This window comes from Rhinolophus sinicus, chromosome 16 (genome assembly GCF_057876585.1).
Source record: "Rhinolophus sinicus isolate RSI-liver-muscle chromosome 16, RSI-T2T, whole genome shotgun sequence".
Lineage (NCBI taxonomy): Eukaryota > Metazoa > Chordata > Mammalia > Chiroptera > Rhinolophidae > Rhinolophus > Rhinolophus sinicus.
This window is the reverse complement of record NC_142516.1, coordinates 124,409,576-124,531,471: the sequence shown is the minus strand read 5'-3', so window position 1 is coordinate 124,531,471 and position 121,896 is coordinate 124,409,576. Positions and strand designations below refer to the sequence as shown.

At 40.9% G+C, this 121,896-nt stretch overlaps 2 protein-coding genes across 4 annotated transcripts; one reads left to right on the top strand and one right to left on the bottom strand.

Moving 5' to 3' along the window:
• Positions 1-6,868: 6,868 nt before the first annotated feature.
• On the top strand, positions 6,869-53,703 carry LOC109457569 (low-density lipoprotein receptor-related protein 2-like). 3 transcript variants are annotated; one of them, XM_088793407.1, is made up of 33 exons: positions 6,869-7,035; positions 9,782-9,895; positions 11,310-11,429; positions 11,844-12,083; positions 13,146-13,259; positions 14,566-14,685; positions 17,004-17,129; positions 18,307-18,510; positions 19,227-19,395; positions 19,707-19,875; positions 20,717-20,942; positions 21,906-22,031; positions 23,376-23,600; positions 27,780-28,091; positions 28,750-28,962; positions 30,280-30,474; positions 30,993-31,208; positions 32,823-33,061; positions 33,954-34,083; positions 34,307-34,491; positions 35,228-35,414; positions 35,979-36,197; positions 36,593-36,776; positions 37,737-37,938; positions 38,027-38,191; positions 38,369-38,569; positions 39,334-39,883; positions 40,304-40,429; positions 41,524-41,634; positions 43,102-43,275; positions 45,694-46,171; positions 47,730-47,835; positions 48,232-53,703. In XM_088793407.1, exons 1-33 carry the CDS (start codon positions 6,960-6,962, stop codon positions 48,259-48,261), a joined length of 6,252 nt encoding a protein of 2,083 aa, XP_088649533.1. In that variant the 5' UTR covers positions 6,869-6,959; the 3' UTR covers positions 48,262-53,703. The 3 variants fall into 3 exon arrangements, with proteins under 3 accessions (XP_088649533.1, XP_088649532.1, XP_088649534.1); XM_088793406.1 differs by having other exon boundaries at positions 43,039-43,275; XM_088793408.1 differs by lacking the exons at positions 47,730-47,835; positions 48,232-53,703 and having other exon boundaries at positions 43,028-43,275; positions 45,694-45,896.
• Positions 53,704-53,862: 159 nt separating this feature from the next.
• On the bottom strand, positions 53,863-55,482 carry CLDN23 (claudin 23). The gene has a single exon (XM_019750497.3). It carries the CDS (start codon positions 55,274-55,276, stop codon positions 54,398-54,400), a length of 879 nt encoding a protein of 292 aa, XP_019606056.3. The 5' UTR covers positions 55,277-55,482; the 3' UTR covers positions 53,863-54,397.
• Positions 55,483-121,896: the final 66,414 nt, after the last annotated feature.

The following is a 121,896-nucleotide window of genomic DNA, read 5'->3' as shown; positions in this document are numbered from 1 at the left end:
TCCATCGTGATGCTCATTTTGATCCTATGCAGGCTGTTGTCTTGTTCTCCACTCTATAATTAGGGTTTTGTTTTTCTCCCTTGAAACTAATAAGCAGTCTGTAATGATATACCTTATTGCCTTGCAACTATTTTTCTCCTTCTCAAAGCTCCCCCCAGATTTATCATCTATTGATGATTCTTGCCTGATCCAATCATTACTTAAAATGTTTGCTAAATAGTGATTTGCCAGCTTTATCACTCCCTGCATATTCGCCAATTACCTGTTGGTATTCGACTGTAAACAAGAACCCTCCCTTGCTATCTGTCTATCTATCTAATTTACAGGCATGGCTCATTAATCCCTAGATTTTCAAAGGTTTGTAATTCAGTACTCAACTATTTTGGTGCTCAAATTGTCCCAGATTTGCCAGTGGAAGTCATATTTGTATGTCTCTTCTTCCACAGTAAGAATTTAGCTCCCAACAATATCAACATGTTTAGTCATTTGCTCAGTCCTTTAATACATCTAAAATAGTTTCATAATTATTTTGTCTATGCTGCTACTATTATAAGCAAACCACTAAAAAGAGTTCAGGGTTTGTTTTCAATTCTTTCCCCACCTCAATGACCCTTACTTTTCTCCCAAAATGAGGCTACATAGGCAAATACTGTGTTCATACATTACTTGGATTAATTTCTCCCTCCTTCCTTTTATCCATCTCTCTCATTCTCTCCTCCCTTCCTTTCCCTTCCCTTCTTTACTGTCTCCCTCCTTAATTTGAAATACAATTAGGTGTTTTAGTTTCAGTTAGCTTTCAGTTTCTGGTGGGGTTTTGTTGTTGTTATTGTTGTTCTTGTTTTTCTTTCTCCCCATTTCTCTGGGAGAGATTATGTAGAATCGATAACAAACTCTTAAATATTTGGTAGACTTCACCAGTGAATACATCTGAGCCTGGAGTTTTTTTTGTTTGGAAGTTTTTAACTTCGAAGTTCATCTCTTTGATAGATATAGGATGATTCCAATAATCTGTTTCTTTTTGAGTGAGTTCTATAGTTTGTGTCTTTTAAGGAATTTGTCCATTTCATCTAAAACATCTTTTTCATGTATGTGAGGTCTATAGGGACTCCTTCCTTCATTCCTGATGTTGGTCATTTGTGTCCTCTTTTTTTTTCTTGACGAGTCTGGCTAGAATTTTATTATTTTGATGTTGCTGAGCTTTTCAAAGAACCAGCTTTTAGTTTCATTGATTTTTCTCTATTATTTTTCCTATTTCCTATTTAATTGATTTATGATCAATTCTCTTTATTATTTTCTTCCTTATGCTTGTTTTGGGTTTAGTTTGCTTTCCTTTCTCTGGTTTGATATAGAAGCTGAGGTCATTAATTGACACCTTTCTTCTTTCCTAAAATAGGCGTTTAGTACTATTATTTTGTTTCTTAGTGCTATTATTTTCCATCTGAGTACTGTTTCTGACGCATCACACATTTTGACATGTCATTTTTTCATTTTCAATCAGTTCAAAATATTTTTAAATTTCCCTTTTCATTTCATCTTTAACCCATGGGTTATTTAGAAGTATGCTGTTTAGTTTCTAAATATGTGGTGTTATATCTTGGTTGTTGTGTGGTCCTAACACAGAGGGGGAAGGTGGAAGGCCCAGAAATGTAGGCTTAACCTGATATTTTCTCAGAATCCCTTTAATATAGGCTTTCAAGAGTGTTTTTAGATGTTTGTACTCTATGTTTTTAGATTTATACGCATAGAATGCTGAAGTTTGAAAAGATCTGAAAGAAGAACAATTTCCTCCATCTGATTTTATATGTAAAGTCCAGAGAGGCTAAAAAGCTTCATAAATGTCATGGAACTAATAAGCAGCAGGGCAAGAAAAAGAACTCAGGTCTCCTCATTTCTAGATCCCTGCTTTCTTTCTCCTCTTCACTGCCCAGATCTCAGTGGGAAGTCATTTTTGTTATTGTTATATAAACAAATGAGGACTGATCTTCAAATATTACCAGGACAAACCGAAATCAGAACCAAATCAAAATAACAAAAACAAACACCCCCAAAAATAAATAGAACAGAGGAAGATGAAAAGAAAGGTGTGTGAGGAGGGGCAAGAAGAAATCTGGTAAATGAACTATCCAGCCTTATTTTTAAAAATCTGGTAATATCAGATACCTCTATCTTTTTCTTAGTCACAATCTTGCAGTACTTGATAAAAAGAAGCAGAGAAGGAAAATTGCTGAGCAGACCAAGATCTATCTTTAATTAGGTGACAGGGAATATAAGCCTACTTGTGGCCATATCAGACAGAAAGCAGCCTGTTGAAGAGAAATAAACGGCTCACAACACTTTGGTGCCAACTGCTGAGAAGGGCATGTGAGAAGCCCTGAGGGGAGGAGCTGGGGTGGGGCCAGTGGGCCTAAGGAGGAGGGAGCAATGGGAGGGAGAGAGAGAGTTGGTAGAAAAGGTGGAATTACAGGGCCCGGTGAACACCTGATGGAGCAAACAATGCCACGGTTAGTACAGTACACAAGACATTCACTAAATGCTGTTTTTCTTGTAAGCAACTTAATATGTAAACAGAATACACTGACACAGATGCTCTCCCCAATCACTTGGCTGAGGCTCTGAAGTCTTTCTCTCTGTACTATTTATGGTCCCTGCCTGTGATGAGTCCGTGCTGACACTTGCCACTACTCTTTTTAAGATAAAGATCAACAATGCTATAAATGAACTACCAATAAGGTTCTCATTATTTTTTCCTGTGCTATAATTTCAAGATCTTTGACTCTCAGGTTGAGTCACTGGGATACACTCTGGAGAAACACAGCAAAAGGAGCTAAAATGAGTCATTTTTACCAGTGACAATAACATTTGAATGGCTCTTTCAAAATGGAGAGTGCAACATTTTAAAATTGAAATCATAAATGACACAAATTTGGGCAAGGAGTGAAATCAAATGGATCCATGGAATGGAGATTCCCCAAGACCCATGGCTGCAGTCATTGGTGAAGAAGCAGGGTGTCACTTACAATGGGATAAGCGCAGCGGTCTTCAAAATGTCTCCTGTCACACCAGATTATATGAGCAATCTGTTCATCAGACGGCCCAGATGGACACTTACAAGGGAGGCTTGGAAAAGGTGATTCTCTGGTACTAATACTCCAACAGATGGGTTCTTCCACAGTGATTCAGGTTGCCGCACTCACAAATTAGCAGCTAGGAAATTAACATAGATTTGACTTGCTATTTAAAATAATCCTCTGTGGCATTTTCTTTTTTCTTTCAAATTGCTGCTTAAATTTCACCTCTTCCATGAAATCTTTCCAGACTAATATCTCTTGGCACGTCATCATTCAACATTTATTCCCTTCAGCTCTTCGATATACACATGGACACCCACACAGCTCTCAGCTCTCCAGCCTGACAGAGTATAAGGTGTTGGTGAATCAACTCATTGACAGAGACTCACTATGCTTAAACACACATGAATTAGAAAATTTCACAGAGTTAGAAAGTAAAATACATATAACACCAAATAAATAATTTTAGTAGCTATCATTGGTATAAAACTTTATAGCAAGTTGCCTTATCATTTGCTATTAATTTGTTCTTAATTGTGCACTTCTGAATTTCTGGTTATTTCACAGTGACCAGTGTTCATTAGATTATTGTTTAGATGGATGCATATGTAATATGCTAACTATATGCTTATGTTCTCATGAGTCTATTTTTGTGTGTATTCTATTAACCGTGCTATTTTTCTTTAGTACAAATTTATGTTTATGACCAAGTGGGATGGATTTATCCCAGGAATGTAAGGTTGGCTGTAAACTCCTGACAATTAGCTTTTTTGCTTGTAAGTGTCTGACATTAAGCTTTTGATTGCTGAGGTATCCACTTTAAAGACATCCATTTTGAATAAACACATTGCTAGCTACACAGCTAGATAAATAGCTGGCCTGCCCCATCCATGAAGTTCCCCATTCTAGAAAGCTCTGGTTGACCAAGACAACTGACCATTTGACTGACTGCTTGCTTTTTCCTTCCTGTGCTAATTCCTGTTCTTATGTTTTAAATTCACCGATAAAGAGTGAACCCTAGGAACCCTACCCTTGGTCCCAATAAAGGCAGAACCCCAGATCCATTTGTTCTTTCTCCCTGTGAGCCCAAGTCTGGAAGTTGCCTCCAGGCAGAAAGTCTGGGCAATGCTAGGGCTCGCCTCATTTGGTTCCCTTTTCTCAGTGTCAGGGCTGGTTTCCAATGTCTGAAAATAATTGTTTTTTATATTTTGTTCAATTTTTTTTGTAGTTTATCATGGGTGGGTATTTCCAAATCCAGTTACTCCCTCATGATCAGAGTCAAAGGTTTTCTCTTGTCTTCTTTAAACTTTTTCTCAAATGATAGCTTCTCAGTAAGGTGTTGCATGACAACCATCCGAAACCGAAACTCTTCCCCACACCCTCACCAGCACTCCATATTCCTATTCTCTGTTTTATTTTTCTCTGTAAGAGTTCCTTATTCATAAGAGTTAATCACTTTATTACAAACTATCAAATGTACGAGTTTATTTCATGTATTGCTTGTGTTCCCCCACTCCCTCCTCAACAACCATTACTAGAATGTAAGTTCTGTTAAGGTACGAAGTTTTATCTGTTTTGTTCACTGATGTATCCTCAGTGCCTGAAACAGTGCTTAGAACATAGCGGGTGTTTGATGATTTGAGTGAATTCAAGGACGGTGCGAATTTTTATGTTTGTCACCAAAGGACCTGCACTAAGACATTTGATTAAGAGAATATAAGAAATACAAAAGGGGTGTACGATACCGTTCCTACATTTAAGAAATTTCAGGTAAGAAATCAACAGGTTCATTTTTGTTAAGCCAAGATTCTCGAGGCAAAGTCTAATTAAGTGCTGAGATGTGTAGTGCAGGCAACACCTGTTGAGGAGGTCTCCATGGAGGAGGCAAGATGGGCCAGGTCAAATACAAATGTTATTTAAATTAGTTATTATTTATATCACTTTTGTCTGTGGCTTCCCCAGGTGGTATGGGTTTTTAAGAACTGATGCTAACTGTTTATAACAATAATACAGCTGCCATCTCTCTCTATATATAATCTCATTTAGCTGTGATTTAAACCCAGGTCTATCATACTCAGTTCCAGCTACCGTGTTTCCCCGAAAATAAGACCTAGCCGGACAATCAGCTCTAATGAGTCTTTTGGAGCAAAAATGAATGTAAGACCCGGTATTATATTATATTATATTATATTATATTATATTATATTATATTATATTATATTATATTATACTCAGTCTTATAGTAAAATAAGACCAGGTCTTATATTAATTTTTGCTCCAAAAGATGCATTAGAGCTGATTGTCCAGCTAGGTCTTATTTTCAGGGAAACACGGTACTTACCACTAGCTTCAATGACTTCTTGTGTGGAAAACTTGTCTATATTCTTATAACCCTGAGTTGCTCTATTTGTGTCACTGAATACCATTAAGCATCTGAAGAGATATGGTTCCAAAGCAGCATTATTTCAGCAGAAATCAATATGACGTCTCAGGAGCTTTTTGTTAAAAGTAGAAGGCTTATGCAATCAGAGCATACAACAAATTTAAAGAAAACTTCAGAGCATATGGCATTCTGCCGCCTTCCAAGTGTGGTTTGATGGGACCAGCAGTGAACATGAAGAGGAGGTATGATTTAAAGAAAGCTGGTGGAATATTGTGTTGCAAATAAAATCTAAGAAGGCACTTTGCAATTCACTTCTCCGTTTCTATTTTTTCCTGGTGTTTTATTGCTGCCTTTCATTCCCAAACACTATAAATGTTCTTTGCCAGTTTTACATTCTAAATTATAACTCCATCCTGTTCTCTCCAAGAATCTGACACTTACTTCTCCTTGAATATGGGAAGGAAGGAATCTCACAGCTTAGCTAAGGAAGGGGGTGGGAGGGTGGTCTGTGCTTGTGGGAATGTGTCACAAACTCTCATTTTTATTCATCATTTTCTCCCTAACCAGCAAAATTTGGTTAAAATGACCTCTAAATTCTTCCAGTCCTATAAATCCACAACCTGACCAGGATTATGTTTGACTCTGGTTTGGACCCATCAAATTCAATCCATTCCATGTCCAGTTGTTGATTAAAGCATTCCACTCCTGGCAGTGAGTCAGACTCAAAGGGAAATGGTGTTTTTCAGGGCTTTGTGCTGTTACCTTTCTTTTGTACAGTTTGCCGATCACCAACCAAAGAAGATTGACAGCTCAGAGCTGTCATTACAGACCCAGGGTCATGAAAACCTAATTCTGCCTAGGTGTGCTAGGGAGGCAGAGAGGGAGTCCTCTCCAGAGAACAGCCCCAGAGACCAGTAGTCACAGCGTTGCCCTCAGTTTGGAAGCTATTGAACACCTGCTTTGCAACGGGAGGTCTGAAAGCCAGCAACAAAGACATCACCTGTGAGTTTGTTAAAATCTCACACCCTGCCCCAGACCTGCAGAAGCGGAGTCTGTGTATGAAGGATATATCAAGTGATTCTTGGACATATAAGTTTGAAAAGATTTTAGTTAAGTGTCGCTGACCACCCAACCTTGTCCCCAAGTGTAGCAAGGGCCCTCAATTAGCTGGGTGTCTGCTGTTTCACTGCAGGAGGGGCCCGGCGTCCTGGCCATTCCTCGCCACCGAGGAGCTGGAGAGAGACGGACACAAGGAGCAGCGATGGCCCCGAAGCCTCCGCTCCTACCTGGGCGTCCCCCCCCCCCCCCCACCGAGCGACGGCGCCAATTCTTCCCAGTCCCTCGCCCCCCACCCAGCGGTCCCCAATGAGCGGCGGGAGCGGGAATAAAGCCCGCCTCCGGCGCCCCCGCCCTCCTCCCCGCCTGGGGTTTCCTCAGGCGAGTGCGGCTCCATCCTGGAGGCATCGCACGCAGCTCGGGGTCCCCCGCGCTCAGTCCCCTGCCGGTCCATGGGTCGCCGGGCGTTCCTTCCGTTTCTGCTGCGGGTGCTGGCCGCGCTAGGCGGCCTCGGGGGCTGCGGGGCCGGTGAGTGGGGCTCGCGGGCGCGCTGGGGAGGAACTGCACCCCACTCTGCAGGGAGCAGGGGGCGCGGGCTGCGGGCGCTGCAGGGGCGGGGGGCAAAGGAGAGCTTGGACTCTTGCTCATTGTGCAACCACACCTCCCAACACACACATTGTGCAGTGACAGTTTCTCTAGGAGGGCGAGGCTGGCCTTCTGAAGGGACCGCCAGGTGAGTTTCTTGCGGTTATCCTGTACACGCCTGCCCCGCGGGTGGGAGGGTAAGGGGACTCAGCGGAAGAATTCGGTGTCGTTCCTTCTGTGGTCCTCAAGCGGGTGGGAAAGAAGCTCTCGCCACACCTGAGGGCAGGGCGCACCTTCCTGTCCCCAACGTCCAGGCCGAGTGGGATTCGCTTTCTAGCCTGTCTCTGATGCGCGCGCCGCTCGGGGTTTACTAGGTAGAAAACTGAGCCACTTCGATGCCAGGCACCTCGAGAAGCGGTGCCTCACTCCAGAAAACCCTCGGGGAAATGGACTTGGGTCTGAGGTGCAGTTAGGAAGCTACTTCCGGCTGCAATAGATACCACTCCGGTTTCGGCAGTCCCCAAGGCATAGGAGAGCTGAGCTGCAATGCCAGGGTGACAGAGACACCCACGGTTCGGAAAGGTCGGTGGCTGGCGACCTAGCCCGGTGTGGTAGGTGCCCAGGATTTGTCAAACCACCTGACCCGCAGGCTTGCCTTTCCTTCCTGACAGGTGCCCCTGAGTGGCCCCCATGGATAGAAAGCAGGCTTTACATCATTTTAACTTGTGCAGACCCTTTCTTGGTCAAGGTGCTGTTAAGCAGTTGGGGGGAGGAGCCACTTAACACCTGTGTGGTTTGTGTTCCGGGAGGGATGCTAACTATCCCCGATTTTTGCCTCACCGGGTGGAGCAGCTCTGCTGTGGCAGTAAGCCCTTGCTCTGTGGGGTGTTTGCACTACTCCTGAAATAGGATTAAAGTTATTTGTGTTCTTTACTAAGCTATGCTTCCCAACACCTTCTGGTATGAAGACATCGTTATAACGTCTGATTTGGAACAGCATACGATCTTTGTCCTTTGTATATTGACAGACTATGAGAAAGCTACCATAAATTTAATGCATAAATAACTATATTAACAAATAAATTTCTTGTTTATTCACAGCAAGCATTTACCTAAATTTGGAAAGTAATGTTTGAGACCCATCTGCCGATAATGTGTAGAATCTATACACACATTTAGTCTCCAGACTGAGAATCACCAGGGCAAAGTATTTTTCAAGGTGTGACTCATTTAGCAGTGTGAGTCTTTGAGGGCTGACTGCAGCCTGAATTGGGATCCTTCTGGAAGGATCTGCTGGAAGAGAGAGCAGAAGAATTAATGCCGTATGAGCATTTATGTGGTGGGTACTGTACCAAGTGGCTTTGTGATCATTTACTCCCTGAATCTTCTTAGGATTACTTATTTACTAGCCTCATTTTATAGACAAGAACACCGAGGTCCAGAGAGAGGAAGTTGCACTCCCGAAGTTGTGTTGTTAGTAAGAAGTTGTGTTGTTAGTAAGAAGTTGTGTTGTTAGTAAGAAGTTGTGTTGTTAGTAAGCGGTCTAACCAAAACCCCAACGTGGGTAGCCTGATGACCCAGCCTGTGCGCCCATATTAGTGGTTGATAACATCACCTGCTCTCAATTTCATGGTTTTGGGTGAGTTAAGTGAGATTACCTGGATGGTATGTGAGTAGATGGCAAAGTTATTACCTATTCATTGATAACCAGTACTTCCTGGATATTTTATCTAAAATAGCTTTTATAAGCTAGCCTTAAAAGAATCAAACATTGAGTAACTGCTAACAGCATTATCTTAGAAGTAGACAAGTATAAGACTAAGACGTGGTGCCAAGAAGGTATGTTTATACAATGACCTCCCATTGTGTAATTTCCATTACATAGTTTTGTGTACCACTTTCCACTCCATGTGCACGAATTGTCCCTGCGAGTAGGACTGCTGGGTCTTGCAGAGACCTCTACTAGTACAGATCATGTGACTTATGTTTAATAGGAACCAAGGATTGGCTTTTTCTCTTTGAAAGTTAGAACAGTATTGTAAATTCATTACAGTCAGCCTTCCTGGAGCTTCCCTCTGAGGACCACATTACATAACAGACTTATTTTTGACCACTAATCATTCAAGGTTGATAAACATATGTTCATGACTTAAATAAAACTGATAGTATAGATCAATCTCTTACAAATAACTGAAAACTTTCAAATATTTGTAACCAGGCTATTTAGAGGCATTTTTATAAAGATAGTGTGTAGGACCAAACACCCCATTTCATTTGAAGATGTGTCTCCACATGTCTAAAAGTAAACAAGAATCAAGTGCTTTGAACCTAGATCTCTAAACTTGCAACTATTCATACACCGAGTCTTTAAGACCAAACTAGAGCTGGAAGAAGTATGCATGTCGCTTTAAACACAAGTGTTAAATCTGCCCCATTCTAATAGGAAAACAGGGAAACAAATGGCAGTACTCAAGCAACAATTCCGCAACATTAGAAAGAACCCTTCTCAAGGGTCGTCACTGGCACACTCGCATAGGTTTTTATGGTAACGAATTCCCTAGTGTTCCCTAGTGTTGGAGGAAGGTCTATCAAAATGACCACTGATGGCAGCTTATCGTGAAAAGGTGCTCTCTTGTACCCAAGGAAGCCAGGAACTCTCATGGCTTTGCCTCTTGATCATCCAATGCAGATGAACTACATTGTAACATGACGAGGCAAGTTGCATGTGGAGAGAGATGCATTCCTGTGGCCTGGCTGTGCAATGGAGAGCGAGAGTGCCCTGATGGGACAGATGAGCAGTGTGGTAAGCACTTCTCCTTCCTGCATCACGTAGTCGTCCATGTCTGGCCCTTACTGCTATGCGCTCAGCCAGTACTGTCAGTTCTCATGGTTTTCACCCTCCTGGGGGGTATTCAGAAATACTGGGTGTTCTGTGCTGCTGCAGTCTTCCAGTGGGTGCTTTTTTAAGTGTTGGTAGCAGTGCTATCAACACAAGTAGAAGACTAGTTGGGATGGAACATCCAGCAAAAGTCTGGCTCCTTCCCTTAAAGTCAGGCACAAACCCCTGTGGCAGTTACTCAAACTGGAATAAAACAGAAATTCCTTTATAGGAAACCCTTGCCGACCCCAGTGAACACAATTACTTTTATATGTGATAAGCTAGTTCAACTTTTACGTACTCAGAGATTTTATATGGCTAAAACACAGCTTTGCAAGTTGAGTTCAAAGAAAGCTACAAAACCAGAGAAGCCAAGTTAGCCGTTTGGGAAATGTCTTGCTGAAATAAGGCTTAACTACTTCCGTGCTAAAAGTGCTCAAAGCCCCAGAAGGGACCCATGAGCGCCTGTATATGAGGAAAGCCTGTTAACAGATGCCTCGCGTTCTTGTGCAGTGAATATGGAAGGGGAAAATTTCCTCATTAAAAGAGGAAAACCCCCAAAGTACTTGGTGAGTACTACATTCTTTTTCTATACCCCACATCCACATTCATGGTGGTCATTTACTGTAGCTAATTTGACATGAAACCTTTGCTATTAAAATGAGTAATATTATAGGTTAAAAGTGCATACTTGCAGAAATGCCTTGTGCTATGCTCCCCATACACTTCAACCCGGTTCCCCAAGTTTTTATGCTTCTGCCAGTAGGCATACTTCGGTGGAAATACTTGAAGGTCTAATTAAACCAACAACTAACAGTTCCCAGGTTGTCCTAGACCTTAATATAGTCTCAAATGCCTAAGGAGTTTAAAGAAGTCAACCTATAAACCTGTACTCTCCAATACAGTGGCCACTAGCCACATGTGAGGATTTAAATTGAAATAAAATAAAATATTCAGGGTTTTTTTTGTTTTGTTTTGTTTTTGTCATGCTAGCCACATTTCAAACACTCAGTAGCCACATGTGATAATTCTGGACAATGCAGATATAAAACGCTTCCATTATAACCGGAAGTATTACTGGACAGTAGTGTTCTAGAAGAATAGTGGGGAGGATAAGCTTTGTTGTTCTGCTAGGTGATTGCCCCTCGGTAGGGTAAGGGTACTATGATATCACCGGGGTAACATGAAAAGGACAGGCAAGTTTTGGGTTGACTCCACTGGCAAATCAGGAAATAATTATTCCATAGCTGATGAAAATAGTTCATCTGAAACCCAAATTGTGTCCTGACAAACACCTCTTCTTTTCTGCCTCTTCTTGAACATGGCTCCTGGCCCACAGAAGAAATCTGTCGCGGACATCCACGAGCCTGGCAGTGTGATGATGGGAAATGTATATCTCTGGGCTGGCGTTGTGATGGTGTTGGTGACTGCTTAGATGGCTCCGATGAGGTTAATTGTGGTGTGTACCACTTATTATTTTTTTTATCTCTAATCATATTCTCTGTTTATTAACAGCATTAATTAATATCAACAGTAAAAGTGAAACAACCAAGTCACTAAATAGCCTTATGCCATATGTGTTAAACCCAGATGTTAAATTGGTTCCAGTGTCACAGGTGACTTTTTTACCCACTTCTCAATTTTTCAGGATTGCCTAAAATAGATTGTTAGCTTTACTGAGGTTTGTTGTTTTTTCTAACTTCTTTGGGGTAAAACTTCATTGCACAACGTTGTGGCTATGTCTCCAATGACTACCATCCCTCTCAATTCTTGGTTTTCTATAGACGAAGTCCATGACCAAACCATAAATCCCTAAGTAAACAAGTCTGAAGTAGAGCATTTCTTGCTCACTGAGCCAACTCCTGTCTTTTAGAGATAGTGACAGCATGTCCAGACCAAAAAATCCAGTGTCCAGGAAATTCTCAGTGTCGTGATGCTTGGGAACTCTGTAATGGCCATATGGACTGTGAAGACGGGTTTGATGAAGCACACTGCCCCTGGCACCATTGCCTGGCTGGGCAGTGGCAGTGCAAAAACAAGGTGTGTGTCATGGAGAGCTGGAAGTGTGATGGCAGGAATGACTGCGGCGACTCCTCGGATGAGGAAGTCTGTGGTGAGTCTCGCCCTCCACCTTCTGTTTCAAGGGAAGGTTGTTCCTGGTGGGTTGCTTTCTGCAAATTGCATTTTCATTCCTGTGACTGAGACTAACATCCTATATCTAAAAACAGGATGTTTCCTAGCAATAACCAAGATTTAGTTATCCATGGAAACAGAAAGCAGTGCTTGAATTGCCTAGAATGTTTCCACAATTCAGTTATGGCCAATGGCCAGAACACCTGAGCACCAATGTGTGAAGGAAGCCTCCTAACAGATGCTTCACATTCTGTGCGTTGAATTATAGAAGGGGAAAATGCCTCATTAAAGGGGGAAACCCCCAAAGAACTTGGCAAGTACCTCATTCCTTTTCTTTAGCCCATGTGCACAATGATGGTGGAACCTCCAACTAGTCGGTGATCCTCAATCCTATTCAGTCTTACCTTTCCAGGTTAAATATGCAATATTGAATATATTCAGATTCTAACATTTTTATAGTAAGATATAAACCTGGTTTCTGTTTTTCCCCTTCTTCTGCCTGCTCCCCCCCCCCCCCCCCACCCCTGCAGTTCAAGCCGTTGTTTTCTCAGTCTAGTCGCCAATCTTCCACGGCAGCTCACGGGAGCCCAGCTCCAGGGAGAGCCGTTGTTCACAATCTTAGCTGTAGAGGGCGCAGCTCACTGGGTCATGTGAGAATCAGACTAGTGACCTCGGCATTAGGAGCACGGTGCTCCAACCACCTGAGCCACCAGGCCAGCCCTAAATGTGGTTTCTTAAGAGAATATGTCTTTTAGGGCTAGTGTTAACTGACTTTAATACCATTTTAATTAGAAAAATTTAATACTAGTTCAGCTGAGTTTTAGTGCTGTTTTAACCTGATGTTCAGATGTCTTAACATCTTTGTTTTCAAGTCGTAAGTTCCAGTTCCCTGAAAACTCTGCTTAAAAAGGTAAAACATTCTTTCCTACATAGACTTCCTTGGGTTATAGAAAGATTGCCACCTTACCCACTGTAAGATTTGTCTATTTCTACTCCCCCCCCATAATTATTAGTGAACAAGAACGCTTAATTGCCTGTACAGCTTCCTGTCCAGAAGGCACGGTTATATGTGATAAAGAGAAATGCATCCTCGAATCCTTGATGTGTGATGGGGAAGCAGACTGTGCAGATGGTACTGATGAGCCCACTACATGTGGTGAGAACCCAGTTGCTTGGCTTTATGTGGGAGAGGGGAGAAGGAGATTAAATAACTTGGTGCCTTAGTTATCATGGGGGGGGGGGTCCACACTCTGAGAAAACACTGGGACTAAAAGTCCTACACAAGCAATTATTCTTTAGTGATGGATCCCTTACATTTTACAAGGTCCACTCCTTGGCTTTGTTCCTGAGTGTGAGCAAATGTTCCCCGAGCTGTAAAACTTTGAGAGTTATTTTCATGGTGTAGCTTTAGGGAAACAGACTAGCTAGACACCTCAAATTATATTGCTCCTAAAAGGAACACAGACTTCGCCACTGGTAAGCAAATCATTTGTTCATGACAAAGTGGCAAATTCTCTAAGGATTTAACAGAGGAAGGACTGAGGAAGATGACTTCCAGGTGAGGAGGGAGGCTACTGAGCAAGCAGCTCTAGCCTTTATACCCTGTGGCTCTCACTAAAAATCACCATTGCTTCGAGTTGAGGCAGAGGGAGAATGGACATCTGTCTCCATGTCATTTTGTCATTTTTCTCTTATTTCCCCCCAAATTTTGTCTTAGACATGTATGATGAAACCTTTGTAGTACTGCTAAAGGCCACAAAAAAGCTTTTTACTTTTTAGGAGAACAAAATGATACCAAGAACATAAACAATGGGACAAAGTACAAGTTTCTGGTTCCATAGAGATAAATCATTGGAATTAGTAAGTTATTGTATCACTTCCTAAAGTAAGGGTCCGAGTAGCCCATACGTTCTAAAGAAAATAGAGAAGAGGTTGCGAGGTTGCTGGTTCTTCCCGGGATAAATATACCAACACTTGAAATTGTCCAGACTGTCCACCTAGAAAGAAATTCTTTCCCCCTGCTCCATGATTCCTAACTTTCCCCAAAGCCTCCACATTCCTAGGAAACAGGTCAGGGTCTAAGGTCATTCTTTTTTTATTTTATTTAATTTTTTATTGGGGAATATTGGGGAACAGTGTGTTTCTCCAGGGCCCATCAGATCCAAGTTGTTGTCCTTCATTCTAGTTGTGGAGGGCACAGCTCAGCTCCAAGTCCAGTTGCTGTTTTCAATTTTTAGTTGCAGGGGGCGCAGCTCACCATCCCATGCGGGAATTGAACCGGCAACCTTGTTGTTGAGAGCTCGTGCTCTAACCAACTGAGCCATCCGGCCGTCCTGCAAAGGTCATTCTTAACCAGTCATCCATTCCTCATGAAGTATAGAGGGTTGTGACACAACATAGTTTACAAAACATTTGATCTTTACTATGTTCAACTTTACTGATCACTGTTCTGTTTCTACCAGGTAAAAACTGCTCTCTGGCCAATGGAGGCTGTGAGGGTCAGTGCAGTGACACAAACTGGGGTGTCCAGTGTTCGTGTGGAACTGGATGGCAATTACAGCCAGATGGTCAGAGCTGTGGAGGTCAGAATTCATTCGGCTCATCTTTTTTTAAAAAGTTTTATTGTAGTCAAATATACATAACATAAAACTTACCATTTTAATCATTGTTAAGGGTACAATTCAGAGGTATCAACTACATTCACAATGTTGTGCAACCATCCCCAATATTCATTTCCAGAACTTTTTCATCATCCCCAATAGAAACTCTACCCAATAAACCATAATTCCCGAGGCTCCCTCCCGCATCCCCTGGTAACTTCATTGGACTTTCTGTTTCTATGCATTTGCTTATTCTAGTACTGTAAATAAGTGTAATCATACAATATTTATCCTATTGTATCTGGCTTATTTCACTTAGCATGTCTTTAAGATTCATCCATGTTGTAGCATGTATCAGAATCTCCTGTCTTTTAAAAACCAAATAATATTCCATTGTATGAATGCACCACATTTTATTTACCTGTTCATCTGTTGATGGACTCTTGGGTTGTTTCCACCTTTTGGCTGTTGTGGATAATGCTGCTGTGAACATTGGTGTACAAGTATCTGTTTGAGTCCCTGCTTTCAAATCCAGTGGGTATATACCAGAAGTGGGACTGCTGTACCATATGGTAAATTCTGTGTTTAATTTTTTGAGGGACTATCAAACTATTTTCCACAGTTACTGTGGAAAATGTGATATTCCCACAAGCAATGCGTAAGGGTTCCAGTTTCTCCATTCTTGCCAATGTTTGTTACCATCTTTTGTGGGAATTGCCAGTCAACTGTTGACTAATGAGAAAACATTAAATTCAGCATCTTTCTTTATGGGATTTAAGAGTTTCTGTCATGGAATAAATACACTTGTCACTTCACGGACGTGTCTAAGATCTACAGCATGGGTGGCAGGACAAATTCTGAAGTTAGAGCCCATTGTGTGTTTCTGCCCGCTTGGTCTTCCTAGCTGACTTTCTTTAAGTCAGAGTCCAGTCTCATTTCTCCCCTTTGTAGCATGGGATTATGATGCCAGAATGACTACAATAAATTTCAAATATCTTCACCATTTAGTAATAATCTGTAAAGGTTACGGCTGTTACTTTGTAGCACTTGTCCTTAAAAATATAGAACAGTATTTTAGGTTAAAATGTGATTAGAGGGGGTATAAGATTTATTGTCTCGATGCTTTGTCCTAAAGGATAGATTGGCCCTGCCACCCTGAGCCTAGTCAGTGACCCCTATTCGATAGCTCCCTCTCTTTTCATGGGTTCCACCTGTAGCCCTGCCCACTTAGGAGGGAAGGATATAAGAGAAAAGGCCCTGGTATATTAGATAGCATCAGAGTTACATTCAGTAGTGACTGTTTTTTAAATTGTTTGTCTCGATGTGGCTTCTTTATATGCTTAGCTATCAAACTTCTGTTCGGCTAGACTCCAGGTAGTTCTCCAGGTTGATTCTATAATTTAGTTGTAATTTTAATGTGGTCACTGGAGGAGGCAAGCACAGTGTTTATCTACTCTGCCATCTTGGATCCTCCAACAGTAACTTTTATATTGAGAATTCATCAAAAAGTACAATGAGCCTATTTTGGGTAAGACACCTAAACTTATTAATTTTTCATTAGAAGTATGAAGTCAATATCCGGTCATAGTGTTAGAGGGGTCTGGGTTTTATACGCATGCCAAGGCTCCCGCAGCGTGCTTCTTGAGTTACAGCTCATTGTAGTGACTGGCCACTGAGCTTGTCATGTAGCCATATAGTGAAATTCTTCTCCTGGGCTGGGAAGACATTATTCTACTTTAGGCCCCTGTGGTTTTGGAGGAATAATATTTTCCTGGCAATGCCCCCAAGAAATCGTATTCTTTCCTGCTAAAAAACAAAACAAAACAAAAAAAACAACTCTCCTAGTCCTATGACTCATACTCTAAAGAGTCCCTGCCATCTGGCTTTCAGAAATGATAGTACCTAATCTAAATTCTGCCAGTTGTACCTGTATCTGTCATCTTGGATGAGCTGTCCCATGGCACAGTAGTAAACCCTAGCCCCTAACATTTGTCATTCTGAATTAGGCTCTGGCTAGCTTGACAAGTGACACATTCCCAAAGGTATGTGGGAATACATAGGGTAACATAGATAGGTATTCTGTACCAACCAAATATGTAGAGTCCCTATATTGACAATTCTGCTGAATTATACTCATAGGCATGGGAAGTCTAGGGAAGCAGAGACTGTCTATTCCAGCACCTAGCACAGTGTCTTCCACACAAAACATGTCCAGTGAGCATCTGAAAAGTGGCCCAAAAGAACAAAGATACTCAGTTGGGTACCTGGGCGTTCTCTAACTTTTGGCTCTCTATCATTAGATGTAGATGAGTGCTCTATGGCATACAGTCCTTGTGGCCAGCTATGTCATAATACACCAGGCTCTTACTCTTGTGGGTGTGTTCAAGGTCACCAGCTCTACAATGGAACTGACTGTCGAGTTACAGGTGAGTTCCAATATCCAAAACTTAGCATATCTCCAGCTCTCTTCTTAGCAGTAATTATAGCTGAAATGGATATATACAAGGTCTGACAATTAAGTTTGCGAATTTGTTGCAACAATGTTGCTGACCTTATTTTTGATATCAGAGGGACTATTCATTATGAATTTGTACCAACTGGACAGTTAACCAAGTTTAATATTTGGAAGTGCTAAAAAGGCTGTGTGAAAAAGTTAAACGACCTGAACTTTTCTCCAACAATCCATGTTCTTGCATAACGACAATGCACCAGCTCACACAGCACTGTCTGTGAGGGAGTTTTGAGCCAGTAAATAAATAACTGTATTGGAACACCCTCCGTACTCACCTGATCTGTCCCCCCAATGGCTTCTTTCTTGACCCGAAGATAAAAGAAATATTGAAAGGAAGACATTTTGATGACATTCAGGACATCAGGGATAATACAACAGCTCTGATGGCCATTCCAGAAAAAGAGTTCCAAAATTGCTTTGAAAGGTGAACTAGGCACTGGTGTCAGTGCATAGCTTCCCGTGGGGAGTACTTCGAAGGTGACTGTAGTGATATTTAGCAATGAGGTATGTATTAATAGCACTTTTTCTAGGATGAGTTTGCAAACTTAATTGTCTAACCTCATATTATAGATAAAATGGATAAAAGACTAAGCACTTTAAGGTCTGGTATTAAAGATGACTTCATTCTTTCCACAAAGAAGCTGCTATTATAACGTTCCTTAGGCAATTTGAGTGTCAGTTCCTATTAAGTGTCTTTAAAATGACACAGTTACTCTATCAGCTATACAACAGGGTGCTTCAGAAACCCAATCAATACCATCTTAACTTGGCCTGTACTTTTTTAATGATGGGATACTTAATTACATTTGGATGCTATGTATGCGGCTTGGAGAACACTTCTGTGTAGGTGGGAAGAAGGGTTGAATCTGCAATCAAATAAGGCAAAGACGTTCCAAAGATTATAAGGTGCTGGGATTCAGGGGCGGAGTTGAGACTTATGGTGGCAACTAGATCTCCTCTGGATACACCTTAGTCCAGACTGGAATAAGTAGGTGTTGGCATGGGAGATGGGACAACATCTTTAGTTAAAGAGAATGGTGTGAAAGAAAGATCCAAGGTAATGTGTCACTGATTCTCTTCTACTTTTGTAGATGATGCTGTTAAAATTCTTATAGCAGCAGATCGGGAGCTTGGCATCCTGGATCGAAGAACAGGCATCTACAAGACACTGATACCTATAAAATCAATGCCTACTTCTGTCGCATATGATCTTGAGAGAAGCATGTACTTTTGGGTAGATGAAGTGTTAAATGTGTTTGTCCTTGGAAAGCCAGGCTCTGTTTCTCTCTATCCAGGTACATTTCTTGATGTTAAGAGCCCCTGCTTCTTAAAGGTACTTAAACATAGTATAAGAAGCATATGTATTTATCCAGACACCTTCCTCTGTGACTCACTTATAATGAATCATGAGAGTACATAAAATCCCGATTTGAAATAAGACCATGTAGTTTGTGTGCTCTACAGGAGCTTTATAGAGTATAACCTGAGAATTAAATCATGAGTAAGCAGTACAGAAAGTTTGGGGACATGAGCTCAGGCCAAGGTTAGTCTTAGACCCATACTAGGTATGTGACCTTGAGCAAGCTGTTAACTCCTTTGAGTCGACCTCTATAAGATGAGGGAACTAGCACTTTCCTCATTGTGTGAGTGGGGGGATTACACTGGCCAGTACATGTAAAGAAGTGCTTAGTATAGTGCTGGGCACATAGAAGTCCTCTGATGGCAGTGAAGAGGTAGAGTTCATAACAATTCCCCTGAGACTTCTGTAATAAATATTGCCCCGAACTGATGCCATATTCTCTTGGATTCCTTGGTGATGCTGCTGCTAAGGTCTTTCCATACTGCCCACTGTGTATTGGAAACACCTTAGCAAGTACTCCCTGTGTCCTGTTTGCCTCATTGTATAGTTTGAAATCAGAAGCTGTAGAAAAGTTTTGTCCAAGTCTCTTTTTTCAAGATAAGATGGGTGTAGAAAAATACAGGAGCATAATACTATTTCCTATGTCCCCAGAACTTAAAACAGTGAACAGTGTCTCTTTGGACTGGTTCACGGGACAGTTGTATTGGGCTAGCAGCTTTGCAAGGGTCATCTGTGCTGGTTTAAGTGATGGCAGAGGCTACGTCAAAATCCTGGAAAAGGATCTCGTGCCAGAGCAGCTAATCGTGTTTCCTGCAAAAAAGTAAGTAGTGTTTCTTTTGGAATATATCCAAAATCATTGGTAATCTTAGATAGTTACATTGATAAGAGAACACTTTAACCCTTTCAACCTACGTCTCATTTGCTCCAAAAAAAGTCTTAATTTCAAAGTCTAAATTCAATATTATGGAGCCAAACTTTTCAAAGTCTGATTGATGAAGAGCAGAAATCTCCAGCATTCTTAGTGCAATGATATGAGGCCTGTATGAGAGGACGGAGGGAGCCTGGCTGTTCAGAACCATGTACGTACAACCGAAGGCATTCTCAAACACGTTGTGCTTTTGCTTTCCTCAGGTACTTGTATTGGGTCAATCAAGGTCAGAAAGGCATGAGGACTATTGAAACTGCAGGGATGGATGGCTCTGACAGGAAGGTGCTTGTGGTTGCAAACATGGAGGAACCTGTAGGGCTGACACTTGACCACGTGACTGGCAGGCTCTACTGGATCAGTAAATACAAACAGGTACTGCAGAGAGGTCAGGAGGGAAAAGTAAACTCTTTTAGTTGGGGTTTGGGATGACTATGGGTAAGTACAAATTTCTCTTAAGTCTTACATCAACTCAGTGAAGCATCTTTTGGCTGTGAAAACTGAGAAACGCAAGCTATCATTGCCCACTATCTTTAGGTAGAGCCAGACTGGATCCACATAGGTTGGGGGACTTAGTGGGACTTTCTTAAACACTCTCCAGTCAAACTTAGCATTGGGATTTCCTGGTCATATAGGTCATGTTGTATGTTGTGCCTAGGATACAAAATCTCTTAAGATGGTAGAACACTTCCTTGAAAGCATGCAGATACTTAGGTACCTCACTGTTTCTAGTTCTTAATATTATAGTTGGTATTATCTCATTTTTGAAAGCACAAACTAAAACACCAGTATGACATGGTGGCTAAAAGCATAGGCTTGGGAGTCACGTTTTTAAGCCTATTACTTCCAGCTGTAATTTGGCTGCTTATGATGCCTCTTTGAGCTCCCATGGATTGCCCTTTCTGAAAAGAGATAGAATGCCTACCTCAGAAGGCACTTGAGAAGGTAGCAAAAGGACCTAGTACAATGTCTGGATGCAGATGATGAGTTATAGTAGCTTCTTGTACAACACATCTGTGGCCCTGTTTTGTACAAGAAGCCGTCCAGTCCACTGGTTTGGGCACTTGCTTCCATGAATCCTAGGATGAGTTCATCTCTATCATGTTGCTGTCACGTGAAGATATTTAATCAGTGTCCAAGAAACAGAGGTGCACTAACATTGTCATTACCTCTTGCTAATGTTTCCAAGCTCTCATGAAACTCTCTAACCCTTCAGTCCATAGAGATGGTGAACGTGGACGGCAGTGGGCGGTACACCTTTCTTGAGATCTTCTTGGAAGATGAAGATCCAGTGGGGCTGGCTGTGTTTGAGAACTCTTTCTTCTGGGCAAATAAAATACAGCTGTTTTATGCTTCACCCCACACCCCAAAGGAGAGAGTGGTGCTGCTAAATGCTTCCATATCTGCTTTCTCAGTCCTCCACAAATCCCAGCAGCCTAAGGGTAAGTGCACGACTTGTTTGGAAATGCTTATGAAAAGCAGAATGCTAAATGGAAACTACCTAAATTACTGCCTCGGTCTGTTGTTGGAACTTGTTATTTTGAGGTAGAGGAAATGGTCTGGATATAATTCCAGACTTATGCAGGACTTCTAAGTAAGATGAACTGAACAGACACCTATTGGGAAACTCATTCCAAGCATGCACCTTGTGCTTGTCCAGTGTTACCAGGTTTTTTTTTTTAATTTTGTTTATTTTAAGTGTGTTTTTCCAGGACCCATCAGCTCCAAGTCAAGTAGCTGTTTCAATCTAGTTGTGGAGGGCACAGCTCACACTGGCCCATGTGGGGATGGAACCGGCAACCCTGGTGTTACGAACTGAGTTATCCGGCTGCCCCTAGTTACTAGGTTTTTAATGTCTGAAATACACAGAACAGAGTAAGATATTCACAGAAGAGTTAGAATAGCTTACTTATGGACAATATTCATTGATAACAGAAAATTAAATCAAGTCTAGCATTCTTATATTCCTTCCTTATAGAAGGAAGTCAAATATCCATTGGCTGGGAGTTAAAAGCTTTTGTTCATCTGAAATTGTATGTCAGTTTCCACTCAGATGTTGCTTCATAAATGGGTCCGAGAAATTAACCAAAGTAGAGAGCTTAGACCACTATTTGCTTATAAGAGAGTCTTCCCGTAAGCAACTTGGAAAGTCATTTTACTTTAACTCTGAGGGAGAAGACGCTACTGGTTGAGGCATTACTGGCCCAAGCTTAATATAGATAAGTAATTGTCACTATCTGAAAGATAGGAGTTCAAAGGTCAGCATGCCTAAACTAGAAGGTATCAAGTACATGGGGATTCCTCTTTAGGCAAACATGACTTAACCTCCCTTTAGTATTAAATTTTGAACTAATATGCATAAATAAGTATGAGATTGTATCTAACCTATTTCTATTTTAAAATAGGCAGATACCCGGCATGTGTTCCAGGTTCTTGTAGCCACTTATGTCTCCTGTCCCCCATCCTTCCCAAGGGCTATAAGTGTGTTTGTCCAGAAGGGATGTTTCTTTTACCTTCTGGTATATGTAGTGGTAAGTATGCTGGGTGAAATGGGCTTGGCTCAAGGCAGCATATTCCAGGTAGGCCTGGAAATAATGTAGCTTCCATTTTGGGATAAATCACATTTATACTGACAACCTACTTTGATAACAAGTTTTGTTATCAGAAGACCTCAATTACGGTTTTTTTTGTGCTAAAATATACGTAACAAAATTTACCACTTTAACCATTTTCAAATGTACATTTTAGTGGCACTAAGTGCATTCACATTTTTTTGCAACCATCACCACCATCCATTTCCAGAATTTTTCATCCTCCCAAACTGAAATTCTATACCCATTAAACAGTAACTCCCCATTTTTCTCTACCCCAGCCTCTGGCAACCACCATTTACTTTCTGTCTCTGAATTTACTGCTCTAGGTACTTCATGTAAGTGGAACCATACAGTATTTGTCTTTTTGTGACTGGCTTATTTCACTTAGCGTCATGTCTTCAAGGTTCATCTACATTGTAACATAGAATTTCCTTTCTTTTTAAGGCTGAATAACATTCACACACACACACACACACTCACACTCGTATATATGAAATATATACACACACACCATACACACTACATTTTGTTTACTTATCCATCAGTGGATGTTTGGGTTTGATTAGTTTTAAAACAGGAAAACATAGCTTATATCACTCAGTGTCATGTGAAAAATTAATGACTAAGTTGGTATAAGAAATTCTCTATAGTCTCAGGATTATTGTGTGTTCTGACTTATGTTTGTAAACAGTGTGTACTTCAATATTGTTAGCATGAACCCTTCATGCTGCTGTTCCATCTTTGAAATATTAAAGGCTATATAATCACTGAATGTCTCTATCCAAATTACTTGACTTTTGTCTACAGAACATTGAGGTTTTAAGAAGAATAAATGACGTAAATATGTTCATGTTCTAACTACCTCTAAAAAACGTACTTCACAGGGTAGCCACGGGATACAGTCAAGTAGAGTTTAAAATTCTTTGTATTGAGATTTATGTGCTGTAAGCAAGGATTTGATGGCATCACTGAATCAAATGGACTAGCACTCCAGCCCTAACCCTCATGATTCTGTGTTAACCTTTCAGCAGAAATTCAGAAGACTTAGTGCTTTGGGAAAGCTCAGCAACACTTTATACTTTCATTTGCCCAAATGACTCCCTTCTCTAAGGAAGACAGGGCTTTCATGTGTGCTTAAGGGATTCCCTTAATAAAGGGAACTTTATCTAAAGTTCCCTTTCTAGGGGTGCCTCAGCTTGAGACAGGAGCATTGCTCAACAAGAGAGTGTGGGGCTTATCTGACAAATGGTCAAACAGTAAATCTCTCCTTTTCCCTTGTAGAGTTAAAACTAGTGTTTTCTTCTGGCAAACGTCTCTACTTGTTGAAAGTTGGTTTTATGGGAACTGCAATAGAGAGAACCCTAGTTCAAGAGCATCGTAGGAACATCTGTCTACTAGATATTGACTGGAAAAGAAACCTCATCTACTGGACAAATGCCCAGGGACATCTGTTCTGCTCAACTGGCTATTCAGGAGAAAAGCAAAAGATTTGGATGGAACATACAGGTAAGTTGGGGTGGCTGGTTTTGATTTTTCCTTTATTTTCTGGCTCTAAAATTAACTAGGGCCCCAAAAACTTACTTACCTGTTCCTGATCTGAATCAAACTTAATGCCAATGAGTGGTTTTTAACTAATTTAAATATTGAGTGTCTCTGATTTACCCTTGTTCTTATCAGGAATGTACTACCAATTATTTAAAGGCTACTATGATTTGGGAAATCTCAGGGTCAATGGTAAGGTTTTTACAATTCTATTTTTCTGGCCTTAAGTCTGGGTAGAATAGAAATGGACCTTGAATACTTCAATTTTGCATTGCAGATTTTGTTACACTAATTTAGAAGTACTTTGCAATGCAGATTTTAAAGAGAACTCGCAAGATATTTTCTTAATATGGTAATCTATACTTTCTCTCCCCTCCTACACACCTAAATGCCACACCTCACTCTTAGCTCCTTGCACTCAGCCGAATGCAAACATCTCCTTTATAAAGGAGAACAGACTTGAGCTCTCCAGTTTCTGAATGTCTGTGCCCTGTGTACTCTAAGTACCAAAGAAATACTTTACTACAAAAAGTGCTGTATTGAAATACATGTTCTGAGATGTTGGCAGAGCAGTAGATTTTACCCAGGGTCCTGTGGGCAAGCACAGTGCCTGGCACATAGGGGTTCTAGTACTTGTCCTAGAGAACTTTCAGGAGAAACTGAAATGGGCAGTGGTCTTTGTGATACATCTGATGGCCATCTAGGAAACCCCTGATGGTGAATTTCTTCCCACTTAAACTGTTACCTTTCCCCAGCTGGCTAATCCTTGCTAATTGGTTTCTGTGTGACAATTATTATATCGGGGATTTGTAAGAGGATGACAATTTGATGTGACTTTCCTCTAGTATTGAATATTCAGTCCCTGTGGTAGGTGGCTATGAAATTACGTAAAATATGTATATATATATTTGTCTCTGCCCCAAGTTTCTGGCACAGAATTCTTAAGACCTCTGTAATTTCCTGAGTGATAGAAGCATCCTCAGACACAGAATTCCTAAATCCCTTGGAATTTCCTGGGTGATAGGAGCATCTTTTATTCTAATGAGGTGACTGTTGGTGGCTCCTGCATGTGGGTCAGTCATCAGAAAGACCAAGCAATGATTAGAAGCATAGAAATTTCAGCCCCACTCCCGATTCTCTGGAGAGGAAGAGAGGGTGGAAATGGAGTTAATAATCAATCACACAAGTGTGATGAAGCCTCCATAAAAATCCCCAAAATATGGGGTTCAGGGAGCTCCTGGGTTAGGGACCACTTCCATGTGCTGGGAGGATGGTGCGCACCAACTCCATGGGGACAGAAGCTCCTGGGCTTGGGACCCTCTGGACGTTCCCTTGTGTATCTCTTCATCTAGTTGTTCATCTGTATCCTTTATGTAATAAACCAGCAATGTAAATAACTGTTTCCCTGAGTTCTGTGAGCCATTCTAGCAAATTATGAAACACAAGCAGGGGGTTCTGGGAACCCTGATTTAGAGCTCGTCAGTCAGAGTGCAGGTGACAACCTGGGATTCGTGATTGGTGTCTGAAGTGGGGGACTGAGCTCTTAACCTGTGGGGTCTCTGGGCTTCCTTAAAACCCATGAGAATTAGCTTTCAACTTATTGTTTCATCAAAGCATACTGACATCTGTGTTGTTTTCTCTTGGGTGTGTGAATCTTGGCCTCATATTGAAAATTGAGACTGGAAAATACAGATGAAATTCCTAATCAAAAATGATAGGGCTTCAAAATTCTGTTTTAGGAAAGAGTGCATGTCTTTGAGAATCTGTGTAGAATTGCTCAAAAACATTCTGTGACCCTGGCAACTGGACTTTCAACTTTGAATCTGTGTAGCGCCAAGGTTAAATCTAACTCCAGAGAAGCATGTGTTCTCTGCAGATGGCAGAGCCCAACAAAGAAGAGAAAAGCTGAACTGAGTGTGGCCAGTCTGTTCTTAATAACTTGCCAATCTTAAGTCACTTCTTTCCTGGGCAGCAGTGAGTTGAGGAATGAGGGGAGAATTCAGAAGTACAATTCTAGGCAAGTTCCTCCATATGAAAATGTGAGGGAGACTAAAGAAGTGCTCCCACCCTAACACCCAGGAAATAGGAAGAACTTACATCACATTAAGCTCTGTGTGTACTGGTTTCTCCGTTCTGTCACTGTGCCCCACTTCTGTGTCCTGCCTGCTTCTCAACATACGCTGGATTTAGTGTATAGGTTCTTAATACCCACAGGTATACTGAGATATATTTAACAACAACTCTCTGGGGGGAAAGTGCGCGTATTCCCACCTACATATGTTATAATAAAGCTTACTGATACAGGATGTGTAATACAACTTACAAATAATAAGATATATAGGATTCTTTATTGTAAGTTTTATATAGCCAACTGATTTTCATAGATTGCTTTTTTATTCTGAATTCTTAGATCTGTAGCCCATCTATAGTCGCAATTCAATCACGATTTAATACAATCCAACTATGAATAATTGCTCAACTGCTATCTGCTATGACAAAGAAGTAGATGCTATTTTTGAATGAATATAGTCTGGATGTGAATGTTGTTTGACACTTTCTATAAACAAGATGAAAGTGAAGCAATGAAGACTATTTGGAATTAGTTTGTCAATGACATGAATTATACTTGTGGAACTGGATAATAGTTTTCAAATACTGGAATAATATTTCCTCATTTTTTTGTGGTATTTAAAATGTAATGAGTATAGACAGGACACATGTAACTGTCCAATCTACGATATTAACATGTTCTCTAGCCTAAACGAGCAGTTGTAAATCTCTTTCTGTAAAAGACCAGACAGAAATATTTTAGGCTTGTTGGGCACTCTGCCATTGTATCTGAATAGCAGGCATAGACAATATGGAAGTGAGTGGTCTTGGCTGTGTTCCACTGAAACTTTCAGACCATAGCTGGATTTGGCCCAAGAGCCATCATTTGCCAGTCCCTGGTTTAGAAAAAAAACCCAAAACCAAATCAAACCCTTGTAGTGTTTGCTTATTTCTGTGGTGTAAAAATCCCCACAGTGCCAGATTTCAAGCTATGAATATACCATCACTAAACATGGAGCTGGGAAGGGGTGTGCAGAAGCAGTCATTCATGTAGTTTTTCCACCATACAGACACACTAGACATCAGTAACCACGAGCATAGCTAACAGTAAGAGGTAAGAAAATAATTAAGCGATGGTTTGAGCATTTTAGTTTTATTTCAAATATAATTTAATTTGATGTAATTTAGTTTTTTAATAATGGGTGTGTTGAACACCAAGCTTACAGAATTCCTGAATTTACCAATTGGCTGTTATGAGCTCATGTAAGCCAGCTCCAGCACACTGCTCTAAAATAATGGACATTATGCTAAGCTTTTCATATGTACTAACTCTAATCCTCAGAACAGCTCTATGAGACAAGCGCTGTTCCTCTCATACATATGTAGAAACTGAGGCTCAGAAATTGACACCTTATTTTGGAGCCGTATGTCAAACAAGGCAGTCTGATTTGCTATCTTAATACTGCTCTTAACCTTTATGCTGTACTGCATCCCAGAGTAGGCGATACCTAGCTCAGAACCGATTGTGTAGCTACAGTGGGAGGGTTGGGAGGAGGGAGGATTCTTTGAACGTTGGTGCCTATCTCTGTTCTATCTAAAAACCAACACTTGATGGTTTTTATATATTTGGTCCCTATCCTATCTATATCTTCTAGTTGTAGATTTCCTCACTAACATTCTTCCGGTGACCTTTCATACCACTGGTGGATGTCACTTTGGCTCAACCTCTGCTTTTCTATAGCAATTTTAGTCCTAGTCAGTCGATGTGTAATTGACTGATTTTTATACTTAGATTATGAAGAAGAAGGAATGTGAATCCAAAGCTGTAGACCTACATTCCAGTGCAAGTCTTGCAACTTAGATATCTAACATAAAATGCAGTGAATTGCAAGGATCAAATGAACTCATATGACAGACATGGTGCTGGAACCAAAGTAGACATGATGGAACTCATCATGCAAACTGGTGTGTAGGCTTGTTAGGGACTGGTCTTTGTGTCTCTCAGTTGTCTCCCTTCCACCCTTGACCCAAAGCTTAGGGGCATGGACATATTTGAGTGCCCTTTCTAATGGGAGTTACTTTTCCTCCTTACAGTCTGCTCAGCAAGTGTGGACATAGCAACTGGGAACTTGTACTGGCTGCCCTGTGACAGAAGTGCTATTCAGAAGACTAGAATTACTGGCCCAGACACACATACCCTCTACAGAACGGACAGCATTATACTTCATCTTCTTCTCAATTGGCCGAAGAGGGTGCTCTACTGGGTAGAAAGTGGGAAGCACTTGCAAAGTATGACCCTTGATGGCAAAAACAAACAGGAAGTCTGGACAGGCACCTGGACGACAGACACCCACATGGCTTTAGACCTTGGCTCATCTAGCATCCTCTGGACTACCAAAGGGTTAGGTAAGCATGACATAACCAGTATAATTAGAGAAAGCTTGAGGGGATGAGTGAGAGTCTTGCTTTCAGTATAATGATATCAGTCATTCTTAGAACCAGGTAGACATAAACTCAAGTTCTGATTTTTACAGTTAAAGTTTGGGCACGAGTCACTTACCTCCAACTCAGTTCTCATCTATAAGTCTAGACTTATGAGTTAAAAGAGAAAACTTCAGAAATAACATACTTAGTAGCTTTTTGCAGTGTTCAGCATTTGTTTCTATTTCTGTAAGAAGAAGTAATGGAACCAAACTTCCATTGCAAATGAAATACAGGTGCTTCCATTATAACCTGATAACAGGTACAAGTTGTACCTTGGAGCCAGATTTAATAGTCTTCTCACCCACAAGCCATCCTTGAGGCCTAGCAGCTATACCAGTTGTTTTAGTGTAAAGATGGTAAAGTCATATCTGATGTGCCCACGTGGCCAACCTAAGCCTCTGGCTTTCCTGAAGCTTTAAACATTTCAGTGGACTATTTTAACTATACAACTAAAACCTGCAAAACTTGATAGGAAGAACCTGTGTTTGTTTTCAGTGTGAGGTCATTGAACCTCAATCAAATGGTACTCTCTGTCACATGTTATTCAATATCAGCTTGTAAGAACTTGACTCTTCCTTAGGGTTGCAAAGTCTGAGTCTCCTAAAAAATAGAACCTATACTTTGAACAAGACCTGGAGTGACAGCATCGTAGCGGCCCACGAGCCCTACCTGGTGACTATGAATGGAGCCGCTGTTGTGCTGTGGAACAGAAGGATACTGGAGCCCTTCTCAGTGTCAAAAGAGCCGCATGTAAGGAAGATGATCATCCTGGCAGAGAACCTGGAGCTTCCAGGCGAGTCTTCCTCTGTGGGGTTATTCGTTAAGATCCACGTTCCCCAACTCGCCTCAGTGTGTTTTTATAGGATAAAAACCTGGGTATCTTTATGTTTGTATTGGCAATTGTCCCAACCCACAGTACAGCAGACCTTATCCCTAACTTGCCCATGTCCTGGAAGAGTAAGAACCTAACACTGTTCTCAAAGTTGCTAAATGGCACACATCCCTGAGCAATACCCTGAGACATCTGCACGGCATGGCCCCTTCTGAGAATCATCTTGTACATCAGCATATCAAAGCTCTTGGTCTGGTCATAAAGAGATCCACCAGATTTGCTCTAAAGCAGCTTCCCAAAATGATTTTACTGAGGGACCCCCTTTGCTCATAGTAGTAGCATCCTGTGGAAGACCCTTTGTGAAGCGGCTCTGGAGCTGTGGATGCCAGGAAGGCAGTGCTCTCCTAGAGAAGCTTCACTTTTTCATTCAGATTAACTCACTTAAGGCAGGTTTACTTTTCTTTTTTTTTTCTTTTTTTGTTTTGTTTTGTTTTGTATAAGCCTTTGGCACATAGTCCAAAATCTGATCTTGGATCATGAGGCAGCAAAAAATCCTATCACAGGATTCAGGGGACTTTGTCAACAGAAGTGGCGGGAAATCCCAAGGGAGAGTAGGAACAAAGAGGGACAAAAACATTCCTCTTTTATGTACCCAATCCACAGAGGTCTCTCATTTCCCTCTTCCGTATAAACTGCCTTACTTTTTGAGTCATTGGTTGGTTTAAACTGATCTTAAGGGTTCAGAAGCATTCGGCATAGGAGGTAAAGTCTGCCAATAAACAGTTGACTTTTTGGTAACAAACCCAGTTTTGATGATTCTATTAACAAATCTGTTAGGTTGTTGCAATACTTGCTGAAGAATATTTATTGGTAACTTTCTGTATTGTAACTTCAACATCTCAACTAATGTGTGTCCACCTTATGCGGGCCCCTATCCTAGACCATAAGATGCTATAGCAGGGAATCAGACAGAACAAGTCCCTTTCTTCAGAAACTACCAGAATATAGCATCAGGTGGTGAAAAAACTAAAGTTAAAGTGAATAGACTTGAAAGGAGAAAACAATTTGCCCAGATTCAAAGCCATTAGATGATGGGTCAATGTACCACACTTAGTCTAAATAGTAGGCTTTGGGTCAGTTTCACTGTTTCTTCCTATGAGGTAGGAAGATGTAGCTACCTAGCCATGACCTGGTTTTCTGGAGGAGGAAGACACTAGAAGCACATCTCCACTGATAAAATCTAATGGAATGACTTGCTGAAGCAACTGCTTATTCTAGATCCTGGGGTTGAAGGAGCAGCCACAACCTCCGCTCCTACTCTTCCCCCACCACCCCCTCTTCTTTGCACCCGATCCTCTGTCCCCTGTCGGAATGGGAAGGAATGTATTTCTCGGGAGTATCTCTGCGATGGCAGGCGCGACTGTCAGGATGGCTCCGATGAAGAGAACTGTTCTCAGTTCTGCAACAGACCAGGTCTGTTACCATCTCCTCTTTTGTTCCAGGTATACTGAGTCAGTTTGGGCTGCATGGTATGAATTGCCAGAGTGTTTATTATAATCATACTTGCTTTCCCTAGATAAATGATCATAGATGAATAAATTATCATAGAAGTCATAGTCTGTCAGACTACTTATTTTGTGAGCGTCCGTTTTATTCCTTGCTTCCTCAAATTTGCTTCAGGACTCCCATATTTGCCTTTGTATAAGCTGAGCCACAGAATGACTTAAATGGACCACTTGGTAGCATTCTAACAAGTCATTAAAGTAACCAAACAAATATGCGACCATATTTAAACAGCTTAGTTCAGCTTCCTAGTTTACTTGACCCAAGCACTTGATTAAAGCTTGCTTATAGATGAACTAAGATATAGAGCTCAAATAATGTGCAGTCGATTTACTCCTCAAATTCCAGAATGAGGGTGAGTTCATCTAATCTTGAACCTTCAGTATGACTAAGTATACGGTGCTAGCTTTTGGTCCTTTCCATTTAAGGGGTCTTCCAGTGTCTGGACGGAAGCAAGTGCATTGAGGAGAAATACCATTGTGATGGGGCTCAGCAGTGCTTGGATGGGTCTGATGAGTTGGACTGCTGGAAGCCCGTCGAAGATTGTTCTCTGCGTTGTGACAACAAGACTCGCTGTATCCCCAAGAGCTGGCTATGTGATGGCAACCCAGACTGTTCTGATAAAAAAGATGAACAAGGATGTAGTAAGTTTCATGAAACTGCCTGGGAGTATTTTAAACTGCATTTCAGTTGATTCTCATTCATGGTAGTTATGTTCTATAGTTGCTATGAACACTGAATTAGCAGATATTGAATCATTGCTCCCAGCAAAAAATACAGGGCAAGGTTTCTATGAGTCTCTGGTCGCAACATTTTTGTCAACCAATCAATATATAACTTGGTTTTATGTGTTTCTGTTTAAAGACAACTGAATGTACACTGTTGGCTTAGTAACAACATTAAAGTCACAGCTAACAACACTCTCTTCATGCCTGAAAAAGCTTATCTAGCACATATTTTTTCCTCCACCATGCACATCATACACTTCTTGCACTTAGGAACACTAGACTGCACTTCAGTACTGTAATTGGGGGCCATTTTAAATAGCAAAATCACCGAAAAGTACAAAACTGAAAAGTGTGGCTCTAGAGAGACCACAAAAAGGACTCCTATTTACAATACGAAACATGAAACAAGAAGGCAGAACATTACCTTGTTCAACCTCAAGTGGGAGCACATGTATTGGGCAACTCATTTTTTTTTTGCTGCTTTTCATATCTCAGCAAATGACCATGAAAGTGTGAGCATATTGATTTTGGGGGTTACAAATAAATTTTAGCAAGGAGGTGAACGTACAAATACTGAATCCACAAATAAGGACTGCCTGTGGTTACTACAGAGTTAACAAACTAAGATGAAAGTTTCTGAGTTAGAAGCGCCTCAAAGATCATGCTGTAACATTCTCCTTTCCATGACGAGAAGATTTCTATTAGTGGAAAACCAGTCTACTAGCAAAATAAAGTATTATTTCTTGTTGGCCTAAAATCTGCCTCCTTGAGGATTTTAATTTTGGTCCTATGCCTTCTCATGGGATGGGCCATCTCCTTTGGAGGTGTCATTGCTTTCCCCTCATTTTTATGGGATACACAATCATTATTTTTGTTCTGCCTAATGACGTGTTGCAAAGACCTTACTCACATTGTGGGATTCGGGTAGAAGAGAGAATGTGGAGAACTGATGTGGGAAGAAGAGGAGGCTGGGTAAGTAACCATGACAGACTTGGATATACCAGAGGCAACTGGGCAGCTAGAGGATATGACTGCACTTGGGCTTATGAGAACAACATCGGAGAAAGAGATGAAGGATGGAACTAGGGAAAAACCCAAGGTATAATTTACTTTTCAATACATATTTATAGTTTTGCAGAGGACCTGACCCTTTTTCTTGAACCAAGTCAAGCCACTTCTATATGTAAGAATTGAGTCTAAGAACATAAATTGTAGGGTATTTTGGATATTGTGGGGGAATTTCTTTTTTCACGGGTGACATTAAGGTCCCAGAGGAAAATCCTACTATCCTGCCTATCCCAGTGTCCTTCCATCCCTGTCCCTCAGCCTTTGTTCTCCAGGACAGAAAATATTTTCTGGGCTAGCTTAGTAGGCCTTTTCTGCCTCCTCCTTGGAGCACCTCTCTGCCCTAATACCTGCTGAGGCTTAGTTCCCAAGGTGACAACAGAAAACCAGGGAGTCTTTAAAACACTTTGCCATCAAATCACTTCTACATCTAGCTGAGTTCTTATCTAATGCTTTAATTTTCAGTTCATGAAAAATGCAGCTCATCTGAATTTAGATGTGAGAATGGCCAATGCATATCGTCTTCTCTGCATTGTGATGGGAACCGAGACTGCCTGGACCAGTCAGATGAAGCAGGCTGTCCTGTTGCCTGGTCCCTGCCGTGCCCTTCAGGGGAGGTGAAGTGCCCCAGGAGTGGAGAATGTGTGCTGGCAGAGTGGATATGTGACCATGACTTAGACTGCAAAGATGGAAGCGATGAGAAGGTAGTCCAGTCTTCTTTCAGAAAAATAAACTAGATTCCGAATCACAACAGTATCACACACTTCCCTGTAGAAAACTTGGGAAACAAGAACAGTGACATCTCCCATAATTACTGCCTGGGAAGCCAGTCTTAACTATATCAAAGTGTTAATATCCTCCTGTTGGAAGTCAAACTTTCAAGAGATTTTTTTTTATTGTAGGTTTGCAAGTGTTAGGCCTTGATGGCCGTGGGTTAAATGTCCTACCCAGAGAGATGCTTACCTGTTACCATAAAGTACACTGAAGCTCCCGTGTTGTATGAGATGCAGCCTGGGCTTGAATCTTCTTGCTTGGATTTGACCTTAAGAAAGTAATGACTCCCTAATGCTCTATTTGCTCATTAGTGAGATGGGTATAAGATATGCCTTGTAGGTCTGAGGGGTCAAGAGGGGATCTAAAGGCTCTGAGGTATCGCAGGTACACAGATGTCCCCTCCCTCTTATACATCCTGCACGACACCTGAGTATCCAACTCAAATTAGGTACAAAATATTCTGTAAATATTAATGTGCTGGGGTGTGTGTTAGACACGGTGGGAAGAATTCTAGAGAAGAGTTTCTAGAGCAGAGTGTTTTGCTTATGCTTCTTCAAGTAAGACTTCCTGTTTTGACAAAATAAGACATTTCTTCCCACTTCCCACTCACGTTTGTATCACCTAGAACTCCTTGTGTAAACTCCAGCTACAGAAAGAGTTTCTCGTGATTCGTGTCACCTCCAAGTTTTTAGCCTCTACCCGGCCTGGTTCCAGAAGGGTCTTGAGAGGTGTCTCATACACGCAGGGATCCGCTTCCTCCGAGAAGCCCTTCCTGGGTGCTGAATGCAGGTGTCGCTGGCTGATCACTCACTGTCTCCTCAGGACTGTGACCCTAAGGAGCTTCGGTGTGGCTCCAGGCAGTGGTCCTGTGCCAGTGGAGACCAGTGTGTGCCTGACTCGTGGCACTGTGATGGGCAGCGTGACTGCAGGGATGGCAGTGATGAAGCCGGATGTAAGTGTGTGGGGGGGTCTCACTGAGGGGGAAGGCGAATGGCTTCAAGGGGCACCTGCCACTTACTTCCGCTCTGCGTGAGAAACCACCTGAGCAAACAAAGGCTACAGGACCTGAAACCCATTCCTTTACCAGAATGGAGGCGTCTTGTACACATGGAAGCCTTGCTGGGGGAGGCATGTTTGCAGGGTAGACTATAAAAGTAGAAAGTCATCCTCTCCAGGTCCCCCCACAAGTTGCCAGAGTTCTGAGTTCCAGTGCCGCTCCTACGGCTGCCTCAACTTCAGCCTCGTGTGCAACGGGAAGGAGGACTGCGCCGATGGCTCTGATGAGGGTGGAAGGTGCTCGTCATCAGCGTGCCACCAAGCGCAGTGTTCGCACACCTGCTACCAGTCCCCACACGGGCCTGTGAGTTCTTCAGTTACCGTTCTCTGCAGCTCTGAGCTTGCTTTAGTGAAGGAGGGGCAGCTTTCTCATTCAGGCTGTCCCTGACTGCTCCTAAGCCTCAAGTCGTACACGGCAGAGCTGACTCTCCCACGGATGGCCTTTCAGGGCTCCTGTCTGGTGCCTTCCCTAGTTTGTGTCTCTACCACCCAGCCTCCAGAAACTCTGCTACCATGGTCCTCCCCACCCCAGCTGTGAGCTCTGGTTGACACTTAGGGCTGAGCAAGGAGTTTTTGTCAAAGTCCCTTCCATACAAGTATTTCGAATGTGACCTGCCCTTACATTGAGGACTGCCTGTGCTTTAGTTTAGCGTTATTGAGCAGCCGAACATCATGACCTTAATTGTAATGGGCGAGTAGAAGAAAATTATGTTCTGACGTCTGGTCATAGTAGCATTTCTATTGGTAAACAACCAGTCCTGTTAAGTCTATGAACCTCTTCACTCACTGATTCTGCTGGGGGGCCGGGTACCTGAGTCTGAATTTGGACACCTCTGGTCACTCAGGACTCAAGGGTGTGAGGTGTGTGGCAGGGTTGGTAAGAAAAGAGAGTGACTGTATTCAAAATAAATTTGTCCTAAGAACCATTTGAGTTGCTGAAATTGAGTGTATTGCCCTGGGCCTTTTGTAGCACAGTTGAGGCCTTTTTATCAATGTTGTACTGTCTTCAGAAAGTCTTCATGTTTCCCAACCTCTTTCAGGTATGTGCTTGTGAGCAAGGATTTGAGCTGGAGAGTGGCAGTCAAATCTGCAAGGATGTGGATGAGTGCCAGAAGCTGGGCCGTCAGCCTTGCAGTCAGACCTGTATCAATACTGAGGGCTCCTATAGCTGTACCTGTCATCCTGGCTACTCGCTAGAGCCTGATGGCCGTACCTGTAAAGCAGCAGGTGAACGAGCAATATCTCCTAAGCTCTGGAACACAAGATTCCAAGTTCTAAATCTTCCAGGAAGACCAATGCAAATCTCTCTTTCTCAGGTCTTAAGTGCTCAGGCCTGCTTTATCCATCTTCAGAGAAGGCCTAGCACACTCCCGAAGCACCCCTTTTATACCTTGTCCCGAATTTGAGTCTGAAAGTATCTACTGATAAGGCATTATTATAACAAAACCATAACTCTGGCCTCTGTATCCAGGGTCAGCCTCACCTGAAGTTAGAATAAGTGTCCAGAGTCCTGACAAGCACTTCTTTCCTGCCTACCTACCCACAAATGTTTAGTTAGGAGTGTGGTTTTCAATTTAAGCTAACCATGCCTTTATTCTAAGTATCTTCAAACTGTGGGTATTAGCTTAAGCATTACCTTAAGGGAAGAACTACTTAGATACCAGATGGCTGGTGTCACGGCCCTGGCAATGAGAAGGCAAAGACTACTTTGTGCTCCGATTCCTTAGTCAGTGCTAGGGTACACCATTCAAACCCCTTAAGGCCATACTAAAAGCACTTCTTATTCAATAGGTACTGAACCAATCCTGCTTGTGGCAATTCAGTTTAACCTACTGCTCTATGGATTGCGGAGCTTGAAAGAAGATATTCTGGCAACCACAGACAAGAACGTGATTATTTTCTCTATTGACTATGACTTAGTGGATCAGAAAGTCTTCTGGACAGACCTGGGTGCAGAAAGTATTAAGTGGATAAGCATGGACACACAGAAGAAAGGGACTGTGGTAAAAGGTGTGTCCCTTTGTGTAGAGAGCAATTTTCCATCTGGCCCTCACTAAATACACATACATGGAAAATATAATGAGTGGTCATTAATGTTCTATTATAAACATTGGTTTAATTACATCTCCTTAACTAAAAGGGATCAAGGCTTGCTAGTTGGTTACAAATGGAAAGATGCAATGTCATCTCAGTAGACACGGGAGTCAGCCAAACTATCAGCCAGTGGCTATTATTTCTAATGGCCATCGTCCTCTACAAATAATACATTTCAAAGAAGACTGCTGTGATGGAGATGCATATGCCAGTTGAAAAATGAGTTAATATGGCATGCTAGTTTGATGCCCATGAGCTCAAACCTAGTAATTTAACCTAAATACACATGTTGAGTGGTTTCCTCTCTTCAGGAATAAAGTCAGACTGTATAGTGGTAGACTGGATTGGAAGGAATCTCTACTGGACGGATGGGACAGCTGGCCAGATTTTGGCGATTCCGCTGACTGCTGTTTGGAGAGGAAAATCTGAGTACACGATTGTCCTAGATGATAACTTGAATGAACCACTGTCTTTGGCTTTAGATCCTCTAAGCGGGTGAGTCCAGGCATCACAGTGCCTGGTCAAATCCTTTATGTTTGTTTTTCTTCCTTAGTTCTTCTTTGATTGTGGTCATTCAACACAGAACAAATGAATAGCAACCTTATCTGACCTTACTTTAGATCTTATGGTGATGTGTTTCCACCATACACATAAAGCGTCTGGAAAAAGTCCTTTATAGAAGCCCACTTATACTTGCCTTTGCCAAAATAAATATACCTCTGAATGGAGAATTTTATGGCTTTAAACTTATAAGAGAAGGGAGACTGGAACTAGAGATAGTGTTTAATTTACAATAATGTGCTTAGTGGTGGCGGTGGGGGTGAATAATTTTGTGTGGTGGTTGAACCTCGGTTATTCTGTCTAGAGTCCTTTCTCTCAGCAAAGGACCAGGAACTTAAGAGATAACACTTTTACTTGGCAGAGCCAAGCCATCATTAGGATGGCCATATGTATATCAAATGAAAGAATCAGAGCAAATCTCAGAATTCAAAGATAACCCAGACTGGGTACCCTCCCTCTGCTTTTCTCACCTTTTTAATTCCTTCAACCAGGAATCTGTTAACGTGGTCCTCAGGAAACTGGAAGTAGTTTCTGATGCATCTAATGGTTTGTGGCCAAGAATGAGGTCTGAGGCACATGTCTGCCCATGGAACTAGCCTGCTTTCCAGCCCAGGAAAGCTTGTCAGCCTCCCTGGATATTTTCTATGGCTTAGGGAATAATGTATTCCTAGCCTTCTTGCACAACTGTCATGATATCTTACCCCCAAATGATGACTAAACAATCACTATAAAATATCAAGGGAAATCTTTTACTGCTTTGCAATTATGCTTATGGAATACGCTAAGTTTAATTTTGAGGAAAAAATAACTGGGCTGCAAATCACTGTTTTAAGGAATGATGTTATTTTTTTGTGATGTAATACTTCATCTCAAAACTGACTTTTATCTTCATAGGTTAATGTACTGGTCTGAAATTGGAGGAGAACCTCACATAGAACAAGCTGGAATGGATGGTAGCAGCAGAAAAATTCTCATCAATCAAGGTCTTGGCAGGCCAACTAGCATCGTTCTTGACCAGTTGAGTTGGAAGATATTCTGGTCTGATGACAAATTTCACTGTATTGGTTCTGCCAACCTTGATGGTACTGATATTAGCGTGAGTGTCCTTTTGGTATTAGGCTTGTGTGAAATGCCATGTGCCTTGTCCAGAACTCATCTCAGGAACCTCCCTTTCACCATTTTAGACATTGCAGCTAACACAGATCAAGAGTCCCTTTTCGGTTGCTGTATTGGAAGACGAAGTCTTCTGGTCTGAAATGAAGACAAGAACAGTACAGCGTATGGAGAAGGTGACAGGCAAGGACAGGGCTGTCCTCCTCAAGCGCTTTGAACAGCCTTATGGACTCAAGGTCTATCATATGCTCTTCAAAATATCCCCTTAATTCTCCTGAAAAGGCTCTATGTATGAGCAGCCCAAGTACAAACTGGAGTGACATCCATCTGTAATGATGAAAAAGCAAGATTTATTCACCTGCTATTTTTAAGGATTCAGTAATGTGCGGTGACATGTAGCTGTTTTCTTTCAGATAATGCACGAAGTGCTACAGCCCAGGTCTTCTAATCCTTGTCTGGACACTGGATGTTCTCACTTGTGCCTTCTGAGTCCACGAGCCAAGGGCAGCTGTCACTGCCCGATTGGACTCCTGCTTGCTGATGATGGGCTCAGCTGTGTTCCTGTCAAGGAGTCTGCATTTCTGTTCCTTGTGCTGCCCACAGTTGTCATACAGGTACTGTCCCCTGGCTTCCTCACGTGGCTGTGCCTGGGGTACATTCTATTTCAGACTGAGTGATGTGCGTTCTCCATGCAGTTAGAAAGACGAGGGGCTCTTTCCCTTGCAATAGTCTTCAAATACAACTTACATTTTAGTATTCTCTGTGTGCTAGGAACTATCATGACCAAAATAAAGTCGCTATGGAATGAATACCACTACTACTTAAATTCCCTTAAGAAATGCTTAGTACATCAGAACACAGTAAGGTTAGATTAGTTTAGACAATGTTGCTTAGTTGTCCAAGCACCTAGCTGATGATATAGAGTAATTCTGGATATAAGCAGCTTTGCTGGGTTCTAGCTTGGGAGCAGAGGGGAAGTACATTTTGTGAGGGAGCTTTTCTCAAATCATAGGAGGATAAAAGGTACTGACAAGCAAATCACTCCTAACTTCTACCATCTAGATGACTTGTCAATTTTGGCATTTTAAAATGACAAAGTATGGGGTGGAAGATCGACTTCAGTTTCAGTAAGATCTTAATAGTAGAGTCCCATTTAAAGGGGGGGGACTTTTAACAAAGGAGTAAATCTTCAAAACACATGAATTCAAAGAATTTTAAGTGTTTGCAGCTTGAGGAAGGGAGAGAAATAACTGCTACCTGCTTTTAGAAGATAGAATATGTGGAAATCTAAACTTAAGTATCTTAATATTAATGTAAAATCAAGATGACGCATTAAATTGGACTCAACTTATACCATCCACCTGACTTTTTTCCATAGATTTATCTGAAAAATCTAGGAGCTTTACTAGGACAAGCAACTTTACCAGAACATAGGATGCTTCCCTTTACCAATGTGAACCAGCTGGCATCAGTGGACTACCTTGTCCAGGAAAAGGTGCTCTACCTTGCAGAATTGGATCGTGATGATATTTGGCTGCTAAGACTCAAAGAATCCGGGAAGCTGTCTTGGAAGAAACTCTTATCTGTGGAGGGGACAGTAATCGACCTTGCTGTGGACTGGTTGAGTGGAAACATATATTGGATTGACAGTGCAAATCCTCACATCAACATAGCTTCCTCAAAAGGCCAGTATTCCACTGTCTTGTTCAGTGAAAACCTTTACCGCCCAACCTCTGTCGTGCTCCATCTACCTACTGCAACCATGTGCTTTGTGGATCTGGGTTCCCAGGATGATGGGAGGCATGGTTCCAGCATTGAATGTGCCTCCATGGATGGCAGCAGGAGGAAGGTACTGTGGCAGAAATCCCAGGTCCCCGTGGGCCTGACCTTTTCGGACTCAGGGACCCGAGTGTACTGGGCTGATACTGGTAAGCAATTATTACCTACACCCTAAATGTGAGCGTGAGGGACCTTGGTCAGAGTGATGTCATGATATTCTGCTTTCTGATCATCAGCCATAACTGCAAATAGCTTTTAGGTCTGAGTTCACATTTTCTGCACCGCCTTTCAAACAAGTACAATCATTCCCCATCCTGAGTAGCATATAACAACCCAGAGTCATGCAATAGTCCTTTTGTGAGGAATAAAAATTTAAAAAACTTCACAAATATGCATGAGCAAATCTTTCTGCATCTCTGTTAGAGTAGAATGACGGAAGAACTGGCCTCCAGAGAATGCAAGGCAGACGGTGTCCCCCTGGACGGGAGGCAGGGTGAGACCTAAAGAGCTACAGGATAGAGAGCACAACTGTTTGGGCTAAGTGAAATGAACCGAACCTCTCTTTCTAGGGAGAGGACTCATAGAAAGTATTCAACAAGATGGCACTAGATACAGAGTGGATCGCACAGGAATTCAGGGCCTTGACCTCTTTACATATGGCCAAGGCGTGATGTTCTGGACCACAATTGATGATGGTAGGTCTTAATTCTACATCTGATTGTCTTTGTGATCTGAATTTACTCCTTAGTATGTAGTGCTACTGCTTAGCGCTGCTCTTTGGTGGTGTCTTTCTTTTGGAAGAATAGCTAAACAACTTAACTTAATCTAACACATATGTGTTAACAGTGATTTTGTGACTTGGGGGAGCTTTAACTTATTTGGTTATTCTTTATATCAATATACTTAGTCCTGTTCTGCCTGAGATTTCTGACATTATATGAGGTTCTGTGCTTTGGAGGATGGTAGAGAGGAAACTGGACCAGAAATTAGAACTAGGTTGTGTAACTATTTTGTTAGTTAGTCGCTAGTGCTACAACCGTACCAGTAAAATGAAGACAGTACCTGTTTCAGTTGAGTAAATGCACATGAAAGCACTAGGTGAATTATAGAGCATTCTATACTTGCAGGGTATTTCTAGTATTAATATATTCAAAGAGGTTGTCCTAAACTACAGTGTTCTAGTATATTATTTCTGGCTAGAGTCTAGATTTGCTAAAACTGGATAATGCTATTTAAAATAAATCTGTTTCTTTATATTTCCAAATGCTGGTCCATTGACCAGTTGGGCTGGCCACGTCAGAATTGCAAAAATAAGCTGTCAGGTCCTACTCCAGAGGTGCTAATTTATTAGGCATGTAGTGAGACCTTAGCCATCTATTTTAAGATCCCCTGGTGACTCTTGTTGCATATAAGTCATTTTCAGAGATGTTCTAGAACAATGTTTAAAATTATTATCCATCAATTGTATGGGTTGCATTTAAAGTGTCACATATCCTAATTTTCTATCTTTAGATATCTGGACATAACATATATGAATGTGCTCAACATAGCTTATTAACACCTGATTTTATTTTGTAAAAAGGTATAGAATGTTTTTTATTTATCTTGAAATTTCTTCTCGAAACAAGATTTAGAAAAATATATGTCTCTTCTGTAAAACTCTTGTTACTCAACTGGAGTTTATGCAAACAAGTGATAGTTTCATATTGAACAATGTTCTTTGCCCAGGAAGTTGTCTTAAAATAAAATTTCACTTTTGTTAATGATTGTTCACTGGCTTTTGTTTTAGCCGAAGTCACTAAAGTTTGGTACAGCAAGGCAGAACTTTCAGAAAACCGGTGGTTCCAAGTAGATCAGAAGATTGTAGATTTAAAGGTTTACAGTAAACTTCGTCAACAGGGTAAGTAAGCAACATTGCAATGATTGTGACAACACTGAAGTCTACTGCATTTCCCCAGGGAGGGGATGCTCCATCCTGCAATATCTCCTTGAAATATCTTTGTGTTTTCCATTAAAATATTTCTCTGGCAAATCCCTGCGTAACTCTCTTGTCTTTATGTGTTATATATAGTATAGTTCTGGTATATAACTAGTCCTGTTATGTATCTAGGAGACACAATAGTTGGTAAGTATATGGGCTGGGGTTTGGTAGACTTGGGTTCTATTTTCAGTTTTATTATTGTAGATTAATTACAACAGTGATATAATTGAAACCCCTTTTTAGCTCTAAATTGGAACTGGGCTTCATTCTACTTGCTGTCACTTGTATCTACTTGTGATGTTAACTAATCCTTGAAATATCAACTTGGGGTGTTCTCAGAGGTTTTTCCCCCTACTTCTTATAGACACAAATGGAGTGCCTAACTGAATGTTTGGGGAGGATGATGATGGGCATAGTTAAAGTAGTAATAGAAGAGATCTGTTCCTAGTGGAGAATAACACCAACAATGTAAACTCAAATAGTTAACCATAGCTACCACTACCATGTGTGATGAGTATATTGGTTTTAAGGGGATGCTGCTCCATTGCTTTGTTTTTGAAAGCTAACATTTATAATGGTATTAGTCATGCTTAATATCCTCAAGTCCTGACTTTGTGAGGAGAGCCTTTTTAGAATTCTTCAGTGTGATAATGGTCACAGAAATGATAATCTGTTGCTTTGTTCCGTGAACCATGAGGAGGGTCTCTGTTACCCTTAAAGTAGGTTTTATGTGCACTACATACATAACTATTCCACAATTCCTGGAATATGTCAAAAGGTGAAACCCCACTAGAAGTTAAAGTTTAAGCTATAAGCTTTGGAGAACTATGGGAAGATATAAACGGCTGACTAAATCAAATTTTTCTTTTTCCATCTTCACCCCCACCTCTGGCAACCGCCAATCTGTTCTCTGTAATTTTGCTCTCAGAGGGATAATAGAGTCCATTGTCCCCATGTTTCCATCTTAAGAGAGCTTTATTTCGAGGACCCTTCTACTTCTGGTCTTGGATGCTTAGTATGAGAGGAGAAGATAACTCATAAAGGGGTCTTCGATGAGCTTGAGTTCACCTCAAGTTTTCTTAAGCCAGTCATTTGTCTGAATGCCTAGATTTTTTTAAAGCCATCCTTATCCATGATGAAGAATCACCAATCGCTTGGTACCTAGTTGACTAAAAGGAATTACATTGAAGAGCTGTCTCCTCTGGGGAAAACATCTGGGTCCTATAACTCTAATAGTCCATTTACTGAAAGTTTGCAGAAGACCCTTCTGAGAACATCTAAATCAATATATATATCTTTTGGGGGGGGTGAGGGGATCTACAGGTACTAACAGCTGCTCAAAAAACAATGGAGGCTGTAGCCATATTTGTTTACCCAAACCTGAAGGACAGACTTGTAAATGTTCCAGTGGGTACTACTTGGATGACGCAAACAAATGTATTGAAGCTGTCCGATGCTCTGCGCCATCACAATCCTGTAAGGATGGTCAGAAATGCATTTCCACGGAACAAGTGTGTGATGGTCGTGCTGACTGTCTGGATGGATCTGACGAAATGGGCTGTGAGTAACTCCTAACCAGGACCCACTATTCATCACCATTAATGACTTATTTTCGGTAATATCTAATTCCACAATATTCCTTAGGTTGTTATCCTCTAAACTGTGACCTTGTTTTCACCTGTAAGCTATAGAATTGAAGAGGTAGTGGACTTGGTATTGAAAGTGGTCATAACTAGTAAAGAAAATAATTGCAGGAGGGGAATAAAAAGAAACTCTTACAGTGAAGAGTTCTCATTGACTTCTTAATTTAAATTCTTATCTTCCTAAAACCTGACAAGCTGGAAGACAAGTTATTACCCCTAATCACTTCTTCTTAAATAGGAAAGATAATGGATTTTCCCAGAATTGATTCTATACTCTTGCAAATGAGGGTGGGTCTGTTGAAATCCGTGTTGGCAGTAACTTGAGAAGGGGTGGGGGAATCAATGAGTGAAAAATTTAGGACTTCACCATCTGGTTTTAAAACTAAATGAGAAACCTAACATACCTTCACTTTCTCTTCCATTTCTGATGACCTAAACACAAGAGTTGGCTTTGCTCCTTAATAATTTTTTACCCTGACTTTTTTTTTCTTTTTTTAAAAAGGACTTTTATTGGGGCAGGGGAACAGTGTGTACTTCCAGGCCTTTTTTCCAAGTCAAGTTGTTGTCCTTTCAATCTTAGTTGTGGAGGGTGCCGTTCAGCTTTGAATTGTCCTTTCAGTCTTATTTGTGGAGCGCGCAGCTCAGCTCCAGGTCCAGTTGCCGTTGCTAGTTGCAGGAGGCACAGCCCACCATCCCTTGCGGGAGTCGAACCAGCAGCCTTGTGGTTGAGAGGACGCTCTCCAACCAACTGAGCCATCTGGGAGCTCAGCGGCAGCTCAGCTCAAGGTGCTGTGTTCAATATTTGTTGCAGGGGGTGCTGCCCACCATCCCTTGCGGGACTCAAGTTGAACTGGCAGCCTTGTGTTTGAGAGCCCACTGGCCCATGTGGGAATCGAACTGGCAGCCTTCGGAGTTAGGAGCATGGAGCTCTAACTGCCTGAGCCACCAGGCCGGCCCTTACCCTGACTTTTACATAACTTTTTGGAGGGAATGGTACTGGGTGTATAAAGCTAGATTGGCTTCCTCTGGATATACCTTACTATGAGGGACCCTAAACTGCCCAGGAGTGGAAACACTCCTGTGATACCATCTTAAAGCAGAGGCAGGAAGTAGTTTCATTGCTAATACTACTGTCTTCCCTCTCTGTAGTTTGGTCTTTAGTGTTCATGTGAGGAATAACAATGGTGCCAATAATAACAGAAAGTATGGTGAAATGCCTTAAACACAAGCTTAACTTCAGATTACTCTTTGGTTAGAAGCACCCTGTTGCCTACTACTTGCCTAATGTGTGCCCCTCTCACCGTGGCCACAGAATCTGGTTCAATATTTGCAACTTAAGTTGTGATACAAAAATATGGTGAATGCTTATATTTTAAAAAATGTATTACAGTAAAAGACATATTGCCATTAATCCCCCTCAAAATACTCCCCCTTGCTTTGCACATACTTATCCCATTGTTCTTGCCACTTTCTGAAGGAGTTCTGGAAGTCATTTTGTGAGTGTCCTTAGATGTGCTGTTATGGCTGCATCCATGTCATGAATCGATTCAAAACATTTACCTTTCATGGTCATTTTGACTTTGGGGAAGAGCCAAAAGTTGCTCAGCGCCAGATCTGGTGAATAAGGTGGATGAGGACACACTGTAATGTTTTTATTTAACAGAAATTGCCATACCAGAAGTGATGTATGACACGGAGCATTGTCATGATGGGGATGATTTACGGCTCACTTTAAAACACACCTTCTTTCAACCATAGCTCACACCTGACTGACTGCACCAAACAAGTTGAAACTTGTCGCACACTGTTACTAAGCTTCAACTCGCCACTTCCCACATTAAAGATCCCTGTCTTTCCGTTGGTTGGCACTCGGCAGCAGCATTCCCTGTAGCTTTTTATTACACCTCATAGATCTTGCTAAACCTACAGTTCATTTGGACTCAAAAAAAGTTTTAAGTATTTACAGACAAACTTACATTTAAAAAAATCTTTCTAGTCTATACATTTAGTACTTAGATCTACCACACTAATCCTTATAGACTAAAACTGATGGAATCTACCGTGGCTAAAACTATGTGTATCATCATCTAAAAGTAGATTGGTATGATAAATAGACTGATCCTGAAACCAAACATTTTATGTGCTTTAAGATACGCAGTTATTTTAATATAAAGATTTAATATTTTTTTTATTTAATCCAAAGTAATGGTAATGATATATGATTTCATAAATTCATCCTTATCTTCTTAAGTTCATTGGAATTCTTGTTCCTCTGAAATAGTTCTGAACTGAAAAATATGTGTATATACCCACACTCATACCTACTTTTTTGCAGGTACCTATCCAGATAAAATACATTCAATACCAACATCTGAAAAGGCAGAGGCTGGAAAAAGGGTGACTCCAAAAGCTGTCCCACCTCTCCAGGCTACCAAGCCCACCAACGCTAGATATCTGGGTCCAGAAGGGATGAATTATCCTGTCAGAAAAACACTCATCCCTCCGATTCTTGCTAGAGGAAGTAAGACCTCAGAAACCAAGGAAAGTGGGGAGTCTGTTCAGCCCAAGGACTTACAGAGGACAAAACATCTGCCCTGTAGCAGCGATTTCTGTAATAGGAGGGGAATCTGTACAATGGAAGGAGAGCTGAGAAAATGCAGCTGTCTGATGGAATATGGTGGAGAGTTCTGCGAAGAGGAAGTGCGTGGACCTGCCCCTGGCCATGTCGCCCTCAGTTTAACCATTGCTTTGTCAGTTGTTCTGGTAACTCTGGGAGCATTTGTATATTTCAGAAGAGAACATGAATTAAAAAGGTGAGCAGCTATTAATGTGCTCATAGGAGACTTTTATTCGAAAGGAGTCACTTATAAAATAAGATTAATGGGGTTGGAAGCATGAATCCACTCAAGAAACTTGTCCTATAAGGAAAGATTTAGGTGATGAAACAGCCTCACCTGTTAGATGACCTGGAAAAATAATAGAGACCATCTTTTGAGTGAGACCTAGGGCAAACAATATTATTGTAAAGGGCAGATAAAATTTGCCTCAACAGCAACCTGTGGCACCATCTCAGGGATAAAATGTGGAGATTCTCCACCAATGAGGCAGAGTTAGTGCCAATGATTATTTGGAGGAAAAGTTAGGTATATTAGTTTGCTAGGAATGCTATAACAAATACTACAGATTGGGTGTCTTAAACAACAGAAATTTATTTTCTCACAGTTCTGGAGACTGGAAGTCTGAAATCATTGTTAGTGGGGTTGGTTTCTTCTGATTCTATGGGTTGGTTTCTCCTTGAATTGTAAATGCAAATTTCTCCCTGTATCTTCTCATGGTCTTCCTTCTGTACATGTTTACATTCTAAAATCTCCAGTTCTATCAGAACACCAGTCATATCGGATTAGGGCCCAAACTAATGACCTCATTTTAACATAATTAACCTCTTTAAAGACCTGTCTCTGCATATGGTCACATTCTGAGATAGTAGGGTTTATGACTTCAACATATGAATTTGGAGGGGACACAATTCCACCCATAATAGAAAGTGAAATGAAGAAACTCAGGAAGGATTTAAAGCAAAAGCAGTAAGTTTGGTCTAAGAACAAGAGTCATTGGATTGAAGAAACAAACAAGAACAACAAAATGATGATTTAGAGTAGGAAGGATTTTTAATTTTTTTTTAATTTATTGGAGTGACATTGGTTAGTATAATTATATAGGTCTCAAGTGTACAGTTCTATATAATACATCGTTTAGAGTAGGAATGATGACAAAATAAGCTTTAGAGTAGGAAGCTACAATAACTGAAGAAACTGATTAAATAAACATATTGGGAAGGAACATTAAAGAGCCTATGTATCAAGAAATATAGAGATGACAAAAGTTCTAAAAGTTACATGTCTGTCCAGCCTTCATTTTACAGACTGAAGAAAAGGACAGGAGAAGTGATTTGTCTTTTCCCAAAGTAACACTGGTTAATAGCAAATAGTTAATATTAAGATGGCTGAGATGCTACCCTTGGGGTTCTGATTATCACCTCAGGTTTTTCTACCACATTAACTTGCTTTCCTAACTCACCCGCCCAGTTGCCTCTTACCTGTCCTTGGATTCAGTACTCATTGTCTCCTATTACCTAGTTTTCTTCAATTGAGATGATGTGTCATTTTAGAAGTTAAGTGAATGCCTAGTGATAAATCATAACTGACTCAAGTATTGTCCATTTTAGGTCATTTGCTTTGTGAAAGAAACTATTAAAATAGCATAATTCCTATAAAAATAACCTTTGATGAGGGACGAGTTAGCCCTTTTTAACCATTCCCCACTCGCAGCTCCTATCCTGAGGAACAACTCTTTTGACTGTTTGATTTCTAGAAATAGTACAGCAGCATCAAGAAATTCAACCAGCCATAAAGAAAATGACGCAGAAGAGAGTCTGCTGAACAGTGAGACTTTTGTCAATGAAGCCTATGAGGAGCAGGTAGGCCTGAAAGTCTCTGTAAAAAACAGATTGTGAGAGACAGTTAAAGGATGCCCCTCCTGAAAAAATCCTAGCCGGGTGAAAGTAGACAATGCCAACTAGCGAATGATGCTGTCATGTATATGTTCAGCAACTTTCTTACCTTTGGACTGTTCAGTCTTTAGTTGTCCAAACCAAAGTGAAATGTGCGTGATATAACAATAAAAAAATTCAGCTTTTGGGACTTCCACAAAGGGGCCCAATACTACTGTGGGGTGTTATTAGGGTTAGTTGCAGTTACCCCTAAGATTCACATTCTCCCTGTTACCTTGGCTAACTGCTGTATAGCTCAACCATCTCTGGGTTTTTGTTTTAATGCACTGCATATCCTCTAACTTCAGGTCTCTTTTCCTGCAGGAATTGTTAACCTCTTTGCAAACTGACTAACCTGATAAAAGAGAAGCTGAGACATCTCAATACCAATTGTTTATACATTTCATTGTACACTGTTTTAATTTCTGGAACAGTTTGTGGTAAATGGTAACTTTCTATTAAAATAACTGCTTTTAAGATTGGAGGAGGTCATCTGGTTTTGTGAGTGTTAAAAAACTGGCTATTCATAGGCAGGGTCAGATTTCAGTACAGTCTCCATGTACCTTAGGTTATGGCTTAGCCACAGAAGCTTTCTAATCCTGATACTGGCCCAGAACTAGTTGGGAGTTCTGGATTTGAATCTTGGCTCTGACACTAACTTTGAACTAGAGTTAATCTCGCTGAACCTGTTTTCCCATTTTACAAATGGGAATAATCTCTCTTGAATTTTCACCTTTTAGGGCAAAGGTCAAGTTTCTGCAGTGTAGTAAATGCTCAAGTATTGTTAGTTCCCTACTGCTCTCTCTCTCAGTTACATTTTATTGCAAAACTAGTACTTAATTTTTCTGAAAATTTATAAAATCAGTGCTTTTCTTATGCTCTCATTTGATTCTAAAACTAAATATATGTGAATCTTGTTTACAAATATAGAAACTCAGACAAATGATTTGTCTGACTTCTTTGAAGTAAAGTGGGTGGATACTGTGGGCAGCAAATACAGAGCTATAAGTGTGGACCAGGACTCATCTCAATTAGCTCTTACTTGCTGGGGAAATACACAGATGCTACATAGATCCGAGCCCTTTTGACTGCTAGTACCTCTGCTTGTCTGCCTGGATCCACTTTATTCGCACCCACATAAGTAATCAAGTGCATTGAATCTATGGTGGAAGACAGGTAACAAAGCAAGGCTAGGATATAAAATTTGATAATGGCAAACTTGGGCAAATCGCTTAATTATCAAATTATTTCCCCAGGATAAAAATGGGATTAAAAGAACCTACATCAGGTTAATTGGGCATTGAATGAAAACATGAAAATGCCTGTATGCTTAGCATAGTACCTGAGTCACATGATAACATGAGCCCCAATGAAAATAAACACAACTTGACTTCGAAGACTTTTCTTGCTTGGATCTTTTCTAGACTATTTAGTTTCTTGCGGAATGATTTTGTATGGACTTCCAAGCATAAAGAGAAGTCCTAGGCTTATTATTGTGGATATAGTACATAAAGTAAACTGTGCTTTGCAATCAAGTATAAAAATTCCCAAGTACAGATCAACTTGACCTGAAGAACAAAATCTGGGGGCTCTGCCTTTCCTCAGGCTGAGAGATGCAGCAATATCACTAAGTTGCCTCAGGAGTCAGCTGTATTTAAGGAACCATTCAGCACCAGAGTACCCTGGACCCCTCTCATCCACAGGGTGAATCTTAGGTTTCTCTTGCTACCCTCTCCCAAGAGCCATCCTCACTGCCAAGTTTGCCCTTGGCAAACCTCTGCCTCTATCTGGGCAGGAGTGCAAAAAAATAACAAAATAATCAGGCTCAAATGCATGCACCAATGATGTATACCACTATTACCATTTTCTCTGGACACGCTTAAGCAACTGCCTTCATCTCCCTCAAACCTTAAGTCTCAACCGAACTTCCTGGGCTTTCGTTCTGGATAGCTCACTAGCTCAGCCTACTTCCACAGGCGCTGGTTTTAATATGTCAACTTCATAACCTTGTCTATTTGGAGCAATGGCATGTTTTCCTCTATAACAGCCTTCCATTGTGATAGTCTCTGTATAAGGTGTTAATTTCTTACTTAATTTTTCTCCACCTAATAGATGGAGCAGTAAGCTTTTAGCAGACATAAAACTTGAATTTTCTTATAGAAACTCAACTTCCGTAACTTGTCAATAGGTTTGAATTTTCTTCTGGAAGAACAAGGAGCTTTGGAAAAGTTAAAGGGCTCATGCTTTAGACTTGAAGAGCCCTACGCAAAACTTGCCCTTTTGTGTCTATTGCTAGCAATTAAGAGTTAAATAAAGGCACTTTATACTTATAGGGAAGGGGTCGTGGATGATGGGAGGGATGTACAAAGCTCCTGCTATTTTAACTGCTGGGAGGCTTGTGAAACTCAGAGAAACCTAGAACTAGAACTTGAAGTTTGTTGCTATCAGATCAATCACTGATTTTGCAGGTATATCAGCTTCCCCAGCCTTTACTGCTCAGATTTCATGTCTCCTCTAATTCTTAACCTTCACTCTCAGAATACTAAATTTAGACAGGCCCTCAGATAACATCTACTGCAGTTGTACAGATGAGGAACTGAAGTCCAGCAAGGGCAGAGCTTAGGCTATTAGGAAGCATATATTCACCCCAGTTCTAGAAAAATTGCAGTGACTTATTGAGTTTCCCTCAGCCTTTCATGTAATTGCCTCTCAAAGAGCTGACACTCACCACAGGGTGTAACCCAGTTCACAAATTTGCTGCAGTGGTCCATTCGCCACCAGTGTCAGTGTCTGCACCCTGGTTTGGGGCCAGTAGCCTTGGGCCACAAATTGCTTTCTATGTACATGACAAGGTATGTATAAGTTGAGGAAGTATTTGGGTACAGACATAGCTTTTAGAGGTAACTTTAACCTATTAAATTGCTAATAGGCACTGAAGAACTGTTAGTGTTCAGTCCAGGGTTACAAAAATAAATAGAAACCATCCATGCCCTTACCTTCAATTTAGAGGTAAAATGGGAATGTATACCAAGAAAAATACACATTGAATGTGTATATATGTTCAAATATGATCCCTCTAAGCTCCTGGGGGAAAGGAGTAATCGAGGATACCACGTGTGTGGGAGACAGTAATGAGAGTGAAAATCTAGGCCTTGGCCAAATCCTGAATGGAATTTAAGCTAAGAGTGGATGATACATAGGAAGAACCTAAGGGTTTTAAAGAGATGAATGACAGACCTTCATTTCAGGAAGGTCAGAGCGAAGATGTGTGTATGTTTGGGGGATGACGGGATTGTGATTATTAACATTTTCCCAACACTCTGGGGATGTGATGAGGCTCTGAGGTTCAAATTTCTCTGCCTACTGCATTGTGGGACTGTTTATCCAATGGCAGACTGGAATGTTCCTCACCAGCTATTTGTATATCACATTGTTTATATCTGATTCTGAAAAAATTCTATGAAAAGATTGAATTCATTCCAGAGTGTATTCCTTCCTGAAGAAACTATTCGCATGATAAAGGGTAGATGACAGGATTTCCCAGCCTCACTCAATTGTATGACCACCTTCTTCCTGTCCTTACCACCCTGTTCTAGAGTGAAATAGAAGCAAAGCATGCTGGAGCCGAGGCTGCTGTGCAGACCTGTTTTTACCAATATTTCTTTAGCGGCAACTTGGAGTTTGCTGTCCTCTCTCCTGGAATGCACTCGTCTCCCTCCTTTAAGTTCTCTGCTCGAGTATCACTTCCTTGCTGACCACCTTTCCTAAAATATCACCCTTTCATCTCCAGCCCTTAACCCCGGGTTTATTATTCTTCGTTTTCCTTGTACATGTGTCTCACACTGGAGTATGTGAGCTTCACAAAGGCAGGGCCTGGCATTGTTTTCCTTTCCAAAGTGTCCACAAAATGCTGACAACATGACAGGTGCCCCAAAACTTACTGGAGGAATGAGCTAGGCACTGAAGAGGAGGGTGGTGGCTGAAGGATCTTTGACAGCACCTCCCACAGCATGTGACCTAAAAACCTCACCCCTCCCGAGTGAGGGCGTGCATCTCAATCACAGCCAGACTGGAACGGGTGGAGCAGGCGCTGCGTTAATGCCGTGTGGGCTCTACTTTCACAGATTCCTCAGTCCTCAAGGCATAACTTGAGTCATCTTGAAAAGATTTCACCCATTAAATGAGAACACATACTTCGTTTGTAACTAGGATTATTAAAAATGAGTTGTGATGGCATATGATGGCATATTGCTGCAAGCCCTTAATATGCCATCTTATGGGTATATGATGGCACATTGAGGGCTTGCGGCAAGGCAGGCAAGGCAGCCGCGCTATTTCTCATCAGTGTCTTCCCTGCGGTGTAAGTCTCAAGCCCATCCTCATTGGGTGCCGCTGTGGCGGGGCTCGACCCTCAGGCCCAACACAGATCAAGCCTGATGCAGGAGCCTCTTTCCACGCTGTCTTGAATATTTTTTTTGTAGCAGAAAGAAGTTTGTATTTTTAATGGGAGTTTTGGGTTTATATCTGTTGATAGGATAAAAATTGAGTTCTCTAGGCAACAAATCTTAATCACCAGAGAGGAAATGTTTTGAATATAAGCCAGTGGAGAATAATTGGGGAAGGAAAACGAAAAACATACAAAACACCATTTTGTTTGTTTTTATCGTTTCCCTAGAAATATTTGGAATTGTGATGCAGAAAAAATTCAATAGATTTGCTACTTGCCCGAAACCCAATATCTTTATGTTGTCTGCTAGGTCCTGTCTGTCAGGCGCCTAATCTCTGCTTTTTGAGATGTTAGCTGAAAAAAGCCGTGTTGCCTTTTTTCCATTCTGGCTCTGTTCCCTAGAGGAAGGCCCCTAACTCAGAGAGAGGGCAAGCTCTCAAAGGTCTGATTATATGCTGCCTGTTGGGGGTGAAATTTGAGTGAGACACCGGCCCAGTGAAAACCTGGCAGCCCCAAGTGGGGGCCATGAACCACTCGGCATCTCCTGGGAGATCTTAGGAAATCAGTTTCAGGCCTCTCTCCAGACCCACTGAATCAGAATTTGCATTTGAAAAAGATGCCCAAGTGAAAAAGAAACAGGTAATTCCAGTACAAAATGGCAAAGGAAGTCAATCTGTATTACCCCTCCACTGCTGTTTAGTTACTTCTATAGCTCTGTTATCAGTACTCACTGAACTGATTGTTCCTACCTCTGAATTGGCTCCCAACAGCAGGTTTTAAAGATGGGGCTCGTTAAATGAAAGGCACCTTGAAATCAACCACTTGGAATCAGAGCCAGCCCTGCTAGAGATTTAGTTCTGCTCGTGGGACACAGAGCTGTCTACCTGTGACTTTAGGCACCACTGTCACAAGAGGAAAAGATTTCTAGTTTCACCTCAGGTGAAAACTGGTGCTTCTAGTTTTTTTCAACAATAGACCTGGCTTTGCACAGAAAACAGCATGAACCTGAAAATAAAGCAGTCAGGAATTTAAGTGGGGCCCACTGGCATCTTTTAGTAATCTTATGCTAAGAGGTGCAAAGATCTGAGTGCTAGATTTCAGGAACAGTGCCTAGGCAGCCAGGAAATTGTTGGTAATGAAGGCTTAAACTGCGGAAGGTTGTAGTGGAGACAAAAAAGCTTTTGTGGGTATACTGAAACTCGTTTTCAAATTTTATTTCTAAATGAGATATATACACCTGTACTTCAACCAAATGTGAACAAGTTCCACTGTGCTCCAAATGTTTAATCTACACTCCTCTATGTGTAGGGTGAGGTAGCCAAGGAATGAAACCATATAGCATCTGTCCTTTCATCCTCCTTCTGGCTTTTTAGAGAAAACTCTGGGGTGACCTCAACTTTCACACCGAAAATAAATGATAACAAAGATACATCCTATTTATACACGAAGAAATGTAAATATGAATTAACCCGGTTATTTCATTCCATAAAAGCCACTAAAGCTGCAGGTATTTGCATGGCTCTATGTTTATTTTAAGAGCCTCATTCAAACATAGCCAGAAATACATTGGTCTCTTGAGAGTTTGCATGAAAATGTATTATACAGTAGGAAAAATAATAATAATTATGTTGACAAAGTTCATCAGCATTTCAGAGTATTGTTTCAATGTGTTAAAATAGAGATTTTTGAACCTCTCTTTGCTGATTTGGACTTTTTGTTGTTGTCCCGGGTCAACACGGTACAAAGCCGTTATCTCCTTCAGCCAAAATGAAAAGTCTGTCACTCTATAAAAGGACGCTGATCCCTCTGGAGAGGAAAACTAAATTCTATAAAAAGAAAACCAAACCCAACCTTAACTAACAGTCCAAGGAGTCTACCACAGGAAAGGAAGATTGCCCTCCAAACCAGTTTCAGGAACAGGAATGGTGTCCCGCGTTCCTACTCCGAGCCACGTGTTTCCAGCGTAAAGGTAACAGACAAACTTCAAAGTTGGACCGTGGTGGGGCGAGTCCTTCGTCCAGACAGAGCCTGCGGAGGGGCAGTCTACAGGTCGGAGTCGCAGGGCAGGGAGCTGTGGCAAGGCCGGGTGCTGCGCGAGGAGGCGCCCTGGGAGCCAGCCACCGTCTCCCCATCCAGCACGTCCAAGGGGTTAGTGTAGGCCTTGGGCGGCGGCCGCGGCATGGGAAAGCCCACCTTGGGCTTGCCGGTGGCGCCCAGCTCGGCGGGCCGCGGCTGGTGCTGGCCGTCACTGTAGTACTTGATGGCAGGCGTGAGTGCGGGCTCCGGCCAGTCGACGTGCACCGTGCTGACGCTGGGGCGGCGCGGGCCGCCCGGGTATGCCTTGCGACAACGGTGACAGCGCTCCTCACACCAGGGCGCGAAGCTGAGCGCCAGCGAGAAGCCGCCCAGCAGCAGCAGGCAGCTGCCCAGGTAGCCCAGCACCAGACTGTAGCTGACTTCCACCGTCACCGGGCTGTCCGGGGCGGGCAGGACGGAGCGGTCAGCCAGGAAGTGGTTATACCAGGAGACCGGGATGAGGCTGAAGAGGCCCGCGAGGAAGAGAACGATGCCCGAGAGGCCCGCCAGCACGAAGTGGGGCTCCTCCTGCCAGCAGCGCACGCCAAGCGACGCCAGCAGGAGCCCCAGGACCGTGGTCGCCAGCGACGTGACCATGAGTCCCCGCGCCACGAGCACTGGCTCGGCTGCGAAGTAGCCCCACTCGTCGGGCTGGCCGCACTCGCGCTCGCGGCTGCTCTGCTCGCGGCACATGTCCCACAGTCCCTGGTACAGCACCACGTCCACCGGCTGGTTGAGGAAGCCCTTCACCAGCCTCCAGCCGGGCGCCAGCGTGCCCGTCAGGTTGAGCAGCAGCCCGCAGGGCGCGAGCACCATGCCCAGCGTCATCACCACCGGCGTCCGCATCCCCGGCGCCGCGCCGCCCTCCCGCGGGACGGCGGACCTGTTGTTTTCTCCAGGGACGCCTTCTCGGCCGACGCTGCCTCGCGAACTCAGGCCCGGGCGCGCCCGGAGAGCCCCGGGCCCCGGCCCCCCAAGTCAGCACGCGCGCCGCCGCGGGCCGGAGACCTGCGCCCTGCTCTCTCCCACCGCTCCCGGTCTCCGGCGTCGGACGGTCCCCACTCTGCGGCCCTCCCCGAGTTCCCTCCGGGCGGCCCCGCCGCCCCGCCCTCCCGCCCGGCCTTCGTCCCCAATCGAAACCAGTTCGCGGGCGGGTCTGACCGAAACCGCGAGCCGAGGTGCGGGCGCCCAGAAGCGATGGCCGCAGCCAAGCTCGTCCCGGTGGGAGGGGCGAGCAGGCAGCAGCGCGATCCCCGGCAGGCCCGGAGGAGCGCCAACACCCTGCTCCGCGGCCTGGCTACCCTGGGGACAGTGCAAAGGTCGCCCCGCCCCTGGCTCCTCCGGCCGCTCCACGGGGCGTGGGCGGGGAAGGAAAGAGGCGGCGCCTCGGTCGTAGAGCCGCTTTCCTGCTTCTCAGCGGATCTCGGTTGTCTAAGTTTCTCTCCCATCCCTGCCCGTGGGCCCCGGGGTGCTGCCTCTCCTCCCTCCACTCCCAGAGGGTACCCGATGGTCCCTGGAAGTTTCACGCTGTTGACTTGCAGCCACTCACAGCCGAGTGGGCGGCGCCTCCGCTCCCTGCGCTGCCTGAGATGCGCTGGGCAGGTGTGCACCGGGGTCCGCCCGGTAGCGCCCCAGAGCATTGCACTGGAGAGTTTTGTTGAATAAACCTTGTTTAATGTGCTTAATAAAGGCTCCATACTCCAGATAAAGTTTGACTCAAAAGAATGAAAGTGAATGTGTTCCTGGAAGGAGCGGTGACAGGATTTTTGTTTTCTTTGTCAGCTATGTAAAAGATTTTGAAGCGGACAAAAAAGGAGAACTGTTACTGGGTGTCCACTTTTCAGTTTTACTAACTATATAGGAACCTGGGGTCTTTCGTTGTTTTTGAGCTATTTTACAACTCTGTAATTTGTAGAAAACCTGTAGTAGTGCAAGTGACAGATTGTTTTCCTGGTGCTGGACCAAAAAATTCCAGACTGGTTGATTAAGATTATGTTTCTGGGAGAGGTTGAAACTGCAGTTAGATCAGGTATTTATTTAATCTAGGTTTGGTATCATGAACTTTTAGAATGAGTGATCCCATTTTGAGCCTGTGGTGTTTTTCTTTAACACAATAAACTACACATAAATGAGGTATAACTGACATATAATACACTGCACATATTAAATTTGCTAAGGTTTGACATATCAATACACCATACTCAAAACAATAAACATATTCATTACCTATAAAAGTTTCCTTCTTCCCTTGGTAATCTCTTCTCTCATCTCTCCCTGCCATCGCTATTCCCAGGCAACTAACTACTGGTCTCCTTTCTGTCACTATAGTTAGTTTGTATTTTCTAGAATTTTTTATAAATTGAATCATATAATATAGAGACCATATAATGTTACGGGAGTCTCTGTTCTTCTTGCTGATGCAGTGAAGAATCAAAGGTCCGCCAGCTGACTAACATGCAAGCAGGTTTATTAGTGATACTTTCTCAGGGAAGAGAATAGGCCTAGCTGAGGTGGGGAAAGACGGGAGGGAAAGAGAGAGAGAGAGAGAGAGAGAGAGAGAGAGAGAGAGAGAGAGAGAGAGAGAGAGAGAGAATGTGGGCAAGAGAGCTGGCAGAAAAAATGGGCGAGAACTCTTGTCCCGAGGACTTATTCATAGTTTGCTGGGTGGGGTGAGGGATTTATATATTGATTTGGCGGGAAAGGTGGTGCATGCCCTTCCTTGGGAGGGCAAGACCTCCTAAGATGGGCAGAGGTCTGTTGACTAAGATCCTTATCTTGCTGCAGAGCACCTCTTGCCATCTGTTGTTGTAAAAATAAATACGAGGCTGGAGGCAGTGAATCAAAGCTATTTATGAGACTTTTCTGTAGGCACCATGGACCACCTTCTACCTACATTTTCTGACTTCTACCCAACAATAAGAGAACATCATCAAGCATGACACCCATGGCCTATCAGCCCCCTAATTTGTCTGAGCATAAGTATCTCCTGGGGTAATTACATTGGGAAAATATAGATTCCTACCCAATGAGACTCCCCAGGGAACTGTGATGGGAATTTGTGTTTACAAGCCCCCAGGGAATTCTTAGGTTTAGGGAAGTATGGGACACTAAGCCAGTGTGGCCAAAAAAACTGAAATCCCCATCAGCTCTGAAACGACATTTTTGCTTTTAATGCACTTTACAATTTGTAATTTAGAACCCAAATTATTGTTGTTTAGAACAGCAGAGGGATTTCATAAAGACTTTTAGGCTCTGAATCCTCTTCCAAAACTCCTTTCCTTCTTGCTTAGATTCCTCTGTGGAGTGAATGAAGCCCAAGGATTACTTACCTGTGAGGAGGAAGGAACCTTGTATGTTCTGCCTCCTAAATCTCTCCAGTCCTGTCTGCTCTTTCTTTCCTACTGTCTCTACCTAAGCCCAACCCATCCTCTCATCTTTCTGTTAAGCGGACTCCTATCTGGTTTCCTATACCCAGGCTTTCTCCCTCTCTATGACCCACACAGGCCCTCAGAACTGATGTTGTCAAATTTAAATCAAACCATGTACCTGCATTAACCCTTTATAAGACCTCCCACGGTCCAGCTGCAGCCATGCACCCGTCCATCTCCTCTTCCCCTCCCTAGTACCATCTCCTTACTCCATAGCCCAGGAAAACAGGACTTCTTTTTCTCATTGTTTCACTATTGTGCTTCCTTTTGCTTCTAGATCTTTGCACATGCTGCTTTCCCCCCACCCCCAGAATCCTGCTTGCCACTTACCAACACCAATGCATCCTTCAGACATACACTGTTGACAGATATACACTGTTGTATACTTCCACAACTCACTCCTGTCATAATGCTTGCTACACTTCCTTATTACCTGAATTGTCTAGTTTTCTAGCTAATCTGTAAATTCTCTGTGCAGGTAACATGTTTCTGTTGTTCTATTTTGCCCTGAAATCCTTCTTCATGCCTGGCCCACAGTAGCCACTCAACAAACCAATTTGATCTCTTTCTGCCCTGTATTCTCTCATGTAGTATCTACAGAATTCTCTCACAGATGACTGAGTGGCCAAAATAGGTTGTTACGTGCATCTCAGTAAACAAAGTTTTTTGTTCGTTTGTTTTTGAATGATTGTTTTTCCTCAGCATAGAAAATAATGAAATATAACTTTGCTCCAGATATCTATGACAAAGTGCAAGCCTGTGAGGGTAACTTTCTGTGGTAATAAGAAAAGACATGATTGTGCTAAGTATAGCATCCGACCTGGGCTCTTTGTTCCATGGATTTCCAAGCTCATTGTAAGGCTGAGTGAAAAACAAGCATGAATCATAGGGTGGCAAGAATGAATTATTGCTGAGATTAATACCTGTCTGTGTAAACTGATCCCCAGGCCCTAGAATAGCTGTCTTTTCTGAAGAGGGGCCCTAGGGTAAGATTAGAATCTGGTTACTGTGCCCCAGGTTTCCAGATGAATAGCAGACTCCTGGCGACTAATTCTAAAGGGACTAATGCTGGGTCCCCTGTTAACCTGTACAGGTTGGGTTTCAGACACCACCGACAAAATCCCCATCATCTGCAGTGACTTCATCTTGGAAGTCACGTTACAAACTTTGGCGGGCATAGAGGGGCTGTTACGAAAAGCCTTTAGAGTCCCCGTACCAGGTCTTTCTATTCTACTCTCTCCACAGAATAAGGCCCTAAACACTCTCACTAGTTTTCCAATGGCAAATCCAGTTCAGTAGGTTATAGAATAAAAAGTAAACTATAAAAATTAAACTGTGGTCATTATTTTTAAATAGCATTAAAACAGCCTAAATTGAACTAAGCCCCTTCAACATAGTCTTAGCTTTCTTTGTTGGCATATAGACTGACAGCTATTTTTCTAGCCTCGTGTGTCTCATATTGTATGAAATACATAACTTTTAACATCCAATTTAAAGTAGCCCCCAGTTAACTCAGTATCACATCACCCTAATTCATTTTCTTTATAAAACTTATCACTATCAAATATTCTCCTTTTACTTATGTATTGACTTATTTGTATTTTGTTTCTCCCACTGCATTGTAGGTTTCAAATTCTAGGGACTCTGCTGGTCTTGTTTGTGGCTATATTTCAGCACCAGAAATAGTGCCCATCTCATAGTAGGTGCTCAATAAATATTTGTTAAATAAATGAAAGAAGTTTTGTAAAATTGTTGCACAGTAACTCAAATGGAAGATATAGCATACATCATTTTAAAAAAATTGTAGTAAAATACGCAATGCATAAAAATACCATCTTAACCATCTTTAAGTGTAGAGTTCACTAATGTTAAGTGCATTCACATTGTTGTGCAAACTATCTCCAGAACTCTTTTCATCTTGCAAAACTGAATCTCTATACTCAACGAAACAACTCTCCATTCTCTTCTCCTCCCAGCCCCTAGCAACCACCATTCTATTTTCTGTCTCTATGAATTTGACTATGCTATGAAATTTATATAAGTGGAATTATACAATATTTGTCCTTTTGTGACTGACTTCTCTTAGTATAATGTCCTCAAGTTTCATCCATGATGTAGCATGTGCCAGAATTTTGTTCCTTTTTAAAGTTGAATAATATTCTATTGTATGTGTCTACCATATTTTGTTTACGTAGTCATCTGTCAATGGACACTTGGGTGGTTTTCAACTTCTGACTCTTGTGAAAAATGCCACTATGATAGTCGTACATTATTTTTAATTTATTCTGTTCCATATCCGCGTGGTGATTGGCCATCTCTCTCACACGTACCAAAAGGTATCATGTGATATCATCTCATCAAAAACAAACAAACATACTTGCTTAAATTTTATCTCCTATAGGCTTCAAACCCTTCTTAGCTTTTAGCACCAGGGCTGCCTCCTTTCCAAAGGAAGAAATGCAAGGTGGGGGTGCGGTTGCTCCCAGGACTCAACTGCTGCGACTGATGACCTTGCCTGCTTCTCTCTAACTCTGTACGTTTCTGCCTACTTCAGGGCAAAAACATTTACTGTGCCATGGACTTGGTTCATAAGGGTCTTTAAGATAGTTTTCAGTTTGAGTATGGTATTTTTTAAATTTACAAGTGGGTTTTGCTTGTTTGTTTTGCCAACATTTATATTGCATGGCAACCATGGCACACTCATGAATGCAAAAACCAAGTACTATAATAATAGTAATGCTTTCTAAAGTAATGTAAAGATTCCATCCAATTCTAATAAAAAGTCACACTAGGATTGAATAAGTAATTTCAAAGTTCATCCAGGAAAATAAATGAATGAAACACTAAATGAATGAAACCCATTAAGAAACTTTGAAAAGAACAGCAATGAAATGGCATGCACTCTCCAGCTGTTACACATAATATAAAGCTGTAATAATTTAAAGTGGGAATATTAGCACTAGAATACAAAGGTAGATCAATAAAACATAGGTGAGGCTTTAATTTTCCTTCTATCCTTCTAAGTTCTACTGAATGGTCTAATACTCAAATTGACATGAGACAGATTAACAGGAGAAAATAACCCAATTTATTATGTATGTATGAGGACTGACAATTAAGTTCGTGAACTTGTTGCAACAATGTTGCTAACTTTTTTTGATATCAGAGGGATTATTCATTATGAATTTGTACCAACTGGACAAACAGGCAACCAAGTTGACTATTTGGAAGTGCTGAAAATACTGCATGAAAAAGTTAGACGACCTGAACTTTCCACCAACAATTCATGGCTCTTGCATCGTGACAATGCACCAGTTTACACAACACTGTCTGTGAGGGAGTTTTTAGCCAGTAAACAAATAACTGTATTGGAAAACCCTCCCTACTCACCTGATCTGGGCCCCAGTGATTTCTTTCTTTACCTGAAGATAAAGGAAATATTGAAAGGTAAGCATTTTGATGACATTCAGTACATCAAGAGTAATACAATGACAGCTCTGATGGCCATTCTAGAAAAAGAGTTCCAAAATTGCTTTGAAGGGTGGACTGGGCACTGGCATTGGTGCATAGCTTCCCAAGAGGAGTATTTTGAAGGTGACAGTAGTGATATTCAGCAATGAAGTATGTAGCACTTTTTCTAGGATGAGTTCATGAACTTAAGTGTCCCATCTCGTACATATGGCATTTGTATGGGACCTGAGGACGAATTGGGCAGTTGGGACTTATATGCCATTCTGGACTAAGGAGAGGGACACAGGAGTCTAGGACTTCAAAGGGAAGTAGGCAGTTCACAGGTAAATGAGGATCAAACATGTAGTAAACAAAATCAAAATCTCTTTGTGTCCCAGAAACAATGGGACACAGATGGGAGTCTACCAAACAAACTTTGCAGGTTTCTCCCTGTCTGCCACACTTAGTTCACATTATGATAGTAAGGTGATAGCTCCCTTCCTTTAAGCAGATCTTTTGTTTGTTTGTTTTCTGAGTTCCTTTATGTAGGTAAGAGGGAGGGCCAAAGTTTCTTTCTGAGTCTTGTTTCTTAAAAATAACCAGCTTAAAAAGGAATATTTTGGGGTGGCAAACTCTGCTTCCCCTCAAGGCCAAAAAGTAGACCCTAGGTATGTACAAATTTATAATATGATAAAAGTGGGATTTCAACTTATAGAGAAAGGGTTGAAAATTCAACGGTATGGTAATTGCTTTGTTTTGGGAAAAGAAAAAAATATCAGTCCCTACATCAAAACATCAGTAAAAAAAAGTTAAGTTGGACTGCATATTTACATACAAGAATACTGAAAGAATAAAAAGGAAGTAGAGGGGGAGATAAATATACAGGCTGTGGAAAGGCTTTCTAGGCAAAACATCAAAAAATTTGTTAGACTGAACTATATGGAAGCTTAACATTATTTAACATTATTTATTTCACTATGCCTCAAACAAAATTAGGGCAAACCTTTTCAGTTTTTGTGGCAAAAAAAGAGGTTAATATTTTATTTTTATTAAGAAAATCAATATGAACACAATATCACAGTGAAAAATGGGCAAAGAAAATGCACAATCCCAGAAGAAAATAAACATCTAATAAGCATATTCAAAGATAATCAATTGAATGACACTTTTATTCACATAAATGCAAAATAAAACATGGATGACCCATTTTTTTTCTGTTCTTAAACTGAAAAAGGTTAAAGAGAAAAATGCTACTCAATTTTGGCTAGAGTTGGGGAAAACGTCACTCTTGGAGGTAGAGTAATAGTATATTTATTTCAGAGGTGATGTTGCAATTTGTTTTTAAAGGCCTTAAATATGTGCTTTCCCATTCATTTCTCAATTAACCTTCTAAGTATTTGCTCCAAGGAAATAAACAAGTATGTGGAAAATTTTAGCTATAAAGATATTCACTGTTGTGTTTTTCATAATAAGCAAATTATAAAATAGTATTGTAACATGAAAACAATTAGTTTAAAAAATATGCGTATAGAAAAATACTAGGAACTATATCAAAATGTTAGCTGTTCTTGGAGTGACGGGATTTACAATTAATTTTTATTTTTTTGAACTTTTATAAATTTTTCAAATTTTTCTTTCTCTAGAATTCTTTATTTTAATGTATTTTTTTAAATTCTATTTATTTATTTATTTAAAATATTTTTTAATTAAAAATATAGTTAGCACCCAGTGTTATATTAGATTCAGGTGTACACAACAGTTATTCAACATTTATGTACCTAAAGAAGTGATCACCATGATAAGTCCAGCAACCATCTGACACAATACCACATTATCACAATATTATTGATTATATGCCCTATGCTGTACATTATATCCCCATGACTTACTCATTTTATATCTGAAAATTTGGACTACTTATTGCACTTCACCTCCCCCCCACCCTTTTTAATTTTCAGTTGCAGTTGACATTCAATATCGTTTTATATTAATTTCAGGTGTACAGCATATGGTTAGACATTTATATAATTCAAGAAGTGATCTCCCTGACTACTCTAGTACCCACCTGGCACTATACATAGTTATTGCAATATTATTGACTATATTCCATATGCTTTACATTCCCATGATTATTTTGTAACCACCAATTTGTGCTTAATCCCTTCACCTTTTTCACCCTGCTCTCCAACCTCCTTCCTATCACCCTGATAAATCTAGTAACCATCTGACACCATACATAGTTAGGACAATACGATTGAGTATAATCCTTTTGCTATACCCTACATCCCCATGACCATGTTATAACAACCAAATTGTACTTCTTTTTCACCCACCACCCCAATTCCCCACCCATCTGGTAACTATCAAAATGTTCTCTGTACCTATAAGTCTGTTTCTGTTTTGTTTGTTTTGCTCTTTAGATTCCACGTATAAGTGAAATCACATTGCATCTGTCTTTCATTGTCTGACACACTCCACTCAGATCAATACCCTCCAGGTCCATCCATGCCACTGCAGATGGCAAGAACCTATTCACTTCCCTGGCCAAACAACATTCCTTTGTATATATGTACCAGCTCCTCTTTATCCATTCTTTTACCAACAGACACCCAGGCTGCCTCCACATCTTGGCCACTATAAACAATGCTGCAATGAACATATGAATGCACATGTCTCCTCAAAGTGAGTTTAGGGTTTCTTCAGATAAATATACTGAAGTGGGGTTATTGGGTCCTTCTTTGTCTCTTATAGTCTTTGTTTTAAAGTCTATTTTGTCTGGTATAAATATTGCGAACCGCAAATTGTTGCTACCAGTACCAGGTCTGGGGTAGCTCCAAAAAAATCCAGGACACTCCGAGGCCTGCTGCCACCTGCTGGCTCCCTTAAGGTCCAACCACTGATAAAACCACCTGCAATTGGAAAGTTGGGTGAGGCAGGGTCTCAGTGAGTCAGCAGGGTGGAGCAGCAGAGCTCACCAGGCCAATCAGATTCAGATTTGGCCTGTGGGGTGGGCTCAACACAGGAAAGATGGCGCCTGCCTGCCGGCTACACGGGAGAAGGGCTCCACACAGGAAAAATTCACACTGTCCCTCTAGTCTTCACTGCAAAGTTACACAACTCATTCTCTCTCCATACGTCTCCAGTGCCCCCAGAGTTCAACGTTCCTCTGCTGAACCCACGGTGAGTGCTTGCGCGGGCTCTTTAAGAGAAAGTCTGGGTTTCTCGCAGCCTCCCGTCACACCTGGATGGTCGAATTCCCACTGTTTCTCATAGCCAGGTGTTGTGGGGGCTCATTTTCCCAGCACCAGTACTCCGGGCTGGGGAGCCTAGTGTGGGGGCGTGGGGTCCCTTGCTCCTCTGTGGGGAACTTCTGTGGCTGAGATATCTCTCCTGATTTTCAACCACCACGTGTGATGTGGGAGCAGCCTGTTTTGCGTCTACCCCCCTTACCAGTCTCAACATGGCTTCTTTTCTATATCCTTAGTTATAAAACTTCTGTCCCACTAGACTTCAGATAGTTCTCCAGGTTGATTGTTCTATAATTTAGTTCTAATTTTTATGTGTTCATGGGATGAGGCAAGCACAGCATTTACCTAAGTTGCCATCTTGGATTTTCTCCTCTCTAGAATTTTTTTACATTTGAAAAACATTACTTTTAAAAGTTCATGGCCAGTTAAGTTTCTCTATTTCTATGACTTTGAAGTCAAGTCCCATATTCTTATAACACAATTTTTTCTTCCCTAATTGTGAATGTACAGTCTTTTACTGCCACAACTCGGCCTGGTTTTATGTGAAAAGTAGAAGAGCTAAATTATATTTCGATATAACATCAAGTCAATAACAGAAATGCATACAATATAAACAACATTATATTCCAGGAAGTAAATTGAGTGGTATTTTTCTATATTTTCAAGTATTCTTCATGTTTATGCATGATATAGAAACACTCTTTACATAGCCACAATTAGCAAGGGCAAAATTCAATATACAAATCAGACATGAGTCTCAAAATTCACCTTTGGTATCACTGACTTTGAACTTCAAGAATATATTTGCAAATATGTTGCAGACTGGTGGTGAACAGAATAACAGTTTTCTCATTTTTATATTACGTATTCTTTCTAAAGGTCATTTTAAATAATATGTTCATAATCATGGTGAATGCTATTTACTTAGAAACATTAAGTATCATATTTTCTCTTTTTTTCTTCCTGGAACTCTGAACACACTTTCCTGTGATTGTTAGCAGACAACAGAATTCCATAACTGACCTAATATTTACAATGTTGTGCTATGTGAATTCTAAATAAATATGGAAAATGCATTGAATTTTATAACACAGGCAAAAATTGTATACTGTGTGGGGACTAAAAGAAAATTAATGCTTTTCTTCCCACCTTCTAAATTCTTCTAGCTGGGCCAATAATCAGGTTAACAGACACAGATTAACAGGAGAAAATACAATTTTAATTACATGCACATGGGGAATTCACATAAGCATTAACATTCCAAAGGCAGTAAGGCAACATTGGGTATCTAAGACATATAGGACAAAGGAGAAAAGGGGAAGAATAGGTATTAGATTTCAGAAGTGAGAATGGGTGATTTACAGGTAATTGAGGAAGACCAGAACATATAGGACAGCTGGGCAACTCAGAAACAGTTGGGGGATGGAATGTAATCTACCTAACAGGCCCCTGCTTCAAACCGTCCTATTTACCATACTTAATTCAAATTAGGTTAAGGTGAACACCCTAAGATTTCCATCTTGAAGCAGGTTTTTCTATCTGAATCTCTTAGGCTGAATGAAGGGTGGGGTTCAAAGGTTCTTCAGAGTCTTGTTTCTTAATAAACAGCTTAAAATCAATATCCCAAAAGACAGCTTCAACGTGGCAAAACTTTGCTCCCCTTCAACTGCTAGTCCATAAACTTCAATGAGGAAGTTTAAATTAGATTAAGGGGGAAATTTTAGCTTAAAGATATCAAATAGAGCTATGGTGGCTTTAAAGGGAACTATTGCTTCATTCCATAGGATATAATTATTTAGGATGAAGTACAAGTTAATAGGTTTAAGAAGCAGTTGCTTTGACTGATGGATCCTCTGGACTTGGGAATGAGGAAGGAGTATTAAAAATAGTGTCTCCCCCCTTATTTTCAGGGCAAGATAATCCCCCTTTGCCTGGACAGTTGCAAGACATGTTGGTTCTCTACCATTCATTGCTAAAAGTAAAAAACATTGTAGAACTGTGCTGGAAAGTCCTTTGTTCTGTCTTGCTTTGATCACAGTTATGTTTCACATCAATAGACAAAAATAGAATGAATTTCACTGAAACAACTACAACTGAGAAATAAAAGATTTATACATCACTAACCTCTAGATAGTGATCTCACAAGCACATTATACAGACACATGAAAAAATGCTTATTACCCCCTCTATGGTTGGCATGAAATTTGTTTAGTCTAGTGGCTAAAAACTGATCATCATGAAATAGAGACATTTCTAAGTATAAGCTATAGAGAAAGAGCATTTTCTCATCAGTTCAGCATTCTTCTCCAACTCCATCTTGTAGAAGCAATTCAAAACAGAACCTGTTAAACTTGCAAAACTTGTCGGTTGTTTGTGAAGTTTGATGCCATCAGTCAGGCATTTAATCAGTTTTTCAGTTCACCTGGATCAATAGCAACACATCATGTTAGCAACTGAACAGGCATACTTCAGCTCCTGACCCTGCTTCCCAGCAGAGACACCTGGACAAAACCCAAGAGTGCAGAAATGGGCAGCCTCCTGTGGTATGTCCAAGTAAACACATGTTGGGGCTGGAAGGACCATGAGAACACGAACTTTGACCTTCTTATTTTCCTAATGTGAATTCAGAAGTACAGAGAGGAGAAGCGACTTTCAGACTGATGGAGTGAAAGAAATTAGTGGCAGCTTTGATGCGGCCCAGACCTGAGTGTAAAACCTGGCCCTGCCACGCATTGTTTGCCTTTGGCAAGTGGAGCTCTCAGAATCTTAGCTTTTTTCTTCAAGTGTAAAATGGAGCAGTTTCTACTCAATAGGATTGCTGTAAGGATGAAGGAGATGACCTTTATAAAATGTGTAATATATAGTAGGCACTTGAAGTTAGTGTTTTTTAAAAAATAAATATTAACAAAATGAATTAATCTATATTTGAGTGATGTGAGTTTAAACCTCAGTTTACACTTGCTCAGGTGTTTCTAAAACGTATAATGACAACTGGAACCTACAAGTCTAAGAACAGTGCGTTCATATCAATGAGTGCTAATGACTTGAAATAAAAGGCAATATTTAGGCATATCTAGGTTTCTGTAACTATGAGACATAAGATAAAGAGCCCACATGTGAGGCGGCATTAGAACAAGTGTGTTCAGTCCACAACCGTAGAGCATGGAGCAGGAACAAGCGCCTAGACCCTTAGCTCTTGCTCCATTTGTCTTTAGAGCTCGATTATTCATTTCGCAAGTCAAATTCAAGTGCTAAAAACCGGGACCCTATTAAAATTGACTTCATTTCACAGAAGTTGTTATATAAAAATCTTAGAAGTTGATTCTGGCCAATTTTGATACAGAAGCCTAAAGCTAATGAAAAATATTTTTCTTTAGTCATTGAAATGTAATGGGGCATTTCTCAAAGTAGAATGTTTTCATATAATTGGACACTTCAACTGTAAAATTCCAAATTGGAATAATACTTTGTGAAGTGGATACAAAGTACCGTTGGTATCATGAGGAAGATGGGGAATCAAACAAAATGAATATACCAGGATTGGAATCTATCTTTAAGAATCCTAGAAGGATGGCCAGGCCATACCCTGTGCTATTATCAGACTCCAGCCACATGTCATTTGTGTTTTGATTTAAATATGCTTTAAATTTTTTGGACAATTGATCTTATTGGCGTGTAACTCATGAACAATTCTGCTCATGATGTTACTTAGTTGCTGGCTCTACTCTAAACCACAGATTGAATTCATTGGAAGATGTGGTCCCTCTTTTGTCTGGGGAGTACCTGCTGACCCCACTGGGAGGAGGCTGGCATTAGGGGATTCATCAGCTGCAAGACTCCCAGGAGAAGTAATGACTTTGGATTCAGAAGTCCTGGCTATAACACTCATTAACCACACCACCTATGAAAAGTTATTTGTTGTAGGGGCAATAAAACAACCTCATGGAGGCAAAAGTGCTTGCTTATCTCTAAGTAGAGAGAGGAGGAAGTTACTTGAGAGACACCTATAAAGTATGTGAACTGCATGATAAGGCAGGTAAAAGGAAGAGAGGACATTGATAAGAAATGACATACTGGTGGCATATTTGACTTGTTTAAAACCCACTCGTAAGAAACTTTAGAGAATTTTGTAATGTAGTTTACATTTACATATCATTAAATTGTATTATGACAATCCTCACTATACACGTATGATTTCTATCATAAAGACTAAAAGTATTGAATCAGGTGGCCTTCGCTATATAAAAGTTATATCAAAATTTCATGACTTAAAACAACATTTTTTTGTGTGTGTGTGTGTATGGCTTGGCTGGGCGATACTTCTGCTGGTCTTGCCTGGGCTTAGTCACGTGGCTGAGGTGTGCTGGCATTGGGGCTGGGGCTGGGCTCTGCTGGAACAGCTGGGAAGCCAAACACAGCATGCCTTCTCATTCCCTCCGCTCTTATCTTCTAGGAGGCTACCTGAGGTGCCTCACACGTAGTTTCAGGGTTCTAACAGCAAATGTTCTTCAAGTCTCTGCTTACATTAGCTAAGTCACGTGGCCAAGCCTAGAGTGAGTGTGGGAAGGAATTATCAAGGGCCTGAATAAAGAGAGATGAAAACAAATTGGGGCCATAACTGCAACTGTCTATCACAAGTATGTTCAACTATATTTTTTTGAGATTTTTATTAAAATATAGCTAACCTACAATATTATATTAGTTTCAGGTGTACACAATAGTTACTCAACATTTATGTACCTGAAGAAGTGATCACCATAATAAGTCCCCCAACCATATGACAACATACCACTCTATCGCAATATTATTTCTTACCTACATCCCCTATGCTGTACATTACGTCACCATAACTTATTTGTTTTATACCTGGAAATCTGAACCTCTTATTCAACCTTCACCTTTCCCCCACTTTTTTAAATTTTCAATTACAGTTGACATTGAATATTATTTTATATTAATTTCAGGTATACGGCATAGTGGTTAGACATTTACATACTTTAGGAAGTGATCCCTCTGACTAGTCTAGTACCCACCTGGTACTACACATAGTTACTACCATATTATTGACTCTATTCTCTATGCTTTACTTTATACCCCAATGACTACTTTGTAACTACCAATTTGTACTTCTGAATCCCTTCACCTTTTTCACCCTGTCCCTCAACTCCCCTCTCATCTATCACACTGATAAATCTAGTACCTATATGACACGACACCATACATAGTTATTACAATATTATTGACTGTATTCCTTATGTTATACCCTACGCCCCCCTCCCCATGACTACTTTGTAACAACCAATTTTTACTTCTAATCCCTTCCCCTTTATCACCCATTCCCACCCCACCCCACCCCCAATCTGGTAATCATCAAAATGTTCTCTGTATCTATGAGTTTCTGTTTTGTTTTTTTTGTTTATTTTGTTCTTTAGATTCCACATATAAGTGAAATCACATTGCATCTGTCTTTCTTTGTCTGACATACTGCACTCAGCACAATACCCTCCAGGTCCATCTATGCCACCACAGAGGGCAAGAACCCATTCCTTTCCAAGGTCAAGCAATATTCCATTGTATATATTCACCATCTCCTTATTATCCATTCATCCATCAATGGACACCCAGGCTGCTTCCACATCTTGCCCATTGTAAACAATGCTGTAATGAACATATGGATACACACATCCTCTCAAAGTAGTGTTTTGGGTTTCTTTGAATAATTACCCATAAGTGGGGTTACTGGGTCTTTCTTTGTCATTTGTTATAGCCTTTGTTTTAAAGTCTGTTTTGTCTGGTATTGCTACCACACCTTTTTTGTTTGTTTCTTTCCATTTTCATGAAATATCTTTTTCCCATCTCTTTATTTTTAGTCTGTTTGTGTCTTTTGATATGAAGTGAGTCTCTTGTAGGCAGCAAATGTAAGGGTCTTGTTTTCTTATCCATTCAGCCACCCTATCTTTGGATTGGAGGATTTAATCCATTTCTATTTAAAGTAGTTATTGATAAATATGTAGTTATTGCCATTTTATTATTCATATTTTTTACTTTTTTGTTTGTTTGTTTTGTTTTAAAGAAATCTCTCTAATATTCCTTGTAATTCTGGTTTGGTGGCGAGGAACTTCTTTAGCTTTTTCTGGTCTGGGAAGCTCTTTATCTGTCCTTTGATTCTACATGATAACTTTGCTGGGTAGAGTTATCTTGGTTGTGGGTCCTTGCTTTTCATCACTTTGAGTATTTCCTGCCAATCCCTTCTGACCTGCAACGTTTCTGTTGAGAAATCAGCTGACAGTGATATGGGAGCTTCCTTGAGGTAACTAACTGCTTTTCTCCTGCTGCTTTTAAGATTCTCTCTTTGTCTTTAATTTTTGACATTTTGATTGTGATGTGTCTTGGTGTGGGCCTGTTTGGATTCATCTTGTTTGGGATTCTCTGCACTTCTTAGGCTTCTATATCTATTTCCTTCACCAGGTTAGGGAAGTTTTCAGTTATTATTTCTTTAAATAGTTTTTCAATTCCTTGCTCTCTCTCTTCTCCTTCTGGTACCCCTATGATACACATATTGGTAGGCTTGGTGTTATCCCAGAGTTCTCTTAAACTGTCCTCATTTTTTTTCTTTTTGCTGTTCTAATTGGGTGTTTTCTGTTACCTTATCTTTTAAGTCACTGATTTGATCCTCGGCTTCAGTTAATCTAGTGTTGATTCCCTCTAAAGTATTCCTCATTTCAGTTATTGTCGTCTTTGTTTTTGACTGGTTCTTTTTTAATGTTTTCTAGCTCCATTTTTATGTTTCCTATCTCTTTGTTGAAGTTCTTACTGAGATCATTGACCATTCTTATAATCAGGGTTTGGAACTCTGCATCTGGTAGATTGCTTGTCTCCATTTTGTTTAGTCCTTATTCTGGAGCTTTGTTCTGTTCTTTTATTTGGGATTTCTTTGTCTCTCCATTTTGGCTGCCTCACTGTGTTTGTTTCTGTGTAGGGCTGCTACGTCTTCTGGTCTTAGTAGAGTAGCCTTACGTAGTAGACATCCTGTGGGACCCAGTGGTGCCGTCAGTCTCCCTGGTCACCAGAGCTGGGTGTTCCAGGTGTGACTCTTGTGTGGGTTGTGGGTGCCCTCCTGTTGTAGTTGAGACTTAATTGCTGTTTGCACATCAATAGGAGGGATTAACCCTCAGGTTGATTGGTTGTAAAGCCTGGCTGTGACTGATTGGTTGCAGGGACTAACCCTACAGAGAAAGGTTCACTTTAGCAGGGCTCTGGTGCCTGCCTTGTCTGCCCTTTGGGTGTGTGGTCCTTGGAGGTGGCTGGGTGATGCTCTGGCCTAATCCAAAGCTGGCCACTGGGCTGCCAGCCCCAGACCTCCGAGAAGGGGACCTGCTGCAGGCTAAGTTCAGCTGCAGTCTGTGCTCTGCCCATGGCCACCTGGCATGAGCTACAAAGTCATCCACAGATGGCCACTGCCCGTACTGTGCTTGGTGATGCCTTGAGAGGCCACGCCATAAACCAATGCCAGCTGTCACTAGTGCCAGGCTTAGAGCTGTTCAGCCAGAGGTATGGAACATGCTCAAGCCAGATACTGCTTGTTTGGGTTTTATGAACCTTGGAGAGTTTTAGGAAAGTCTGTAGCATGAGCCATGTCTAGCCATTTATATGGAAAAGCCACTGAAAGTGGCTTGAGTATGTCTGAAAGTTGCGTGGGTGTGGTCTCAGGGAATCACTAGGGTGAGACAGATGAAAGGTAACAGCCAGTTTGATGGAGACTCTGATATAGCATCTGCAAGCATCTCCATGCAGGGAAGGGGAGGGCTCAAAAAAGAAACAATGGTTTCCGCCATCTCCTTCCCCCGGGAGAAAACTTCCCCTCCAGCCCTCACCCTGAAGCTGGACAATTCAGTTCCTCCCTGTAATTCCTGGTGCCTTTCGAGCTGGCTGGAGCTCAGAGCCAGTGACTGCATCAGCAAGTAAGTTCATGTGCAGTCCTGTTAAGAAGAGCACCTGGGAGTGCAGCCACCCTCCATCTCACTCAGCCACAATCTCTGCTGGGATTCACAGCCAGAAATTATGGGGACTTCTCTCCCCAGCACTGAAACCCTGGGCTTGGGAAGTGCTGGGATCCCTCACTCTTCAGGGTGGGGACCTCTGCAGCTGAGATATCCCTCCCAATTTTTAATGGTCACATGTGGGTGTGGGGCCCGCCTATTCTGCATCTCCACTCTGCCTATCAGTCTTGAGGTGACTTCTTCTGTATGTCTGTAGTTGTAGGGTTTTGGTTCATCTAGACTTCAGGTGATTCTCAATAATGGTTGTTCTGTGGTTTAGTTGTAATTGATTTGGTCCTGAGAGGAGGTGAGTACAGTGTTTACCTACTCCACCATCTTGACGGGAAACTCCTATGTTCAACGATCTTTGAATAAGAATATCAAAATATCTTAGGAATATTGACAACCAAAAAGTAGAATTCATCTAGTTCAGTGCTGTTCAATTGAGATATATGTAATTATGTATGTATGAATGTATATGTATTTATATATATAAAAGTAATTTTAAATGTTCTGGTAGACACATTAAAAAGAAGTAGAAACAAGGGAAATTAATAATTTTAATACTACATTTTATTTAATGCAATATATCCAAAATAGTATCATTTTAACATGTACTCAACATCCCCTTTTGTCATCTTAAACACACCCATTAACTTCCTTGCAGTAAAATTATTAATGAGAGATTTTACATTTTTTTATACTAAGCCTTCAAAGTCTAATGTGTATTTTACACTGATAGCACAACACAGCTCAGACTTGTTCCATTCCACGTGACTAATCACCACTGTGTTGGACAGCACAGGGGAAGTGGGACTAGAAGGTTTAGATGAATTGACAGCCTGAATGCAGAGCAGTCATTCTCCTCCCAACCATGCAGACCCCTTGGCAGCAGAGGGTGGGAGGTGGGGAAGGAAGATTTTGTATAAGAAATAAAATGAATGCTCAACAATAGGAACATAATCCATCATAATAATAAATCCGAAGAAAACAAACAATCATACTAAAAGATTATTTTTGTTAACATTCCACAAAACAAACAGCAAAACCCTTAGGGAAAAAAAAGAGACATTTATTTTCAATGGTAGAGAATATCTCCTTAAATCAGTAGCCAACATTATAAGTGGTAAAATAGCAGAAACACTCCCAAAAGAACTATATTTTCAACATTGACCTGGAAGGACTAACCAATGAAATTAGATAAGAACCTAAATTTATGAGTAGAAATATTGGAAAGAAGAAACAAAATAGAAAAAAATAATGTCCCATTCACAACAGCAGCAACAACAAAATTAAGTTAATAGGATTTCTATGACATAGTGGTGGATTAAAAATGACTTCAAATTATTTGCTACTTTGCTCATCCAGAGGTGAGTTTCTTCCCACATCGACTCGGTTTGACCATGTGACTTGCCTTGGCCAATGGGACATTGGCACATATGACATAAGCAGAGGCTTGATAAGTGACTCTTCAATAGAGCCTAAGCTGGTAAGCTAGTTTAGTGTATGGAGGATGAGACGAAGCTTGGAAGAGAACAAGGACCCCAGCTGACAGCTAGCACTAAGGCCCCGGACATGTGAATGAGTCCATCATAGATCTTCTACCTCAGCCAGCTGAACGCAGTTGCATGAGTGAGCCCAGACAAGACCAGCAGAAAAATCACTAATCAAACTGTAAAGAAATAATAAATCGTAAATCATTAATTCTTGGGGTGGTTTGTTATGCAGTGATAGTTAACTGATGCTGAGCACTGCCGTTAAATCCTAGAGTAGTTATTTGAGAAATCATTTAATTGCTTTTCCTTATGACAAAGGGATCCTGGAAACTAGGATTAGCGAGGTTAAATGAGGAGTGACATCAATAGGCTTGTGTTCAGAAGTGTTGTTTCCATCCATGCATTAATTTGTGCATTCTTTTACTAAGCATTCATTGATTGCTCACTGAGCCTGGTGCTGGTGACAGAAAGATAAAATTAGCTCAGTTGAGAGGGAGCACCTAACACAGAATTATAAGTTAATAGTCATGGTACAGAGTGATAAGCACTGTAAGAAAGGTATGTACAGAGTGCTGTTTCTGGGGACATGAGGTCAAGGTGGGAGGATCACAGAAGTGACATTTGCACTGGGTCATAAAGGATTAGTGAGATGTTGGGAGTCAGAGAGGGTTGGGCAAGGACATTCCAGAACAAGACAGGGAGAGCAAAGACCCAGAAATATCTAACTGCAAGCCTGGTCTGGGAAATGGGGAGCACGCTCCAACCTGGTGATGGGAGGATTTGATCTGTTTGACTTTGGCCTTTCATGGGCCAAGTTCTGGGAATCCATTTTGGATTGCCTGATTCCAAAGAATCCTAACTGCAGCTATCCTCTTCACCACCCTTTTTGCAAGACTTTTCAGCTAGTGTCTACAAAGTTAAAAGGACACCTCTTGCAATATTTTGCTAGCGGGTTCAAAATTTATACTTTGTGTCCTTTCTGCTGTCCTCCCTTTAATATGACATAAGTTTCACTGCTGATTAATTTTATTCTAATGGACAGGTAAACATAACTCCCACGTGATTTTTGGCGGGAATCTCCATAATTTGAAATGAACTGATTTACTTCCTCCCAGGCAGAAGATAGTACAGGAGAACCCTACGAATTCATACCCGGTCTGCTTTACTGCATCCCCTTTTGTCATCTTAAACACACCTGTTAACTTGCTTGCAGTGTATATAAGTGTCATTTATTGGAACGTGGCCTAGAGTCGAGCGTTCCTCATTGTCTACATATGTAACTAAGGAAATGCGTTTCTGGGAGTTTTAAGATTCCAGTCTACAGTCTAGCTAATCTTTTTATTACTGTAGATAAATAGAAAAACAAATGTATCAAGCGTTGTTTTTATTTGGACTGGCCCACATCCGCATTCAGAGATTGTACTCTTGATAACATTAAGGAAATCAGGTTCCTTTCCAATCACATGACAAATTAATTGTTCCTGGTGAATATGGAAATAAATGGCTCTTTTTTTTCCCCTTAGAGAAAAGGGCTGGATTGTACTATGTCCGTGCTTAAAGTAAAATTGGATAGAATGTCATATCAAGTCACCTGAAATCAACTTGTGTCCTTATTTTTCAAAAGCATGTACACATCATACATGCTTCATTGTTCTAATTGCTATGATTTTTCTAATTCACTTAGTTTACTTTCATTTTTATCATTTAAAAAATATATCTTCTTGTTTCTTTGATTTTCTTGCATAACATAAGGCAGCCTCACCCCCTAGCCATCCGAGATACACACATTTATTCTGTCAGGTATTGTGCTGGGTCCTCAGAAGAGACATGACCTATCCCATAATGTGATGAGCCCCCTTCCTGGAGGTGAGGGAGCAGGGGATGCCTTGTGGAAAGCTATGGAGAGGACACAAAGTGAGCTGGTCCTTGAAAGATGAGACTTCACCAGGCAGATGAAGGAGAAAGGGATCCAGGCAGAGGAAACAGTAGGAACAAAACTACAGAGGAGTGATTCTTGAGAATCACCAAATGTGTATTTGTATAAGTGTGTGTGTGGGGGGGGGATGGGGGGGTACCTCATCATCATCACCGTCGTCATCACCATCACTGTAGACTTACGTAATGCAGGTAATGCAAGTGACAGGAGTTAGACTTAGACAGAGGTCATAGTATTTAAGAAGAGCAAAGCAAAATTAATGTGGTGAGAGAAAAGTGGGATGTGGTATTTAGCCTGGTGACTGGGCAAATGGTGAAAGCCAAGGCCAAGAGCCAATATGGGGACAGAGGTGTTGGGGGAAGGAAAGAACCAGGGCTTGGCGATGTGGTGTGGATGAATTTGCCTTTGGGTAGTTTGCAAGTTTCGGGAGACAGATGCCATAGATGACTGTGAGATCTGAGAAGACCAGCGTGAGGTGTGTATCCTTTTGTTTAAGCTAGTTCAGGTGCCTCCCTAAGTCTGCCATCATTTTCGGAGTTTTCCCGCCTGTTTGGGTGCTTTTTCCATCAACTTGTAGTGCCTTAGAGTTTTCATGTTGCTTTTTATATGTAGTCAAATTTCACATTGCTTTTTTTTTTGAGGCTGAAATGAGCTGTTCCAATATTTAAAGTACAATTGAATAAAATGTAAGGTCAACCCACTTGAAAACAAAAGAGACTGACTAACATAACTATGCTTTTTATTTTTTTGAGGAGTATAGAGCTGCCATTTTCCCTGTCTCTTGTGCTCTGTTTTTGCCTTTATAAACACATTTCATATTATTTATCCACTTCTATTTTTCTTTCACTATTTTTTATTCCCATCTTCCCATTTAGAGGGAAGTAGTAGATACTGTGACATTTTTCCTGGCTGACTTCAGGGAGCATAGGTTCTGGGCTCTGCAGGGTTCGTTACCTACCATCCTAGGAGGCAGTGGGATGGAGGAAATTAACTCTATCCCCATCTCCAAAGGTCTCCTTGAAGTACTTGGAAACTCAGATTAACACCATTTTCATCCCCAGGGCTTGAGACATATATGAAAATATCCCAGGAGTATCCTTAGTCACAGAAGTCAGAAAATGCCTTCCTTAAAAGTAAAAATGCAACAATTCTGCTTTTTGTTGCAGAACTTATCTATAGCACCATATTAGGTCTCAATGAATATTTCTTGAATGAATTATAATCTAAACTATTAAAAAAGAACTCTCGATTCTACAAGAAAAAAGAACTCTTTTCATTACACAGCACTGCCTTGTAATAGAACCATCATGTCCAGTTTGGTCTTCAAACTTGGTTGCATGATGCTGAAAATTCATGATGACTCACACAAGTTCTGCCTCCCATCAGCAACCAAATTGCTTATTTAAAAAGATAAAGAACCCTGTATTAGATAGAAAGAGTCCTCACAGAGAGTGTTTCATCCCAGAAAATAAGTATGCTTTAGATGGGTTTTAACAATGATGGTACATGCCCTCAGTGGATGAGCTTATATTATGGCAATCCAGGTGTCTTTTTCTAGTTGGCATGTAGTAAATAATCAGAACATGAAGCTTTGAACTTCTACATATGACATGATCACTAGCTATTTCTTACAATGTTGCAATATTTTCAGCGTTATTTTAATGAGATCCAGCTAAATCAAGTTACCTGTCCATGATTAGGCACTAAATCAACACCTCTGAGGCAGGTATAAAGCTCGTCTGTGATATTTTCCTTTATTCAACTTCTGCTAGTTCATGAGACGGTCCTGACAACTGTGTCTTTCTGGGTTAATGTCCTTTCAGACAGTGAGCCACTGGATCAGAATCTACTGCGGGAGCCGTTTGCATGCGCTACCAAAAAGCAGATCCCCTGGGCATGACGGACTGTCCTGGGACTGAGATGGGACTCAAGGCTATCATTCAGCATTTTTAATCCCATAGTGTTAAACCACCTTCCAAAAGACAGCTTTATTATTCAGAGAGTGGAATCTAAGCTTATAGGTAGAGTTAAAGATTTTGGTGAATTTTAACCATTCTACTCTTTTAAAATTGAAATTGTTTATCTTTCATAAGGGAATAATAATGGCTACTATTTCCTGGGTGCCGTGCATGGTGCAAATTACTTAGCTCACACCAACTCATTTGATATTTTATAACAGGATGTTCAATCAGACTTTTCCAGTGTTCTCCAGGTATTTGGCAGAGGCTTCAAAGCTGGAGAACAATAGGTGCCAGACTGTCTATCCAGAACCAGTTCTGCCACCATCACCCATCACCCACGTCTCGGCAGCACAGGAAAAGTAAAAAAATCCACTAGGAAGTGATTGGCAGAAAGGTTCCTTTAGAGAGAGCCCTGTGCTGTGCTATCTGCTCCACTTACCTCCCCGTCCACTCCCAAAGCCCCGCTTACAAGCTGGACTCTACGGGGACAGAGTAGAAGCCATCTTGATTCTTTCTCAACACTGCGTCATTATACTTTTCTACAGAATTGTTCTTCTCTGCCTTTGGATGAATTTCTGAGTCCATAGCTTTTCTTGTCCCTTTCAGATATTAAACGGTCCGGTATCAAAATGCCAACCACACACTCAATTTACGGCATTTCTCCTGCTTAGGTTCTCCCTGCCTCAGATTGGGAAGCCTGCAGTGTGGCTAGTCCAGGGTTAACTTCCTTTCTGTTCCCTCACCTTGCCTTTCTACTCCTTCTCCCTGCTTACTGTGCTTCTTTGGGATTCAGGGGAAGAAAGCGCTAAGGGGCTGAAAAGGTTGGATCCAACTTGCACAGTGAAAACCTGCCTACCTAAGTGTGGCATATGGCCAAATTCTGACTCATTACCTCCTGGGGCCTTCTGTGGGGATCTTGGCTACAAACCCACTGGGCACAACCACTTATAATTCCCAGCTTGGCCCCTCTGACTTCTATACATTCTGACTCCTGTGGGTCAGGATTGCTGCCATATCCCCCTTCTTCCCCAGGTGGTCTCTTTCTGTCTTTCAACATAGATCAAGTTTGCCCATGGGCACCATTGGGCCAGGTTGCGTTTCATGCATTGACGTTGGCTGCCACTGTAGCTCTCTTCTCTCTTCCCTCTGCCTTCATGGAAGCTCAGCCACAGCCTCTGGCTTTTAGACTGTCTATAAAACAGTCTATAAGGCGCAAGTCAGACACCATTTCAGATGTTCTTGCTGTGCTTCAAGTTTTCCAATATGTTCTGGATACTCTCTCCTGAATCATATTCCATTGTCTAGATGGACCACAGTTTATTTATCCATTCACCTACTGAAGGACACCTTGGTTCCTTCCAAGTTTTGGTGATTACCAATAAAGCTGTATAAACATCCGTATGCAGGTATTTGTGTGGATGTAAGTTTTTAACTCCTTTGGATGAATATCAGCGAGTGTGATTGCTGGAACATATGGCTAAAAGTATGTTTAGTTTTGTAAGAAACTGCAAACCTGTCTTCCAAAGCGGCTGTAACATTTTGTGTTCTCTTCAGCAATGAAGGAGAGCTCTGTCGCTCCAGCACTTGGTGTATTAGTGGTGCGGGTCTTGGCCATTCTAGTAGGTGCGTAGTGGTATGTCCTTGTTGTCTTAAGTCTTCTATATCTTGAGGGAGAAATGGGGTAACAGGGTAATGGTGGCAAAGAGGTTTGGGTAACTCTTTGTAAGTCTTGCCGAAATGGCCAACGGCCAAGTTGAGGGTGTGAAGGTACTGGACACCTATTGTTCTCAGTTTCGGATCCTTGGTCCAATCTCGTGTTATACTTACATTAACCGGTGGATTAGGAGTTATTATTTCCTTTTTTGTTTGTTTGTTTCTTTTACAAATTATGGAACTCAGATTCAGGAAGGTTAAATAAGTTGCCCAAGTGTGTATGACCAAGAAATGGTGAAATGGAATTCTGCTGAATGCCTTCTCATTGTTTCCCAGACCCCAGTGAGTATTTACAAAGTGTGTGTGAGGGGAAACCATGACTTGAGTTTGTCATGTAACGTTTGTATTGCTATAATGGAAAACCATGTTCTAAAAGACAACTTCATAAGTGCGTCAGACCTGATCTCTTGTTGGGTTCAGGGTTTAGCTGAAGTTTTTGTTCTTACAAAAAACAAGGCCACATGGGCTACAAGTGAGTCCTTTTTGGTTCCCAGAGTTTGAAACAAGGGTCAGGATACCTCACAATCTCAAAAGTTCATTTCCGCATCTGAATTGGTCAATGAGGACATTTAAGAAAGTATAAAAATACGTATATTAATAACACTTCCCTACAGCAAGAAATACAGGACTTTATGAAGCTAGTTTATGATTTTTCCCCCCTTCTACTTCTTGCATTGCTATTGTGCAATGTTGGCATTTGGTGTTTGTTTATTCTTCAGTTAACACTTATACTAATTTCTCGGGGCTGTTGTATCAAAGTAACAAACTGGGTGGCTTAAAACAACAGAAATTTATTCTCTTATAGTTCTAAAGGCCCGAAGTCTGAAATCAAGGGGTTGGCAGGGCCCCTGATACTTTCTCTGAAGCCTAGGGGAGGGTCCTTCCTTGCCTCTAAAAGCTTCCAGTAGCCCCAGGCCTTTCTTGGCTGGTGGCAGCATAACTAATTTCTGTGTCTATCCTTACATGGCCTTCTCCCTGTGTGTCTGTGTCCAGATTTCTCTCTTCTTATAAGGACACCAGTCATATTAGATTAAGAGTCGACTCCATTCTAGCATAACTTCATCTTAACTTAGCTAATTACATCTGAAAGAATCCTATTTCTAGATAAGATCACATTCTGTGGTCATGGGACTTAAGCCTTCAATGTATCTTTTTAGGGGACACAATTCAACTCATAATAACACTCAGTTGTGTTTCTAACCCACATGGTAGCAGAAGCCCCAAACAGGGCACTTTGTACAGAAAACTCAGGTTGTCTCTGACGCCTGCCTCCTGTTCCACTGGAGATGGAGCCTGTTCCCGCACTCGGCAGCCCAGCTTTCTCCGGCCCCTCCAGCAGGACAAGGGATCTCATCCATTGCTAGCCCTGAGTTAGGTCAGTTATCCCTCTTAGAATCTTTACTTTTTAAATGTTGACAACTTGACTTGAGCTGAAAGAAAAGAATTTCAGGATAGAGCAGAGACAGAGAACGAATGGGGTGTGAGGAAGTTGCCTAGGATGCCAAAATGGCACTGGGTACATCAGACACCTCGGCTCTCTACATACTGCTTCATGCAGAGCTGGCTAAACGGACATTGGTTAGAACTGTTCTTCAAGTGCACGCTGTGTAAGCCACGCCTGGAGATCACACTGTTGAGTATTACTGCGACGCATGCCAGCGAGTTGTACAGCGCAATTAGACCTGTGCACCTGGCCTGAGGCCACCAGGTGAGAGAGGCCTGATTTGGTGGTGATGACCGGGAAACTTCAGCTCTGACAGTGTCACGTAGTGCATTTTCTTAAGAATGATTGATTAAACTTATTGTCTAAAATGAAAATTATTTCACACAAATGGAGTTATATAGTGTATATTTATATATGATATTATGTTCTGTGTATTTATATGATATTAATATTTAATATAACATAGTTATAAATATAAAAACTCATTCCATTTAAAAAACTATAATTCTAGGACAATTCCAAGTAAATGAAATGTGTGAAATGAATCTATAGTTTTGCATAGAAATTCAGGAACAGGGTCTTCTCAGTTCGTACCAAATAGGTTGTTATTTATGCCATTGCAGCCTTGGCAGAGTATCTCTGGCCTCACTGTCATAGGTGCTCCCACGGCAGCCCCTTCAAACCACTGCAAGAGCACTGAGAAGAATCTGTCTTCTCTGTCTTCCTCCAGCCTCATCTAACACCGTACTCAGTGTAGAGTGGACACACACACACACACACACACACACACACACGCATAAGGTTAGACAATTAAGTTCGTGAACTCATTGTAGAAAAAGTGCTACATCCCTCACTACTGAATATCACTACGGTCACCTTTGAAGGACTCCCCTTGGGAAGCTATCCCCGGATGCCAGCACCTCATCCACCCTTCAAAGCAATTTTGGAACTCCTTTCCTGGAATGGCCATCAGAGTTGTCTTCATGTTTATCACAGCAGAATAAATGATTGAGTTTTTGCCTTTTAAGGGAAATCTGTCATGGTTAAAGACAAAATTTGACTTTGCATGCCTCAATAAACATGAAGTCTTGACTATTACTAAGATTACTAAATTTAAGAGTTAAAACAGCAATGCAACAAGGAACTTTTTGATGACTTAAAAACTTGTGTTATTTCCTATAAACATTTGACAGGAGTAGCTAGAATAAGAACTGAATTTGGATCAAATTCAGGCTAGATCAATGCGAACACTGAATTGTGATTAAAATGTGACAAAAACCTTTCTGTGTTTAATGAAAGATTCTAAGTCCATAAACAACATGATGATAAAAATAAGTCCATTTCTACTTGGCATCCAAATGGGTCATTGTGTTAAGCAGAAAAACAAAAGTACTTAATCTTTTATTTTTATATTTTAATAGGAGGTGCCAGGGTCCAGCGGAAATAATTTAGGTCTTATGTAACATTAACATTTGTTCGTAAATTTTTTAAAATTTTGATGTGCGGGAAATTAACTTTTCATTTTTCTCACGTGTAAAATAAGGACAATAGTATCTATAGCATAGAGAACTGAGATAGTACAATGCACAATCACATTGTAAAATTTTTGTCATTTGATTCCCACACCCCCTTTCAGATACTGCCTCAGAACTTGACTTCCTATCAAAGTGGGTCTCAAATAAATTGACCTCATGCCTGTGTTCTCACCCACTCTTTTTTCTTCATTCCACTCCAATCAGTTCTCTGTTCCTATCAGTCCATGGAAATGGCTCCCACCATGCTCACCACGGACTTCTCATAATCAGTTTTCTGTCCTCAGAGCAGCATTTTCACCGCTGAACACTCTGTCTTCTGGAAACACATTTTTCTCCAGGCCTCTAGGGTTTTACAGTTGTTGGAACGCCTCCAGCTGCACACTTTTCATTGCTCATCTCTTTAGTTCACTTCTCGCTGGTGGATTTCTAAGTGTGGGAGAGCTGCAGGACTCTGTCTTGAGACAATCTTCTATGTCTTTCCTCCCTGTTTCGGCCTTCAGGTCACCTCATGCATATGCCAGTGACTCAGAGAGTCTTTCTATCTCTGTAATCTTGCATCTTAGCTCCAGAATTACACGTGGAGGTGTCCTGCTTGAAAGTCTAACAGATACCACAACACAAAGCAAACTCTTCACCCCAGTGAACCTCCCCCAATCTTCATCCTGCTTCACCTCTTGACTAAGCTCTTTCTTACGCTACGGGTCTGCCTTCCATTTAGTCATTCAACCAAAAAACTAGAACTCATCCTGACTCCATTCTTTTCCAATCCAACAACAGATTCTATCAGGGGTGCTTCTAAATTTATTTTGAATCCAACCATTTCTCATCATCTCCATGGCTAAAACCATAATCCAAGTCACCATCTCCCCTCACCTGGATTTCTATCTGATGTCTTGTCCCTTTGTATGTAATGGGAAATGGCCCATTATCCATACATAAGCTAAGGTAATCTTTTGAAAGCCTAAGTCAGATCATACCACTCTTCTGCTTGAAACCTCCCAAAAGCTCTTACTGCTATTAGGTTAAAATACGTACACCTTGGCCAGGCCTGCAAATCCCACAGCACCTGACATGTGACTGTCATCCACCTGCATCCTTAGTGTTTTCCTCCTCATCCATCCTGGTAGAGGCTCAGTGATCATCTTTCTGTCTCTCTAACCATCCACTGTAGGAAAAAAATCCCATTTAACCTATAGAGTAACTGAATGATGGTATTAGCAGGACTATAGCAAAAAACTATTATTTCTATGGGAAAAGTTTTAGGTTCTAAACCAGAGTGCCCTGAACAGAAATCACCCTGTTAATGGCAGAAATTACAATCTTCTCCCCTTCTCTTCCCCTCCCCATCTTGCCCCTACATTCCCAGAGAGCTGATGCTTGGGTCTTGCTTTTGTGGGTCCAGAAGCAGAAGCCCTGGTGTGGGTGAGAGACCATGATAATGAGACGGAGAGGCTCATGAATCTAAGTGGGTCCTGATGTGTGTTCCCTGATGTGCTATTGTATGTTTACTTCCCTCTCTGAATTACAGTTTCTAGAGCTACGAAGTAAGAAGAATGACAGCATTTCATAGTGATCTTAAGAGAATTAAATGAGATCATGTATGGAAGTACTCGGCATGGCACTTGGCACATGTAAATACCCAACAAACGGTAGCTGTTATGATTATTACTATTATTATCAGGATCAAGTGACAGGTTAAAATGCCTGAAATATAGCAGGTACTCAATAGACATTAGTCTTCCTTCTTTCCTCCCTCCCTCCCTCCCTCCCTCCCTCCCTCCCTCCCTCCCTCCCTCCTTCTCTCTCTCTCTCTCTCTCTCTCTCTCTCTCTCTCTCTCTCTCTCTTTTTCTTTCTTCTTTCTCAGCAAGGTTTAGGTGGAGCGTCTTGGTATTTTTAATTTTAATACCTTGGATTGCCAATTTTAGGCCTGAGAGACAGATGGACCAGGGGAGGACAAACAGGAAGGAGGCAAGGTATGGGAGGGCTGAGTCTCATCTACGCATAATGAGGTTGTTTTGATGGAAAGAGCAAGTTACAAACAAAAGGATGGCTGACGTGGCAGGAATATGAATGAAATGGATGTATATGGGCTCCCTATTACCTTGTTCAGTGATCCCAACAAATTTAAAGCTTGTCAAATGCTGCAAATACTAGAAAACACTTGTCAAGGCCAGGATGGCAGAACGGCAATGTACTTCACCTGGTCGTTTGGTTCCACCTAATGGGATGAAATAGTACTTCATTCTCCTAAAAGCTCAGACACCATGGTTGTCTTTAGACCCCAGCTGTTATCAGCAAAAGGCATGATTTTTTTTTTTTTTTTTTTTGTGTGTGTGTGTGTGTGTGTGTGTGTGTGTGTCTATTATGAATCTAAACAGACCTAATATCAACAAGAATTTAGTTGGGATAACTCTAGAATCTGTCCCAAAGGAGAGCCACAGGAAAGCAGAGGCAAGGAGTTGCGGTAATTTGCTCAGAGTTACCCAGTGGGTTTTATTACTTGCATTGTTAGACATTAATCACCTATTACATACTTCCCAGAACACAGACTGTCTGAATCCTCATGTCAGACAATCCCATGGGGCAATAGAGTGTTTGTTTATGTGGCATGACTGGGAGTCGTGTGGCTCTAACTGCCTGGTCTGAGACCTGGGCATGCTCACCTCTCCTGAGCTCACTAGTGCTCACTGCTCTCATCTTCATGGTCTCCTTCAGCGAAGTTCACGTTGGACCCTTCTGTCCTGTAGCTTTGCACAGCACCCCAATAGCCTTTTAATGAAAACCTTTCTCAGTGCTATCCTACCATTTGCCAGCAGGTGTCAGCAAATCTCAGGGAGTAAAATACGCTGTACCAAGATGTGGTCTTTCCTGGCAAAGAGGGATGAAGAAAATGGATAGTGATTTACAAACAGTGTCTACATCAGAGGTTGGTAAGGCTTCCTTAAAAGAGGCAGAGTGTCGTCCTTGAGAAATCCCTTGACATTGGGTCTAAAAATCAGGTTAAGTCTTTCAGGGGCTCTGTCACTTTTGGTACTTAAGTGACTTAAATTCTCCGAGCCACTGCTTACTCACCTGTAAAAAATATGAGAACAAAACCCTGCCTAACTTTCAGGATGAAGTGCAATACAGTGAGTGTGCTCATTTTTTTTGTTTGTTTTTTAAGTTAGCTGTAGAGTACACTAGAAGGCGTGTGAGTGCAGTGGTTTCCCATTACCTGAAGGTTCCATTACCTGGTTACCTCTGGTCTGAAATGATTACATGGACAATTCCAGAAATAAACAATTCATAAGTTCTAAATTGCACACTGTTCTGAGTAGCCTGGCTACTCAGATGAAATCTCACGAATCTGGCTCCATCCCACCCAGGGCCTGACTCATCCCTTTGTCCATCGTCTCCCTGCCTGTTGTTCACTCAGCAGCTCTCTTGGTGATCAGGTTGACTGATCGAAGGGCTTGTGATCAAGTCACCCTTACTTTACTTACTAATGGCCCCGAAGCGCAAGAGAAGTGATGCTGGCAACTCAGACATGCCAAAGAGGCGTCATAAAGTGCTGCCTGGAAGTGAAAAGTGAGTGCAGTACAATAAGCTATTTTGAGAGAGACCACATTCATGTAACTTTTTTTACAGTATATTGTTATAGTTGTCCTATTTTATTATTAGTTATTATTGTTAATCTCTCACTATGCCTAATTTATAAATTACTCAAGTTTACCATAGGTGTATATGTATATTTAAAAAAAAAACAGTATATATTCAGTTTGGTACTGTCTGTGGCTTTGGGCATCCATTGGGGATCTTGGAACATATTCCCTGCAGATAAGGGGGACAGAGGACTACTGCATGAGTAAAAAAAAAAAAAAAAAAAAAAAAAAAAAAAATTGGTAAGAAACATCATTGACAGTCAGCCCCATTACAGAGGACTTCAAACAAAGTCATGGGAGGAGAGCTGCCCTGACTCGTTGCTTCTTCTTTAGCTGACACCAGCCCAATTTGTATTAAAAACTTGATTTATAGCCTCCACACAGATAAAATTGGTAATTTGGGAATAAGAGAAGGTACACAGAAAGTCGATTTCTTGGTTTGCAGAAAGGTACCTTGTACCTGCACGAATAGGTTCTTTTGGAGCATCAGGGACATTCACTTTGTCAGTTACATGACATGCAGCTCATCCCTCAGACATCTCTTGTCTCAGGAAGCCAGAGAACTGAGTAGAGATTTATTCCTTCCAATGTGCATCTTATCTGGGGTCAGGGAGTTCTTGTGAAGGTATTTGGCTCTATTGGATTCAGATGGATATAATCTCTGATGGACATTTCTTTGCTAGTTTCTCAACAATTTAATGTAATTGAGCTTCACCCTATGTCCTCTAACGCAGTGCCCTCAAACTTTAACATATGTGCAGCAACCTGGGAATTTTGCTAAAATACAGATCCTTACTCCGTAGGTTTGAGGTAGAGTCTGAGATTCTGCATTTCTAACAATCTCCCAGGTGATGCCACTGGCCCATGGACCACACTTTGAGGTATAGACACTGGGTTTGTTTTGCAAGAGGTAATGGAATTACAATCATTTTTCCTTTAATGAATATGCACTTCACAAATAACAACTATCTGCCCCCCTGCTCTGCCTCCTGGCCTTTCCGAATACATTGTAAGTTTCCTTTTCAATACTGAATCGTGGCATAATCTTTTTGAAGAGATTTTACACAGCAATTAAATCCAGCACATGTAGTACCAACACTGCACATAATCCTGTTGAAGAGATGACAACAGCCACGGCTGTGAACAAGTTTGCACATGCAGGCGATGACAACTAGGTCATGTTGATACTGGAGGACAGCGATTGTAAGGTACTTTGGATCATAAGATGTATTCCCATTTCAGAGAGTTTGGAGAGGTGAAAGTGTGGGGGAAAATGTGCATCTTAGAATCAATGCAAAATGGAAAATAATTGATTCTCTTTGTTTCTTATGCTTCCCTCTTTCCTACTCCTTCTTTGCTCTTCTTCTTTTTTTTAAGATTTTATTGGGGAAGGGGAACAGGACTTTATTGGGGAACAGTGTGTACTTCCAGGTCTTTTTCCAAGTCAAGTTGTTGTCCTTTCAATCTTAGTTGTGGAAGGCGCAGCTCAGCTCCAGGTCCAGTTGCCGTTGTTAGTTGCAGGGGCAGAGCCCACCATCCCTTCGTGGGAGTCAAACTAGCAACCTTGTGGTTGGCAGCCCACTTTGAGAGTCCCTGGCCCATGTGGGAATTGAACCGGCAGCCTTCAGCCTTAGGAGCACGGAGCTCCAAACCGCCTGAGTCACTGGGTCAGCCCCCGTCTTTGCTATTCTTGACTTGAAGAAATTTCCATCTGGGGTTGATGTAACCTAATGTCTGCAGCAAATTGGCTTTGCTTTTGGGAGATGAGTTCTCTACCCCATCCAGGCCTATCTAAGACCCTGCCTCAGCGGTCAAGGCAGCTCTCACTCCATGAACTTATTTGAGATTCTCTGTACTGGGGCTGACCGTCCCCCTCCAGCCTGGCCACTCATCCTCTTCTCTAGAAGCCTCAGGGGGATCCATAAGTTACCATCCCTCCTGAATACCTCCTTAGCATGGCCACACCTTCTGCGGGCTGGCAAAACCAGTGTGCTGCGAGTATGCTGGTCATGCACTGAGCCTAGCACAAGGCAGGTCTTAGAAAGTGTCTGTTGGATACTTTGGAGGAAGAAGCCATGCCTGATCAGTGATGCCTGAAATTCTTGAGTTACAGAGGATACATTCTATCTCAGGAGACTGTGGACTGCATTAGTGCTTCACATCAGCTTCATGGGAGGTTGGGGCGGCAATTTCTATTTGAGAGTAATTTGCTAGGAATTTTTCTCACCAGTTCACATGTGATCAAGCCTTGACCTGGAGTGGAATATCACCAGAAAGAGAACAGGTTAAATAAACACACAATGAATTTAAATCTCTATATCCACATTTGCCCAAATATTTTCCGTGCAAAAACATTTCCTTTTCCAGGGATTAATAAGTGTGCCAAAGAAATGCCTGCCTACGATGTGAAGTAAACACATATCTCCGTTTACCTCCCACTGAACTCAACTATAAAACCTGGACAGAACACATAGTAAATAAGTTTGGGAAATTCTGACATAAGCCAAGTTAAACAGGTTTCTTTGCTGCACAAACCTGGGTTTTCTTTTTTAAGTATTGTGCATCTATAAGAGTGACCCATTTGTATTTAGTGTTTCCCAAACAATTTAATTAGAGATTTTTTTTTTTTTTTCCTCTCAAGGAACATCTCAAGAGATATGCTGCCTTGTTTCTATGTGTCCTATGTCTCCACATGTGGATTAGATGGATATGACACTTCTCATATGTCACCTGGAAATCGTGCTTTCTTTTGACAACTGTCATGTCCGGGTAAAAACAAACTATCAGTTCACGATGACTTTCACGTGACTTATCTGATGGGTTGCTTCTTCTAGTTTACTAATTATACCAGGCTTGCTATTTGCCCCGTTGAGTGATTCATTTGGCAGTAATGAATGCAATAACATAATAAGATTAACTTTTCTTCCTTAAAACTTAGCTTGATGAACCAAGAAGGGCTGAGGAACTAGAAGTAATGGAGCAGCTTATAATTGCACGGAGATGAGTTGCTACATTCAACACTACTGGAAAGTTGATGTTGATCAGATTTGAAGTTTTGGGATATTTCTAATACTATATTGGGAATACAGAGGAAGAAAACCCAACAAATTATCAGAAACATAGAGGCTTAAAAGGTAGTTTCTGTAAGTCAGAAGTCCAGGCCGGACTCAGATGAATTCTCTGTTCAGGGTCTCACAAGACTGCAATCAAGTGTCACTGGGGTTAGGGTTCCATCTGAGGCTTGGGGTCTCCTTCCAAGCTCATGTGGCTGCACGAAGAATTCATTTCCTATAGCTGTTGAATTCATGGAGGCTGTATCTTCAAGGCCAGCCAGAAAGCATATGTGGCCTTGAATCTCTCAGACTTCTTTTAAGGGCTCATCTGATTAGATCAAGTGTATCTAGGATTATCTTTCTCTTGATTAATTCAAAGTCAACTGATTAGGGCCTCCATTACATCTCTAACATCCCTTCTGCCATATAAAGTAACATAATCACGGCAGTGATATTCCATTATAGTTACAAATCCTGCTCATACTTAAAGGGAGGAGATTATAAAGGGCATCTACATCAGGGGGCAGGAATCTTGAACCCCAGCTTAGAATTCTGCCGACCATATGAACTAACACACATCTTTTATTTCCCACTGAACTCACCTAATAAAACCTGGGCGGGATACAAGGACAGCTACTTGAGAACTCTGAAAAATAAATATCAGCAGGCAGATCGGGGAGAAACACCAGAATTCTAAATATTAATACTATCAAGCCAACAGATATAAACAAGACCTAGTCTCAGCATGATACGCAAAACGTTCAGGATACAAAGCCAAATTACTTGGCTTATAAAGAACTACAAAAACCTTCACTCATATAAGGAAAGACAAGCAACAGACGCCACTGATAAGATGACACAATATTGGAATTTTCTGACAAGGACTTTAAAGTAGCTATCATTAAAAAAAATATGTATATGAGCACACTCAAGCACTATTGTAACTTTGCATCCAATTTTGTCTTCCTTTTTCTAGTTTCTTAAGGTGGAAGTTGAGGTAATTGATTTAAGAACTTCCTTTTTTCTAGTGTATAACATTTAATACTATAAATTTCCCCTAAGTACTGCTTTACGAGTATCACACAAATTTTGATGCATTCATTTTTGTTCAGTTGAAAATATTTTCTTATTTCTTTTTTTATTTCTTATTTAATCCATTTAATATTTACAAGTGTATTACTTAGTTTCTATCATCCACACATCTGTGATTTTTCCAGAGATCTTTCCACAAGTGATTTTTAATTTAATTCCAGTGTGATATGAGAACATACTTTGTATAACTTCAACATCTTAAAATTTGTTGTAATTTGTTTGGTAACCCAGAATATGGTCTATCTTGGTAAACACTCTGTGTACACTTGAAAATAATGTGTATTTTGCTATTGTTAGGTAGAATGTTTTGTGTCAATTATGTCAAGTTGGTTAACAGTGACTTTCAAATCTTCTATATGCTTGCTGATTTTCTTTCTACTTGTGCTATTAATGATTGAGCGGTAATTATTGAAATTGCTGACTATAATTTTGGATTTGTTTATTTCTCTTTGTAGTTCTGTCAGTTTTTGCTTCATGTAGTTTAAAGCTCTGTCATTACCGTGTTTCCCAGAAAATAAGACCCAACCGGAAAATAAGCCCTAGCATGGTTTTTCAGGATGACATCCCCTGAACAGGCCTAATTTGTCTTTTGTAGCAAAAATTAATACAAGACCTGGTCTTATTTTCGGGGAAACACAGTATGTGCCTCTCTGTTATTAATACTGCCACTCCAGTTTTCTTTTGATTAGTGTTAACATAGTGTATCATTTTCTATCCTTTTACTTTGACCTATCTGTGTCTTTATATTTAAAACACAATTTCTTATACACAGCATTCATTGGGTCTTGATTTTTTTTATCCAATCTGACAATCTACCTTTTAATCAGAGGTGGTTAGATAATTTACATATAATATGATTATTGACATAGTTAGGTTTAAGTTTATTATCTTGCTGTTTGTTTTCTGTCTGTTCCATTTGTTCTTTATTGACCTTTTCCTATTTTTACCATCTTTTGGATTAACTAATTTTTTCGTGATTCTATTTATTCCTCTTTGTTTACTTATTTAGCCATGAATCTTTGTTTTGTTATTTTAATGTTTCTATGATATAGTGTATAGAGTGTAGAATATATAATGTATAGAATACAGCTCTAACGTATCCCTGTATTTTTCTGATAATCAGCCACTTCATATATAGTATAAGAACTTTAGAATACTTCCCTTTCCCCACTCCCGGTAGGGCTCACCTCATTTGTTTCCTGTCTTTCAGAGACCAGTATCCTTCGTGGTTTGAGAGCCAGTGTCTTGAAAACTTGTTTCATACATTTTGCTGTTTCTGTTTGTGTCTATGTTTGTTTCAGGAAGCAAGGCAAAAATCTGTCCTTGTTATTCCACCTTAGGCAGAAGCAGAAACCCTCAACCAGTACACCTTTACCGTGTCTGCTGCATAATCACACAGTATTTTGCTGATGGCAGAGACGCTGAGAGGTTAAAGGCCACAGAGCCAGTCTATCCCTTCATCATGATGCTGCATCCTGCTGAAGCAGCGAGTGCTTTTCATGTCGTCACAAGAGAAATTTTAGTGCAACCTTTTCAACATAGCCCAGTATTTGGTTCTAGTTATATTTATAAATACTAATAGAAGTTACAGTCACAATTATGCTACTCTCTGTGTTTAGTGCCTGCTGTTGCAAGCAATTACGGTCAATGAGTTCAACTTGTAAGTTGGAATTTATGAAATCTAGCCACTTAAATATACCTCTGTTTTAGGCAGACTGTCTCTACCCTTTAGGGCTAATGCTATTTACTTTTTAAATGTCCTAAGAAGACATAAATACTTATGAAAAGGTTGTTCGCCTTTATTTTACTGTGATAGAACAAGAAAGGAAAACATGCCTAGATGTTTGGCTTATCTATTAGATAATGAGGACTCTGTGAAGCTCTTCAGAAATATTTCAGAGAACGTCTTCTGAAGAAGCTGCCCAACTCTGGCTCAGAGTCTGTATAAGAACTGTGGAGACCTTGATTAGGAGAAACCGCACATCCTGGATGGTGGCAAGTAAGAGCGTTGGCAACATGGATTGGCTGTGGAAGACAATTAGGGCAGGAAACTAAATGTACGAAGGATCCCTTTATATTTATTTTTTTTGTACATTCATTTGGGCATCTGTAACATGCAGACATGTTCATTGGATTTAGAACTAGATTTAGGCAAGATTCTGAAGTGTCAATCATTCTCATTGGTAAAATGAGAGATGTAACTGAGATGGTGTTGAAGGCACCTGCTCTTTCCAAGAGTTTATGATGCTCTGATTCCCAAGCCCAGGTCCTCTAAGGCTCTAGGACCTCATGCTGGCCTGGGCTTCCCAGAACCCGTCTTGCCGTGCTCAGCAAGACCTACCACAGTGGAGCTGGGCTTCTACCAGTATTTAATCTTCTCTTCCAGTGGCCAATGTTTACCTTTTCTGTGGCCCATTTCCTTAAGGCATGATCTCCCCCGGCTAATCTGATCAACTAATACCAGGAAGTTCTCTCTTTTATTAGGGTTGCACTGTGGGGTGCCAGCAGGAGGTGTGTCAGATATTCACTGAGGTGAGGTAAGAAAATAGAGCTCTTATTTATTTGTTTTTACTTCATCCTTTTCTTATTCGTGTTTTGTTTTATAATGTGTTTAATATATTAATTACAATATCTTCTAACCTGTGTCACTCTGGGTTGCTGGTTCTCTAGGTTTGCTCCATGCCTGTCACCTCAGGCTTCCCCTTGGCCATGATGTTGGGACTTGCCATTCCTCTGTCTTCCATTGGTTCATCTGTTTCTTGAGTCTCTTGTCTCCCTCTTTCTGGGTATGTTTCTAATGTCTCTAGCTTTCAAGAGCTCCCAATTGCTTGCTGAGAAAAAAGTAAAAGGAAGGTAAATCTTTAAAGACGTTGTATCCGAAAATATCTTTAGTGTACCTTTACAATTAATATATAACTTAGCTGGATATGGAAATCACTTTTCCTCAGAAATTCGAAGGCATTGCTTCATTATCTTCTAGCTTCCAGTTGCTATTGGGAAATTTGATACCGCTCTGGTTCTTGATTCTTTGTATAAAACCTGTGTTACTTTTATTTTTGCATTGGAAACTTAAAAGAGTTTCCCCATACCTTCCCTCCAAAAAGTAACTACCATCTGACTTCTAACACTGTAGCTTTCTTCTGAACATTATATAGGCAAAATCACAAATATGTACTTTTTTTGTGTCTGGCTTCTTTTATGCGATATCATGTTCGTGAGCATCAGAATAATTATTCAGCCTCATTCCTGTATGGAATTCTATTGTGCGAATAAAATACAATGCATGCATCCCAGTGTTCATTTTGTAGATCACCTAATTTCACTTCGTGGATCCAATATCTTCCTGAGAATACTAATATTAATTACATTCGATTCTTTTTCTTACCCCCTGTATAGTCTTTGCTTCCTCCTAGTTAGTACTTTAAAACATTGATTTGTTTAATTCTTTGTATTTTATTTTATATGATTTCCTGTAATATCTGATGACCCTTGGATTTCTGCTCATATTTACATATGAGGTGCTGATTGCTAGAGATCTGAGCCCATGGGTGGTCTCTGTGGTGGGGTGATCTTGCTACACTCTTTTCTTGGGGGAGATTCCTACTGTTATTATAGTACTTTTAGTTTTTCCTCCCCAGTCTTGAGCTACTCATATTCCACAGAATAAACTTCTAAGCCAAGGTCTAATCCTGACTGCCGGTATTTTGGGAGCCAACTGAGCAAAGAAGCTAGAGAAGGTCTACATTCATGTGTGACTGCGTTTTTAGTATGGCTCCCCTCTCAATGCCATCTCCTGTTCAGAGACATTCTGCTTTCCCCTTTCTAGAGAATATGCCTCTAATCTTCACCTAGTGAGATACTGTGGGATCTCAGCAAACTACTCGATTGCTGACACAGCCACGTTGGGATCAAAAAACTTCACTAACACTCACATGAGTGGTTCCTCACCAGGTGTTATGAAAGGGGTCCCTCCACCACACAGTATTTTCAATACCAGAACAAAGAGGGCAATTCAAGATGGAAATGTTATTGGTAAGTCAAGTAAATTAAACATTAATGACTCTAAATGGCGCAATTCTCTAAGCAAGAAGCCCCAAACCTACCATTTCACCTTTCTCATCATGGCCTATTGGAGTACCATTTCTGGTGAGATCTCCAAACACCCCTAAACTTTCTTTCTTGACTCTTCCTATGTTTTTCTTCAGATTTACATTACACCCTTCTCACCCTCACTTGAAGAGATTCCAAAGGAGCATTGGCTGCAAAGCAAACACTTTTTTCATATTTAATATGAATACTTACAAATAATGGTCACTTTGGGGCTGATAATGGAAAAATACATGGGACAGATAATTTTGATACATATTTTTAAAGACACAAAAATAGTGGGATAATAGATGAACTATCAAACCTTTTCAAAAATAAAGTTTTACCATTATGGTAATATGTGTCCTTTCTTCTGCCTTTTTCTCCTTTCCTTTTTTTTGGTCTACATTGTCATTGATTTCTGTCTGCAGAGTTCACCAAAGTTTAAATTTGACCACTTTCTCCTAACCCTGCCATAAGTTTCCTTAGTTATTACTATAATTTCACTAGATTGGAAGCAATTGATGCTCTAAAAGTGATTTCTGATGACGGAGTATTTTCCAGCCATGAGAAAGAAAACAATTCCACTATTTACAACAACATGGCTGAACTGAGAGAGCATTATGCTAAGTGAGATAAGTCAGACAGAGAAAGACAGATACTGTATGACAGCACTTCTATGTGGAATCTTAAAAAGTTGAACTCATAAAAACAAGAGTAGAATGGTAGTTAGCAAAGGTTTAGGGGGTTAGGGAATTGGGAAGATGTGGTTTAAGGATACAAACTTGCAACTAGCAGATAAATAAGTCCTGAAGACCTAATGCACAGCATAGTGATCATAGTCAACAGTACTGTGTTATAAACTTCAAAGTTGCTAAGAGACTAGATTTTAATTGTTTCCATCACAGAAAGGAATGACAATTACATGACCTGATAGAGGTGTTTAGTTAATACTCCAGTTGGGAATCATATTGCAATATATAAATGTATCAAATCAATGCATTCTATACCTTAAACTTACACAATGTTATATGTTAATTATGTAATAATAAAAATAATAATATAGAGAAAGAAAAGCTGGGTATAGAAGTGTTAACTCTCTTCGGTCCTCCGATATTGGGAATGGTCAATGAAGAAGAGATGATTTTTTCCAATCTAGGTGGCCAAAAATGAGTGCAACTAAAGAACCACTTCCAGTAGGATACTAAATAAATACATAATCAGACACTTCCCATGAGAGCATCAGAAGGAAATGGGAGGGTTATGACCTGACCATATAAAGTTAGAAATGCCCAGGCAGTGTGAGATGCATCTGTGTTCCTGTAGTCATATTAACAAATGCAACAAATCAGGCTTTCTATTTCCAAAGCCTTCAAGCTGGCCATTTCTGCCTGGAATGTTGTCACTTCAGGTGTGGAATGCTTTGGTCTTTTTACAGATCAAGCAACATTTCAGAACTTGAAAGGTCTGACACCTTTTAGGGTCAACTGGACACTCCTGGCTGATGTACATTCCAGAAGACTGAAATAAAGTTGTCCTTTTGATGGAGCACACAACCAAGGGAACAATTCCTGGCAACCAAAAGCATAATGAATGTGACCCAGCTCTCCTGGTGGTAAAAAAAAAAAAAAAGGAAAAAAAAAAAGAAAGAGGAAGAAAAAGAATTGAATCTGGGCCAGTTAATTATGTAGTACATTGGTTTGTACCCAAGACATGGAATCTGAGAGTAGTGGCTGTTTCCTAAAGATGATCTGTGCAGGAAGGAAATGCATAACCTTTTTCTCCCAGTTTGTCTTTTAAGGCTTGGTTACCTTGGAGTCACCTCTTTTGCCAGCAGCAACACCCCCAATTAGTCTCCATTCACAAATTATCTCTGATGCAGTCTCCCTGGGAAAACTTAAAAGCCTGTTTAACTAGAGGGGTGCCTGCTGCCAAGCAGTTGGCCTGGGAGAATGGCAGTAATTAAATGATGATAATATTTAGGATCTTGCAGGTATAACAAAGGCTCCTTTCTTTGTCTCAGGTGGGGACACGTTCGCACATTGCCTCTGTCTGGGAAAGGACGTAGGCAAGGGAGGAATGAAACCGTGGTGGGGGTGTGAGAAAGGGGAATTGGAGAGTGAAGTTGCAGGGGAGGGGAGGCTGACTCCTGAGGTCTGGAGGAGTGATTGATGCTGGGAGGAAGACAAGTTTCATATTAATATTCATCAGAGATGGGCCTGTGGCATTTCAGCCTAAGATATATTAGAACAGGTGGGAGATGAAACAAAGCCATGCTCTTTGTTAAATGGCTCATTGTCTATGGGAGGAGGGACAGGGAAGGGTGCCAGGTTTAGGGGGGAGGGTAAAGGAAAGCAGAATATAAAGAACTGCCATTGGGATGGTTTGTTTTAACGAGTCTCGAGTCTCGCACTATACACTTGGCCAGAGATGTGAGGCTGCTGAAGCTCTCAGCAGAGCCTTGCGTCATGGTGTCTTAGTGGTGGGAAGATGGAAATCTGAGTCCTAATAACTAGCCTTTTCTCTCTAGTTGTGTGATCTTGTGTACATCGCTAAATGATCAGCCATGCATCTGGGAAAAGAACTGGCCCAGCCAGCCAGACCATCCCCCAGATGCACGGACAGACGGACACCCACCCAGGGCTGTGTGTGCTCAAGTGTGTACTTGTCTTAGGATTCAAGCAGATCCAGACGTTGGTGTGATGGATGTATCCTGTGAATCTAATAAATAAGTAAATTCACCCACTTCCTTCAGCTAAAGCAATTTCATCTGTTCAACCCACAGAGAGGATAAATGGACTGCACAGCTCAGGGCTCAGGGCCAGAGTTCCAAACATGGGGAAGGGGCCTGCGTTCCTCATTCATTGCTGTCTGGACTGGACAGATTCCATCCAGGAAGCCTGAATCCCAGATTACTCTCTCTCTCTCTCTCTCTCTCTCTCGCTCTCGCTCTCGCTCTCGCTCTCGCTCTCGCTCTCGCTCTCGCTCTCGCTCTCGCTCTCACTCTCTCTCTCCCTCTCCCTCCTTCTCTCTCTCCCTCTCTCCCCCCCATCTCTCCCCCACCCACCCCTCTCTCTCTCCCTCCCCACCACTCTCTCACAGATTCAACTCTGACTAAGACAATCCGAACCTTATGGGGCCATGGTTCAAAGACCAGGTTGCTGTTTACAGCATTTGTCAAGATTCTCTGTGTTGGAATCAGGAGTGTGAAGGGCAGTGGGAGGAATGGAGGAGAGGAATTAAGACAGAGCTTCTTCTCTTACTGAGGAAAAGCAAGTTTGACCTGGGCTAGGAATCAGATCCAGCACGCTTTACTTGTTAGGTGGGTATAGGAAACAGAAGTCAGGGAATGCCACCACAGGAGGACTCGGGTAGGGATGGGAGGGCATACAGGAAAGAACAAGACGTGGCTTCTTCCTTCTGCTTCCAATATTATTGTTTTTTCTGTTTATAACTATAACACCTTCATTCATGAAAACTTATAAAACACAGAAGAGTCTAAAGAAGGAAATTGAAACACTCATAATACTAAAACACAAGGATAAACACCATTTAACTTTTTGGAGAATTTTATCATTTATTATAGTGTAGCCACATAACTTACTTTTCTCTTTTAATAATTATCAATATTTTGTGGGTATTTTCCAAAAGCATTGCAAAATCTCCAAAAATATGTTTTAAAATCAGTGGATTCATTTCATTGTATGGTAAATATAAAATTTTAAAAACATTTCCTAACGTTAGCCCTTAGTTTTTTTATTTTTCGTATATAAAGGAGAAGCTCCCATGAACACCTGTGTGTGTGTGTGTATGGGTGTGTGTGTGTGAGTGTGTGTAGTGTTGTCTATAAGATATTTTCTAGAAGCATTTCTTACAAGTAGAATTATTATTCTTGACATTCTTTCAAATCCAAGCAGGCAGAAAGTTTTTGGAGAACAGTCTTAACATTCTACATAGGGGGCTCCAACATCTCAGCTTTGCAACAGATGGCAGCTCATATACTGAAGGTCTTCCCGGGCTCAATTGAATGCCAAAGTGTGTGTGTGTGTGTGTGTGTGTGTGTGTGTGTGTGTGTGTGTCTGTGTGTGGTGAGACAATGCATTTCTGTTTGAGCCACTCAGTTTGTGGTCCTTTGTTTGGCAGCCCAAGGACACTAATGCACTCAGCATCACTCAGGAGCTCAGAAGTCTTCTGACCTTGGGAGAACTTTGTCCTCTTCATACCTCTGCTTTATACAGAGAGGCCAGAGTCATGCCTGTTTTACAGATGGGGAGACTAGGTTCCAGACAGATGAGATGAGTTATTTGAAATTGCTTACTTACGAAGTGTTTTAAAAGAATGAAGCAGAGAAAAGTTAACTCTGGCACCAAGTTCAGCTCACATCCAGTGCTCCTGCCACCTTTAATTTTAGCCTTTGGGGTGCCCTGTTTTGGGAGGTGGTATGGCCACAAATGAGTCACTGGTCAGGGAATATTGAAGAGTAATGCCAAGCCAAGACTCATGAGGATATTGAAGGACCCATTTATGTCCAACCTGCCCATAGAGAAGGGTGTGTACACCTAAAGTATTTATTTTCATTCCCATGCAATGCCAAAGAATGCTTTGAATTTTAGAAAGAAAAAGGTAATTTTTATCCTGAAGGTGGAACTCCCTGAGTTCCCCAAGTCTTGTGTAAATATCTGAATGAGAATCACATTTTAAGTGCCCAGTCATGAAGGATTAAAATATGACCCTAAAAACAAGCTGCAAGGTATGGAGGACAGAGCAGGGCTCTGGAGTCAAGAGATGGAACTGGATTTCCAGCCGCACTTTCACGAGGGGTATGATCTCAGACAAGACGCATTAACACCTCTGGGGCTCATCTCTAAATGGAATGACTGACCTCACCAAGTTCCAGAGGGTTCCAATAGAAGAAAGTGTATGAAAGTGCATTATAAAGGGCAGAGTTCCTAAGTAGCACAAGTGGCTGGGTCTTAGGTGTGAAAAGAGGACAGTTCAGAATTCTGAGCCAGCATTGCACCTGGGAATAACATGTTAGTGTTGATTGATGGCTGAGTTACCTGGAGAAAGGGCTAGAGGACACCTCCTTCTCAGGAGCTCTGAGGCGGATTTCTGACTTGAAGAACCACATTATTGAAAAGATTTGGGGAGAAGCAAAACTCTTCTTTGTTTTGCAAAAATGTTATATGCGTGTTTATTTTCTGGGGAGAGAACTTATGGCTATAGGGATATGTGACCACTGTATCCTTCCTCCCAAAGATTTCCTCCATCCTTCTTTAGCAAAAGTATGTATGGGGGGCTCAAGTGGAATGGTAGGGAGGAAAAGAGCTGGGGCTCCTTGAAAGAAGTGCAGACAACAAAACTCGAAGCCTGTATTCATCAAATGAAATAAATGAAATGAAATGAAATCAATAACCCCCTCTTTCAGACTTCCCCCCCTTACTGAAAACACAGCCACACCCTTCCCTGAAGCAGGTAGCCTTTCGGGGACTCTTTTTTCCCCCTCAAGACTTCACTTGTGTTTTGGGGAGGGAAGGAAAGGTGACACTAGAGTATGTAGTGTCATTTATCTCATATGTCCACCCTCCCCTTACTGGAGCTGGGTGTTCTCTGTATACCTATAGGAGGCTCTGATGTCAGAGTGGCACTGGGAGGGATCCGGCTGCAGCTGCCACCACCCCAATCCATTCCCATAGGAAGATGTGCAAGAAAGAACCAGAACACAAAGGGATGATGCTGCCACGCTTTGTGTGCTTGTCAGTGAGTTAGAGGATGCAGGCTGGTGGTGGAGTGGGAAGGCGGAGTGGGGAGGGGAAGGAAGGTGAGAGGGCTGTGACTCACTCTGAAAGAATTGGGTTGTCGGACTATAAATTCTTAGGGGCTGGGAAAGCAAACGCAAATGACCTCAAATTTAGCTAATAGAGAAATTGATTTCCTTTATGCAGGACAGCCAAATGCATTTAGCTTCTACTTAAATATTGCTAGCAACTATTTTTCAGTTCTTACAATGAAACCCTCTTTTTAGGTCATCCTTAAAATTTCTTAGCTGTCCCTTTGAGGAGCTGTATTCAGAAATGACGTCTCAATTCAGCAAGACATTTGACTGTTAACTATTTTGCCAATATGCATTTTTTCCTTCTTTTTTCAGAGATGTAAAGTGAAAAAGACAGACACTCATTCTTCTAGTGTTATTTTATTGTCCTGTGTTTATAGCACTACTGTATGTATATGATCCCTTCTCTGGCAATCTGCCTCTAGACCTACCTGTCTGCCAATCGTGCAGATACGCCCAATGATGGTATTTATCAGTAGCAGGAAATCAGTGGCATCATAACAGCAACAACAACAACAACAAAAATCCAGAAGAAAGTGTATTTTTCTTTGTTATCTCTCCTGGCTGCACAACATTATAATTATTTCATACTGCCTCTATATTCCTTTAGTCTGACTTTAAGTGACAATACAGAAAGCAAATGATATTTTACTCCCATATGCCTTAATGTTAAAATGCATATAGAGTTTGTGAACCAACAATTATCAGGAACTAAAGAATATTTTATTATCTAAACTAGTAATCATTGCATATTTAGTGTCACATTGGAAAATTTCAACATCCCTCTTCTGTGGAAGCTGTCTAGGAAACACATCTCAACAGTTTGAGAAATTCTCATGCCACATGTGTTCCTGGCTTCCTGCTATTTTCTCACTCCTGCTCCCCTCCGCCCCCATACTAATGAATATTCAGCCTGCATCCTTCAACCAGGATTTTGAATAGGATGCTTCCTGTTTTTCCTATTAAAGTTGTCCTGGGTAAAGTGGTTTGTTTGGTAAGACCTTGCAGCTGGGGCTTCCTGTTTATTTTTTATTCTGACCCTTGTTCTAGGGACAACATATGTTCAAATAATGCCCGTAGTTTCAAATAATGCCTAGTATGTTCCAATACTCTGTTAATCCTGACTCTATATTGCAAATACATGAAAACCTGCCTGCCTCTTCCATCTCAATTTGAATCTGCCTGCCTCTTCCATCTCACTTTGAATCTGGCAATTCAAAGCTAGATTACTAGGTCGTATTAATTTCTGTTGCCTACCATAGTGCCCAGAACAGAGCAGAAGCCCAATAAAATTTGTAGAATGGATGAAACAGCATAAAGATTGTAAGTTCCAGAGAGAGGTGGTCATAATCATCCATCACTGTCCTTAGGCTAGCAAAGGATAAAGAGAGATGAAGATTTATTTGTGCCTATTGTGTGTACCTTTTGGCAAAGGAGTGATTACTTAGGCCTGTTGTGGCATGACCCATTGGGTCTTGGAATTGGGTTTTATTCATCTGGCTCGTCCATGTTTCTCTCCAGTGCTTAGGAGCTGTACAGCTTGACCCGGAATCAGGAGCTCCTTGGATCATGGCTGTTGTTCCTTGTTTATTGTGTGTCTTGGAAGTCAGTCACTGAGGCTGTTTTGTGATCCTTGGTGGTTGTTACTTAGGTAGACTGAGGATGTTCCTGAAAAATTAATTCACAAGCAGGTGATGGTTTGTCACTTCACAGAGAATTTTGAGCAAAAGCATGTTTAGAAGTATGATTCTACCAAAGCTGTTTATAATGTGTAGGTATTTGTCATTTAAAGCACATAGATTTTTTTTCAGTTACAGTTGACATCAATATCATTTTATATTCATTTGAGTTGTACAGTGCAGCGGTTAGACATTTATATAACTTATGCTGTGATCACCACGATTAGGCGATACACCCTTGGCACTATACACAGTTGTTGTAACATTATTGACTATATTCTCTATGCTGCACTTTACATCCATCCCTGTGACTATTTTGTAACTACCAATTTGTACTTCTTAATCCCTTCATCTTTTTTATCCAGCTCCCCATCCCCCCCTCCTCTCTGGCGACCATCAGAGTTTTGATCTATGATTTGGGCTTCATGGGATTAGCCCTGAGGAAATGTCTGGGAACCCCTTTCCAATTAAAAGGAGATCCATGAGTTTCTTACCTGAAGACCTTATGATGTTTTGCATTTGCCATCTGGGGGAAGATATAGAAACACCTTGGTATTTCCTTCAGATTTATTTTTAAAGTTTGCAAATGCACTTTACAAACATGATTTCATGAATTCTTAAACCAAGCCTGGGAAATAGTAAATACAGTTAACATTTACTGAAACCTTTCAATAGCTGCCTCTCGCCCGAGGGACAAATTGCTCCACAGCTGGCCTCCACTCTCTGAGCTTTTTCTCAAGCACTAACATCCAGTTATACTAAATTTCTAGCCTTCTATGCACTATCTTGTATTTAGTTCTTTGTGTCATGTTCCTTCTTCCAGGAATATCCTTCACCATTCTTCCCTCCTCATTCTTTCCCCCCTTCAGCTGAGATACTTAAATATCACCTCCTCGTGACAGCTTCCTGAGTCCTGCACCAGGTTAGTTCCTCTTGCTGTTTGCTTCCTCACAGAAGGAGCTGCAAAGAGAAATTAAGAGCCTGCCATGCACACATTTTCAAAAGCAATCACAACGTTTTCAGTTATTTTAGATGTCAATAGGAAATGTTTGAGCTCAGGGCTGTTCTCTTTGTGATAATCCATGGGCTTCTATTTATGTATTTGAATTGATGTCCTGTAAAAAGTTGCTGCCAAAATTGCATTTTAGAGGAGCCAGGAAGAGCTTGTCAAACATCTTGACTTATAGTTTGGATGGTTTAGTTTTGTCAGATTACTTTGGCTGTCCAAGGAAAAAGTAAATCACACCTCAATCTTTGACTTCCTCCTCTGGATAGTTTAACATATTATTATTAGCTTGACCATAATTCAAATTTCTTTATTAGGAACACCCAAAGATTATGTGGTTACGTTAGAACATTCTTTTATTTAATATGCCTTAAAATAAGTAGTATGCAAAGGCTTAGAAGCCCTTTGGTTATATAAGCTGCTTTGTGATAGTATTATTTTAATTACATTAGGTAATTGCTATTCTTAATAATATGCAGAGCAGCAGAAGGGTCAAGAGAATTGATTCTAAAGAAGATCATACAATTTGTGATGCATAAATTAATCTCTCCGTGGCTTAGTTGCTTCATCTGTGCAGTGGAAATGACAATGGTATCAACCTCATAGGATTATTATGGGGGTTAAATGAAATAATGTATATAGAGACTTTAGGATTATATACAGCACAGGGCCAGCTCTCAATAAATGTTACATATTTTATTATAATATATATCAATATAAGTATATATATACACAAATACACATACACACATACACACACACATTCATATACATATATATGAGCAAGTGCCCCTTACATTTCCTGATGAGTGAGTTTAGCCACTTCCTTTCTCAAACTGATGACCTGTAGGTGTCACAAAAGTTACAGCAGTTATGAGACAATAAGTTCTAGGTTTAGATCTAGTTTTTCTCTTCCTGTAGTGCTAAGAAGCTGACCTAAATTCTCAGGTCATGTAAGTCTCATGAGCTCCGTGAGGGTGAGAAGTACAGCTTCCTCATTTTGAACCTCCTTCGGCCCGTAGTTCAGTGTGGTACAAGACTGTCCCTGCCATATGCCTCCAGTATGGCACCTTCTTTCTGTTTTCTCATCAGTATTTAGATGGTGAGCTCTTTCCATCACTGGGCCATGGCCTGACCCATCTAATATCCTTAGGCCAGCTGTGTCTTGCCCACAGGTTCACAGTAAATGTTGGGAGGACCTGCAAATGACAAACATTATTTCCCAAAGTGAATAGATGAGAAAATAACTGCCTTATTTTAGTCTCAATTTTTTTTTTCATTTACCATCATGGTAAGAAGGTAAACAATCCACTTTACCCATTCTGCCTCCTTTGTTACACTCTGAGTTTGTTTATAAATCCTGTTTATTAATCCATTATAATCCAGTTAATAAGAAAAAGGAGATCTCTGACTTCAGCGTACATGGCAGTTCCTGAAAACAGCCCAGAGTTAGTAACTAGATGGGTCCCAAGTAAAATCTATGCAAATAGGAGTGGTGAGGACCTCTGGAATGTCCTACCTGTCCTTTTTCACTTAGTTATTTCTGTTCACGTCACTTCCTTAGGACCATGTCCTTTTGAGATGGATCTTTGTAAGAATATTTTTATTGCAGCACTTTTGGGGGAGGAATGTTTTACAATTACATAACAATTAATGGTCCCTAGCCTAGGATATGTTATATTTGCCGTGAATAAGTGCTTAACTAAGAGTTAGTGGACTCTGATAATATGAGGAGAAACCATAATGTTTGAACAGAAGAGTTTAGCCAAACTGCAACTAAAGCGCTTCTTTAGAAATCGATTTATCCATTACAGTATGTCTGGTTTTGACTACTGGAGATATGAAATGGCTAATAAAAACAGTTAACACAAATGGAGTTTTCACTATTAGCCATTGGTAAAATGAAGATTAGAATGTTTTGTGTCTTGCAGGGTAGGTATAATGGTTAATGGAGGTAATCTGTGTAAAGAATTTTGAAGAGTGCCTGGCATGTAGGTGGTTCTCAAAAAAAAAAAATGTTAGGTAGTATTAAATTGTCATCATTAATAAATAAGCTTGAATCCATGATCAGTGCTATATGTATTTAGTAGTCAATATAAACTTACATCTACAGAATTGTACACCTGAAATCTATGTAACTTTACTAACAGTTGTCACCCCAATAAATTTTAATTGAAAAAAAAGAAATTAAAACTGTCCACTATACTCTAATGTTTTGACAGAATCTGCAGAAACACTTATTTTCTACTCTTTTCTCTCTTAGCACCTTAATTTAAGAAAACCATTTGGTTTAAATATCTAACAGGGGCCTGTTGGCAAGATCTAAAGTCACTTTTTTTTGTTTTTGTTTTTGTTTTTTTAATCATTACAGAAGCAGGTTTCTGTGGGCTATTTTTATTCTTTAAAAAAAAAAGGAAGAAAGAAAGAAATCATGTGTTTTTATAACCATTTAAGAATATGTATTGAAACTTAGAGGATTGCAAGGAGAAATCAAGGACTGTGAAAAAGCATGATATTGGTAAAATGGCACATGAAATACAAATATTCTCTCTCTGCTAGAAAATATCCTGAGTGCTTTGGGAGACTTCAGGAAACTGGGGAAAGCCAATTCACTGATCGTTCGTTTCTGAAGAAGGTGTCAGGCCCTTCCTCTTGCGGCCTTAAACTATGTCCCAGGCTTGCCTTTCCTCCCTCTAGCCTGGTGGGCCAGGGCCCTTTGCTTTATTCCTACGGTTTCAGCTCAAGCATAGCCCTTCCTGTGACCCTCCCCTCTGACTCAGATGTGGTCACCTTCCTTTATGCCCACACAAATGTCTGTCAGCACCTACAACTCTTATTTGATAAAGGTCAAATTTCCTTATAGTTTCCTTCATGGTAAACACTCTTGTTATTCACTTTTATATTCCTGATATTAATTAGGTACTCAATCAAGGGTAGCTGTGTTTATGATGACCCAAAATATTTTATTCCCATGCGTAACATTTCTCAACTAATATCTGAAATACTATTTTAGGAGATCAAGTTTAGCCTTATGCATCATATTTTTTTAAAGTTGTCAAACAACAGAAGCCTAAACATACAGTTGAGTTTCTCTTATCTGTTAAATTCTCCAGAATATGCTCCTGAACATATTTCCTTTACAAAATAAATTTTATTTTTTTCTCTTATGAAAATGTTAGACATTAATTATAATAATTTTTAAAATACAGGAAAAAATCACGCCAGTTCTATCATCCAGAAATAAACACATCAATGTATAAATATTGTTTCAGCCTCTTTTTCTATGCAAGCGTCTTTTCCTTTTTTAACATAGTGGTGATTCATTCCTTTATTCATTTAACAAATGTTCACTGTGTGCCAGGACTGTGCTTATATTCTGTATATTGTAATTATATAGAGAATATAATACTGTATCCATTTTTTTTGTTAATAGAATATCAAACATTTGCCATTATTATTAAAAACTCTTTGTAAATATAATCATGCTTTATTTAATTAGCACCTTCTTGTTGGACATTTAAGTCCTTTTCCATATTATAATGCTGCAGTGACTTTTTGGATATTTAGGATGCTTTGTTTAGGAAAGATTTCCAGGTATGGATTTACTAGGAGGAAAGTTATGAACAGTCTAAGACTTTTGATACACTTACCAACTTACTTTTCAAAATGAGGTTAACTGAATGGACAGGCTATTCATAGATAGATACAAATATAGAAATATATAGAAAATATGTTTTCTATATATGGAATATAGCAAAATATAGTAAAAACAAGTATACCTCCATATCAATGATTGAGTGACAAAACAATGACAAAACGGTGAAGCCATGCCCTTCAGCACAACTTAGTTCTTCAAATACTTGAAATTCATGTGGAGTTGCCAGCTTGTCTGGAGGATGTGACCATTCTCAGAAAGAGCAGGAAAGGTCTAGTTGAGGCGCCTTGTTCCTAATCCAGTGTCTCCTCAAAGCACAGAACCTTGGTAATTTAAGCCAGCTGTCTCTTTGGTATGCCTAGAAGCGCCTAAAACCATGACAAAGTGAGGACAAATATAGCAGATTGTACGCACACAAGAGTTTCATGTAACAAATAAAACCAAGATTTCTTTAAAGGCTTACGATTTCTTTCATGTTAAATATACTGATTTATTTTTGGATAGGAGGAGCTCCAGGCAGAAGCAAGCCGTGTAATATCATCTTGTATTGTCTTGTCTTGAAGGAAATTAGCCAGGAATGTGATTCATTTTTAGCCATGACATTCCAGGAAGCCTTTAAGCTGACTATAGGGAAGTAACACTTTCTGAAAATAATTTTGGCCCAAAGAGACACACACACACACATCTGAAGTAGAAGATGCAGACATTGTATGCATGTTTCAATTGAAATACATTCTCTTTCCTTTCTTTCATTCTCTCTCACTTCTGTCTGACACGTGATATACACATTTAGGAAATTAAGGTGACTTCAGTGATATTTCAAGATTTTCCTTATAATTGATAACTGAGTGTAAAGCTCAGAAATTTGGCTTTGAGTTAATAATTATTTACCTATCCAGCTCTTGTAGCCCTTCCCAAGTCATGTTCATAAGTATTTAGAAAATTTTTGTAAATGCAAAGATTAATCATCTCTTCACTGGTTACAATTGCTATACACATGAGGTCATGATTTTCTTCCCCATATGACACAGTTAATTGTACTAATCTGTTTCATAACCAGAACGATTCCATCTTCCATGTATAAGGTGTGTGTAAGGCAGGTGAGAGGAGGTAGTCCCTGGGAAGGAAGAAGCATGGAGGTCGAACATAATTTTATTGATCCACTAGTATGTGCCATTCATTTTATGAGGAAGATCAGACAGAAGAGTAATGGCAGATCACTCACTACAAATTCATCACCAACATTGGAGGAAATAACTGCAATAATGGTTGAGCAATAGCACGTTTATGTGTATGAAGGACAGTTCAATTCAAATCATAGTATATAAAAGCACTATATGTAAATAAAGACATATTATCATTATCATTAACCACTAACAGCTTAGATCCCTTATTTCTTATCTATTAATCGCTATTTCACTCATTTATTTAATAAATATTTATGAAGCGCCTATCGTGTGCCAAAGTTCATTCATGAAAAGCTAATTTCTTTTGTTTAGAGAGGGTTATATGATGTGACCTTTAGCAAATTATAAAATCATCTTAAACCCTGGTAGATCATCTGAAGTAGGAATGACTTAAGTATGTCACTATATGGGTATCTTGCGTAGGGGAGTAACTGCGTTGATATACGAGCAATCTACACATGGTGATTGATTCCCTGGGAATAGACAAGGCCAAATAAAATGATAGAATAAAAAGAAAAGAGGGCTGAATATGGGAAGTTAGAGAACCTAATATTCTAGGGTCTTCAGAGGAGAAGCCATTGGAGATGGTTTAGAAGGAATAGTGGAAACCTAACACTTTTTCTCTTTAAATCAAACCAAGATTTTGCCATATTAGAAATGGAGGGAGGAGTTCATCCTGTGAAAGGGCAACATGACCACATCAGAGATTAGACTTTCCCTGGGGACTCTGTCCCTAGAAATCAGTGTGCCTCTTCTGCTGTCTTAGGGAGAATTTTCTTATAGAACTTTGGTTCAAATGTGGACATCTGACACATTAGTTCCCATGGCATGGCTGAGACAAGGCTACCGTGTTTCCATACATTCCTAAGTTCAAGGGCAGCTTCTCTTAACCTCTCTTCCGTCTATGGTAATGAACATGGTGGGCGATGTTCACTTGGGCCATCTAGGTAAAATACAGTCAAATGCACAGAAAGAAGTAAATGATAACACTTGTGTGACATGTTAAAGTCTACCGTACACACAAGGAACAAAAATTCCTTCTTGAAAATAAATTAAGTTTATTTTTTTCTGTTATAAGACTAACACATGCTCATTATAACAAAGTTCAGGGAAATTTCAGGATGTCCGAGACAAAGATGACATTCCAAATACACACACTTGGCTTTTGTTCTCTCCCAAGTTCTTAGTGAAATGTTGAAACAATGGAATTGTAAAAATTCCACAGATTACTGAAGACCAGAGAAGGAACCTGCCCTATCGGGAGACAATTCTTGGTGGATTTCCTGCATTTCTGAGCATCTTACGAGCAGCGGCACTGACTGCATTTGTTCTGCACTATCTTTTCCAGGATATTTGTCTAGCAGACAGTCTTGAAATACAGAGATGATGTCTCTCCACATAACAAAGGGCAGGCATGTTTACTGACCATCATAAAAGATTTGGATTCCCTGAGCTCAGGGTTCCTCTCCTGTAACTCAATCCACTGCTTATGAAGGAGATGCTTGGCTCTTTCATGTCACTCTGGGATTTGAGACTTGGAGAATCAGTGCATGAAAATGCTAATGCTCAAGCTACTGCTATTGCTGTAAAAGTGTTCTTTGTCTCTGACCCAGGAGTCTCATGTCTTCTGTCAACATCCATGAATCTTGTTACAGGTTAACTTGTTACAAGGAAAGTAAAATCTCAGACACTTTACCGTTCTTGACAGTTTTGTGGACATGGATGAAACGCCAATAGAGACATGGCTTTCTGGAAGGGGAAGCATGAGGGCCTCCAGTGCTAATAAAAGGGATTTGAAGGAAGTCCGTGGGAATCAGTAGTGAACATATGGAACACTTTTTCTTTTCTTTTTTTCCATTTCTTTTTTCTTTCTTTCCTTTTTTTTTTTTTTTTAACTAATGCCTAGTTCCAACTTGCTTTTAGTTTATTTAGTTGTTTCTGCTCTAGATTCTTGAGTGACATTCATAGTCATTTTCAATATTTTTTAAATAATAAAAACATTAAGACTGAGCATCTCTTCCCCTAAATCCAAGAGCAACATCTGCCCCACTGGGAATGGCCATGGAAGTTACCTCACCTGGCGCAACAGGGAGGATGGAAGAAAACTGGCTGGAGTTTGCACCTAGCCATGGGTCTCCTCATGCTGTGGCATCTGCTGCTGATGTCTGTGGTCCCACCACAGTTTGTGGTTGCAAATTCCATCTACTCTGCATTCTCCTTAACTGCTAGAGGTTGTCTGAGAAGGGTGTTCCTACACTCTGTTGGCCCATGGAGGAGCATCAGAACCCCAGAAAAGACTAAGGGATTCCAGACAGAAGGGACCATTGTTTGGTTTACTGGGAGTTAGCTGGGCACTCTAGAAGCCTTGTAAGAGAAGTTCCATGTGTATGTGTGCAATGTCTGGCAGTATGGTGAGTAGGTGGGTAGGTCTGAGAGCAGCCCCTCAGCACAATGTGCGGCAGATGGGGGGGCGGTCCCCTGTCTGCTAGGACGTGTTTGATCATGGAAGTCCCAATGGGGCCCAGTTAAGGAGAATACAGAGTAGATGGAATTTGCGACCACAAACTGTGATGGGACCACAGACATCAGCAGCAGATGCCACAGCATGAGGAGACCCATGGCCAGGTGCATCCACCTACACAGCAGTGGATGCCCAGGTGCCAGGACAACAGACAAACCCCCTAAGGAAGAGAGAAGAAGGAGGAGGACACTCTTTAAAATTCATTGCCTGAGTTTAAATCTTGAGCTGACCCTACTTTAAACCAAAAGTAACAGAGATACTGCGTTGAAATGAGGCCATTAAGCTAAATTCGTTTCCTTTACAGACATGGAGATAGTTACATGTTTAAACACCTGAGATGTAAGTTTTAAACCTGCTATATCTTAAACCAGTGTTGTCCAAACTGCGGCCCGTGGGCCAACTGCAGCCTACGATCCATTTTTTATTGGCCCGCAGCAAATTCCAAAAATATATTTAGCTTACTTAAATAAACCAGGTGAGGCAATACGTACTTCACCTCGAGTGAGTGGCCTGGCTGTTTGTGTATTTTACCGCATATGGCCCTTGGTGAAAAACGTTGAAAAAAGTTTGGACACCCCTGTCTTAAACAAATTCTGGATCCTGTCTCTTTCTGTCTGTTTTAGCGCAATATTCTGCCCCCTTTCTCTCTGGTACGTCTGTCTACTGGCTGCTCTGGGTTAGTGGTGCTTCTGCAATTCATTACCCTGCTCACCAGAAAAAAACCTTTCCTTGACTTCTAATGCGCCTTAAGTTACATCTGCATTTCTTATTTCCTACCTAAATTTCCTATAAACTTACCCACTATCTTCTTATTTAATTCCGGTTCATTTCTAAAGCCACTCTGTTGACTTTGTCACCATTATTTTACCAGCACTGAGCTTATAAAGTTCAAAAAAAGTAATTGCTTCTTTTTAATTCCTTTAGTCTCCCATCTCTCGGTGATATTTATCAATGTTGACCAAGCTCTCATTCTCCTTTATTCAAACACTTCCCTTTTAAAATTCTTTTTTATTCTACTTTATCTTAACATTTTCCTGATTCTAACTTCTGCAAGCCTGGCTAATTTCAGACACTGAAGATCCCTTTGTGGGTTTACTTATTCAAGTTAGATGTTCGATTGAATTGTGCCTGTTTATTTTTAAAGGTAAAGAAACAAATTACTATGGTGAAATTTAGTTGGTAGCCCAGGTACATTGCCACCAAAGTAAAGAGCTGGTGTCTGGGAACTCCTTCTGTGTAGAGTGGAAAAGTACTAAATCACCCTAGTGATTTGTGCTATCTGGCAGACACAACCTGATTTATGTTGCATATATTTGCATAAATTAGTCTCATTTTCCTTCTTTCTGCTTAACTTTCTCAAAAGGAAGACCCCTCTCCCAGCTGTTGTGAAGATGGGAGCCAGAGGCTGAGGTGTGGTGACCATCTGACACTGGGGAGTGTTGACCTATTATTAACCATGGTAATGACCATGGGTGTAGTGGCCTTTGGACACAGAGAAGGTTAGATCCTTGTTTGCTCCACCAAGAGGCCATATTTTAGGACCCTCACTCACTTTTGTAGAGATAGCAGACATTTAGGGATGCTGAACGCTTACTCCCCTGTAGACTTCTGCTTTCTGATTTATATCATGTGATATAATGTCATATCTGTTTGCTTTTTGTTTATGTGTTTAACTATATTTTATAGTTAAATAGAAACAAATGCATGTGCTCCCTGAAATGACTTCAGATGATGTTTTCTTGAAATACTGCTAGTGAAACTAGGGGATACCATGTAGAAATGTGGCTTATCAAATGCAAGCACACGGGGTTAGGGGGTCAGACCCCTCCACAGCATGTTTCCTTGGTGGACCCGAATACTTGTTTCTATCCATCTCTGAGTATTTTGAAATGAGACATTTTACTCCAGGCCCTTTTGTGGTTGTGCAAATCTTCTTAAACTCAAGCTGTAGCGTTTTCTTTTTGATAGAGTGAAAAGCCAAGTACCTTGGCTTAAGGATAAGGTACTGAGAGAAAGATTTAAATTGTAGTGGATCCAATAGGATCCCCAAACTGCTATCTCTTATTTAGTGTATTCTCTGTCACTTTGGGTTTCATTATAAGAAATAGTTGGTGCTAATATCAGTTAGGAATCACCATGAAACAAACCACCCAACATCTCAGCAACACAGGAGAAGAAGCTGTTGTCTTACTCACGAGGCTATGGGCCAGCTGGGCAGTTCTGTTGGTCTGCACCAGGTGCACTCACACATCGGTGGGTAGTGGCTGGGGGCTGGCTTAGCTAGGAGGGCTTCTCTTACATGTGTGGCTGTTGGTTGGCTGTTGGCTGACCCTGTGCTGGGACAACAAGATGATTGAATCACTTGTTTTCATTATCAGGCAGGCTGGGCTAGGCTTGTATTCACCGTGACTGGACAAGATTCCAAGAATGAGAGCAGAAAGGAGGTTCAGAACCAGCCCGACATCATTTCCACCTCATTCTATTGGTCAAAGCAAATCACAAGGCCACCCCCCGATTCAGGAAATGAGAAAACAGACTCCACTTCTTGATGGGAGCAGCCACAAAGCCACCTTGTGAATGAGGAGCGGGGGTGGATACAGGGAAAAGAGAAGAAATTAAGGAAACTTTGGCAATCCATGTACTACAGGGACATTTCTAAATTGCTTATTATTTTTAAAAACTTTGCAAACAGACTTACCCAAGCAATGTGCACCAAAGGATATACTGGCATTCAGATTCACTACAAGTTTTGATAACACATGATTAAGACAACATCTTCACAGTGTTTCAGAAGAATATGGCATAATTCTGACTTACGAGTTGAACCAAAGGGTCTTTCTGGAAAGAAGTGAACATCACAGCAAAACTTCTGAAAATAAGTATTGTTGAAAGTTCCTTTATTTTGAACAGCTTCTCCTTCATACAGATTAGTCTTTGTTAGCTTTTTACATAAACATGGCCTATTATCTGGGAGGTAACCTAGAAGTTATCTAGTCTAATAGTTTTCAGATCTGCTCAGTTCTATGCGCTCTGAGGTCTGTATGGAGGCGTCCCAGAGGCCCCCTCCCGCTGGGAGGAGGTGCAGGGTGGATAGAGGGGGCAGAGTTGGCCTGTGAAACCCTTGGGAAGGTCTGGGTCACAGCTCTAGGCCCTCCCCATGAATCTAATTCAAGCAGAGCAGCACCACCTTTTCCTATTTTGTATATTGGGTTTTGTCATACAATTTCATTAAAAGTGGGAGTCTCCACAGCTTTTTAAAAAGGTTGGAACTGAGCAACAACCAAAAAAGCCAATTAAAATATGGGCAAAGGATTTGAATAGATGTTTCTCTAAAGAAGACATAGCCAACAAGCACATGAAAAGATGCTCAACATCACTAATCATTCGGGAAATGCAAATCCAAAGCACAGTGAGATACCACTTCGCATCCATTAGGATGGCTATTATACAAAAATAGACAAGCAAACCAACAAACAGAAAATAGCAAGTATGAGAACACGGAGAACAGGGAACCCTGATGCACTGTTGGTGGGAAAGTGAAAGTGGTACAGCCGCTATGGAACACAGTGTGGGGGTTCCCCAAAAAGTTAAAAATAGAATTACCCTATAATCCAGTCATTCTACCTCTGGGTATGTAAGAATTGAAAGAGGAGGTTTGAAGAGATATCTGTACACTCACGTTCATAGCAGCATTATTCACAATAAGCGAGAGGTAGAAGCAACCCAAAGTGTCCATCAACAGATGAATGGATAAATCAAATGTGGTATACACATGCACAATGGAATGCTATTCTGCCTTAAAGAGGAGTGAAGTTCTGACACGTGCTACAACATGGATGAATCTTAGAAAATATGATGCTAAGTGAAATAAACCAGTTACAAGAGAACAAATACTGTGATCCCACTTATATGAGGTATCTAGAGTAGTTAAATTCATAGAAACAGATGCCAGAATGGTGGTTGCCAATGGCTGCGAGGAGGGGGCATGAGGGGTTAAGTGTAATGGGTGCAAAGTCTCAATTTGAGGAGATGAAAAAAGTTCTGGAGAAGGATAGTGGTGATGGTTGTACAACAATGTGAATATACTTAACTCCATTAAACTGTACACTTAAAAATGGTTAAAATGGTAAATGTTATGTTATGTATAGTTACTGTAATTTTTTCTTTTTTTTTCTTTTTTACTTTATTGAGGAACAGTGTGTACTTCCAGGACTTTTTTTTTTTTTTTTCAAAGTCAAGTTGTTGTCTTTTCAATCTTAGTTGTGGAGGGTGCCGTTCAGCTTCAAGTCGTTGTCCTTTCAGTCTTAGTTGTGGAGGGCGCAGCTCAGCTCCAGGTCTAGTTGCCATTGCTAGTTGCAGGGGGCACAGCCCACCATCCCTTGCGGGAGTCGAACTGGCAACCTTGTGGTTGAGATCCCACTGACCCATGTGGGAATCGAACCGGCAGCCTTCGGAGTTAGGAGCATCAAGCTCTAACCACCTGAGCCACCGGGCTGGCCCAGTTACTGTAATTTTTAAAGAAGTTTGGAAAACCACTGATCAAAACCAATTATTTTACATTTGAAAGATACAGACTTTTCTTCTTTTACCCAGTAAGACAACTTGAAGATCTTTGCACATCTGTACTGCACATCTGCCTAAGATTATTTTAACTAGTGCTTGCTATTCCACAATATGGATGTATCACAAGTAATTTAACCATTTCCCTGATGATAGGCAGTGAGACTGTTCAATCTTTCGCCATTGCATCTATCTTTCTGCTTCGGCCTCCCCTTTTGGATGGTGAGCACCTTCCCAGAGCATAGATTGTATCTTATTCATTGTTATCTCTTTGGAACCCTGCACAGTGCTCCAACCTTAATATTTTTACTTATTAAGAAAATGAATGAATATAGACAATATGTGTCCCAGTAAATATAGAGTGTGGTCTTGATACACTATGAATGGGGTCTCAGACGTTGGGCAAGTCCCATTACTTTTCTGGGCTTTAGTGTCCCTATGGATATAGATAGATAAAATGAGATGGTGCTTCCCACTCTGAAATCCCATGATTCCTAGTGTTGGATTACCCAGGACCTGATTTGCTTTTCAGCCTCAAGAACAACGGAGACAGGAAAGAGTCCTTCTCTTGCTGTTGACTAGAGCCTCGGCTTCCCTTAGCTGCTGCTGACAGCCCAACCTGCTCAAACCTGATCATTTTCACTTGGGAGCGGAGACATGTGCCGTCAACCCTTTAATGTCCTGCGGGCCATGTGAGGTGACTGCACTAGAATGAAAATCTTTTTGTAAGGGGTATTTGCACTGACTGACATAGAGCAGTTTCACACAGTCTAACTGCTATTTGCATAAAATGTTCCCATAATGCAAGGCATTGTGCCTTTTCTGCAAAGAAAAAAAAAAAACCCTGCATTACAAAAGGCCTCACAATGATGGGAAAATGGATGTTAACATTTCTGCCTCACTGATAATCTCTGATGTTACCCTTGGGAAGCCCCAGCTTTCAGAATGATTTATTTGTCAGGCTTTGGAAGGTTTTACTCCTATAAATGGGTTATCTGGTGAATGCAGCACTGAGCAGTGGAGGGAGGCTCGGGGCTGGGAGCAAACTGAGGAGAGTTTTATATGTTTTCCAGGGATTTTATTTGTTTTTGATTGCTGAGGTGAAATTTTCATTTCAAACAAAGAAATAACAGAAAGGGACAAAGAAGCAGTGGGCTGTTTTTGTTTTGTTTTCTTTACATGTCCTTTTCTTTAGTGCCAAACTCTGAAATTGAATGTGTGGCCCTCAGGGGTGAAGCTGAGGGTGAGGTTTTTCTGACTTCTCCTGTGATATCTTTGGTTTTATATTTCTTTGGTGTACAGAAACCTTGTAGAGACATTATTATGAGAGAATTCACGAGAAGAGATCTTGCCAAGGGCCAGCCAAGGGCTAGAGCAAAATCTGGTTTTGTAGCACACAGCGGGCATTGTGAGTGGGAGATGCCGAGAGCCCAGGGCTCCTTTTGGAGAGAGGACACAGGAGACTATCTGTGGTAGTTATCTGCTTTCCTTTCACTTGTGCATTTGAAAATCATCTAACCTGTGTGAGGTGCTTCTCTATAATGTCCACGCATAGAATAGCTTTCTTTCCACTTGCTCCTTAAAATCCCCTATTATTTTAAGAAAACTATCAAACATATGGCCTGGAATTTGATTCCAGGATTCAAATCAATACTTTTTAGCGATAGTGCTAACTTATGGTCTATTGTGGGTTCTTAGAGTTGTATGGAGTCCTAATTGTGTAGAGGAAAGGCCACTTACTACTCAGCAGATACGTATTTATGGTCCGCATTGAAATAGGTGCTCTGGCTAGAGCGCATGGTTTCTTCTCTCACTGGATTTACAGTATAAGAAAAAGAAGAAAAACTAACAGTATCAGATATATCATAAGGCTGCTGCTTTTGATTAAATACCAAGGGAGTAGAAGAAATAGGAATATATGCTGAGTGTGATATCTAAGATTATCTGAGTCAAGGGGAATCAATATTTTATGGTTATGTCAATAGAATAGCCTTATATCTATAACGTCAAAAATGTGACGTAACCTGGCAGGCAGCTCGGAGTTTGAACTTCAGTAACTCCACTGGCAATGTTCTCCAACCTTGAGCTGAACTGTCCCCACATATTAAAGGTTTTCACTCCAGGAGGGGAAAAAAATTGCTACCGTGACCTCCATCAGTGGGATATATCATCTAATTCATTAATTAAAGGAAAATTCTTCGGGGAGCCTTATACATTCCTTGTGATAGTAATTGCTGCAGCCTCCCTTCTGATTTGCCATGAAACAGAATTTGAGGACAAGGCTTTGGCACAGAAAATACAATTAGAATCTCTCTTGCAAGAAGTGTAATTACAAGGGGCTTTAAATTGACAGTGGTTGACAAGATTTCCACCAGCACTTTAGAAAATCAATGGCAGACACACTTTCCAACATCAGGGAGCTGCAATGGCTTCCCCTTAATTGACAGCCAGGGAGAAACGTGTAACTACTTGTGCTTTACCTAATATTGGCTTATATATTTCTTTAAAGGCTAACAACATAGTTTCTAACCTCCCTCTGCCTTCCTTCTGCCAACTCTCTGCAGAGGAGATTAAACTTAATTTTATTCATTATGATTCCATCACAAGGGGAATTCAGATATATCACTTTGAGGTCCAAAATAAGAGTCCCTGTTCAAGTGTAGATAAATGAAAGAAGTAAAATATGGTTCATAAAACTGTTCCCCTGTAATGGTTACAGCCCTCTGCTAAATTAGAGAGAGATGTGATTTTAAAGTTTCTCCCTCCACACTTATAAAAGTTACCACTGTGTGTGGGGTGGGGGGGTGGGGGGGGGTGGGAGCAGGACGGAGGTGTCCTAACTAAAAATGAGAATTTTCAGTTGGCCTTATGATTTTTTAACAATATTTTTATTACAAATATAGTTAGCATACAATATTATGTTAGTTTCAGGTGTACACCATATTTATTCAACATTTATATACCTAAGAAGTGATCGCCATGCTAAGTCCAGCAGCCATCTGACACCGTACCACGCTAGAACAATATTATTGACTATATTCCATATGCTGTACATTACACCCCCGTAACTTGTTTTATACCTGGAACTTTTGACCTCTTATTGCCCTTCACCTTCCCCCCCTTTTTAATTTTTCAGTTACAGTTGACATTAATATAAAACATTATTTTATATTAATTTCAGGTGTACAGCATATGATTAGACATTTATATAATTTAAGAAGTCATCTACCTGACTAGTCTAGTACCCACCTGGTACTATACATAGTTATTATCATATTATTGACTATATTCCCTATGTTTTACTTTACATCCCCATAACTATTTAGTAACTAGCAATTTGTATTTCTTAATCCCTTCATCTTTTACACTCTGCCCCCCAAACCACCCTCCCATCTATCACCCTGATAAATCTAGTAACTACCTGACACCATATGTAGTTATTACAATATTATTGACTATATTCCCTATGCTATACCCTACATCCACATGACAACTTTGTAATAACCAATTTGTACTTCTTAATCCCTTCCCCTTTTTCACCCACCACCCCAACTATCTGCCCATCTGCAACCATCAAAATGTTCTCTATATCTATGAGTCTGTTTCTGCTTTGTTTGTTTATTTTGTTTTTTAGATTCCACATATAAGTGAAATCCCATTGCATCTGTGTTTCTCTGTCTGACACTCCATTCAGCACAATACCCTCCAGGTCCATCCATGCCACCCCAGACGACAAGAACCCATGCCCTTCCATGGCTGAGCAATATTCCATTGTATATATGTACCACCTCCTCTTTATCCATTCTTCTATTGACAGACACCCAGGCTGGCTCCACATCTTGGCCATTGTAAACAATGCTGCAATGAGCATATGGGTGCACACGTTCCTTCAAAGTAGTGCTTTGGTTTCTTCAGATAAATACCAGGAAGTGGGGTTACTGGGTCCTTCTTTGTCTCTTCTTATAGCCTTTGTTTTAAAGTCCATTTTGTTTGGCATAATTATTGCTACCCTAGCTTGTTTGTTTGTTTGTTTCCATTTTCATGAAATAACTTTTTCCATCTCTTTACTATCCATCTGTGTGTGTTCTTCAATCTGAAGTGAGTCTCTTGTAGGCAGCAAATGTAAGGGTTTTGTTTTCTTATTCATTCAGCCACCCTATGTTTATGATTGGGGTGTTTAATCCACTTATATTGAAAGCAGTTGTTGATAGATATTCTAGTTATTGCCATTTTATTATTTATATTTTTTTCTATCTTTAAGAAGTCCCTCTAACATTCCTTGTAATACTGGTTTAGTGGTGATGAACTCCTTTAGCTTTTTCTTGTCTGGAAAGCTCTTTATCTGTCTGTTGATTTTAAATGATAGACTTGCTGGAATGCGTACCCTTGGTTGTAGGACCTTGTTTTCCATCACTTTCAATATTGTGTGCCAATCCCTTCTGCCCTGCAAAGTTTCTGTTGAGAAATCAGCTGACAGTCTTATGCGAGATCCCTTGTAGATAACTAACTGCTTTTCCCTTGCTGCTTTTAGGATACTCTGTTGTTAACCTTTGCCATTTTAATTATAATGTGTCTTGGTGTGGGCCTATTTGGGTTCATCTTGTTTGGAATGCTCTGTGCTTCCTGGGTTTTTATGTGTATTTCCTTCAACAGGTTAGTAAAGTTTTCAGTCATTATTTCTTCAAATAGATTCTCAATCCCTTGCTATCTCTCTTCTCCTTCTGGCACCTCTATAATGTGAATGTTGTTATGCTTGATGTTGCCCAGAGATCTCTTAAACTATCCTTATTTTATTTTTTATTTTTTGCATTCTTTTTTGTTTTTGCTGTTCTAATTGGGTGTTTTCTGCTATCTTCTCTTGCAAATCCCTGACTTGACCCTCTGTCTGCTTCATCTAGTCTGCTAGTGATTCCTTCTAGTGCATTCTTCATTTAGTTATTGTATTCTTCACTTCTGACTGGTTCTTTTTTATGGTTTCTATGTCATTTTTTATGTTTGCTATCTCTCTGTTGAAGTTCTCATTAAGTTCCTTGAGCATTCTTATAACCATTGTTCTGAACTCTATCTGGTGTTTGCTTACCTCCATTTTGTTTAGGTCTTTTTGTGGAGTTTATTTCTGTTCTCTCATTTGGGATGTATTTCTTTGTTTCCTCATTTTGGTTGCCTCTCCGTTTTTGTTTCTATATATTTGATAGAGCTGCTGTCTCCAAGTCTTTCTGGGTGGCCTTATGTAGCAAGCGTCCTGTGGGACCCAGTGGCACAGTCTCCCTGGCCACCTGAGCCGGGTGCTCCAGGAGTGTCCTTTGTGAGTGTTGTGTGTGCCCTCCTGTTATAGTTGACACTTGATTGCTGTTGGCATGTTAGTGGGTGGGATTGACCCTAAGGCTGACTGGCTGTGGGGTTTGGCCACATCCACAGATTATGGGCTGCTGTGTGGGGGGCTTACCCCATGGAGTGGGCTCTGGTAACTGTTGATGCTGCCCTTTGTGTGTGCCTCTTGTAAGGCTAATTTGGTGATGCTCTCCTATGGTCTGAAGCCAACCTCCAAGTATGTTTGTGCTGGGGCCTCTTGGGAGGTGTTCTATTGCAGGTCCAGATCAGCCACTGCCTCTGATTGGTTGGGGACTACCTGTTAGGAGCTACAAAGTGAACTGCAGTTTGTCGCTGCATGTGGTGTACCTGAAGGCACCTGGGAGAGGCCATGCTGTGTACCAAGAATGGCTGCCACCAGTAGTGGGTCTGGGGTAGCTCTGCAAAAATGCAGGACACTCCAAGGCTCCTGCCACCTTGCCACCTGCTGGCTCCTGTAAGGTTCAGCCACTATAAAGCCTCTGGTGATATGCAAGTTAGGTGAGGCAGGTTCTCAATGAGTCAGCAGGGTGGAGCAGTGGAATTTACCAGGCCAATCAGATTTAGGTTTGGCCTGTGGGGGCAGACTCAACACAGGAAAGATGGCACCCACCTGCCAGGTGCATGGGAGAAGGGCCTCACACAGGGAAAATTCAGACTATCCCTCCAGTCCTTAGCTCAAAGTTACACAGCTCAGTTTCTCCCCATATGTCTCCAAGACCCGCAGAGTCATCGTCCCTTCACTGGAGCCCAGGGCGAATGTCTGCATGGGCCCTTTAAGAGGATGTCTGGGTTTCCTGCAGCCTTCTGTCCCACCCTGATGGTCAATCCCCACTGTTTTTCAGAGCCAGATGTCATGGGGGCTCCTCTTTCCAGCACCAATACTCTGGGCTGGGGAGGCTGTTGTGGGTCTGGGGTCCATTGCTCCTCCATGGGGAACTTCTGTAGCCAAGCTATTCCTCCCAATTTTCATCTGCCACCCAGAGGTTTGGGGCCGACCTGTTTCGCATCTCTGGTCCTACCAGTTTTGACATGGGTTGTTCTTTATATCCTTAGTTATAAAACTTCCTTTCCACTAGACTTCAGGTGGTTCTCCAGGTTGATTCTTCTATAATTTAGTTGTAATTTTTATGTGTTTTATAGGATTAGGCAAGCACAGCATTTACTTACTCTGCCATCTTGGATCTACGGTATTAATCGGCCTTATGATTTTTTTAAAGTGTTTTCTAGTCACCCGTTTGGTTCCTAGAACTTGAACTCATGACACTAGTTGTTTTTTTTTTGTTTTGTTTGTTTTTTGGTTAAACCTTATGAAATTGCCATTATGTGGGACAAAAATGGAATATTGGCAATTTCATGAGGGTAAAGCTAATAAATGAACTAAAAGCCTGATGATTGCTTGTGCATTGTGACATCAGGAGCTCTACAAAGGATTCACAACCTTAATATTAGATAAAATTTCCTGTGTCACAATTAAATAAAAATAATAACTATATAATAATAAATGGTAAACAGTATGTAAATAAGTCATTAAGAAGAAGAATGCATGCTAT

Bases quoted from the DNA above. Each gene is read 5' to 3' on its own strand.
- CLDN23 (XM_019750497.3), bottom strand. From the start codon at position 55,276: ATGCGGACGCCGGTGGTGATGACGCTGGGCATGGTGCTCGCGCCCTGC.
- LOC109457569 (XM_088793406.1), top strand. From the start codon at position 6,960: ATGGGTCGCCGGGCGTTCCTTCCGTTTCTGCTGCGGGTGCTGGCCGCG. The intron at 28,963-30,279 runs GCGAGTCTTCCT...TGCTTATTCTAG, and splicing joins AGAGAACCTGGAGCTTCCAG to ATCCTGGGGTTGAAGGAGCA. The intron at 43,276-45,693 runs GTGAGTAACTCC...ACTTTTTTGCAG, and splicing joins TGGATCTGACGAAATGGGCT to GTACCTATCCAGATAAAATA.